The sequence below is a fragment of the Martes martes genome, assembly GCF_963455335.1.
Source record: "Martes martes genome assembly, chromosome: 10".
Taxonomy (NCBI): domain Eukaryota; kingdom Metazoa; phylum Chordata; class Mammalia; order Carnivora; family Mustelidae; genus Martes; species Martes martes.
The window spans coordinates 91882163-92026341 of NC_137898.1; the positions used below are offsets into that span (position 1 = coordinate 91882163).

The following is a 144179-nucleotide window of genomic DNA, read 5'->3' on the forward strand; positions in this document are numbered from 1 at the left end:
ATATGAAAAGGAGACATATACCATTGTTATGCTATATTACTATAAGTCCGTAAATGGTGTGTCCATCTGCATAAAATTTGGACAGGAATAAAGAAAAATGAGGAGTTCTTATGTCAATGGAACAGATTCAAGGTTATGTATTCAAGGCCAGAAATTCTAGCCCTGTATTGTGGAGACAGATGAATCTGGGTTCATAGCTTGATTTGTCACTTTCTTTGTTAGTCATTTAAAGCATCTAAACCTTGGTTTTCTCAAATATCTAAAATGGGGATAATAATAATTCTTTTTCATGGTTGCGAGGATTAAATGAGACAAAGCATGTCCTTATGGTCTGTGGCATATAGTAAGTGCTTAGTAAATGTTACTGATTATTATCATTGTTGTTACTAGCTCTGCCAATGTTCTGAGTCAGATGCTCTGTCTTCAGATGTCCTCACAGCAATTATAGCATGGCATAGTGGAATGAGGAAAGGCTTTGGAATTGGACATACCCTACAGTTCTACCCCTGATTTAGCAGACTAAATTTAAATGAGTTAGTTAATTTCTGAGACTCAGTTTCCACAATTTTCAAAAAGAACATCTACCTCTTGGAGCACCTGGGTGGCTCAGTCAGTAGGTAGTCTGACTATTGGTTTCCATTTGTGTCCCGGTCTTAGGGTTGTGGGACTGTGTCCCTTGTCAAGCACTGGGTTCAGCAGGGCATCTGCTTGGAATTCTCTCTCCCTCTCTCTCCCCCTCTGCCCCTGCTCATGTTCTCTCTTTCTCTCTGTCTAACATGAATAAATAAAAATAAAATTTTTTTTAAAAAGAATATCTACCTTTTAAAATCAAAATCAAAATTCTTACTCTACTTTACAAGATCTGGGCCATGCTTGTCTCTCCAGCTTCACCTTATATTTCTTCCCTGTTCCCCTACACTCCAAACTGATTCCTTCTACACAGCCTTCAGATCTGTGTCCTCATTTCCTGCCATTTATTTGCTTCAAGTTTCTTTATTTTCTCACTATCACTCTGCTGATTTATAAACTATATGCTCTAATTCTATAAGTATTTTATGTGAATATGTTTTAGCTACCATAAGTACCTTTTCATAGCATGTAAGTCACTTGCCCAGTATTTTAATTTCACTGTTTTTAAAGCCCCCCTAATGAACCATCATTATTTTTCCTGTTTAGTAGTCAAATCATGTATTTACCTATGGGCTTATCAATTTCTTTGTTCAAGATTCCTCCTAATACTTTTTGATTTAGTTCTTTTTTATATATACAATTTAATAATTTCTCCAGTGAGTTTCTGTTCATGATAAACTCTTAGTTTTCATTTATCCGAAAGTATTTTAATTTTGCTGCCATTATTGCATGATACTTTAACTGGGTATAGGATTCTAGGTTTATGATGTTAATCTCTTATCACTTTGAAGATAGTATTCTATTGCCAATGGTTAGTGTTGTAAGTCAGCTGTTAGTCTACCTCCCATTTCTCTGAAGGTGTCTTAGCTTTCTCTATGTTTAAAAACATTTCTCTATGTCTTTCTCTCTAGTTAAAAAATATTTTTCTTCATCTTAAAAAGATTCTTAGTTTAGTTAAATTGTGTCTGGGTGTGGGTCTTCTTCATCGTGTTAAGTATTCAGTATATTCCCTATATCTGAGGATTCATTTCTTTAACGATTCTAGGAAATTGTCTTTGACCATTTTCTCTTCCCTATTTTCTCAATTCTGTCATTTAAAAAGCCATAGTAGATGTAACTTTGTATTCTCAGTCTATTCTCTGTGTCTGTTAATCCCTTTTCCAATTTTCCATTTTTTCTCTTTCTGAGCTTCAGTTTCTTTAAAATTTTTTACCTCATCTTTCAGTTTATTAACTCTCTTCAGCAGCCTCTAATCTACTTAATTCATTTTAATCTGAGTGTATTTTTTTCTTCTAAAATTTTTATTTTGTTCTTTTTTATAATTTTCTAGTTTTTTAAAGCATTTTTGGTTCCATTTTTGTCAATCCCAATTTTCTATCATTAATAATTTTAAATATATTTATCTTATCGGCCTTTTCATCTCATTCTGTTACTGAAGTTCTCAGGTTCTGTTACTGAAGTTCTCTAATTTTTTAAGGTCTGATTTTGTGTTGTTGTTGTTTTTTATGCTCCTGGTGACTTGCTTCTTTCTGTGTTTGATAATGTTAAATTATGAACACCTTGATAAGTCATTTATTTGTGGTTTTATTTGTGGAAATTTGTAGAAGCCTGGATTACATCTATATTTATGTAGATGTGAAAGGAAGGCTCTCTGTCCCTCCAGGGAATTTCTGTTTTTGCTCTTGCCTAAGATATCAACATAAGACCACCTTTTATGCTGCTTCCTGCCTAAAGTCATAGATGTTTAAACCCCAAATTCTTTGAAGTTATGTAATTATAAAACTTCAGGGGCTCTTACTTCCCTCCATCAGAATCCAGACTAAGACAAATAAGTGTTCTCATATCCCTTTACTTGTTGGCAGTTGTTTTGCTTGTTTGTTTTAAGTATATCCTTTCACTAATACTGTGAATGTCCTAGATTACGTGAATATCTCAGTTTTAACTAACCACCTTTGTGGAAGTGCCAAAGGTCTTCTTTCTTGAACCAGTGTAAGTATTTCAACTTAATCTCCTTAAGGGTGGAATGGAGGGAGTTGTGAGATTTAAGTGAGAAATGGAATTAGGACATAATAGGTGTACAATTACTAGAGGGCATTTGTTCATGGTGTCGTTTACTTTCTTCCTCATTTACATGGATTCTTGCTTCTGAAAAAATTAAAAAGCTTCAATGGGACTACATTATCTTATTGTGAGCCTACCATTTCCCTACCATTCTCATAAGCCAGTTTGACTTAAAACAGCCCCAGATATGGGGGTGTGAAGCCTCCTCCTCACACCTGCTCACCTGGGTGTAATTATATTTTTTGAAATGTATTGTGGGGAGGGTGTGGATGGAAGACAGAGATGGGCATCTGATCCTACTGGGCTAGCCCCTTTTACCTATATCCCAACATATTTTCTTCTGGTCTTTCTCTTCAATCTGTTGCATTCTCCAGCATCCACCTGGGCTCTTCTTGGACTAGCACAGAACTAAGCCCCAAAAGATGAAAGTTCTATCCAAGTTCTGTTACTGACAAGCTATGTGATCTTAGGCAGTTCACTTAACATTCTTATATTTTGTTCCTAATAAGGAAAATTAAAAATTTGGGCCCCACTGAATAATCGTCCATCATATGAATAGTTTATAACCTACTATAAAATTGTTTGCCTGTCAGACTGTCTTCAACCTTCCATCACTACCAAAGCAGGATGCTTTCTTTCTCCAGCTTGCTTGTCTACCTTCTGTCCATCACTGTGCCAGTTGCTTCCTCCTTTCAATCCATACCTTCATCACTGGCTTATCTCCTTTATAACACGTAAGCTACTTGAAGGTGGAGTAGTATCTGTATAGAATCTACAGATTAATAAATGATTATCATTATTATAATAATAATTATATTTTATTTTTACCCTGATCCTTTGAGCTCAAATTAATCCTGCCCTACCTTCCTAAATCCACAAGTAAAGAATTGCTTGGAATCTTCTAATAGAAGGATTTGTATTTTCCAAGCGTCTCACTCCCTGTGACACCTTGTCACTATCCTCTTGTTTACCAAGGAGATGACAGTGGCACAAGGGAGGGAAGAGTTTCTTTCAGAGCCTTGTAGGGATTCAATAACTCCCCATTTCCCCTTGGATTACAATAGCAATGAATAGCCTAGAAGGGGAATATAACTGAGGTTCGGTGGTCCTAGTGTTGGTTTTACTAGAATATCTTGGTGTCTTAAGGCAAGTCACTTCACCTCTCAGTCTCATTGTCTCTATCTGTCATAAGAAGGGATTAGATGAGATGACTGGTAAGCATGGACCTTAAAGTCACAGAGATCACAGTTCAAATCTGGGCTGTGCTGCTTTAGCAGCTGCATACCTTTGGAGTCATTAAACTCTCTGAGGCACAATTGCCTCCATTTCCTAATTGTCCAGCCTAGGTTAGCTATTAAGTTCAATATTTCTATCTTAATTCACTCCATTTCACTTCCTGTCCCAACTAACTCAGTTATCTCACATCTTCCCTCACTGTTCTCCCTTTTCACCTTTTTCTTCCTCCCAAGGCAGCTCTCATTCTTCACATTTACTGGCCTCTACCTAGTCTCATACCCCTTAGAATCACACAGACTTGGACTTAAAGCTTACCAGGGATTTCCATCCTTCCTCGTATGCCTAAGATCAGCACCAAGGAAACATGCCCAATTAAGAGTCTCCCCATCTCCATCACCACTACCACCACCCAGCCTATGACCCTCCAGTGATAAGGAGCACACACCTACTGAATCAGCCTTTGCCATTTTAGGTTACCTCTCTATTCATCTCATCTATTCTAGCAGACTAACTTTTTCCATGTGCTGAAAATATGGCCCTTTAGTTTTTCTTTTTTTTTTTTTTTTTTTTTTTTTTTTTTTTTTAAAGATTTTATCCATTTATTTGACAGACAGATCACAAGTAGGCAGAGAGGCAGGCAGAGAGAGAAGGGAGGAAGCAGGCTCCCCGCTGAGCAGAGAGCCCGATGCGGGGCTCGATCCCAGGACGCCGGGATCATGACCTGAGCCGAAGGCAGCGGCCTTAACCCACTGAGCCACCCAGGCGCCCCTGGCCCTTTAGTTTTTCATCTTATCACTTCACTCCCAGGAGAGAAGAAGGCTTTAATTATCTGGATCTCAAACATACTAATCCTGGAAAAGATATTTGTTGCCCTAGTTCAGAGGAAAACACAACTCCTAAAAAAGCCACATAAATGGGGCAAGGATGTAGTTGCCAGGAGAAAGGGGATGAGCTTAGCTGATAGAGCAGAGTTATATTTCACAAGGTTGTTGTTCTAAAAGCATACAAAAGGAATAACATGGAGGATATGGGGAGATGGAGAGGAGAAGGTCATTAGGGGAAATTGTAGGGAGAGACGAACCATGAAAGACTGTGGACTCTGAGGAACTAACTGAGGGTGTTGGAGGGGATGGGGGTAGGAGGTAGGGTGAGCCTGGTGGTGGGTATTGTGGAGGGCATATATTGCATGGAGCACTGGGTGTGGTGCATAAAGCATGAATTTTGGAACACTGAAAAGAAATTTAAAAATAAATAAAAAATTTTTAAAAAGGCATACAAAAAGCAAAAATCAAATATAGCATAGATCGCCCTTGAAAAAACTGTAGGTAAAAACTGTGTTAGAGATTGAAATCCAGTGTCTCCCTAACTCCAAAGTTACCAGTGCCTCTTACAGTGTTGGAAGGCACTAGAAAAAGCGTGTGGATTAGGTTCAGCGGCCACACGATCCAAAAGGAAGCAAACACAAACAAACAAAATCTCTGAGCAGACATTCACATTCATCTCACTAAGATTTACTATGTGGGGGCCCACGTGTGCTGTTTGGTGCTGCGTGGAAATCACTCAGAATTGCTTGAGTACTTTTGAAATAACAATCGCTTACTCCCTCCCTCATTCTTCCTCTCTCTTTTTAATATGGCCATTACAGGTGAGCTCATGCAAATTAAAACCATGGAGGTGGCCTTTCCACCCTATTTCTCCAAGCCTCTTTAAAAATCTTAGAGCTTAATTTAAAGAACAGACTGGTAATGGGCCAAGAGGATAATTGTTGTAATAGAGGCAAATAAAAGGTCATGGGAGTCCATTGAAGAAATACTTAATTCAGTATAGGATGGGTCAGGAAAACTGCCCATAAGACAGGACAATTAACTGGAGACCTGAAGAACAGAGAAGAGTTAGCCAGAGTGAGGAAAAAGGTGATCCAGGCAGAACATACGAAGGTCAGGAGGCAAGTTGGAGCATAGGCTCTGAACACTGCAGATGTATGACAGGAGAGACAGGGGACTGATGACCAAGAATAGCCTTGAATACTGTAACTAGGGAGTTTGGAAATTATTCTGAAAGCAGTAGGGAGCCACTGAAGCCGAAGAGAAACATGATCTGGTTGTGTAGTACAAAGAAAATTCTGGCTGTGCTTTGCAAGTGAGAGTGAAGAACAACAATGTATTAGAAGAGATAAATGAAGAACATTCCAGTAATGTAGGCCAGAGAGGATGGGGCCTAGATCATTGGCTGTGGAGGTTTAGTCGACAAGCGAAAGGAATTAGTGATGCTCTCCCAAGTGTCTGGCTTGAACAATTAAGTGAATGGTGGTGCCATTTGCCTACATAAAGAATAATGGGAGTATCTTCCCATTTCCCAGTTGTCTTTAAGTTGCTTTTCACACTTCCCATCCAGCCACCTCTGTTCTTCCTCTCTCTTCCCACTTCCAGACAATGAAGACCAGAAGAGCAAAGCCTTTCCTATCTTCATTGTATAGGAGTCTAGACAAAAAGAGCTCAGAAATGACCTTCTAATTTCAAGCCTTCTCATTTCTTAGTCCTTAAAATGGTGACTTGATGGGAACAGAGAAAATGTGGGGCATAATGGGATATGGAGAAAGATCTACCCATGGAGTAAAGATTGATTTGAATGGCAGTTGAGAGATGACTGCAGTCCTCCCCTTTCCCTTGGTAACTCAAATTCTGGGATGCCAACTTCCTTGCGGTTCCCAATTTCTCCATGTCAAAGCCTTCCTGGTGATGGCTCTCCTTGGCCATGGTTGCCTCATCTTCTTCTTCTTTGTTTTGTTTTGTTTGTTTGTTTGTTTTTTTAGATTTTGTTTATTTATTTGACAGACAGAGATCACAAGTAGGCAGAGAGGCAAGGAGAGAGAGAGAGAAGCAGGCTCCCCACTGAGCAGAGAGCCCGATGTGGGGCTCGATCCCAGGACCCTGAGACCATGACCTGAGCCAAAGGCAGAGGCTCAACCCACTGAGCCACCCGGGCACCCGATGGTTGCCTCATCTTACTCAGAGTGTCGAAGGTCTATTTCACCTGACAGGAGACTGCCACACAAAGAGCCATTGAGAAAAGGAAATTTAACACGTGAAACCTTGAACATAATGGATTCCCCCTGACCCTTCCCTTTTTGGTTATAGACCAAAGGGCACACATGAATCCCAGGTTTTAGGATTAAGAGATTACCTTTTAAAAAAGAAAGAAAAATAGATAGTGTTAATTAATTTTTATTTGAAGCCTCCACCCTTTTCCTGCTCTCTATTCCTCTTTTGTCTAGTCCCAGGGAAAACCTGTGGGAGAGGCCCAGCCCGTCAGCAGAATTGGCTCTTCAGCAGCAGGGGGACTAACTGTGGCCACTGTGAGCCACCCTGCCCCAGCCACTCCTCTTCCCCTTCCAGCTCTTACACAATAGCCGGGCAGACAGATGGGGAGTCCAGTTTGTGCTTTTCCTTCTGGGCTCCCAGGCTCTTCAAAGAATCCCTTTGTTAGTTAATGTCAACCTTTCCCCAAAGGCCTGAAGTGGGAGCCAAGGAGGCTGAACCCAGGTGAGGTGGAGGCTTCTGTGAGGGGTGCCGGAAGGATGGGGATTTGCTGGTTGCCTCTGGGGTCACCTTGGCATCTGTGTGTTTTCCAGGGTGAGAGTGGTCTAGGACTTTCAAAGTTGTTTATAATCTCACCTACTAAAGGAAGCCCTCCTAATTATTCCCATTCCTGCTCCAAGTGTCTCTTCGTTGGGCGTCCTCTCAGGCTGGTCTGCGTGTAATGCCTCTTCCTGAGGCATTTCAAAGACCACTGAACACACACAAAAAGGTAAATGCTTGGGTCAAAGACAAATTCAAAGCCAAGACTCAATCAAAAGTCTGTGCTCTTTCTACCTCACTAAGTTCTCTGGCCCATTCAATACTCTAGAATCAATTACATAGTTTCAGGTGCCCATTGGGGAGAGGCTGAGTCCTCTTGTAGGACATATACCACTCTCTTGCGGTGCTCAGTGTCTATTCATAGCCTGAAGTTGCTTAAATACAGTGAACTCTGTCTTTCTGGAATCCTGAGCAGTTTAAGAGTATTTAAAAGAAGACCCTCTCTGCTCTAGGCCATAGCATGCCTCTTTTCCAAGCAGGCCCTCTCAAGGACTCCTGACATGGTGACGTTCGGATTAGGGTGCAAAACCACCAGCCGCAAGAAAGACAGTGGGATGGGAAGCTTACATAACTTGTATTATATTCTCCATCTTTGATGCATTCTCACCAACAGGAGTAAAGAAAGAGGCAGCTAATGTTGGAGAGACTGCACAGAGGAGCACTTCAGAGAATGAACTTGAAACCAGATGGCGCTAGTGAACTTAAATGCTGGCGCTATTCATTGATTGGATGGACTTGGAAAAATTTATTTCTCTCTCTCTCAACTTTATTTCTTCCTCTTCAAAATGGGATTTATAATATATCTACCTAAGTAAGCTGTCATGAGGATTAAATGCAGTAGCGTAATTAGAAAGTGCTTAGCATATAGTGCTTCTTCAATAAGTGGTAGGTGGTATAATGAAAGAATTCTGTACTGACCAGCCCCGGGTTAAACCTGAATTCTGTCTCATTTGGTTCTTTGACCTTGAGCAAGTCACTTAAGCTCTTGGGAACTTAGTATCCTCTCCTTTAATGAGAGATTAGACTGACGACCTCCAGATTTCCTCCCAGCTATTTCAGTTCCTTCCAGAATTTTGAAAAATCAAAATTCTTTGATTTTGTGTGTCTACCTGCCTCATACTCATGTCCGACTCCCAACTTACCTGTAAGCTTCTCGATGACAGGGACCATTTCACTTTTAACCCTAGAGCCAACAGCAAAAGCAAGGTTTAGTGGATATTTGTGTTTTTTCTAGTAGGAAAAACCTAGTGCTAGGTGTTGGGATTATCTTTCTTGGTGCCTAAGGGATCCACTGAGGGAGGCTTATCAGCTGCCCTGAGCTTAGACGCCACAGAGACATCCTGTCAAGGCCAAATCATCAAACGTGCTGGGGAAAGTCTGGTTGAGGGCTAGTGACTTGGTGCCTGGCAGGCCCCAGCTCATCTAACTGGGCTTGAATCCAGGCAGAATGAAGGAACACCAGGCCGTATTGTGCTGGAAGCATGACAATCTGCTCCCTCCTCCTTTTACTTTCCAGACAGGGCTAAGCAGGACAGATCTCCGACTGGGTTACTCTGCCATGCGGGAGGCACGAGAAAGTTAAATGCTCACCCTGTTCTCTCTCCTCAGTACTTTTTCAAAAACAGACAAACAAATTAACAAAACCCAGAAACTCTTCCAAATTCAGATCTACTGGAATTCTAATTCCTTCGTTCTTTCTAACTTTTTCTGACCGAGTGATTTTAGTTAGATTACCTCTGTTGGCTTCAGAAGAAAAGATTTATCTTCAGTTTGATTCCCGAGTACGTCTCCTTAGGGAAGATGGGTAGACAGATGCGGGATTAGTAGATTATAACAGGAGCCAGCAAGGAGGTTTGATTCTGGAAATGAGGCCAACTCAGGGCTTTTAAAAAGGACAACAAGTGGCAACTCAAGATGCCTAAAAGCCTGTGACACTGACAGACATGTCCACTAATCATGGGACACACTTGACGTGTGTGCAGTGTAGACACAGCTTTGAGATCTTCAGCTTTGTGGGATATTAGGAACATTCGATTAGTCATGAAGCCTTGTGGGTCCCACCTTCATAATTTCCTTCCCCACTTTCCATTCCTTCCTGCCACTCCCCCAGTGACCTGCCCCAAGGTGCCAAGGTTTCACAGGTCTGTGAATGCAAGCGGGAACACATACACAAACCCACCGCTTTTCTCAGATCTGAATGCCAACCTGCCGCAAGAAGAATCCAGCCCTTCTCAAAGTTTCCCTGGGTGTCTGGGATTCTTCAGGTTTATCATGGATGCTCATAACATATGCGGTCTTCCGGTCAATATCCACAAACACACACACACACACACACACATGTGCACCTCCACCAATTCTGTCACCAACACTTTTCGTAGGATGCCCATGTTTGACCTGGGCTGGGTTCTACACCAAAAAGAGAGAAGTCTCCCTGCCCGCTGTGCTGTAATTTTGTCACCGCTTTGATCTGGGGATCCACAGAGATCATTGTGAAATTGGCTCCTTTTTCTTTTAGCTCTGCTACTTTTCTCCCCAGAGTCTCCAAACCAGTCTAACAGGCAGCTGTCAGGCCAGTCAACCATTCTCCTCAAGGTTTCCTCTTCTTTCCCCAAACCTCTGGATGATTTTTGTTAAGGGGGAGAGAGTCCTACGCACATTGGCACATTCAGTCAAGAACCTGGAGTAGGCAGGAGAGGTCTAATGTCATTTCTCAGAAGCATCAAATCCACTGTGGCCAAGCAAAGATGTCCCGTTAGAGCAACTGAACCACCATTATCTTCTGTTTGAATTATTGATTACCAAGTTCTTCCTGGTTATCAATCTCTCTTTCTTCCAGTATACCGCCCACACTGCTTCCAGAGTGTGGTAGCTTCTAATCCAGCAACAATTGACCATTGTTCACAGAACAAAGAGTATGTTTTTCAAGGACCTGCCAAATCTAATGATTGGCAATGCCGCCAATACTACCGCCAATACCACCTCCTCTGCATCCCAGAATCCAGCCACTCAGTTCTCTTTCCAATTTCCTAAATAAACCAGGTGTTGTTGTTTCTTGATCTTTCGTTGACTCTGTTTTTCACTTGAACTCCTCTCCCAGCTAACTATCCATACACTCTATAGTTGATTAAATCTTACTGAAATCTCAAAGCCCAGCTTATATAGCATTATGAAGAAACTCCACCTTCCTCTTTCCCCAAGAACCAGAATTCTTAGAAATGGTTGGGGCTTAGAATTGGGGAATCCCATGTTCATATCCCAGTTCTTCTGTTTCGTAGCTATGTGAAATATTTAGCAAGTTATAAGCTCTATAGGCTTCAAATTTCTCATCTGCCAAATGAGGATAATAACCTTTTTTCCTGAGAATATTTTACAGATTAAATATATATGTGAGATATGTGAGATAATACATGTGAAGTGCCTGGCAGAAATTCTTGTGACTATCATTTATGAGTTACTTTCTCTGAGCTTCAGTTTCTCATGAACAAAAGTGACTAAAATACCAAAAGTGAACATATTTTTTTAAAAGTGATCTATCAAGTGCTAAATGCAATTCACTAATTTCAGTATTTTTGACTTACAGCTATAGGTGGTTTATCCTTACCTGCCTGTATTCTTGTGGTTTGCTGAATGACGCAAGACTTGGTTCTGAAGTTAAGTGTTGTCCCTGGGTTTTTCATTTGCGTTCTACAGTTTTGTCTACTTTGGGGAGAAGATTAGAAGATATTCAAACTATGGTGTCACTACTGCCATTTTCCCCATTACAATGACACTCCATTTTTTTTTTTGCAGCTTTATTGAGGTGTAATCGACAAATAAAATTATAAGAATTTAAAACATACATCATGATGATAGGCTATACATATACATTGTGAAAAATGTCCACCCTCCCACATCCATCCCCTCACTTATTTGATCTTTTTTCTTTTTATTTTTTTTGTGAGAACATTTAACATTTAAGTCCTACTTTGTCGGCAAATTATAATTAAAATGCAGTGTTATTAACTTCAGTCAACATATTTTACATTAGATCTTCAGACCTTATTCACCTTCTAAGTGGAAGATTGTACCCTCCCTTTTACTAACCTCTCCCCACTCCACCACCTCTCAGCCCCTGGAAACCACTTTCCTACTCTGTTGCTACAACTTCAACTCTTTGAAATTCCACATTGAAGTGACAACAGGCAGTATTTGTCTTTCTCTCTCTGGCTTATTTCACTTAGCAAAATGCCCTGACAGTCCATCCATGTTGTCACAAATGGCAAGATTTCCTTCTTTCTTATGCCTGAATAATATTCCGTTGTGTCTATCTTCTTTATCCACTCATTGATCGATCTATTCTTAGCTAATGTAAAATGCAAATAATGCTGCAATAAACATGGGAGTGCAACTCTCTCTTTGATATCCCATTTTAGTTTCTTTCAGATGTATACCCAGAAATGGGATTGCTGAATCTTATGATTGTTCTATTTTTGCATCACATCGCATACCCTCCTTAATGCCCATCCCCCACTTACCCCATCCCCTTCCCTGGTAGTTCTATTTTTAATGTTTTCAGGAACTGTTATACTGTTTTCCATAGTGGTTGCACTGATTTACATTCCCACCAACAATGCACAAGTGTTCCCTTTGCTCCAGATTAACACTTGTTAGATCTTGTCTTTTTGATGACAGCCATTCTAAGAGGTGTGAGGTAATATCTCATTGTGGTTTTGATTTGCATTTCCCTGATGATTAGTGATGCTGAGCACCTTTTTGTGTAGCTGTTGGCCATCTGTATGTCTTCCTTTGGAAAAAAAAAACATCTATTCAGATCCTCTGTCCATCTTTTAGCAGATCATTTGCTTGCTAAAAGTTGTTTGAGTTCCTTATATATTTTAGATATTAACCCCTTATCAGACACATAATTTGCAAGTATTTTCTTTCATTTAGTAAATTGCCTATTCCTTTTGTTGATATTGATCCACTACTAATATCACACTTAATGGTAAAATATTAAACACTTTGCCCTTAAGATTAAACAAGAGGAGGATGCCTACTTGTATCACTTCTATTCAACACTGTATTGGAAATCCTACCCAATGTAATAAGGTGAGAAAAAAAAAACAGACAAAGATTAGAAAATAAGAAATAGGATAGTCTATATTTGCAAATGATAATTATTTATTATTATATTATTATTATTATATGGATAATATAATTATGTATTATAATTATATTATTATTATAATTATTTATACAGAAAATTCTAACAAATCTAGCAAAAAAAAAAAACCTTAGTAGAAAAAGTAAATTTCCTCAATTTGTAGGATACAAGAAAAATATAAAGAGCCATTGTGTTTTTATGTTATAAGCAAAAACTGGACAATGAATTTTTTAAATACCATTTATAGTAATGTAAAAAAATCAGAAATATTTAGGCACAAATTTAACAAAGAGCATTCCAAACCTATTAATGAAAATTACATAACACTGCTGAGAGAAATTTTGAAAGACCTATACAAATGGAGAGATATACTATGTTTGCAGGCTGTATTGTTGAAACAGCAATTCTCTCTAGATTGATCTGTAGATTTAATGCAAACACAATCGATGCAGGGCCTTTGTATACATTGAGCAGCTGCTACTAAAACTAATGTGATAATGCAATAGACCTAGAACATCCAAAAGAATCCTATAAAACAATGACCCCGGAGAAACGAAAATGTGTTCACACCAGAACCTTTATTTTCTAGCAGCTATATTTATAATTGCCCCTGAGATGGAAATAATCCAAATGTTCTTTAATGAGTGAGTGGATAAACAAACTTCAATGTATTCATAAAATGAAATGCTACCCAACAAATAAAAGAAATGTTATTGGTACATATGACACCTTGGTTGAATTTCAGAGACATCTTACTGGATGAAAGGAGCCTGTCTCAAACGTTTACATATACTATCTGATTCCGTTTAGATGACATTTTCTAAAAGACAAAGCTATAATGACAAAGACTAGATCAGTGGTTATCAGGGTTTAAGAGCAGGGAAAAGGTGTCAGTGTTCTGTATTCTGAGTGTGGTAATGGTTACATAGATTTATATATGTGTTAAAATTAATAGAATGATACAGTTTTAAATTTGTTTTTCCTAGGTGTTCATTTAAAAAATGCAATCTTAAAGAGGAACAAATTTAAAAGACAAAATATCTAACTTCAGAACATATTATAAGTTGTAATGATCAGGACTAGTGCTACTGGCATGAGAATAAATAAATAGGTCAATAAAATGATACAGAGACCCACATTTATACAGCAATCTGATTTCCCAAAAAGACGTAAAGTCAAGCCAATGGGAAAGGACAATCTTTTCTTCGAGGATGCTGGAACAACTGCATACAGAAAACAATGAACTCTGACTGCATTTCCTACACAGCAATTAATTCAACACACACATTAGAGATCTAAACATAAAAAGAATTAGAGATCTAAACATAGAAACTATAAAACTACCAGAAGAAAACTTCAGAGGCTTTCTCTATGACCAAAAGGTAGGTGCAGATTTCTTCAGCAAGATTCAGGAAGAATAACCATAAAAGAAATAATTGATAAATTAGACTTCACCAAAATTAAACACTTCCCTCAACAAAAGAAACCATGAAGAAAATTAATAATCCAGCCACAGGCCAGGAGTAAGTGTTTGTAAGGCACATACATCTGCCTAAGGAATTATACCCAGGATTTCTCTTTAATGGCGGAGGATCTTTCAGAGACCCAGTGAATGTTCCCACTATAAGCCCCGTTTGTACAGAAGGCCTAAAAAATGGTGTGAAGTGTCTACAGAACTCAGAACATATCCTGAAAGTTCCTTCCTGCCTAACCTCTACTGTGTTTTTGTTTTCTGACAATCAGAATCTCTCTTTTTTCTTACTGGGAAAGACACAAACGCTACACCCCTCCATGGAAGGCCTGATTTAAATACATACCAGAAGGTTTGTTGCATCAGTCAGGTCTGTGTTTGCAAACAACAGCGACCAGCCTGGCTAGTTCATTAAAAAAAAAAAAAAAAAGAATGTGCAGAATTGTTTAGGGATATTATGAGCTCAGCTATTTTCCAGGGGAGCCAGAGAGGCAGAATCTGGGGCTGGGCAGCAATCATACTTAAGGGCTCCACAGATCTCCACAGATGTAAAAATATCTCCACAGATGCTGCTGGGCACCTATAATGCCTGGAACCAGATGCCAGAAATTCTACCAGTGTCATCAGTGAAGACTCAGCCTTCTTCCCCAGCATGCGCCCCCACATATAGATACCTCCTCACATGGCCTATTGTGGAATTCCAGCAGAATCTATCTGATTGACAAACCTTGATTGCATTTTTGCACTTTAGTTGGCTTCTTTCTAGAATAGGAGGACTTAAAATATAGAAATTAGGGGATGCCTAGCTGGCTTAGTAGGAAGGGCATGCAACTCTTGATCTCACAGTCATAAGTTCAAGCCCCACATTGGGCCTGGAGCCTACAATTATTTATTTAATTAATTAATTAATAGGAAATTAGCAAAACATTAGAAGGTTGTTCAAAAATGCTGGCTGCCAAGATAATCTTCTCTACACATACCAAACAGATGAGTTAAATGGGGGACATGATAGGAATCACTATATCTGCATCTTTTAAGTCTTTAAAGTTGAACAAATCTCTATAATTTCCCTAGGACTGTAGAATTTCTTGTGTTTCCAACTGTGAGAACTGGGAATTTGGTGAGCACCCAGACCCTCTGTTGTAGTTGCTAGAGATACACCTCTGTTTATCAGACCTAGGAATTTTTTTAATCTCTTCTAGAGTTGAAATAAAACACTAATGAACTGACCAACTATTTCAGTCCTTGAGAATGTATGAGCAATTTGTAATGCTAATGATCATTCTAGTTACCATGTTAGGCCTGCTAAATTATGGTGGTTATTATGATGGTTATCCCTTTCACCCTCATTCTTGTACAACAGAGGTTGGAAAACTGAAAGCTACATTTCCTGGACACCTTTGTAGCTGGACTCTGGATGGAATTTAAGTTCCAGCAAACTGATGTTTTTTGCATAAAATTTGGAAGGCCTTATTGAGGAAGAAACCATGCTTTTGCTGCTTCTAGTGGTTCTCCTAGCATAGTTACATAGCTTGTGTATGGCTGTATTGAGTTTTTCTTTGTCAAAGTTGGCTGGATTCCCAGTATCCAATCCTTAAATTTATGGGTTTTAAGAGGTGGACAGGGGAGCATTTTGTTTTGCTAGTATGGGCCTAGTGGGCATCATTTCATTCTTGAGTTAGCTATTACATGATGGTGGCTTATTATTCTATGGATGGTGGGTATGGTGGTATATTTCTAGAGCTATCACTTATAGTGGTGACTTTTGATTCTCTATCTTCCTGATTCTTGAAAATGTAGGAGCTCAACCGACTGGCAGTATTGCTCTAAATGTCAATCCCTCAATCCTTTTAAGGCTTTTTGTAAACACTAAATCGCTATACTTAATCTCTTTCTGGCAGAGTGCTTTCTGTGACTTCTCATTGAGCCTTTTCTAATATAGATGTTAGATGAAGTTCCCTTTACATACTGTGTTAGCTGCATCCCACTAAATTTGATACATTATATTTTTATTCAGTTCAAAATACTTTTTGACTTCCCTTGTACTTTGTTTTTTTAGCCCATGGGTTATTTAGTTGTGGGTTAGTTCCTAAATATTTGGAAATCCTCCTAGTATGTCTCTGCTATTGATATCTAATTTAATTCCATTGTAGAGAGAGAACAAATTTGATTTGAATCCTTTAAAACTTATTGAGATTTGTTTTATAGCCTAGAATATGCTTTATCTTGGTAAAGGAGTGTTGTATACATTTACTGATTTGCTGTCTACTTGCTCTATCCCCGCTTTTACTTTTAACTTAGTTGTTTCTTTGTATTTGAAGTGGGTTTCTTGAGGCAGCATATAGTTGGATCTTGGTATTTTAACCAGTCTTAGAATTTCTGCTTTCTAATTGGAGTGTTGTGATAATTTACATTTAATTGAGTCTTTCATCTTACTATTTGTTTTCTATTTGTTCCACATGTACTCTGGTTCATTTTTCCTCTTTTGATGACAATTTTAGATTGAGTATCTTTATAATTTCATTTGAGAGTCATCGCATAATAACAAAGCAATCAATTCATCAGAAAACATGAGAATCCTACATGTTTATGTGCCTAGCAACATAGCTGATCTCTCTCTCTACCAATCTCTTTCTCTTTCTCTCTCTATATAGATAGATACTGATATATAAAATCCTTTATTGTACACACATACATAGATATAGATATCTATGTAATATATATGTATACATATATGTCTTTAACTATTAACTATCTTAGAGGTTGCTTTCAGGTTTATAGTATATATCTTTAAGCTCTCACAGTCTATCTTTAAGTAATATTATACTACTTCACATAAAGTATAGGAGCCTTATGATGATATATTTCTATTTCTTTCCTCTTGGCCCTTGTACTATTATTGTCATACATTTTTGTTCTTCTATATGTTGAAAATTCCACAATGCATTGTTATTATTTTTGCTTAGTCAGTTACTTTTATTTTTTAAAAAAATTTTTAAAGATTTTATTTATTTATTTTGAGAGGGAGAGAGAGTGCAATAAAGGGGGGAGAGGCAGAGGCAAAGGGAGTGAGAGAATCTCAAGCAGACTCCACACTGAGTGCAGAGCCCCACAAAGGACTGGATCTTATGACCCTGAGATGATGACCTGAGCAGAAATCAAGAGTTGGATGCTTAACCTACTGAGCCACCCGGTGCCCCACTTAGTCAGTTACTTTTTAAAAAGTTTTTTTTTTTTTAATATTTTATTTATTTATTTGACACAGAGAGAGAGATCACAAGTAGGCAGAGAGGCAGGCAGAGAGAGAGGAGGAAGCAGGCTCCCCGCTGAGCAGAGAGCCCGATGCGGGGCTCAATCCCAGGACCCTGGGATCATGACCTGAGCCGAAGGCAGAGGCTTTAACCCACTGAGCCACCCAGGCGCCCCTGAATAAATAAATTCTTAAAAAAAAAAACATAAAAAAAAAAGAAAGAAAGAAAGAAAATAGCAATGACAATACAACACCGATCCATTGGTGTTCTTTTCACTAATGTTATATCTTAGGGCCTTAAAGAATGGAGTGCCTTCTGGGTTCTTTCAAGGACATAGTTAAGAGCTAGTGAGTGGGTCACACATGATAAATCCACTCCAAGATTCTTTCTGTAATCTTGGGAATTATTTCTCCCTACATTTTCCCAGTGATGTCAAATATCTTAAGTTTTATTAGGCATAAATCCTTGCTGACTGAATTTTAACCAACTAAATGAGAAACCACTAAAGTTACTCTAAACCATTTGAACTGACACATTCAATTCAAAATCTCCACTAAGCGAACCCATATTAACCAGCTTATCCCTATCTAAGTTTACATTTCTACTCTTATCTCATCCAGCCTCTTATCATCTATTTCCATATCTATTTCCCAGGTGTGGTTTTTTTTTTTTTTTTTTTTTGAGGAAACACTTTTGTATTTCTTAACCAACACTTTTTTTTTTAAATTAATGTATAATGTATTGTTTCAGGGGTACAGGTCTGTGAATCATCAGTCTTACACAATTCACAGCACTCACCATAGCATACACCCTCCCCAATGTCCATCACCCAGTCACCCCATCCCTCCCACCCTCCTCCCCTCCAGCAAGTCTCAGTTGTTTCCTGAGATTAAGAGTCTCTTATGGTTTGTCTTCCTCTCTGGTTTCCTCTTGTTTCATTTTTCCTTCCCTTCCCCTATGATCCTCTGTCTTGTTTCTCAAATTCCTCATATCAGTGAGATCATATGATAATTGTCTTTCTGTGATTGACTTATTTTGCTTAACGTAACACCCTCTAGTTCAATCCATGTCATTGCAAGTGGCAAGATTTCGTTTCTTTTGATGGCTGCATAGTATTCCATTGTGTGTGTGTGTGTGTGTGTGTGTGTGTGTGTGTGTGTGTGTGTGACATCTTCTTTATCCATTCATCTGTTGATGGACATCTAGGCTTTTCCCATAATTTGGCTATTGTGGACATTACTGCTCCAAACATTGGTATTTTCCAGTTTTTAACCATAGGAATTAGGAAAATCTTATCATTATTTGTGTCACTTTCACAGATTGACTTTGTAATTACCTCCCTGGCATATCCAAGGATTTGACTTTAGCTCTAGATCTGAAGGAAGTGCGGGGTGGTTAGCATAGCCCGTGAAGACAAAATGTTACCTCTATTGTAACATCATGCAGAAACAATAGACTGAATGAGAAAGAGAGAAAGTCCTCTCCTCCTGAGACTTTGGGAGTCTCAACCAACTCTTCTACCAACTCTTCCTGCCTTACTCTTCCCCAGTCAGTTTCTAACTTCCGCATAAGAATTTTCTTAAAGCAATGAATTCAACCTATTTTAGAAATTGGTGTTCCACTGTGAATTTTATTTTCAGTTACTTCAGCCCTGTGGCTTTAAGAGATAGCATAGAAGCTACTTGATTACAGGATAGTCTTATGTGCTACAAATTTTAACTTTTGAGTTAACATTTTCTTTCTTTAAAAGTTTCTTTCTTTAACTTTCAGCAAAGTTAAAAGCACCAAGCTCAGCCCATAGTACTTGCATTCCTCAGGCCCTCCAACCTGAAGGCCACCAAAGCCTTGGGTTGTAGGTAGGTCACAGGTTGTATGGTAATTTATGTAATTGTTTCCTCACTGTCCCTGAGGGGCTACCTGAATCCTCAAACACCAGCTAAACAATCATTGCCTTGCCATCAAATCCAACCACTTCAGACAACCAACCATTAGGTTCCCATTTCCTTGAGCATTTATAGCTGGTAACCGTTCCAAGTACCAATCAGTGCATCTGGCAGGGTCTTTAAATGCAAAGAGTAGAAGCTATTCTGGCACTTTAAGCTAAAAAAAAAAATGTTTTTAAGACTGTTAGATAACTCATCAAATCTCCTGGAGGCCAAGAGACTGAGACTTTGAAGGTAAGCAGTCAAAACAATGTCCATCCATGTAGTCTCACAGCAGTTAGTCTCACAACAGTTCACAACCAGAAACTCCACCACTCCCAAAGATCTGGAGACTTCTGCTACTACACCTGCTTGAGGATTGATCACTCATGTGTGGCTCTCTCCTCATATTTCTGACTTCTGAATCCAAGCCTCAAGAGGGTGTGCCTGATTTCCAGAACCTAGATCATATGACTGCACCATAGTTGGGTGAGGTCTGTAGTTGTGAATTTTCTGGCTTCTACCTTGGGAAGAAGGGATTCATAATATGGTAACTTACCAAAACACAAGGCAGAATTGAGAGTTGCAGGATGGCCACAAATAATTAATGTCCTTTTTACAATATTGTAATTCATAATCATTGGTGTCCATAGTGAATAATTATGAGTTAATATATACAGATACGCAATTTCAGTTGCCCAAAGATCTCTGAGATTTAGGGATCAGTCAAAGCCTCAATCTAGATTGTGTATCCATGGACTACTTTCCTCCACTAAAATGGAAGCGTGGGTGATACAGAAAGCAGCCAAATCAGCCCACAGTGCAGTCTTGCTTAAGACAAGCAGTCTAACTCCTGGAAATCCCACCCCTCTATCACCATGCAATATGCTTCAGTGACCCTTGCTGCAATCTTGCACACTGGTTCCTCTATTTATAAAGCAGGATTTCTGGGTAGAAGAGCCTTGGCGAACGTCAGGTTGCCTCCGTGCCAAGATGGGATTAGGGTTCTCTGCATTTTGGTCACACCAATGACTCCCAGAAGACACATAGGCAGGCTGTAGCTAAAATTAAGTGTTCAGCCCCACCTGACCCCCAGTAGCCAGCCCATCATGCCCACTTTTGGAACAGCTAATGTTCCCTGTCTCTTCTGGGGATCAGGTGGCTGGGGGACTGCGGCCAGGGCTCTTCTGTATGGTGATGTGGACTCCAAGGTTTGCCGCGGACGCAGTATCACCTGGGATTAAAGGATTGCTGCCTCTTTAAATCTGATCTGTCTCAGGATTATTGGTAGGCTGCTCTTTAGACCTATTTCTCTATCAGCATTCATTTGGGACAATAATTGGATCCAGGGAAAGAGATCTCTGGGTTCAGGGGGATCTTTTCAAGCCAGAGGGCTGTGTGGGAAGATCACCATTAAGTAGACACATTCATCCAAAACCTGATTTCCAGCTGCTCTCCTGGACTCTGCAGAAAAAGAAGAGGAACATCCCCTGCTTGGGGGGCGTAAAACTCAGCACAGATACGGGGGCTCAGACGGCTCTGTAAAGGGTGGACACGTGACAAAAAAGAGCAGGGAGCCGCTAACTCATAGCCAGACCACAAACTATGGGGCTGACATCAGAACCACGGCTGTTCACCTCCGCGCAGCTCCTCAGGACCTCAGCCCGGAGTCTGTGAGCAGCCTCTTCACTGGCTCCTCCCCGTCCAACAGCTCCCTTCCTCCACCCACTCTGAGCTCCTGGAAGTCCTCTCAGAAGCCTCCAGGGGCGCCCCCTGCTCCCACAAGCCCTTCTCAATCATTCTGCCAAAGAAATTTACAGCTTTCCCCATCCTGGAAGTTGTACCATACGATCTGCTGAAAATAGCCCAAAGCCACTTCCTATTCGGGAAGTCTTTCATATTAAGTTATAGTTTATCAACCCAAACAACATCACACTTGCTTCTCCACGTCTTCACCTTTGCTCGTGCTTTTCTTGTTCTGAAGGCTATTTCCTACCCCTCTCCCTCCACCATCATCTGCTCAAACTGTCTCAATTGTGTGAGGCATGATTTGAATGCCACCCACTATGAGAATCATCTGCATGTCTTTTTTTAAAAAACATGGATTCCCCAAGGCCCTCATTTTCTATTTCCTTACTTCTGGGACAAAGCCCGGGGATCTATTTTTTATTTCCCCAAATGATTTTTACATCCCCCACATTTAGGAACCACCTACTAGGACTATGGATCCTAAACTTTTGGATTTCACAGAACAACAAGATTTACACATGCATGTGCACACGCATGCACAAATGCAATTGAAGGACACAAGGTAGGCTGCCAACTTTATATTTTGTTCAATAAGGATATTATAAAACATCAGGAGAAAAGCCCATTGTTTTTTACGACTCCCGAATAAAACCATCAGCTCAGAAGCATTAGTTGGCGGGACCTGAGCATGGGTTCAGCCCTAGCCCCAGGTACTGTAGGGTTGGGGACACTGGAGGATGGTCCCTGCCTGGGGGGCCTACAACCTGGGAGGTGTGGGGGGCACAGAATAAGAATCATCAACTGAAGAACGATTCAAGTCCATCTCAATCAGTACTAGAGAAGGTGGGAGGGGGAGCTGACTCCCGGGGACCAGGACCATAGGAGAGGACTTGGGGGGGAGGGAGGGTAGAATGCAGCCAAAGTCCCATGAATGGGAACCCAAGGGAGCGGGGAGGAAGGTTGCGATGGTGAGGGGGCACACTGCATGAGAATTACCATCTGAAAAGAACTTTATTTCCTCAAGACAGAACTTTAGTAGCCTTGTCCCCAAAACGAACTTAACCCAATGAAGAGGGAAATAGAGGCAAATATCAATGTTATCAGCTGAGCTTTAAAATTGGGCTCTACAACTCTGATAGGTCTCTATAATTTAGCAACCTGTGTATGGGTTGTAGAAATGTAATGGAGCAGAAAGGACAGGGAGCTTGGATTCAACTCCCAACTCTGCTTGGAAGACAAGTCATGTGACTACACCAAGCCTCAGCGTCTTCATCTAAATGGTGGAAATGACATCTGCCTGCCTGGGATGTTGTCATTAGGTAAGACGAGTGATGCGTCTCAACCATTATGCTTTCTGTGAAACTCCTCTCTTCTCAGCCTCCTGATCCCATAGTTGGAAGCAATCACTTCATGTTTTATGCCCTATTGTGCTTCATAGAGATTTCCAACACATCTTCCTCCATGCTTATATCCTTCTACCAGACTAAGAGTTCCTGGAGAAAAGAACTATATCTTACTCATATTAAGTTCCGGTGCCTTATGCATTCTTAATACAACTAAAAACTCGATCATCCATTTGATGACAGACAAAAATGAATGTGCTTTATAATATAAATAGATATTAAGTATGTATATATATATATACATATATATGTGTGTGTGTATATATGTGTGTGTGTGTGTGTGTGTGTGTGTATATATGTATATAGTGTAAAACACTATAAAAATGGTAGTAACTCCTTCCATTCCTTTTAGGAACTTCCTACATTTGCAGTATTTTCTTGTGCTTGTAATGGCCGAGTGGTCATATGACAAAGGTAGTTAGTGAAAAGAGAATTCAGCTTTAAGAACTGTAACAATAAGGCCTTCCTGTAAAGAAAACAGCCCCCCTGAATTCTTGGAGGTGAACGATCATCTTTTTATGAGACCCCTGACATTTTGTCATTAAGGGTCAAAGACTGCTATATTAAGGCAGCTCCCACTCATGGCATGTTGTTAACACCATGGCTAAGGGTTCAACAGAGGCTGGTAATTAGTAAATATATTCACTGTGCTTTTGTTTATATTTTCATTCCCAAAGGCAATTGTTAAGTAAATATTTTGACCTGATTATAGATAAAAATAAACCAAAGGGCACTCACATTTCCTCAAGTATGTCTGAAATTCACAGGTCTAGCCAGGATCACTAGACATTTGTTATCACCTCTAATCACATTAAGAACCTTATGTAAACAGCTAATTGGCCTTCAGAATAGAATGGCAAATGGGACTGTGATTTTTGAAGATATTAATTTATCTTTTTTTATTGTTGCTACTAATTGACTTTGAGTCTTTCTCTCTGAACACGAAGCTGGTAGACACTTCCAAGATCATCTGGTCCAACTTGCTCCAAACATGTAATTGCCTTTACTCTACTGGAGAGATGGTTATCTGCCCCGAGAACTTTCAGTGACAATGTGCTCTCATTTTTAGATATTTGTAATAATTATGAAAATTATTCCTGATTTGGCAGATTCTGGCTAAATGCTCAGCAAACCAATTTCCTCTTCTTCCTAGGAACACAGCAAGACTATCTCCTGGGTTTCCTTCAGTGAGATGTGGCATGTGACTAAGTTCCAACTACTCTAGGCTGAAGCATGTATCCCACCTCTAGGCCTGGGCCACTGAAATCTCTACTGTGTTCCCTGCCACTCATCCACCAGCTGGAGGCAGAGGATTCAGAGAGGTATTAAGAGAGGCAGGGCCCCAAGGGACAGGAACAGACAGTTCTCCAAAGAAAACATTCAGAGGACCAACAGACATAGGGAAAGGTGCTCAACATCATTCATCACCAGGGAAATGCAAATCAAACCTACAAGGAGATGTAAGCTCATACCTGTCAGGATGGCTAAAATCAACAATGCAAGAAACAACAGGTGTTGGTGAGGATGTGGGGGGAAAAGGAACCCTCCTATACTGTTGGAGACAATGCAAACTGGAGCAGCCACTCTGGAAAACAGTGTGAAAATTTCTCAAGAAGTTAAAGATAGAATGCCCTGCAATGCAGTAATCATACTACTGGGTATTTACCCAAAAATACATAAAAACACTAATTCAAAAGGATACAGGCACAGTTGCATATGTTTTTTGCAACATTATTTACAATAGACAAGCTAGAGAAGCTGCCCAAGTGTCTGTCGACAGATGAATGGATAAAGAAGATGTGGTGTGTATATATGAAGGAATATTACTTGGCCATCAAAAAGAATGAAATCTTGCCATTTGCAATGACATGCATGGAGCCAGAGAGTATAATGCTAAATGAAATGAGTCAGTCAGAGAAAAACAACCATCATATGATCTCATTCACGTGGAATTTAAGAAACAAAACAAAGCGAAGGAGGGCACCTGGGTGGCTCAGTCAGTTAGGTGTCTGTCTTTGGCTTAGGTCATGATCCCAGGGTGCTGGGATCGAGCCCTGCATCAGGCTCCTTGTTCAGCAGAAAGCCTGCTTCTCCCTCTCCCTCTGCTGCTCCCCATACTTGTGCTCTTGCTCTCTCTCTCTCTGTGTCAAATAATTAAATAAATAAATCTTAAAACAACAACAAAGGAACAAAGGCAAAAAGACAAACAAAGAAACAGACTGTTACCTTAGAGAACAAACTGATGGCTACCAGAGGGGAGGTGGATGGGGGGATGGGTGAAATAGGTGATAGGGGTTAAAGAGTACACTTACTATGATGAAAAAAATTTTTTTTTAATCTATTCAAATAAGACAATAAAACCATGGGAAAGATCAAGAGAGAGAGAGAGATGGCTGAGCCCCTAGAGTGAGGTCCCTGATGCTCAGTTTGGAAGAAAGCCATGCGGGAGAAGCACGGGACTGGGAATATACTCATTGGACCACTGCAGGAATAAGTGAATTTCCCTGTGCTATGTGATAGAAACTGAGGACTGTCTTATAAAGCAATTAGCATACCTTGACTTTCACAACACTTTGTATCTTGAAATAGAGCTCTGCCATTTCAAAACCTACAAAAGGCTCCTGGGTGGCTCAGTCATTGGACATCTGCCTTTGGCTCAGGCCAAGATGCTGGGGTCCTGGGATCGAGTCCCAAATCGGTCTTCCCTGCTCAGCGGGGAGCCTGCTTCTCCCACTTTTACTACCTCTGCTTGTGTTCCCTCTCTCTCTCTTTCTCTGTCAAATGAATAGATAAAATCTTAACCCCCCCCCCAAAACCCCATGATAATATGATATTGGCTTAGCAGCGTGATGACAAGAGAACTGGTAATGAGGGCTGGGAAAGGTTTATATAATGGCAAACTCTTTGGTACTAATTTGCCAGTGCTAACTCAGAAGGCAGCCCCATGGGTACCAACTGTACAGCTCCAGGGGTGATGGCTGGAAAGAACCCAAGCGTTAGCATGTGTCGGTTACTATGGGCTACCTTCAACAAGTACTCCAAGAAAGAGATACGCTAAGAAAAGAAATTGACCTTTAGTAAAGATGAGATTAAGTGTTGTGGCCTCTTCACCTAAGCCAATGAGCACAGCTAGCTTCAAAGGAACAAATAAAGTTGGTGAGAAAGCAAAGTAACTAATCAAGGTTGAGATTTATGCTCAGGAAAGGAATTTAGGTATAGTTACTGGCACAGAGCGCTGACTAGAAGCACACAGAATGGAAGCCCTGTGAACTTTTAAGGCTATTATATTGCCAAAGAAGCCACAAAACCATACTAAAAAATTTTTCACTGTTCCAACTCAAAACTATCCTGGGGCCTCAGAACTTCTACAGGCATGAATGAGGTACCAAGGTGGTAGAGGGAGTGACGTCACAATTTCTTTGTCACTTGAATAAAAGGAATTATTTGCCTTCCACTCATCTCCTTCGCTTATATACAAAATTTGTGTTCTGTACAGTAGCCCCCCCTTTTCTGTGGGGGATATATTTCAAGACTTCCAGTGGATTCCTGAAACCACAGATGGAGCCAAACCCTCTCTCTCTATATATACTATATTTTCTCTTAGACATTCATACCTACCTATGGTAAAATTCAATTTGTAAATTAGGCACTGTAAGAGATTAAACAACAATAAATAGGAAAAATAGTAATTATAACAATAATGCTATAATAAAAATTATATAAATGCGGTTTCTTCCTTTCCCTCAAAATATCTTATTACTTTGTTGTTATATTATTTTTAAACCCCATCGAATCAAACACCCCCTGGGAGAAATAGCAAAATTAACCTCGGTAATGGGTCAGAATAATTATCTAATAGGAAACGGTAGTTTGCCACAAAGTGCTAGGATAGAGGCAATATATGAAATACAGAGCATGAGGGGTAGAAAGGGTCAAGAATACTTTCCAGGTTTCTGACGTGTCTAACCAGATGGGTCATGCCATTCAAAGGGACACAGCATAATCTACTTTTGCTGCCTTTGATTTTCAAGAGGGAAAGAAGACCAAGTTTGGGAGGATATCATGAGTTCAATTTTCATACGCTGAGTTTACGATGCATTTTTTTAGCAGCTAAGTGTAGATGTTGAGTAGGCAACTAAATTATATTTGAAGTTGTGGATTGTTATGAGATGGACTGTAGCCAGGCGCAGGAGAGCGAGAACACCTCGTTCCGGGGTCCCAGACAGAGCAGGTTCCGCCACTCCCTGCTGACAAAATCCACAGGCAGAGAAACGAGCGGTGGTGAAACAAGAAAGGGATTTATTTTGGTGAGTCCTACACGGGGAAAGACAGCTGATTAGTATCTCAAAGACTGTCTCCAAAGTGCCCCCAATACTTCCCGGTTTCAATAAGGAAAATGTGGGGCAAAGGTGGGTGGGTACGCACAGGTGGGCAGGAAAGGTCAAGTCAATCATTGTCTTGGAGTCAGTCACACAGGGTATTGTGTCTTGCTGGCTCAGGTCTGTCCTTATTGCTTGAGGGGGTAGTTTTGGTTCCCATCAAGGGATGCTTTCCCTGAAGGGTCTTCCGCCTGAGCCAAGAGAACTGCTGGAAAGAAGAACCCATCTAGAAAGTTTAAGGTCCAAATGGAGATTGCCCAAGTCTTCTTTAAAGACAAGGGAGGCAATATAGATTATGGAGAAAATAGGGGCTCTGTGTAGAACCTAGAGAGACGCAAGGATTTACTGGCCTTGATAGATGAGGATAAGCCTACAAAAGAGATATCAAAAGACAGACAGTGAAAGAGCATGGTATCATCAAATCCAGACTGAGAGGATCCAAGAATGAGGGGTTGGTCAAACAAGAGGAAAGACCAAGTTAGACGAAGGCTGAGAATTGTCCACCAGCTTTAGAGACGTAAAAATCGTAGCTCTTAATTTAAAAAGTGCTTCAGGACACCTGGCTGGCTCAGTGGGAAGAGCGTGTTGCTCCTGATCTCAGGGTTCAGAGTTCGAGTCCTGAGCTGGGTGTAGAGATTGCTTAAATAAACTTAAAAACAAAACAAAACAAAAACCTTCAGTGAGGGGAGAGCAGAAGCTAGATTGGAGTCAACGGAACAAAGACATGGAATATAGACAATTCTTCCAGGAAATGTGGCTGGAGGAAGAAAAAGGTCAGTAGCTGAAGATTAAGATATATTTTAAAATGCTGCTTGTTTCTTAAAACGGGAGAGTTGATATTTAAATATGTATGAGGTAGATTTCTGCTTCTGCCCAGGATGGAGTCACAGTGACCAGATCGACCCTCTGCCTGAAACAACAGCCACCAGATAAAGTATACAAAACAAATTATAGGAAATAAAGACAGAGCTTGCCCTGAGAGAAGGGGAAACAATGAGCCAAGCCATAAGACTGCCTCCGTTTACTGCCTTGAGAGAGTTTCCAGGCTGCGGTTCATGGATGGGAAATTCAGGCGACATCTGGTAGACCCCTGTCTCCCTTTAAACAGGCAAAGCCAAGGGTTCGGCGATACCAAGGGAGCTAGAGTTGGCAGGCCAGAGTACCAAAAAAGGAGAACATGGCCCACAGGGAGAATCCTGGAAAGCTGAAGATTGTTCCCTTGAGTGTTTAGCAGAAAGCTGACTATTTACAATAATATCAGATTATAAAATACTTAGGGATAAAATTCGCTAACAATAGGACAAACTTGCACAACCCAAATGACAAAACCTTGCTGAAAGAAATGAAAGGAGACCTAAATAAACGGACAGGTAGGCCTTAGTCATGGGCGGGGAGATTAAATATTGTTAAATTGGCCATTCTACCCAAGTTAAACGCATTTCCGATCAAAATCTCAGCAGGCTTTTCTGTAGAAATTAACAAGGTGATTCTAACAGTCATATGGAAATGCAAGGGACCTAAAACAGCAAAATGAATTTTTCAAAAGAAGAAAAAACTTGGAGGGTGAATGCTAGCTTATTTCCAGAATTATTATAAAGCCACTGTAGTTAATATAGTCTGGTATTGGTATAAAGATAGAAAATAGATCATTGAAACAGAATAGTGAGTTCAGATTTACGTGATTGAGTCTAGATACATATAGACAAGTTTTTTTGAGAAAAAAAATATAAAGCAGAAATCTACCTCACTTATAATTTTCTCAATATAGCTATGAAAATATTGGCTGTCCATATGCAAAGTGAGAGAAAGAAAGATTAAAGTGATGACAAAGAACTTTAATTCAACCTTCACATTTTTCACAAAAAATGACCTAACATGGATCATAAACCTAAAGACAAAAATCTAAAATGAGGGGCACCTGGGTGGTTCAGTCAGTTAAGCATCTGCCTTTGGCTCGGGTCATGATCCCAGAGTCCTGGGATCGAGTCCCACATCGGGTTGCTTGCTCAGCAGGGAGCCTGCTTCTCTCTCTGCCTGTTCTCTCTCTCTCTCTCTCTCTCTGAGACAAATAAATAAATAAAATCTTTTAAAAAACCCAAAAACAAAAAACAAGTATGCTGAATGAATACCAGGCAAAAGCATATGAGTTGATACCATCAGTATGAGTTGATGCGAGATGATACCATCTATCTAAATCTTCAGAAGACACCTAGTAATGTCCAGCGACAGAAGGCAGGCCAGTGTTTGCCTGACGGATGAGGGGCAGGAGGAGATTAGCAAGGGGCATGTGGCAATCTTCTTGGTGGTGGATATGGTTACTATCTTGATTGTGATAATGGTTTTACATGTATATTCACACGTCGAACTTGTCAAATGACACACTTTATGTGAAGTGTATTGCATGTCAATTGTGCCTCAATAAAATTATTTAAAATAATTGAGCTCATGATCCCTGCATCCGGCTCCGTGTTCAGCAAGGAGCTGTTTCAGGTTCTCTCTCCCTCTGCCCCTCCTGATCATTCTCTCTCTCTCTCTCTCTCTCTCTCTCTCAAATAATACATAAATACATCTGTAAGAAAGAAGAATGGAAGTCGGCATCTGAGAATAGTTGTAGGGGAAAAGGCTGAACTAGGAATGGGAAGAATTGAAAGTCGTGATCTGGGAGCAGAGAGTAAAATGTTTCAATTAGTCATTTTCCAGGTAGTAAGTGTGGGATGGTGACAGGATTCACGGTGTGACTGTTGAGGTAGGACATTGAGGGTGACCCGGTGGGGGACGTTAAGAATGCCCACTTGAATGCATTATTGGGGAAATCATCTGGATTTTGCTGATTGAATGTTTCACTGGAACATCGTTTAACATTTCTCCGTCCATTTTTTTTTTCCTATAAAATTGGTATCTTCAGGTAGGAGCTCAGTCAGGTTCAGATCCAACTTGTTTTTTCCTTTGCAAGATTCCCTCATAGGTAGTGGTGTGTACTTTTATCAGGATACAGAAAATGTCTGCTTGTGGCTCTTTCTGTAATACTAGCATGCATCAGTGATCTTCACCCAGATTCATTCATTCCATGAGGTTCTGAATGGTGACATTCGAAATCAATCATTCCTTGCTCACTTACTGTTTTTTCTAAAGAGGAACTTCCCTCAATTATTTCACTACCTGGGGGCATAGTTCATATAGAGTAAATGCTTGATGCTTTGCCTTTTATTGGCCAGTTTTCAAAATCATAAATGGGTTTTCTAGTATCCCTTCAAAGGTGATGAATTCATTTTATTTTTAAAATTCTGGACACATGAATTTATACATATTTGATATACTTCAATCCATTGCAATTATTATTCTTATTGACATTCGCATGGCCCACTTATAGTCCGGGAAAGCTTGTTCAAGTTAGTCCCTATGGCCTCTCTATCCTTTTGACATGACCCAGCCATGTTTGATAGCTTCACTGCCTTCTAGAACAAGACATTCCAAACCAACCTAATGCAGTTTCTGCCCTTGACCTGGAATGAGTCGTTTCCAAGGAGTCCCTGTTCCGTTTAGTGGAAAATAAGATTTTGAGATCATCATCTAGGTGACAGACATTTCCACTGCCACTGGGCTAACTGTTGTTTCTGGTCTTTTCCAAAGGTAGAGCTAGAAAACACTCTTTAAAAAGAAAGTAAAGATATTATACTTTATGAGTTCATACTGATGGCAATATCTTTAACATTCATGGAAACAATATGTCCAATTGGGCAATAAATTGGAGGTGAGGAAAAAAGAAAAGGGGAACCTATAGACAAAAAAAAGAGACTTAGGGACCCACCAGCTCTTAAACTCAAACTCCTGTTTATACCTTAGAAAGGTGAAGAACTGAGCATTTCCCTTCCTATAGTCCCATTCACCAAAAGAGAGTCAGATTCTTTTAACTACAAGATGACCCCAAATAACTTTAAACTAGAACCTTCCTTCAGCGTATGTAAAATAATATGTAAAAATGGAAAAGATCCATTTTGAGCACATATTTATAAATGTTGTAAGATGTAAAACTATAAGGTGAATTGAACACTGGAGACTCAGGTGAGCTAAACTCACAAAAATTCTGTTACATTATTTCCATAAATACTTTTTTCTCCACTGTTAGGAATTAAAACTAGCTGCTTTGGGAGCACATTCTGTATCAGCCAGTGTTTGAAATGGTTAGAACCTGACTAAAAAATCAGTCTAAAACCAGTCTGATTCTGGAAAGTAAGTCTCGTACAGCCGCCTGTGTGCAGAAGACTTTATTTTTCCCCCCCAGGAATAAACACTCACTGCATTGATTGTCATGACCTCACACGTGTTCCAGGGTCCAAACAGGCAAAATGGCCTTGATTATTTAATAAAAGCCAATGTTTGCCATCCTTAGAAAGCACCACAAAACAACCAGCTCCAACACATCTCCAGCTTTGGTATGTGTGAATGAACCCTGCTTCTTGTTTCATGTTTGCATGTTGAACATCTGCTTTGACTGTACATTGTATCTGGGTAACTATGCTGTGATTCAGAGTGACTTTCTCATATGGAATTTCTTTGCATTGTGCACAAACTTCAACTAAAAAAAAAAAAAAAAAAAACTGGCTGAAAGGGAAGCCAAGAAGAAGAGGAAGAAGGAGAGGACGATGGCAAGGAACAGGAAAAGGAAGACTGGCTCTAGGTTCTCTGAGGGGCAGAAGCGTGGTGAGGTGGGTCCAGAGCCAGGGCTCCAAGGCTGGCCTTGACCTCAGAGGTCGCTGCGAGAGCTCCTGGGAAAGAGCAGCATCTGCGATCGGAGCTAGAACAGAGGACGCGGCATTCTCAGAAGCTTCTACCCAGCGTCCTCAAGCTTCTACAGGGGCCGCTCCCCTTCTGGGATGGAAGGCAGCATCCTCGAGCAGTGCTTGCCGTTCCGAAGTGAGGATGCCATCCTCAGAGTACGTTCCTTCCTCTGAGCTTCCTCCTGGGGCTGCTTTCCCTTCCAAAGTCACTGGGGGCCCTTGCACGGTGTCAACACTGTACAAGGACTATTCCCAAGCCCCTGGATCCACAATAGAAAAGTTGGGAGGGGCCTGGACTGGTTGCTGATGCGAGTGGGTAGAGGGAGGGGCAGCCGGAGGAAGAGGGTCTGCAGGCCAAACAGGAGGTCACGCTGTGAAAGATGCCCCAGGCTACAACAGCATGAGAATGGGGGCGCAGAGCCACCTGCAGGGGAAGCTGAGGGACAAAGGGGTCTACCTACCTCCATGCTCTGCCCTGAGATCCGCCTCAGTCCACTCAGCCTGGGGAGAAGTAAGACTAGCCCAGTTCGGGGACGAGCAGTCCTCCTAGCTGTGTCGGGCAACTTTTGTGTGGTGACTTATGTCACCACACGTTGCCTCGGCTTCCCTGTGTCTGAAGTGGGGCTGGTGACGGTGCCTCCTTCACAGGGCTGCTGAGACGAGGCAGTGTGATGATGTGACGAGCTCTTGTGACCAGGCCGCGTGCACGGTCAGGGTGCGTGAAGACAGAACCCCAGAGTCTGGCAGCTTCCAGCAGAGCTGTGTGTGTGTGTGTGTGTGTGTGTGTGGTGAGAGGTGAGGTGCTTGGAAAGAAATGCCACCTGAGGAAGGGAAGCCCTGGCAGAACCAGGAAGGCTCTCAGATCAAGGACGTTATCTACGGATCCCAAAACGGCAGGGACTCAGCCTGACGTGCCTGCTGGTTCTTGGCAACCATTTTGAGCAGGTGCACCACCGCCTCTCAGCCCTGCCCCAAGCCGTGTCCTCTCAGGCAGCCGAGACAAAGGAATGAACTCTAGACCCCAGAGTCCTGCGGGAGAGATGACACACGTCTTGACGGGCAGGGTGAAGTCGAGGCAACTTGGAGGGCCCGGGTGCGTTCTTGAGCTGCAGGAGAGGCCGGGGTTTAGGTTTCGGTTGTTCTTGGCCTCCGCGCTGACCTGGGGCACTATTTCCTCCTCCTCTCCCCCAGGCCTCCCCACCTGCTTTTTAAAAAATGTTTAAAGGGTTTTGTCAGTGAATGATCTTATTCATAAAGCAGGCGCGATGACAGTTTGCAGAGCTAAATGGGCACTTAACTGCGTGTCTAATAAATCTGCAACAAAAATAAACAGAAGGGAAGCGGCTTTGGGGAAGAAAGGAGGTCAGGTATGAAAGGAGCCTGTCACAGTGATTTACCACCGCCCCCCTCAGCAGGCCGTGTCCGCCCCATCCCCGCCTGGCCACCGTCGACCTGGAGATCCGAGAGGCTGACGACAGACAGCCCCAGGTGGAGGCCTCTCCAGAGCACGGCGGGTGGACAGGGCCCGGGCGTGGGTTGGGAGGGGACACAGGCAAGGCCACTGCAGCTGCTGCCCATCGGTGAGAGCGCAGAACACATGGAGCCAAACGTGGGCTGGAGTCAACCTCCCTCCTTCGGGTATCCAAGCCCAGGTCACAGATGGTACGATCAGCTTCTTTCTGCCTGCCCCAACCCACCCAGGATTTGGGTGACAATCTCTGGGATTAGAGGCATATATATTCAGGTGAAACTAGCAAACACCTGTTGTTCCAGTGTTAATGGCCCTTGCAGGCGAACAAGGGGCCTACTTAAAGCATTAACCCTTCCCTAGTGGGACTAGCCTGGTGAATGACAAGCACAGGGACGTATTGTCCATAAATCACCTTCCCGGCTCTGAAAGAACCATCCCGCAGGAAGGGCGGGCGTAAATACCTCACAGACTTAGCTGGAATCCTTACCGCTCCTCCAAACTCACTCAAGGAGCAGTTTCTCCGACGAGATGTCAGCTTCTGTGAGGGCGGGGCCGTATTGCGTTCACCCCTCCTCCCCCCAGCCTACCCCGCCCGCACGCTAGCACAGTGCTAGGCACAAGGGTTTGAACGGTGGCTGATGCTGCTTCTGGGGGTAGAAGCCCGGAGCGCTCGGCTTCCTGAGGGCTGGCTGGGGGCCCTCTCTCCGTTTCCCCCTCTGTGTGTGGAAAGGACGTTTCTGGCTCCTGCCCACCCCAAGGTTTTAGACTTGACCGCATTCCTCAAAGCTGAGCCCCGGGGTCCACTGTAACCTTCGGGCCGCAGCCTCCCACCCACCCTTGAGGATGAGTTCACCTCCCGTCAGCCCCTTCATATCACCTCGTGAATCGGGTCAAACAACTTCACCAACCCACCACCAGCTACCGACCATGATTCGGGTATAGACAGGATGTTAATTTTCGTTTTAGACAGATGTCTTAGGAGGCATCGTCTTCCTCCCAGCCTGCCCCTGGCAACGCTGCCTGTGATCTCCTTGAGGAGAAATCGTCTGAGGGCATCTTCTTCAGAGCCCTGTCAGCAGTTTCTCCAAAAGGAATTAGCAAAATGGAGGGGGTGGGGTGGGGGAGGATTGGTCCTTGGCCATGAGGGTCTTCAAGTCTGGGCTCCTCATCCTCCTTTGCCTTCTTGAACTCTGGGGAAATGGGCCCAGCATTGCTTCCCTTGGGTGACAGCAATGTTTCGCAGACAACAAAGATCTTTTGCTCTGCTTTCCCTCTTGTCTCTGAAAAGTGCTGGAAGCCGCAAGCCCTGTAGCCAAGGAGTGTGGCTCTGACAATGGCCAATGCCCAGGAGGGTTGCTTCATGATTTGGGGCCTCAAGGCTTCATGACAGTGGGCTGTACCCACCATACTGCTGAGAACTCAAAACCTCTGGACCTCCCAGAAAGATGTCAACAGGAGACCAGGAGCATCCAGGTCCTCTCATTACCCACCTGTGGGCCTTTGGAGCTCTGAGCACCAGAAGAGGACCTCAGAACCCATGAACTGAAAAACAGCCTCAAGGAATTTAGGCTCTATTTAATAGGGAAACAAAACTAATCCATCTCCTCTTTGGAAAGACGGCAGGCCCACGGTGCTCGTGACAAAAGGTGCATTAAGAGGAAGAGGTAGAGAGGAATTAACAGCTTAGACTGGAGAGGAGGTGAGGTGAATAAGGAACAGGAAGACATGGCTGAGAAGGGTAAAGGAGAGAGGAGCCAAGGCAGGTCGGAGAGAGGACGTTGTCTCCGGGGCACAGAGCAGGCTGGGGGGCAGCCCCTCAGAGCGTGACTGGAAGAGAGAGGATCTCTCGTGGAAGGCGCGATGCAAGGCAACACAGTGGAGAAGAGAGTAGTGAAGGGGCTGAGGCGGTGCCTGTCCACAGCAGGAGCCACAGCAGCTCCTCAGAGCTTCAGGCAAACATAAGCAACTCAGTGCACAGAAATCCTGAGAAACAAGTTTGCTTTTTTTTTTTTTTTAACAAGACTCATTTCAACCCTCTAACCCAATACTTCCTGCCCTTCAAAGATCCTTCAGACCTTGAGACACAGTCCAGGGCAATACTGAGGCGGCAGCTACAGAAAATGGCCGGAGGATCAGGCAGTGACCTAGTGGCTGGCCCAGGCCAGGGAGACATGGGGGAGCTCCCCTCAGGACACGCTTTAATCTGGTCCTGCGGAGTCCCCGCTCCTTTTCTGCTGAGTGGACAGCATGTGACCAGGGTGACGAAGCACAGCCTACTGAGGAAAGCGTTTCATCTCCAGCAGCAGAGCTCCAGCCCAGCCCAGCCCAGGGTGTGGGGCGGGTGGCGTGAAGTTGAAAGGTCGTGAGGAGGACAGGGAACTCGAAGCACCTGGTGAAGGGAAGAGGGGCTCAGAGAGGTCCCCACAACCCCTTCTCTAAGGCAGCTTTACAATTGACTCGTCTCTGAGAAAAACCTAAAAGCAGCCTAGTGAGGGTTGGTCTCTGATGGATCTGTTCAGACTGGTTGGAAGACTCCAGGCTCCCAGCAGGAGACGCATTTGGTTATCGTTTGAGTCAAGCTTGGGCTGAGTGTTGGGTCTCAACCAGCCCTCGTAGACTCTGGAGAAGCAAATCTGGGTACAGTGACCGAGAACACAGACCTGTTGTTAGACACTTGGATGCTTACTGAGGGTCTAGAACTTGCTCCAGGAATCCTCGCGAACATAGAAGATACAAGGGGCGGCCTGAGGGGGTGATGCTTGTCTTGGGGGCGGGGGTGGGCGCCAGGCCGGCTCAGTTGGTTAAGTGGCTGCCTTCAGCTCAGGTCATGATCCTGGAGTCCTGGGACAGAGCCCCACATTGGGCTCTCTGCTCTGCGGGGAGCCTACTTCTCCCTCTCTCTGCCGCTCCCCCTGCTTGTGCTCTCTCTGTCAGATAAATAAATAAAATCTTAAAATAGATAGATAGATGGTAGATAGAAGATTCAAGGGGTGGGAGCACAGGCAGTGACTCCTGGTGGCCTCACCTACTGTAGCCTGGAAAGCCCCCACCCCCTCCTAATCCCCACCTAGGACAAAGCACACACGAGGACGGGGACGGGACGAGGAACAGTAGGCTAGCCTCACCTTGAAGGTCCCCACAGGGAACCTGCCCCAGGCTCGGTTCTCAGCATGGCTCCTGACCAGCTACCTGACCTGGGGAGAGCCAACTTAACCTCTCTCCCTGGTTAACAGGCTTCCTATAAAACTGGAAGAAATAGCGCATTTCACAGCATGACAGGGCGGCATCAGCTCAAAGAGCTCATAAAAGCATTCTCCAATGCTCAGAACAGAGACACTACAAACAAACAAACAAACAAAAAACACACACAAAAAAACAAAAAAACGGTGGGGGGGAGGGCGGAGGGAGGGCAATGTCTCAGTGGCCGGCTTCCTGTGTGGGCAGTTGGCTCTGGCTTGCTCCCTTCCTCTGGAAAACATCAGAAAGCATCAAGTGACCAGAACCGACAATAAGACCCTGAACCCTCACGGGGTCACCATCCTGGATGTCGGACAAGGGAGGGGATGTTTTTGTTTAGTGAGGCCCACAAAGGTGAGGGAAAGCCCAGAGAGAGGACATCTAGAAAGCAGCTGAGAAAGGGAGCAGACTGGGCTTGGTGCAGGGGAAACCCTGGGGTCAGGGGTCCCTGAATCGCCCCGCTCCAGACTGCACTGAATGCCACCCCTAGTCACAGCTCAGAGACACCCTGTGGAGCTGGGTTTCTGGGTGCCATCACATGTCTCGGGAAGTACAGGGCAAATGGGAAGATTGGAGGGAAAAGGGGAAGATGAGGAGGAGCAGGGCTTGGTGTGGAATCGATGCCCACTCACACGCCCGCAGCCCAGCCCTGACCCGTCTTGCAGTTCCAGAGCAAGGCTACGCAGAGCGGAGGCCCCAGGACAAGCCCAGGGCTCCCAAGCGGAGTTGACCTTGAGCTCAGGGCTTCCAGAACAGCAGGAAAGATCAGGGGAGGTCTGAGACCAGGCACTGAAATACTTCTAACCCCTGGAAACACTATAGATGACAGGCCAAGGACGACGGGTCACAAATCAGAAATAGTGCCCGGAAGCCTAGCTCAGGATAATTGTGTGTGACAACAGTCAGTGTCAGACCCCTCAGAAGGGGACGTCGTGAGAGCCCACGACAAGAGACGGAAAACCACCACAGGAAAACAGCATCCTAATGCAAATTCTTTCCAGGATGGGGCTGGACAGGACAGAGCAGTTCCTTAGGACTGAGCCCCGATTGGCACAGACCCACCTGCTTCCTGTGGCCAGGGGTACACGCCAGCTCACTGGGTCCCCCCTTGGCAGGCAGATCGTAAACCTGTCCTGGGGGGAGTGGGCTCAAGGTGTGGGAGGCAGCGTCCCTGTGCACAGCCCCAGAAACCTCCAGAAACCTCACCTGCAGCTGGGTGTGGTCTGCACGAACTGGTTCTCAAGGCCAAATCCTCAGCTTCTTTGTTCACAAGAGGCAGGGAAACGACTGGCTTTCTTTTTGCTGATCTCAAGAGCAAAGGGAAAGGAGGCGCTGCCTAGCCAAGTCGAAATCACAGTCACTATGATTGGTGGTGTTAACGGGGGGGGGGGGGGGGGTGCCTGATGGTTGAAAACAAGCAGGTCATCCCCGTGTGACTTTCCAAAAAATGACATGAGTTGTTTTACAGAAACAGCAGCAGGTTCTGCTCCCTAGTTGCGGCCATTACGAAAGCGGGTAGATGATTCCCGAGCCCACAATTGGGCAGAGTTACCGCATGATCAAGAATTGCTAGTTGTTGAGCCTGGTGCGCTGCCCCGCAGGCTGTCTGTGGGCTCCGGGGTCCCCGGCATGACAATCAGGCAAGAAAGGGTCAGAGTTTTCCTCCTTCAGCGAGTCCGGGACCTCCCTCTTTCCTGGTCTTCCTGAAAGTGGGACATCATTTTAAATTTAAAATCGCAGAGCACCTCTAGCCAAGAAGCTCTCAAATCTTCTTTTGCTAAAAGCTGCAAGTCCATCACCCAAATGGATACTAATAAAGATAAACAAGAAACCCATAAAAATGGTTACCTGTGCAGGATCGGGGGGAGGGGGGGTGCGGAAGTTGGGGGGGAGGTGGAGAAGCAAGACTTCTTTTTGTTTGACTTCGGAAGCACATACATTTATTACGTGTTCTTCAAAAAAGTGAAGCCGTTTTTAAAGCTGGAAGCCCACGGTGGAAAGTGGCTGATGGCAGAGCGGCTCTGGCAGAAGGCGGTGGGAGGGGTGATGGGCAGAGACCCATATTCTATTTTACAGTGGGCAAAATGAAAGCCCGCGGAGCTGGGCTCTCTCTCTGGGTCTTTCCACAAGCCGTATCCAGACAGGGCTAAATATACTCCCCAGAAGACACAAAACACCCGATCCTTTTGAAAGATTTATTTTTAATTAAAAAATAGAAGTTATCTTAACAGAATCTGCTTGGCAGCTTCAGGGAGGGCAACTCAATAAAGCGAGAAAACCAGGGCTTCTCCGCTCTTGGGTCACCTGACTTAGAATGGGTAAAAAGGCACACAGGTCTTCAAACGAACTTTATTCAGAAACAATTCTAGTAACTCAGAACTTGCTTCCCCCACCCTTTTTTGCCCACCCTCACCAGCCCGGCCCCACCCCCCACACCCACCCCCAAAAAACAACAACCAAAAACATTAAATTCTCTTTTAAAACGCCAGAAATAAGTGCTGAGTTAGCAAGGAGGCCAGGCTTGCGGCCCGGGCTCCACCATGATCTCTCTGCTTTGATGACAGGCTGCGCAGGGGCTGGAGGGAGAGAGCCGGGGCAGCCCCCCCGCCGTGCCAGCCCCGGGGTGGGTTCTGGTACCCAGCCCCGCAGCCCTCGCCCCAGCAGGGGCAGGCAGTTCCAAGGCACTGTCTCCCTTCATCAAGGGCATCCCGTGGCTAAAGCAGCCTTTCAGGAAGAGAAAGGCCTAAGGCAAGCAGGTCTTCATCAAATGCTTGTGATGAAAACCACTGAGACCCATGGGGGCTGGGAGGTGTGGATCTCTTCTCGCCAAGTTTACCAGGCTTTGGGGAGCGTCTCTCTCTCTATTCTCCCTGACTTCCCTCTTTCCATTCCTCCCCATCTTCCCCTTCCCCCAACTGAGTTTTTATTTTAGCTTGATGGTGGGGGTTCCGAAGAGGCTACTGGCAACTCCTGGGGCTGGCCGGCGGGCTCTGCCACCTCTACGGAGACGTCACGTGCTTCCGATTCCTGGGGGTCACAGAGCTCCCCCTGTCCCTGGGAGGGTGCAGGGCGCTCCTGGCTCTGGGCCTGGCTGTGCATCTTCTCTTCGGCTTCAATCTCTTCTGACGTGGGGATGGAGTTCTTCTTGGGACGACCTTTGGGTTTTGTAGGTGCTTCCTGTCCACCTTTAAGAACCTACGTGGAAGGAAAAAAACAGTCATTAAATCTAATAAATAACTCCCTCCCTCCACTTTCCCACTCAACAGGATCTATAGGGTTCCTTCCCAGCAGTGATGGTCTGGCAAAAGGTATTTTCAACCCATCACCTCTAGAGTATAAAGACATCTTCATTCCTTTTATTATTGTCATTATTATTATTTTAGAGTGACATTTTAAAAAGGGTTTTTAAAAAAGATTTTATTTATTTATTTGACAGAGGGAGAAAGAGCACAAGTAGGCAGAGGGAGTGGGGGAAGCAGGCTCCCCACTGAGCAGGGAGCCCGATGCAAGACTCGATCCCAGGACCCTGGGATCGTGACCTGAGCCGAAGGCAGTTGCTTAACCAACTGAGCCACCCAGGCGCCCCTTTTAAAAAGGATTTTATTTACTTATTTGAAAGAGAGAAAGAGAGAGAGAATATGTGCTAGCAGGAGTGGGAGGTTAGCAGAGGGACTCCCCACTGATCAGGGAGCCCGACATGGGGCTTGACCCCAGGACCCCAAGATCATGACCAAAGGAACACACTTAACTGAGACACCCAGGTGCCCCAAGATATGTTCATTCTTTAAATGTTCAATGTACTTCCAGTGAGTATCGCATATTTTGGCTTTAAGTAAAATGACCACAAACACATTAAATAATCCAACTTCAACAGCAAGGAAAGAAATAACAGTTAAAATATTAAAGCAGTACCTATCAAGTTGACAAGTTAAAAAGCCAATATTTATAGTAAGCAGGAAAATAAATACTCCAGTGTGGAAGTGTCATTGGTACAACCTTCTCAAAAGGGAAACTGAGAATTCAAATCAAGTCTTAAGATGTGCATACTTGGACACAGAAATTCCACTTCTCATAATTTAGCCTAAGTCATCAAAGACTGAGATGAAGACTGATCTGTAGAAAGGTTCATCAAAAAGTTGGTTATAACAGCAAAAATTGGGGGGGGGATACTCTAAAGTTTTGTTATATGATTGAGTAGATAATTATAGCATATCCCAGAGAGAGAATACTTGATAACCATTATAACCATTTGTGTAGAATGTTTAATGACATGGGAAATATCATTAATGTACTTTTGTGGAAAACAGGTTATAAACCAGCATAACCCAATCTGGAGGACAGATGACCTGTTTTCAGTGTCAGGATCATGAAGAATTCTTTATTTTTCTTTCTTTCTCTCTCTCTTTCTCTCTCTCTCTCTCTTTTTTTTTTTTTTTGTAGTCTCTATTTTTTTGGTACAATGATCATGTGTAAGTATTTCTGTAAGAAAAAATGTTACAAGAGATATACAATTGAATGGCTCAAAGACGGAGTAGAGAATAACAGTAAGTTTCAGCCAGTTTCGAAAGTCGAATCACTACGGTAGTTGAATTCTTACTCTGCTCCTTAGCAGCTGCATCTTTGGGAGAGTTCCTGAAAAACTGAGCCTCAGTTTCCTATTCTACAAAACCGAAACCGAGATGATACCACCTCCTCTCACAGGGGGATGACGAGGGTGACCAACAGATACAACGTATAAAAGAGAGCAAGAACTCTTCCTGCTTGGCAGAACCCGACTCCCCACTCTCCTCCCCTGGGGAACTCAGCTTGGAGGGTGCTCCTCTGGGGAGCCTTCCCTGACCTCCCAGGTCCACGCCAGAGGCCCCCCACCGGGTGCAAGATGAGCTCTTCCCCTTCCTCCATTAGAGCACCTTTCACAAACCCCTGTCCCTGCACATTTACTTGCCTGCTCCTCCCACTCTGCCCCTGCAGGGAGCAGGCATTCAACAATTGCAGGGGAAGAAAGATACAAAGCAAGAAATGTAACAGAGCTCCAAATAGCCTTGGCTGATCGCAATGAACTTGCACATTTATTGTCCCAATGTGTGACGTGGAGAATAACTTACAAAGGCAGAACTTTTAAAAATACGTGTATGTTACTTTAGAATATCACAGACAGTCCCTTCCTCCACTGGTTCTGAGCTCTGACTTGGTGTCCTTGTGGCTTTCCTGGGCAGTTGGTGAGACGGGCTTCAGGAGGACCTGGATTAGCACGGATAATTAGGAGTGAAATGTATTGTGCTACTTACATAACCCACTTAATCTTATCTTCTATAGTTGAACAGAGGTTCCTTGAAGGTAAATCCTGCAACTTTCCCTTGCTTCATGCTCCAGACAAATCACTTTCAACTAACTCTACAGTTACTAAATACTTATCAATCGATTACACCTCTTTCTTTCAAGAGAAGCACAGGACCTCTGGGTGCTGAACTGTAGGAATGAAGGCAGTAACTCAATAAGCCAGAAATTCTTGTTTTAAACAGCTTTATTGAGATAAAATTCACATACCATACACTTCCTAGTGACAATTAAGTGATTTTTAGTACAGTAAGAATTGTACGACTATCACCAGAATCCAATTTTATTTTTTTTTAAAGATTTTATTTATTTATTTGACACAGAGAGATCACAAGTAGGCAGATAGGCAGGCAGAGAGAGAGGGAGGAGGAAGCAGGCTCCCTGCCAAGCAGAGAGCCCAATGTGGGACTCGACCCCAGGACCCTGAGATCATGACCTAAGCCGAAGGCAGAGGCTTAACCCACTGAGCCACCCAGGCACCCCAGAATCCAATTTTAGAACATCTTAGCACCCCTCAAAAGAAACCCTATACCCATTAACAATCACCTGTATTTTGCCCCAGGCCCTGCCCCCCCAACCATAGGCAACCACTCATCCGCCTTCTGTCTCTACAGATTTGCCTGTTCTCGCTATTTCATATGAATTGAGTTACACAATATGTCATCCTTTGCCACTGGCTTCTTTTCACTCAGCATGAGATGCTTTCAAGGGTCATCCGTGCTGTAGCCTAGATCAATACTTCAATTCCTTTTTATGGCCAACTAATAGCCATTGTGGGAACAGATCACATTCTATTTACCCACTCATCAGTGGAGAGATGGCACAGGTTGCTGCTACCTCTTGGCTGTTGTGAACAGTGCTGCTGTGAAGAGGGTACAGAAATATCTGTTCACTTCTTTTGGGTGTATCCCTACAACTGGATTGCTGGGTCATATGGTAACTCCGTTTTTTTGTGTTTTTTTGGACCTTCTGGACTGTTTGCCAAAGTGATTGCACCATGTTCCGATCAGCAGTCTATGAGGCATCCAATTCTCCATATCCTCACCAGTACGTGATGGTATGTCTTTCTGATTCCAGCCACGCTAGAGGGAAGGCTGTGGTACCCCATGCTTGTGAGTTACATTTCCCTGCGGACTGATGAAGAGGAGCATCTTTTCCTGTGCTTATGGGCCAGCCATATGTCTTCTTGAGACAGAGGTCTATCCAAATCCTTTGCCCATGTGAAACTCGGTCATCTTATTATTATTGAGGTGTAAGGGTTTTTGGGGTTTTTGTAAAGATTTTATTTATTTATTTGACAGAAAGCGATCACAAGTAGGCAGAGCAGCAGGCAGAGAGAGAGGAGGAAGCAGGCCCCCTGCTGAGCAGAGAGCTCGACTCCGGGCTCAATCCCAAGACCCTGAGATCACGACCCAAGCTGAAGGCAGAGGCTTTAACCCACTGAGCCACCCAGGTGCCCCGAGGTGTAAGGGTTTTTTATACACATTCAGGATACAAGTCCATCATCAGATACAAGATTTGCAAAGGCGCTCTCCCATTCCGTGTGTTGTCTCTTCCCTCTCTTGGTGATGTCCTTCACAGCACACAGGCTTTTAGTTCTGATGAAGTCCGATTTATTTTCTCTTTCGTTGCTTGGGCTTTGGTGTGCTCAGGAGATTTTGCCAAATCCAAGGCCGTGAATATTTACTGTTAAATTTTCTTTTTTCAACATTCCTCTGGCTATTCGAGGTCTTTTCTGCTTCCATAAAAAAATATGGAGCGCTTCACGAATTTGCGTGTCATCCTTGCGCAGGGGCCATGCTAATCTTCTCAGTATCATTCCAATTTTAGTATACGTGCAGCAGAAGGGAGCACTACTCTTAAATTTTCTTCTAAGAGTTTTACAGTTTTAGCTTTTACCTTTAGGTCTATGGTTCACTTTGAGTTATTTTTTGTATAAGGTGTGAGGAAACCCAGAGGCTCTCAATGAACACTTCTTTCTAGCTGGGGATCTGCTCAGCCACTGCACTTTCCACACGAACAGCAAACACACAAATAGGAAGGGGACCTCTAACAAGGTAGAGACGCTGACAGAATGTACCTCTGGGGAGAAGGCGTCCCTATATTCCTTTTCACATAAGTCAGCATCTGATTTTTATTTCAGTCTGAGTGCAGGCTGTTGAAAGTGCCCAGATGTGCCAAGATGGAATTTATGTGTTGAAAGCAGCTCCACTTGGTATGAAAGAGGTTATACAAAATTAAGTTGCCCCATATAGTAATCAAGTTATAAAAGGGCAGGTCTAAGGAAGCCACCTAATTGGCAAAAGAAAGTCCAGCCCAGCAATTAGAGAACACCACCCACACAGCTTGGATAGACCCCACCTGGCTGTTTTCCTACTGCACAGAGGAAAAAAAAAAATCAAAACAATCAAGCCATTTTCTAAATGGGATAAAACATTCCAGCGCAAGCAATAATTAGGAGATAACTACCCTCTTGGCTGCTTCCCGCACTCGACCTCTGGCCCCTTGCCTCCCAGCACACCTGAGACAAGCAATTATCTCATAACCGCCCCATGCCAGGAGCTGTGCGTTCTCATGCACCCCGTGGCCCTCCTCCCCGGGGTCCCTTCTGCCCAATTATTCCTAAAGCCAATTTAGTCCCTTTGGTTGGGGAAGTCCAGACAACACACGACACCCGAGGTCACATGCCTCTTTGAGAAACAGCTAGACACCATCTACTTCCATTAGTTGTGTTTGCTGATAGCTGCAGCTCCCCTCACCCCTCAAAACCCTTAACTAAATATTCAAATATTTTGTGGCTGAAGATGTCAGGACAGGCCTTTTTCCTTTCCAAGGCACTTGGGTGGGAGACAAGCAGTTAGACGGCAGAGCACGGACTGTGAGTGCAGGGAGGGGCCCTCTACCTCCCCCATTACTCAGACAGGAAACTGAGCAGGCACAGGTAATCTGCCATGGGCCAAGAGCAAGCCAAGGGCAGGGCTGGGATTTGAACACACAGCCCTGCCCACTTGACTCTAACGCTCTTACCAATATCTCATTGTGCATAATGAGCGAGGGATATGTCAAATGTGCCTCCGTGATTTCCGATTCTAATACCGCTCTGCAGTTCCCCAGTCTCCCGGCAGACCCTGGGTCACGGGCGCCTTCCCCAGGGGTGCTTTCTGCACCTTTTTCTGTCTTCATCTGCGGCTCTCTGGAGCAGGGAGAGTCAGATCAACTGATGACTATTTCCATGAAGCTAAGAAGCTGGGATTCCCTGGCACAAATCTTCTTCCTGCACCCTGCTCGACAGCTTTTCCCTGCCCCACATGCTAGAGCACTGAGCCGGCGCAGGCCCGGCGAGCGAGGGACGAGAAAGGACAAACAGCCAGGATGGTTCTCATCCAGAAGACAGTTTCGGGGCCCCGGAAACCTGTAGAATTCAGTTTCTGCTTATAGGTTCTCTGGACTCCCAAACTGGATTCTCTGAAGATGTGAATTACATGGCTAAGTAAATAATAATAATAATAATAAAGAAGGAGGAGGAGGAAGAGGAGGATGGTGGTTAACACTTCTCAGCTGCATTCTATGCAGGAAGCACTATTAGAAAGCTCTCACAGGGATGAGCTCATTTAGCACCACAAGCCCTATAAGCTATATGTATATGAGGCATTTTACTAACGGGAAAACGGGCCCCCAGAGGTTAAGTAACCGGCTCAAGATCACATAGAGAGTAGCCATTTCATGGAATTGTTGACTGTCTGGAGATGTACAGCGCCCAAGGTGAGGACGGCGCCTGCTCTGTGGCCCACCCATTCCTGTGACCAGAGGCTGGTGTCCATTTGGATCCTCTCACCGAACTGGGTTTTAGAGCCAAGAGAGATCCCTGAATGATGAGGCACTTTCAGCCTGTTGCAAAACTCTGGGTCCTCCTGGAACTCAAGCCAAACAGAAATGGAATAGAGGGTGAGCGTCCCATCTTGTGTGCAAGATGAAATTTACCCAACCCGCTAGAAGTTACCAATGCTGACCGGTAGGAACTAGTCCGAGATGCTATCTGGCCTCTGGCAGTGCTCTCCTTGGCCGCCCTGTGAGTAACTCTTGAGAACCGAGCGCTAATCTTTTTCCAGTTCCAATTAGGTGACTAGCCTTGAGACATCTTTATTACCCAATTAGCTTTTTCTTTTCCTCCCAGTACTTGAAGAGATAGCCTTGAAAGAGTTCTACCAGGAAAACATATGAGGCAATCTGGATCCCAACAATGCCTTGCTGTTAAGGGGGAGTCAGAAATCAGACCCGCAATGGAACTACCACCCTCCCATTTGTAGCTCTGGCCATTTTGAAGTCGTTCAAAGAGCCCCGGGTGCTCTGGCTCCTTCCCTGTGCCCGTGACACCCTCCCCACCTTTGCTTGGCCCTCTTCTGTTTGCTGAAACCATTTTAGACGACACCTCTTCCCTGACACCCTCCCTTTCGCTATCCTGATTCCAAACTCAGTAAAGTCCACCGTGGACCTGATCCCTCTGAATAATTACTAGTTTCACAGGTCGGCCCCCTCCCACCTGACGGGGTACTCTTTTCTCATTTTATTTTGTAATGGACATGTTGGTGACTTATCTTGGCATCTCCGTTGCCCAGTGCTCCATTCCTATGCTCAACATTTAACTCCTAGAGGGGACACAGAGCTTGGCATTCCCGCCTCTCCTGAAGGGACCTGGATTCGGCTGGCCCGTGGAATGCTCTCTGAGGTTAAATCTGCTGAGTGACTTCCATTTTGCTTTTGGTGACGGGGCTGACCCTCACTAACCAGCTCGCACTTGTGCCAGCAGCCCAGGGGCTGGTGAACAACAGGTGACGTCAGAGGCGAAGGCACACGCTCGTCCCACGGGCAGCGGGCAGAGCTGGCGGGGATGGCAGGCTGTCAATTCCTTAATCGTCTGACTCATGAAGAGATCGCTGATAACCGATTTCAACAATGCCTCTGCCACTCAGGAGACATTGATTTCGATGATGATGATTGACGAGGAAGGAGGTGGGTGGCGGACTTGCCCGAAATCAGCCGGGGAGGGACAGGTATGGGAACTCGGCCCAGAGTTTCTAACTCCCAGATCTGGTTCTTTCCGAGATCAGTTCCCCGGGAGGTTTCCGTCATTATTTTCTTCTTTCTTTCTTTTTTTTTCCCCCTAGATTTTATTTATTTATTTGTCAGAGAGAGGGAGAGAGAGAGCGCGCGCACGCGCGAGTGCGCGCACAAGCAGGCAGAGAGGCAGGCAGAAGGAGAAGCAGGCTCCCTGCTGAGAAAGGAGCTCAATCCCAGGACCCCGAGATCACGACCTGAGCGGAAGGCAGAAGCTTAACCCACTGAGCCACCCAGGCGCCCCTCAGCCATCATCTTCATGTGCCCGTAGCATTCTCGAGGTTTTGGAACAACAACATATTTCACCGAATCCCATTTATCCTTCAACTTTTCCTTACACCCTTCTCAAACGCCCATCCCCCGAACACTTCGGGTTCATATACCTACAGGAATTCTAATTCACCATCACATGCTCCCTGGCTGCTTTCTGGACCTTGACTCTCCAATGGGGTCACAAATGCCACAAAGGCAGGCTTACATCTTATTTCATTACTTCCTACCATGCCTAGGATAAGGCACGGTTCACAAGAGATGTGAAGACACACGGGTGGATTCATTCAGGATACGTGCGTCTGTGCCGACATCTTGGCCTCTCCTTGCAAGCTCTCCGGGGGCCATGCTGCCTCCCCCTAAACATCCCTCCCTGGCAGGCTCAGGTCCCCCCAGAGGAAATGATTTGCCCAGGAATTCCCTTCCAGGAAGACAATAAATGCCGCCTGGCTGGCTTTTTTTCCTGTTGAGCATTAATTTACAATGTATTTCTTTTTCTCAGATGACAGCAAGGACTCATGTTTTCAGAAAAAAATTACTGAACAAAAGCACAAAATTGAGAAAATGTCTCCATATCTAGTAGCTATTAAAAATAGCTATTGACTCACCTGTTTTCCTGAAAACTAGGGGCCAGAGAAGGACCTCAGTTTTAGTAACTGTAAAAAAAAAAACCCATCATATTCTAGCTCTTGAACACCAGGAAAGATGGCTTGTGGCCAGATGGGTTAGCAAATCAGAGTGTCGTCCAAGCAGGTCTGGACCACCTGGTCCACACCAGAGGAGAAAGGGCCAGTAAGGTTCAGTGAGGGTGTGAGGAAGGCCCAGGTCACAGGCCATGGTTGTACCTGGTCTCTCCAGAAAACGGGCTGCTTCCCACCCTCTCGTCCCAGCTCACCTCTTGTCTCTGGGCTTTGACCTCTTCCCTTGTGGTTTACAGAACTGGCAATGAAACACGCAACCACTTTGGAAAATCTGGATTTAACAGATTATTCATAGTTGCTCTTTTTTAAGAAAAAGTGAACTGTGATGAAGCTGAATCCCTCAAAATATGGAGATGTCTATTTGGTGTTTTTGTTTGTTTGTTTGTTTGTTTGTTTGTTTTCAGCAAGGGGTGTTTATGCTGATAGGTCCATTTAGAAACCAAAGACGGAATGATTGATTAGCAAGGTAATAAAGCAACGTTAGGGAAACCACCAGGGGAACCTGGGAGCTTGCGAACACGTGAATCCATCCCCAGTCCTGTCACAGACCTCTGCACTCAGGATCCAGGGAGAGCCTCGACTTCTGCATTTGTACCTGCAGTCCGGGTTCCTCTGATACCCACTGAAGCCTGACAATGCCTACATTCCAGCCCATGGAGCCCAGGAACAGATGTGCCCTATACATCATCATAAACAAAGAGTCCTGACTTCTAATCTTAGCTCCTGGTGGGAGGGGGAAGGAAGTTCTTTGAAAAGGCCAGCAGGTGGGGTGAAAACTAGCAACTGAAAAGCTTGTGAGCTTTCTTTTATTTCCAAGGAAACTATGGAAAAGAATATCATTCTGGTCAGGAAATCCAGGTCAGGAGGAATAGCTTATCTGATCGTCCCAACGGCCTCCCTCCCAGCCAGCATCATAAAAGGCCTTCCACTCTCCCATACCCAAACCACCAGCGGTCCCTCCTGTCTTCTTCCCAGCCCTGCGGTAAGAATTTTCCCCATCATGATGGGCACGCGGTGAGACTCACTCTCTTCCTTACCATTTTCTTCCACTTCATTCTGCGGTTCTGATACCAAGTCTTCACCTGCAGTTGAGTGAGTCCCAGAGACTGGGCCAAGTCCAACCTAGAAGGCATGAGATACAAAGGAAGGATGAGGAAGGAGGAAAGGGGCAGAAGGGATGGGGTCCTGCGGACTAGCTCCAGGCACTGCTATCAGAGTGCAGACTTCCCCCATTGAAGCAGTTCTTCCCCAAAGAGTTTTACTTTCCTTCCAAGTATCTCATGGATGAAACTCTGGGAACCTGAGAAACAGATGCCTACAACCCAAGGGCACCTGGGGCCATCATCCTGGAAACATCCACTGTCTGCTCTGGACCCGAAAAGGATTTCTCAGCCTTGATTATGAAGTTCTCTTTCTGACCTGACAGAGTCTTTACGTGGATCCCATACAAAATGAGGATGCTGTCCCCAAACCCAAACTGGAAAGGAAAAGTAAAGACCTGTCATTCTTGTCAAAATCCTCATCAACCCAGATGCAGCACAAGCCTCCCTCCTGCAGGGGGGCCTCCCCACCCCCACGACACCTCCCACAGCTTCTGCCCTCTGGACCTTCCCACCAGTCCGCCATCACCCGGGGGGGTTCCACGTTGTCAAGGGTTCTCTGTTTCCCACAAGTACTTTCTGGCTCCCTGATTCAACAGCAAGGGCCTCTTTTCTGTCCACAGATGTGCCTATCAGGTTCTCAGTCCAGACCATGGGCTCAAAAATACTTTCTGAGAGACAGATTCATTCATTGTAGCTGTCCTGAACTGTTAAATTTGGGTTCCAGAAGAAACATTCAATCCATAACCTCCTGCTTCCCATTCGATCGATAACCATGGTTCTGCTTTTCTCTGTAGCCTTCCGTGAAGCCCTGAATGTCAAAGCCATTCCTGGGAAGTGTGAGGTTGGGAGCTACTTCCAATGAACCACGGTGGGATCCCAGCCCCCAGCTCAGGCCCCAACAACCCATGCTGTCTTATTTATTCCTTTCTACGATGCTGTGAAGTAGGTATAATTATTCCCATTTTACGGATGAGAGATCTGACGTTTGGAAAGATTAGAATCTCTCGGTAACCACGGTCAAATCCTGTCTGCTGCCTGTTTTTGTAAATAAATTTTTTATTGGCATATGGACACCCATTTGTCTGCCTACATCCATGGCTGCTTTCCTGCTCCAGGCTCGGAGGTGAGCGGCTGTGACAGAGACTGAAATGACTTTCTTTCTGGTCCCGTACAAGAAAAACTTTGCTGAGCCCTGGGAGATGATCCTAGAGTGAGAGGTGCAGCTAGGACTCGAACCTACTTACGTCTGGCTTGTCTTCCTCCTCCTGTATGGGGCTCCCCTCCACCCACCATATTTTTACACAAGTTTGATTTATCCAAGGGAAGCTCCTGCTCAAAGCTTTTGAAGAGAAAATGCAAACAACCCAACTGGAGTATATTAAGTGCGAAAGAGAGCCGGGCTTCCAAACTCAAAGACTACAACTATGGACCAATGTTGAAAAGAACCCCGGGTCTACTACCTGGGCATGAATAGGAAGGACCCCCTCCTTGAGCCAACATGAGCGGTCTCCCTGTGACTTCTAGAGTGACAACCTGGGCCAAGCACCCTTGCTGCAGGGAGCGACGGTCACCACTTTCAAAGTCCAAGGTGTCTGAAGATTACAGTCTGTGGCTCTGAGGTTCCTCCTGTCACACAAACCTTCCCACCCACAAGCCTGAGCCACGGGGATGCCCGAGAACGCGTTCTCAGCCACGACTCTCTTTCCCCAACATCTGACCGTGAGCAAGACCAGTGGGTATCGGCAATGAAGGTTCCAGGTGCCACTTGCTGGCACTGCAGCTGCTCAGCTCCCCTGTTCTGACCAGAGGGCACGACTGCAATCTCCAATAATAAGAACAGTCTTCCGTCCCCCCAAACCTCTCAGAACCTGTCTCACATCGGCAATTCACATATCTCTGGTTGTCCCAGGGAAAGGGCGACTGGAAGCTAACAGTTTTATTGAAAGTGATTAACAGACTGAAGCTAGTAAATTCCCCGTGCAGAGAGCACTCAGCCCTCCCCACTAATGAAGCATTGCTTCCCAAGCAGCCGTTCATTAGGAACCAAAACCCCAGGGGGCTGTCCCACAGGCTTCTGGTCTCCCAGGCTCCCACCAAGCCTGGCAGCCCGGTTCACCTGAGGCCATCAGGTGCATGAGTCAATGGCAGGCTCAGTTCACGGCGCTGCATTAGCAAGTGGTGTTAGCTCACTTGGGAAAAATGCACCCCTGACTCACTCTGGCTACAGAAAGGCGCTTCACTGTCATCGGCTTTCTCTCATTACCTGCCACCGTTACAAATTCTCACTTCCCTGCGTATTCGCTTAAATGGGGTCACCTAGGAAACTGGAGAAACAAACAAAAGGGAAGAGGGAAAAGGTGTGGGAGGAGGGAGCGCTCATGGCCCTGGTCACGTAGGGAGGTGAGGAACACGGGAGAGGGCTGGTGAAGGCGGCAGCTCCCATGCTAGCCAGATGGTGTCCTCCCCAGGCAAGTGAATCAGTCCTGCGTAGGTCACCTGAGAGGTGCCTGGGCAGGTATCAGGAAGTCCCAGGAGCTTGATGAGGAATGAACAGTTCTGTTAAAACATTCTCTGACTTCCAGAAAATAAGCCTAACATTTTACCCAAGCTGGTCGAAGCCCTTTGGGTGTCACTACCACACAAGTCATAAACAATGGCGCCCACCTCCACCGGCTGCCCAGCTCCCTGAGGCCCCCCTTTACCGGCTGGGGCCACCAAAATACCTGCTGATAACTGGGCATCCCTTCTTGTCACTCCCCGATTCACTGCCGCGTCTCCACTGTCTGGCCAAAGCCTCCCCCAGAGGCTCACGTCCCAACAGGACTCCCACTTTCCCCCACCAAACCCACTTTGCCCTCCGCCTTGCAACTTCGGTCGTGGTATCCCTGTCTACGCGGTGACCCAAACCAGGAGGCACAGGCTTCCCAGCTCTCTCTTCCCTTCCTCACGCCGGTGTCAGGCCTGTCCACGCCACCTTCAAAACTGTTCTTCAAGCTATTCCCTTTTCTCGGTGCCCACTGTCACCACCTTAATTCAGGTCTTCAGGGACTATCCCTGGGCTTCCTCCCACTCCCCTGCTCCGTCGCTTCCGTCTCAGATCAGACACTGAGGGTGCCACCAGGGCGAGGAGTCTAAAAGGTAAATCTGGCCACATCCCCCCCAACTCTTAGAGGCTGCCAATGAAAACGAAGTCAGCATTCTTTGGCCAGGCACATGAGCCTTCCCACCTCCAGCCTCCTCTCCTGCCACACTCCCATTTGCACCGTCGCCTGGAGACCTCCTGAGAACCTGTAGTTCCCTCAGCGTGCCCAGTGAGCCGTGCCTCAGTGCCCCTGTGGGCCATTCCCTCTGGGCCATAAGAGTCAAAGCTCTTCTGAAATGTTGCCTCCCCTGAGAGGCCTTCCTGAACCCCATCTCACACATACTCAACAATGTCTCTGGGCTCCTCCAGCCCTTGGTAACATACCGGCACCAGGACCCGTGCCCTGGGTCGTGGGTACTTGTTGTCCTGCCCTCCCCTAGCATCTCCTGCACAGCAGGCCTCTTTTCTCCTACTTTCTGGAGGCACAGGCTCGGACACCATGCCTGGCCCCCAGCAAACGCCCAGCACCCAGCTGATGGGGGCTCGATTAAGTGAATCAGTAGCCAGATGCTCTTTAGTGAAGGATGTGTACACGCCTTTCTCACTTAAATTTGTGTCAAACAGCTACTAACGAGCTTAAGAGATGCATGAGAGTTTCCTTCCCTTTCTCTTCAATAGGACTAGGATCAAACCTAATACAGACAAGGAAGTGAGCAAAAGAACAGAAAAAGGACCTGGAAAATCCTCCCAGTAAACAGGATCACATATTAGCTCAGCCCTCTCCAAAGCCCCAGAGTGAGTTTGAAAGAACAAGGTAAGACATACATTCTTGCATATTCTGCAGTTAAGATACTAAATTAAAGAAAGGAGGTGAGCTATGAAGGTCTTTGAGTCAATCAGGGGTCACAGTCCCCTCAGCTGCATTTCAAAAGGGTTTAAAGAAGGAACCCGCATCTGGGTCCTGCTCGTCTCTTAGCCAAGTGGTTCTGACTTAATGTCCATCAAATCTACCCCAACATCTAGCAGCTCCTGAACCAAATCCGTCCAGGCCTTCCCAGTCAAGGGCCAGGCCCGCAGCCTGAGTCAGCTGGGAATTGAAGGGTGGGGAGAAGCCCGAGAAGGTCCCAGGTCCCCATCCCACAGCTAACCCCACTGCGGCTAAGCCTACGTGTAAGTGGCTTTAAAAACCAAACCTGTTTGCCAGCTCAGAGCCTGGACAACCTATTCACTAAACTTGACTCTGATTCTCACGCTGGAGTAGTTAAGTGAAATATGGGGATACAGCTGGGGCTTAAGGATGACGAGTGCCGGTGGGCTGGGTGCTGTCGAACAGGCTGCAACATGCGCCAAGGGCGAGACTCCTGCCATTGTGTAGAACCTCTCTCTAAAACAGTCCTTGCCCCTCTCTCTAAAGAGTCCCTGTGGCTCTCCATCCCGGCCCAAGAGCAAAAGGTGTCACCCCTTCCCGAAGGCCTTCCCTGTGGACAGTCCCTTCCCTGGGGTCTCACCTGTCCGGGGTGGACAAGTACTTCTGCTTCTGGAACTTCTTCTCCAGGCCCATGAGCTGCAGCTCGGTGAAGATGGTACGGCTCCGGCGGGGCTTCTTCTGCCGCGGCGTGGGCTGCTCCGTCTCCGACTCGCTGCTGCCGAGAGCCTCACCCCCTGGGGCCTCGTTGGACGAGGCCTCGGAGGCCGGGTGGCAGGACAAGGCCTGGGCAGCTCCCGGGGGGGCGGGGACCAGGTGGGAGATGACCGCGGGCTGCCGGGTGATCACGGAGAGGAGAGGGTATGCCCGAAGGGAAGCGGGGCCTGGAAGACAAACAGGGCGCCAGGTCATGAAAGGCGCCGGGGTGGAAGAGAGCCGGGGGCCCTCAGAGGACCACCCGCCCACGCCCGTCTGATGGGTGGGGCCTCCTGATCATAAGGAGGTAGAATGGAAGAAGGGGAAGAGGACCTAGAACTTGGGGGGGGGGGCAGGTGAGCATTGCTCAGTCTGGGGTTTGAGAACATTCAAGTTCCCCGTGGCTAAGAGGAGGTTCCTGCATTTCGTCTGGCTTTGAGCGGGCATCTCCCCGCCTCCTCTCTTTGAAGCCCCTAAATTCTGGTTTCAGAGATAAGGGTCAATGGTCTGAGCAGATGACAAGAAAAAGCTTAAAAAGTCGTCAGAAAAAGCTACAAACACCTAAGGAAGGATACAGAATAGCTTTGTAATATACAAACGGCCTGAAAACCCCTGGGTCTTTATAAAAATACATAGTTGCAACTATGAATTCCTCCTGAGAGATCTCTAGACATTGAATCATATTTTTCAGAGCTGGAAGGAAGCTTAAAGGTGATTTAATTCAACTTCTTCATTTCAGAGTCAAGACTGAGTGAAAGGCTAAGTGACTTGCCCAAGATCATAGAGCCAGGAGCAAGAAAATCCAGCCGTCAAACCACGTTCTTCTGGCTTCAAGTCCAGAGTTCTTATCACATCAGGAATCACAGGGATACACCAATCACCAGAGGGGAGGTGCAAACAGAAACAGATTTTAACTCACATGAAAACTCAGATCCATTCTGACCTGCTGCCTCCAGCACTGTGTGAAGGAGGACTGTCAGGCTGGGTCAGGGCTTGGTTGAGGAAAGAGAGCTGGGGCTGACTGCCGACATCTGCTGTGGGCATTTGCGGGGGTGTATGGTGGCATGGAGGAGAGTTATGTGCCACTCCTGCCTTAGGAATTTCTAGGCAGTAGTACCATTCCACCAAGAATCTGTTATGTCTTTAAAGTTCAAGTACAAGAGCTCTTCTTTTTCATTATTCAATAGGATCGTGCTTAAAACGTCATGATCCTTACCCATCTAAGTCATTTTATCTCACTGGGCCTCAGTCTTGCCATCCATATAGTGAGTAAAAGTAGGTAATTTTAAGGAATTCTTCAAACCCTAATATACTGATGCCATAAAAGTGCCTCTCATCCCAAACCCATCTTGACACCTGATGAAAGATAGAGAAGACTCAGGGGTCACCCTTTGGGACTCATCCCAGCCCTGGCAGCTCACTACCAGGGCAAAGGCAAGCCTGTGAGCTAACCAACGATCCCACTAGCTCTGGATTAAAACCAACCCAAGTCACAGAAACACCCAGGTGCTACTTGGGCTGTACCTCCCTCCCCTGGGTTGGCATTTGTCTTCGTAGTCATGCCTGTGCTTCTGTTTTGGGCCCCAGTCATAGTTATTAAAATAGATAACTTCTCTTGTTCTTTGAGTCCTTCTCATAAGGCCCAGTACAAACCACAGACTTGTTAAATAGTAAATCACCAATGGCTATGTCTTCTATTATCTCTCCAGCCAATGCTCACATTTGAGGTTTTGTGTTGTGGATTCTTTCTCAGGGGAAAAAAAAATCATCCAGGAATGAATTACAGCAAGAAAATGAGGATACCTGGGCCTGTGGTTTTGGATCTCCCAGGACACATTATGAAATATGTCTTCTTGTGAAAACAGTATCTGAAAGTTTCTTTACAAGTACAACGTAGTTCTCATCTTGAATCACTTTATTCCTTTAATTCTGACATTTCTTTTTAAAAGGAACTATCTTTATGAAACAGGCTAACTTAGAACTCAGAAGCTTAGGAGCTTACCAGTGTAGGAAGTGGCTGGTTATCTACCGGCCTGTAAGATTTTCAGTCACCAGAGTTTAGGTTTTCTCTTTTGTAAGAGAGTAAAACTTTTTTCCCCCAACATTAAAAAATATTTGGGATGTGGGGTAATACCTGGTGTTGGCCAGAATATGGGGAAATGGGCCCTCATATATTGTTGGTGAGATTGTAAATCAGTATAGTGTTTTAGAAGGACAAATTAAGCAATACCTCTCAAGTACTGATCCAGGCGGTTTTATAATTTGAGACCAATTTTCCCATATGCACAAAAATTTAAGGACAAGCATATCCACTGCAGCCTTGATTATAATAAGGAAACAGGCAAAACAACCTACATATCAACAGGAAAATGATTAAATAAATTATATATCTATAGTATGAACTACAATGTAATCCCTAAAAAGAACTATATAAATATATAGATTACATGAAAAAATAAACTAAAATGGAAAAAATTCTAAAGTAAATTACTGAGTGAAAATAAAGGTATGGAACAGTTTGCATTCCATTAAAAAAAAAAAACTGGATGTGTGTCTGCATTCATAAATGCATTGTTTTTAAGCCCAGGAAGTTAGTCACCAAGCTATTAACAGTGATTAGCTCCAGAGAAGGCGTGGGAGTGAAGTAGGGCGAAAAGTAGTGTACATGTATGACGCTAATCCTGTATTTAATCCTGCCATCAATGTTTACTGAGCATCTACTATGGGCTTTACTCTGTTCTAGAAGCTGGGGATAGAGCTGTGACCCACATCAAGTCCCACCTTCAGAAAGCTTACATTTCAGTCGGAAAGGTAGACAACAAACAAATATATGATGCCAGGTAGTGATAAATTCTGTGAAGAAAAACACAGCAGACTGTGAAGATGGGGGAGGGAAGGAGGGGACCGGTATTTCCAAGAGGGGAGGCGAGGCAAGGAACAGATAACAGTTCTAGCAAATGGGTGACTCAGTGGAGAGGAGAACATTGGGAAGGGCACCCCAGGGGCAGAGAACCAGCTCCAGCAAAGCCCTAAAGTGGGGATGGGCTTGTGTTCAAAGAGTAGCAAAAAGGCAGAGTGAACAATGTGGGGGCGGGGGGAGGGGGAAATAAAGTTTCCAGGAAATAAAAATTTGGAGAAATAGGCGGTAGCCAGATCACATACGGTCTTGAAGGCCAGGGCAAAGATTTTCTTCAGAATGTGATAAAAGCCTTAGCGAGATCCGAGCTGGAGAAGGACATGATGTGCTTTCTGTCCTGGAGAACCCCATGGCTGCCGTGCGGGGGCCTGACTGCAGCCGTGAGTCTGGAAGCAGAGAAGTAAGCTGGGAGGCAAGGCCACCTTCTAGACCAGGCACCACTGCGGCGGCGGGAGCCAGACAGGGAGCAGCTGCATAGTGAGACGGGGGTCCGCTCAGCGTGTGCTTTACAGTGACGGGTGGAAGAGCCTACAGGATGCTGAGCGTCATGTCCAAGCTACTGAGAGCTGCCATCTCAGGTCTGGGTTTCTGGCCTTGGCATATACAGGAATGACGGTGCCATTTGCTAAGGAGGGAAAGACAGGGCAAAGAAGAGACCAAGATTTCTGTTTTATTTTTTATTTTTTAAGGATTTTACTTATTTATTTGGAGAGAGAGCTCGAGAGAGCACAAGGAGAGGGAGGGGCAGAGGGAGAAGCAGGCTCCCCGCTGAGGAAGGAGCCCAACATGGGACTTGATTCCAGGACCCTGGGATCATGACCTGAGCCAAAGGCAGACACTTGACCGACTGAGTCACCCAGGTGCCCCAAGATTTCTGTGTCAGACAAGCTGCTGTCACACGCGGTTGATGTTCTGAAGAGGCAGCTACCCGTACTAGTCTGGAGTTCGGAGAAGAGCTTAGGCTGGAGACACAGCCTTGACTCCTGGGAGCACATGTGGTGCGTAGAACCACAGGATTAAACAACACCACCTAGAGAGCTAGTAAAATAAAGAAATAAAGAGATCCAAAGATGGAGCCCCGGGGTACGCCAACATCTGAGGTCATGAAAAGGGAGAGAAGCCCATCAAAAGGACCAAGGAAAGGGAACCGAGAAGCAATAGGAAACCGCTATGCCATGTATCCCAATTTCTAGATGATTCTTCTGCAGTACAACTGACCTTTGACAATGGGGAGTTAGGGCACCGACACGGCAGTTGAAAATCCATGTATAAATTCTGACTCTCCAAAAACGTAACTGCTAATAGCTTGCCAGTGATCAGGGGCCTTACTGATAAACAGTGAACACATATTTTTTATGGTATTGTATTTCAGTATACTGTATTCTTACAGTGAAGTAAGCTAGAGAAAAGAAATGTTATTAAGAAAACTGTAAGAAAAAGGAAATACATTTGCAGTATTGTACTCTATTTATTGAAAAAAATCTGTAGCTAAGTGGACCATGCAGTTGAAATTTGTATTATTCAAGGGTATTTAGATTTTACGATAAGTATGTATTATTTTTCTAATTCAAAAAAAGAAAAAAGTTAGACTAAACAAACTTCAGTTTTGTTCTCATTGTTAAGTTTTAGTATACATCCAATTTGTCAAAAAAGAATTTTCATGCCCATAAATGGTTAAAATTTCTTCTAAAAGCTGGGCCAAACAAACAAAAACCCTTAACAACCTAGAAATCCCAGCAATGGTATAAATTATGTTTGGTTTTATGACACTGCTAGTAAAACAAATATTGTGTGTTCTCGAGCAAAGGGGACTCTCTCTCAGCTGCCCCTGAGCCGGTGGGTCTAATGAATTTTCTCCTTTCATGATAGAAGATGTTTGAGTTCTCATGCTAGACAGAATCACATTCTTTCTTTTAAAATAAAAACTGTATAATGTGGAGAAAAGATGGTCTTTAACAAGTGGTCCTGAAATGATTGGATATCCATATGCAAAAAAAGAAAAAAAAAAGTAACCTAGAGCTCATAACTTACTTTAAAAATCAACTGAAAATGGATCATAGATTCAAGTAAATACAAACTTGTAAAACTTTTAGAAGAAAACATAGGAGAAAAATCTTTGTGACTTTGGGTTAGGCAAGGAGTTCTTAGCTATGACACCCAAAGAATGTCACAGTAAGGAAAAAGGTCAAAAGCTGGTCTCCATCAAAAATAACAACTTTTACTTGGCAGAAGATACTACCAAGAAAACAGAAATATAAGCTACAGACTGGGAGAAAATATTTGCAAATCACACACCTGACAAATGATTTGTATCCAGAATAAACTAAAAAAAAAAAAAATTCTCAAAGTTTAGCAATTTAAAAAATCACTCCATAAGAAAATGAACACTTTTTTTTTTTAAAAAAGATTCTATTTATTTATTTATTTGTCGGAGAGAGAAAGGGAAAGCACAAGCAGGAGGAGCAGCAGGCTCTCCACCAAGCAAGGAGCCCAGTGTGGGACTCGATCCCAGGATCTTGGGATCATGACCTGAGCCAAAGGCAGATGCTGAACTGACTGAGCCACCCAGCTTCCCTGAACAAAGATTTTAAGCAGATACTTCACCAAAGTGGATACACAGACAGTATGTAAGTACATGGAAAGCTGCTTAGCATGATTAGGCATGAAGGAAATGTATATTAAAACTACAACAAAGGGCAACTGGGTGACTCAGTCAGTTAAGCAGCCAGCTTTTGATGTGGGCTCAGGTCATGATCTCAGGGTCCTGGGATCAAGCCCCGGTTGGGGCTCCACACTCAGTGTGGAATCTGCTTCGGATTCTCTCTCTCTCCCTCTGCCCCTCCCCTCACATAAAAGCCTAGATCCAAATGTTTATAGTGGCATTATTAGTCATTATCAGAAATAAAACAATCCAACAGCCCGCCACTGGGACGGAGGGACAAACTGTGGGACAGCCATCCAACAGAATCACGGAATACTATTCAGGAATAATAAGGGAACAAAGCGATGATACACACAGCATCAAGGATGAATTTCAAATGCATTACGCTAAGTGAAGGAAGCCAGACTCCAAAGCTATAGAAATCCATTTACAAGACATTCTGGAGAAGGCAAAACTCGAGATGGAGAAGACACCTAGAAATCAGTGGTTTCCAGAGATTAAGGGTACAGGAAGACTTTGACTATAAGGAGGCAATACAAGACAATTGGGGGTGACAAGCCTGGGTTTTTTTTATATTATTATTATTGAAGTGCAGTTGACATACAATGTGACATTAGTTTCAGGTGTACAACAGAGTGATTGGGCTACTTTTCACCTTACACTACACTCACCACAAGTGTGGCTACCATCTGGTGACGAGGCTGGTTTGTATCTTGACTGTGGTTCTGGGTTAGACAATCTGATGCATTTGTCAGAACTTGTAAGCATACCCTAAAATAGTGAAATTTACTGAATATAAGGTAAAAATTAATTTAACCCCCCCAAAAGGTAAATAAGTACTTTGATCGCTATTTTGTTTTGGGGGGCTTAAACACTTTTTTAAAAATTTTTTTAATTTGAGCACTGTTACATGAGTTTCATGCATACAACACGGTGATTCAACATGTTTATACATTATGCTAGCTTGTAGTGTTGTCACCGTGCAATGCTATGACAGTTCCATTGACTGTATTCCCTATTCTGTGCCTTTTATTCCCACGACTTATTCCTTCCATAACTAGAAACCTGTACCTCCCATACTCTCCCCTCTGGCAACCAAAGGCTTGTTCTTTGTATTTATAGATCTGATTCTGCAATTTGTTTGTTTGCACACTTGCTTTAGGATTTTTCTTTCCTTTTTTTTTTTTTTTTTTTTTTTTTGGTTCAACATATAAGTGCAACTAGATGGTGTTTGTCTTTCTCATTCTGACTTATTTCACTTAGAGGAATACCCTCTAGGTCCATCCATGCTGTCTCGAATGGCAAGATCCCACTCTTTTTTAAGGCTGAGTAATACTCCATTGTGTGTCTGTCTGTCTGTCTGCATCTGTGTGTATATATATGCCACATCTTCTTTTAACAAGGAAATGCTAGAAGCAAAAAGACAAGAAATAACAAGCGGTGGCAAGGATGTGGAAAAAGGGAACCCTCGTGCACTACTGCTGGAGGTGTCAACCCACACAGCCACTGTGGAAAACACGATGGAGAGTCCCCCCCAAAATTAAAAATAGAACTACCCATATACAACCCAATAATTCCATTACCAGGCATTTACCCAAAGACAATGAAAATGCTCTTTCATTTTTATTATAAAAGTAACACAATCTGTTATAAAAGAAATTTGAAACAATTCGGAACTATATAAAGTCGAAGTCTCCTCTCACCACTGTCAACCCTAGGCCTTAGAGCTAAACTTCTGTCACTATCCCCATGTATTAGCACAAACGTACAGATGCTCGAAATCTAATCTCTTGAGGCCCGTAGTTCCCAAGTGTTCATTTGGGGAAGTATAAATGTGTCACTTTTTTCCTCTAAAGGGGTAGCCAACAATGTTAACACTACCTACTGACCAGTCCAGTGACTTCAAATGCTACCTTTAAGATTCACTAAGTTCCCAAAGAAATGAGATTGGGAATTTTTGTTCATTCTGGGAATTCTGGGAGTCTGCTAGGGACTTCTAGTCACCAGAGTTCTGAGACTCTCCTGCTCTCGAGAAAAGCAGCACTACCCTTCCCCCAAGGGCCTCTGGGGAGGCGATCACCCACTGCTACATGACGGTAGTGGGTGGGAGGGAAGGATGGGAGATGGGGAGACAAGGGTAAGGAAATCAGAGAAATGGGTACATTTCTAGAGACTGCAGTGAGTCTGCAACTTTGGGGAGAGGAATGGCTATTAGAGAAGATTTCTGAAAACCGTTTAGGGTGTATACTGTGTATAATCCATGAATATACCCTTTCAGAAGATCTAAAGAACTTCATGCTCCAGGCTTCTGTGGCCAGATTTTTATTGTCTTTGAATATGATTCTGTACATACACTGGGTCATATGGGGCCCTAAAAATAATTAAGTTATATGATGTACTGGACTCTTCTAACCTACTGAACTAATATACAAGCTGACCACTCCACTTTAATTATCGTGGGTTTTATTTATTTTTTATTTTTTTTAAAGTTGTATTTATTTGACAGAGAGATAGAGAGTACAAAGTAGGCAGAGCAGAAGGCAGAGGAAGAGGGAGAAGCAGGCTTCCCGCTGAGCAGGGAGCCTGGTGCGGGGCTCGACCCCAGGACCCCGAGATCATGACCTGAGCCAAAGGCAGCCGCTTAACTGACTGAGCCACCCAGGCGCCCCAATTATTGTGGTTTTTAAAGGGAGTTTTGTTATCTGGGAGAACAAGTCCCCTTCTCTATTCTTTTTTAACAGAATTTTCTTGGCTATTGTCATTACTTTATTTTTCCAGCTGAATTTTAGCACCAACTTTTTAGTCTCTAAAAAAACCAAATCCCACTAAAGTTTTGGTTCAAATTATCTAACCTTATAGATCAATTCACAGAAAACTGTTCTTTTGAGGATCCTACCCTCTAGTAGGTTGGAAGCAATTGCTGTTATTTAAAAATGGCTTTTGGAGGAACACTCATACACCACTGATGGGAATGCAAATTGGCACAGCCATTGTAAAAGTAGTATGGAGGCTCCTCCAAAAATTAAAAATAGAAATGCCATATGATCTAGTAATTCCACTACTAGGTATAAAATATCAATTCAAAAAGGTACATATCACCCTATATTTACTGTAGCATTATTTAAAACAGCCAACATATGGAAGCAACCTAAGTGTCCATCAATAAATGAGTGGATAAGGAAGATGTGGGCTATATAAATACATATACATAATGGAATATTATGCAGCCATTAAAAAGGATTTGATCATGCTTTTTGAGACAACACAGATGAACCTAAAGAGGATTATGTTAAGTGAAATAAATCGGACTGAGAAAAAAAAATCCACACGACTACATTCATGAGTAAAATCTAAAAAAAATTTAATAAAAAGCAGAATAAGACCTAGAAATAGAACAAACCAAGGGTGGCCAGAGGGGTGGGGGTTTGGGGAATGGACAGAATGGGTGCAGGAGAGTGGGAGGTAGAGGCTTCTAGTTATGGAATGAATAAGTCATGGGATCAAAGGGAAGAGAGTCAATGATATCATAATAGCTATGTATGGGGACAGAGGGTGGTTCTCCTTGTGGTGAACACAGTATAATGTGCAACCTTGTCAAATCACAATGTTGTACACCTGAAACTAACAAAACATTGTGTGTTGACTACATTCAGACAACAGATAAATGGCTTTTGGACATTTACGCCATTTGGTTCTGACGCTTAAACCCAGAAAAAAACCTTCATCAAAAACAAAGCAAACAGGGGAACCTGGTGGGCTCAATCAGTAGAGCATATGACTCTTGATCTCAGGGTCATTAGTTCAAGCCCCATGTTGGGCGTAGAGCTTACCTAAAGAAGAAAAACACAAAGTTCTGAGGAATGACAGTGATCTAAGGCACTGTCCTTTATAGAAACCTATAGCTGCAGGCATCCTGACCTGACCTCTGAGTCAAGTCCAAGGACAAAGCTGCACTCCACTCGCTGGCTGGGAGCACCGCGTAATGTTGGAGGCCCACACAGGGCCGCCGGGATGAGCATACACATTTGGGGGTTTCAGGAGGACCTCCCTTGTCAGTATAGGACCGCAGTGGGCCAATGTATTGAGTTGTGCATCCTTGGAAGGAAGGAGCTTGGCTGCACCAGAAGTCAAGGTAGGAAATGTGCATGCTCTGGAGCACTGAGTCTCCCAAAAGGCAAACCCACGGGGAGCAGAAAAGTGAGATAAAAAACATTTCAGCCAGCTCTTTGCTGTCTTTTCTTGCTTTACCATACGACCCAACTGCCAACAAAACAACGCCAGCCCCGAGCTTTAATGTCTCAAAGCACTGGCAACTCCCATTTCATATTCCCCCAAAAGTACTGTGTGATTGTCCAGCCACATTCTTATATTTTGGCTAAAAACCCAATGTAGGTTTTAAAAATAGGAGGGGAAAGCTTGTAATTAACACATTCGTTAGGGGGCACTGCAGTCGCTGAGAAGGCGGACGGTGTATAGTGCTGTGTATTAAGTAGGTCTTTCCCTTTCCCTGAGAATTATCACTATGTGAAAATGTTGACTGAAGACAGCTGCCCTGCTTGGCTGGATCGTTTACATACACTTGTGAAATTCAAGCACGTTATCTGCCACCGAGGAATGACTGCCTTAAACCAAGGACATTGTTTAAACAAACACATTTTTTAGTTGACAAACGGAGGGTAAACATAACCACAATGAATGTGTTTTCTAATCATTGTTTTCCTTCAACCCATCCCCCTAACCAATGCTTTGCTGCAGGACGGATATCACATTAACTGTGTGTATTGTGTACCTACAAGTGGTTCCCCGCCACGTGACTGGCTGTTTTGAGAATCGGGTTTTGGATTCGAAAATCTGAGCGCATCAGCGGTCGGTGTGCCCTGGGACAACCCGGGGTGTATGGGATGATACAGAACATTCGGCAGGCTCAACAGAACATTTTCCGGCTGTGCTGATTCTGGAAGCTGTAACCTCGTGCATGTGACTGTGTCTGGGCCAAGGAGAGGCACAGTTCAGGCACATCTCCTCCGTATAAATCCTCCTTCGTGGCAGAAGCCTGTCCCTTCCAACTACAGTTTGACTTGAACTTCAGGGCAGAATCCCCAAAGAACAGTGTCTGTTCCTATGCATCTCCTGTGGGCTTCTCTTCCATTCTTCCAACATACCAGTCCCCAAACTGACTCTCCACACCCACATTTCCTGTGGACACGGGCGAGGGCCAAAGGTCTGAGTGGATAAGAATCTCTAAGCTGCTTGCTTGACTGATTTACGTTCCAGGAATGTGTGACCTATATATCCGCTGAGAGCTTCAGAGGGTCGAACGCAACACATACAAAGACACGGAGCAGAAATACTCAGATAACCTGACAGACTCCACGGGACAACTGGGTTATAAACTTAGCTGAGTTTCCTGGGAAAAATCGTAAAATCACCCATGCCCAGCGATTCCCATAGGCTCCCATTCCTGCCACGTGGCTGGTAATCGGGGGTAGGGAAAGAAGAGGCTCTCTACCATTGACTTGTGGAGTGATCTCGAACAGGTTACCAACATGTTCCTCGTTTCAATTTCCTCTTCCATGAAGCGGGGCGAGTAAGAGTTCGCCCCTGAAGATTTCCGTGAGGACGAAGTGCGTTACCATTTGTGGAGTGCCCTGCGGGTGTTCACGGCTATTCCCTCCCTTTCCCTTCCTGCCTTCACGGGAGTTGCCTGATGCTCTCTGGGTAAGCCAAAGGAAAGCAGGTAACATTTTTTTAGGGAGAAAGCAGAATGTACCCGCACGTACTCGGGAACTAGGCACATGGGTCTCCTCATCCTCTGTGCCTTCATATGCAAAGCAAGACCGCCCCATCAGAGTCCACGAGTTTCTCCTCACCACATGCTTGGGCGGGGGGGGGGGGGGGGCGGTCTTCAAATGCCCTTACAGCTGTGTAGTGAGACTGACAACAGCAAGGGGTCTAAAGGAAATTGGTGGGAGGGCTGACCTGGTGGGACATGGAACATGCCCTAAACCTATCAAGACTCTAGAAATCATGTGCAGGTTTTGCAGACCTGTAAAAAAAAAAAAAAACTTCGTAGAAACACTTAAGAGGCCCAAAGCTCAGCTCTTCCCAAGGGGAAGAAGGACGGAGGCAAAGATGGCTGCAGCTGGGACAGACCAGAGTCAGTTTCTGACAACTGTGGAGAAAGGAGATGCGGGGGTTAGAATTCATTTGCCCTGTCTAATGCTGAAAGAGGGAGGAGGTGAGCCGAGGGTAAGTGGTCAACAGACATGACAATTCGGTCACTGTGTGTCTAGATGGATAATCTGTAAGCATGAGAAAGAAGGGGAAGAGGAATGAAAGCAATCATAAAGACGCTCCAAGGGGCCTTTTAACTTTGGCACACGCCAAGTTTCTAGAATGGTTTCGCACAACTAACGAAAAGAGAAAATGTTTAAAGAGGCCAACTCAAAAGCTGACAAAAAAAGCTGACAAAAAGCTGACCCAGGGGCACCTGAGTGGCTCAGTGGGTTAAAGCCTCTGCCTTCAGCTCAGATCATGATCCCAGAGTCCTGGGATTGAGCCCCGCATCGGGCTCTCTGCTCTGCAGGGAACCTGTTTCCTCCTCTCTCTCTCTCTCTCTCTCTGCCTGCCTCTCTGCCTACTTGTGATCTCCGTCTGTCAAATAAATAAATAAAATCTTTTTAAAAAATGCCTTAGCCATTAACTACTTCACTAAAAGGGGGGGGCGTTTTGATGGGTTACGTGTAAATGAATTAAAAACACACAGAATAAACCTATTCCAAAATCCACACAAGACTGTCATACTGTCGACTCTGGAATAAGCATCAGCTAAATAAAAAGTTAAGAAGGTTCACAAAGGTTGAAAAATAAAGGAGGTAGGGAGAACACATTTGGGGGGAGTATTTAGAAAATCGTAGGAAGTTCAAAAAATAAGCAGAGGACATTGGAGCAAGGCTGGTAGGCTGACGGCGTGGCGCCATCTTTCCAGAGTCTTGAACTTTGCACAGAGACAAGCTCAGTCTTTTCACAGTCAGCCTGCAATGTCATCAAAGCTGCAGCCGCCCACATGAACACTAGGCTACACCAAGAGCTCGATGAAATCAATTAAGCCAGTTGGGGCAGAAAGGTTTAGGGACCTTCCCCTCCTGCCTAGAATGTTGAACTACCCAAAAGTGGTCACCATCCACCCTCCGCCTTTGCCACGCCCCGGCTCCTGCTGCCAAGGAACATACTGGAGATGGCACTGTCTCTCTCCTCCCAGCCATTCTGTTTTCTACAGACGCCCACACCTGCTTTCATCCACACCTCATAACCACTCACTGACGGAAAGCTTCCCAGAGCAGCTGTTGCTCAGCACAAAGACTGAATTAATCACTCCTACCTCCATGCGCCCACACCATTGTGTTTGTGTCCTTATTCACCCTTAACTTAATTCAGACCTTGGAGTTAATTTGTTTACTCCTCTACTTCTCACGAAAATGCAAACTTCTTTAGGACAAGAGCGGGAAGTACATCTTCCTGGCGTTTAACTCTGTGTCCTTACTTGAGCTGATTTTTACCTGGAACTAGAAGATCAGGGCTGGAGATGTGCTTCTGCCACCTTTGGGATCTATGGCCTCAGGTCAAACCAGATTCCCAAGTTTCTGTTTTCTCTCCTATAAAATGGCAATACGATATGTCTCCCAGCTTGCTGAAGGTTCACATGAGATAATGAGCAGGAAAAAAAAATTTTTCCAACAATGAAGAACGATACCAAAGGAGGCACTGATTTTTTTTTTTTTTTCCCAATGCTCAAAAGGAACTCATGTTCCATATTTTGGAGTTGCCCCTATTCATTGAAGTCACAGCACCGTTCTCTTGGGCTAACCTAATCCCTGCCCCTGCTTCATATCTTGTGCTTTGCCATTTCTTGTTAAGGTCCTGGTGTCCAACGGGTGCAGTCTACACAAAGCTGACCAAGAGGAGTCCTCTCATACACCGTCACTGTCATCAGTGAACTTGACCCACAGCGACACAGCTCTATGCCAACTGCTAGAGACAGGAAGACAAAGCATTCCTCATCTCTGCTCTCAAGAAGCTAATTACTCATTGGGAAAATGAGACACTAAAATTTAAAAAACCAAACAAACAGGAAAACAAAGAAGAATGTGGCAATGCTGGGCACCATAAGAACCCTAGGAATTCAGGACAGATGGCTGGATTCTAGAGACTACAGGGCCTTGGCACAAAAAGAGGAGCTGGGTTGTGGGGAGAAAGGAGGGAATGGATGCCAGAGCCACTGTCAAAGAAAAACCAATGGGATCTGGAAAACCACAAGGCTGGGGTAGGAGGTAGGTGCAGACACAGGCAAGGCACAGGGAGACTTAAAGACTCGAGTGGTCCGTGATGGAAATGTGGCACCCTTGCCAGGTGAGAATGTCCTGGTAGAAAAGACAAGGCTTACAGAGGCTTCTTTGTTTGTGGTGACAATTAGATGTCAAGTGATGATACCTAACAGGGGGGGACAATAACAGATGGTTCTGCCCAGAAGCACTCAGAGACAGATATGGAGATTGTCCCAAGAACCAGAGTTGAAGGGCTGAAAGTCAAATCCATCTCCTAGAAAGAAACACTTACAAACAACAGAGGATCAAGGACTGGGTCCTGGGGTATGACTCTGTTGATGAGCATGGAAAAGGAAAAAGCAACAACGAGCAAGACACACTTGCCTAAGGAGGAAGTAGCACAAGGGGAACGAGTACAGGCTTAATGAAAATGGCCAGAGAATTTCAAGAATGACAAACTTCTAGTAAGTTTACTCACTCGGAAATCTTCTGCCTCAAGTTCTGAAACTTTCCCCCCTTCTCTGCTATGTCCAGACCGATCTTCATAGTATCTCTACCAGGCAAGCTGGGAAAATGTGCCTCATGCCAGGGCACTGGGCAAAGTTGCTAGAAAAAGCCACAGGAGGTTACTTTTCTGCAAATGGCCCCGCGGGTCCAGAGGCAAGCTCCAGATTACCCAGAAGGAAAATCATTTGCCAAACTTAGAACCTATCTCATGCCAAAATGTAATTTTCCAAATTCAAGTTCATTTCCTCCTTCTCCCTGTGTATTCTAATCCTGGTTTAAATGTATTCTCTCTAGCTTGCCTTTGGTTGCAAAGAATAGAAACAAAGTGGGATAAAAGAGAATAAAATTCAATTTAATTTAACAAATTATGGAATACCTCACGTAGACACTGTGCCAAGAACTGGGGATAAAACAGTACGCAAGACAGACCAGGTCCTTGCCCAGCTTATGTTCTGGCCAGATGGCAGACACTTAAGAAAGCAGTAATTCAGGGTGCTATAAAGAGCATTCAGCAAGAGGATTTAACCAAATATAGGTGGTCAGGATGCCCCCACAAGAGTGTCACTTAAATGGAGACATGAAGGATGAGATTAGTGGAGATTCTAACCGGAGAGTAATAGGGAATAAAAAGAAACAGGTAAAAGTATACAAATTTGCCAAATACTGACTGTAAGAAAAAAAAAAAATTAAGAAAAACAAGAAACCCAGGATGGAATGTCACTTGGGCCTTACCAGAGAATACCTAAAGAGCTGCTAAGGCGTGGGAAGAGTTCTCTGCTGGAACACGAAGCCAAGTTGCCAGACCGGTGTGCTCTCAAACAAACCAGGGTCTGGTAAGGCCCCCCAGGTATAGGCAGGGATTGGAAGATTTCCCTTTGCCATAACGATCCGCAACATACGGGCATTTTCTACCAGCTGCCTCCATGTCACACAGTCAGTCATATCATTTCTGTGGTTGAGTCCCCTCTTCCTCGTAATCCCCTTGTTTTCTGATGAAAGTGCCTCCTTAACGGTTATACAGTGAATGAGCTCAGGGAACACAGAACCACGTGGCAGAAAGGGCTCAAACTCTGGGGAGATGCACCCCTTGAAAGAGAGGAGGAAAGAGCAGCTCCGTGTTCGGCAGAAGGGTCTTGTTGGATGGAATGGACGGGTTCCTCTCCTTTTCTCTTCTACGCAAGCCAGTAAGGTAAAGTGGCAGACAAACAGCGGTCAGACAATTTTACAGCAGAAGTATCAGTATGTACTCATGCTTGAGTCTTGCTCTTGTAGGTAGTAAAAGGCAAGAGTAACGAAGGATCATAGTAGGAATAACGGTAATAAGATTCTGCAAAACAGTGAATGTGAATCATGGGGACCACGGTTACCCAACTGGCTGACTGGGACCAAGGATAGTTGCTCCCTACAGCAAGAAGTCCTTCCCCTTTCCTGCGTGGAGCCAAACCCTGTCGGTTAAGATGCAGCTCTACCCTCAACAGTGCCAACATTAAGCTTATATAGACTTTAGTCCGTGATGAGATCATTGTCAGAATCTTCCTCACCCGTACACAGGGGAGTTAGAGGGTTTTAAGGTCCCTTTTGGTACCGAGACGCAATGATTTTATGAGCAATCATCACACTCAGAGCCAATGTGTCTCTCTTCCACTTCTCAACCCGACTGTACAGTTTTTGCCTTAGATTTCTATTTCCCATGCTGTACTTCCCCTACTTTGCCAGGACACCCACTGAATACATATTAGCTGAATTAAGCAAGTGTGCTGAGAAAACGAGAGTGTTACTGCATGCAGGTAAACTTCTCCAGCATCACCACATTTCTGTTCACAAGGAAGTGATGAATTGTGTACTCATCTGATATCCCCACAAGTGATCCAGATTATAACTGCTCAAGGCCAAAGACTATCTTTGCATTCAGTCTAACCGTGTACAATTAAGACTTTGAGGCTATGTGATTTATAGCTAATGACACAGTGAGTAACACAACACAGACATTACTTTTTCTAGCCCGGCCTTTGATGTATGAGGCAGATGGTATTTGACAAACTGGCACAGAAAGTTGATGTCTGAACTAGGACCGGAGCTCAAACCCCTAGAGGGAAGCACAAGTGTTCTGTTTATGTCACATATTGCCTTTCTAGGCGGGAGCAGTAGTGGCTGGCCCCCAGACATTTCTTTTCTTCCTTCGTGTGGTGTTTTTTTTTTTTAAATCATTAACTGATTCTGAAACCCAGTGTTACAAACACTGTGATTTTAATAATGAGAGGCCATGGTAAATACCACTTTGGAAGTTTCTGGGCCTTTGCAATTTCCTTTCCCCCCACCCCCAGATATACTGAAGCATAATTGAGAAATAAAAATTATATATACATATGAAGTATACAATGTGATGATTTGATATAGGTACACATTGTGAAATGATTATCACAATCAACTTAATTAACATAGCCATCAGCTCACATAACTGCCTTTTGTGTGTGTGGCAAGAACACACTTGGCAAATTTCAAGGATATGATACATTATTATTAACTATGGTCACCGCCTGCTGTGCTTTAGGTCTCCAGAACATATCTGTCCCATAAATGGATGTTTGTTCTCTCTGACCAACATTGTCCCACTTTCTCCAACCACCAGCTCTCTGTAACTCTTTTCTTCTCTGTTTCTAGAAGTTTCTAGACTGCACACACGAGTGAGACCATGTAGTATTTCTCTTTCTATGTCTTATTTCACTCCACATAATGTCCTCCAGGTTCATCTATGTTGTCACAGATGGCAAGATTTTTTTCAGGCTGAATAATACTCCATTATATGTATACACTACATTTTCTTTATCCACTCAACTACCAATGGACACTTGGGTTGTTTCCATGTTACAGCTAGTGTGAATAATGGTGCAATAAACATAATAATGCAGAAATCTCTTTGCAAAAATGATTTTATTTCCTCTGGATGTAAACCCAGAAGTGGGACTGCTGGATTCTATGGCAGTCCTTTTTTTCATTTCTTGAGATACCCTCCATACTGTTTTCCACAGTGGCTGTAATCATGTGGTCCATTTTTAAGTTTCCTTAGCTTAAGTGTTTTAGAGATGAACAGCTAACAATCTGATATGTCACAAACCATTGAAAGACTTCTGCTTAGAAATTTCTCCTAAATCAGGCAAATACACGTTTAGGAAGAGCGGAGGAATGCAAGGACAGACCTCTGATTTATGTATTACAACTTGATGGCCTACAACACTGGCATTGATTTGCTCACTTAAAAAAAATCATAATAATAATTCACCCTGTGTTAAGGACAGGAGGAGGGGTCAATCTCTAAAAGAAGAGAGGCTCCCTCAACAAAACACCGCATTAGTCTCATGCCTCTTAAATTCTACCCATATCTGAAGGCAATGGGCAGACAGAGGGGACAAAAGAGGGAAAGCGTATCGAGCACAATCCTGGGCTAGACTCTGTGCATACCTATCTCTAAGTCTGAGCAAATATTACCAGTGATGTGGGCACATATCTGGAATCTGAACAGATATCTGTCTGATTCATGGCCATGTTCTTTTAATTATACCACACTACCTTCGAAAATTCTAAAATACATTTACCAGGGAACTTCCCTTCTGATATTTCTAGTGTTCCAGGTAATCAGTGTACATGCAGACATAGCTAAAGCCTTCTGCTTCTTTCAGGGGTTGCTTATGAGTTATGCACTGGTGTTGGCTCATACTGCCTGAGCAGAGTCTATCCTTATCTGAAGGCCTCCATAATTTTCATGACGGGGTGCCCAACTCCCAAAAGAAAAAAGCAGGCAAGGAGATATTTTGAATTCTTCTTAAATCACATTAATTCTTTCCCAGGAGGAAGCAACATGTTTCAATGTATAAAATTTAAATCTACAGAAATATAGACACCAAAAAAAGTATATTCCCACATACAGAATAACCAGTGAAGTTCACAGATTTCTGCAAGATAAAGGGGTTCCTATTTGGAGACACTCTGCTTGGAAGAAAGATGGCACCACCGTTTTAGCCCAGGCCAGAAAAGAGAACAAACAGTCGTGTTTCCTGGGGAGCAGCCTGGGTTGAAACAACATATGACATTCTGAAATCCATCTAACACAGAAATAATGGCCCTATTACCAAGACGTAAGAAGTGAGCCGACCCATACACATGGGCAAAGAATTCAGATCTGTAGCTAGATGCCCAGGTACTTTCTCATTTTCCATGAGCCTTTTCCCCATTGACCCTGTGAGAGGTAGAGAGGCATTTTTTATAGAACTTGCAACCATTATTCACAGAGATATGTATCAACATTGCTTTGGGTTTCCCTTAATTACTCAAATACATTTCCCTTCCGCTAGTAACACGTTAGCAAATGCTGGAGAAAAGTAAGGGGAAAAACAAATGCTCCCTTTCATCATTAGATTCTGAGCCCAGGACTATAGGCTAAAAAATGGTCATTCTGTCGACAGAAAAAAAATAAGGTCAATAAATTGCAGCGTAGAATTGTGCCAAGATTTACGTCAAAGGGATGGATTTTTAAAATAAGTACATGTGGTTAAATTTTAGGATGCCTTGGGTCCACTGAATAAGATGGACGTTAGGATACGGTTTTGAAACGTAATCAGAAATGTTAATGCCATGGTCAGCATATTTCACTTTCTAGGTACTATTCTCAGCCAAAGGGGCAATACAAACGTGAGCTATACTTATCTTATGACAGGGACTTCTGGGCTAACACAGTCTTTCCTAGAATATCTCCCTTCTTGTTGTCAACACTACAGAACCCACTTCCCACGCCAAGTATAACCACCAATGCAGATATGACTTGGTTCTGCCACAGGCCCTGGTCCCCCTAACACCTGTGATGTGTATTCCTCTCTGCTCTTCAGATGCAGCACAAAAAAGAGGATTTTTGACAAGAGCAACTCTCAGGCCCCCAAATGTGCCCTGCCAACTTGTGCTCCTTGAATTGGGCCATGATTGTCTTCCCTGACCCAACTCCACCGGCTCTCCATCCAGCTGCCCATTCAGGCCTTTTCGGGCCAGAGTCTGCCTTCCCTCTGCCATCACACAGCTGACAGCATGAGATGAGAGCTACTCTGGGGTCAGTGCCTTCCCTGCCTTGGGGGATGGGGCAGAGAGTGACTCAGGACACCGGGGTGTTCCTCTCTGATCCAGCTATGTCCACATTACGACCCCACCACTTGGAGAAGGACTGGCAGAAGGCAGGAGTGCCACATACAAATAAAACCATTGGACAGACAGACTCCCAGGACACTCCCAAAGTCTCCAAAAGTAGCCTCAGGCAGCAATCAAATTATACCATACCAACATCTGAATAGAAACCATCCATTCGCAGAGGAGAGGAAGAAACCATAGTTGATCTTTTACATTTTTAGGCCTATAATGAAGTTATGAGAGTCAGGTTCAAGTCGTCGCTTTTTTTATGCAGTAATTAAATGCAAACTAGTGGTGACAACTTGTTAACCCACTCACCTACTGATGAAGATTTCTGGCTGGTCACAGTTCAAGGGGGAAATGATTGGTCCCGATATACCAACTCCGAGTACAGCTGATGGACTCTGCAGTTTCTGCTTGTTCTTAACTAGCAAGGCTCTGCACAACCCTTAGCTTCACGTCTTTGCACATTATTCAAAGACAATCAGTCAGAAACACTGAGCCAACTCCTTTCCCCTGAGCCGTCTCTGAGAAAGTTTCTGTAGGAAAAGAATGTCCTGCCAGACGTCTCCATTCCCTGGCACTGCTCCTCCTCCTTCTCAACACACTAACATTTGCTAGTCTTTCTTTTTATTTTTAAGATTTTATTTATTTATTTGAGAGAGATCACAAGTAGGCAGAGAGAGAGGGGGAAGCAGGCTCCCCACTGAGCAGAGAGCCCGATGCGGGACTCAATCCCAGGACCCTGAGATCATGACTTGAGCCCAAGGCAGAGGCTTAACCCACTGAGCCACCCAGGCGCCCCTTGCTAGTCTTTTTCAACAACATGCCCACCTCCACCTCTAGCCACACGCTACTCTCTCCACAACAACCACTGAGCATCACCCAGCTGTCAAGGCTCGGTAAACAATCTAGGACCAAGACACTGGTCTGATTCCCAAACACTGAGAAATGAAGCAGCAGAACTCACAGGGACACAGAGTGAGATTTAAAAATAAAAAGCACATTCAACCTCATCTTCTGTACCAGCCCCTGGTCGCGGACACACCTGCAGACCACGGGAAGGCCCACAGAGAGAACAGCCGGCCCGTCTAATTCAATCTTTCCCATACGAGAGGCAGATAAAGTGAAGGGCAGGAGAGTCTTAAGAAATCCACAGCTCTGCAACCAAATGGGTCTTTCTGGACACGGACTCTGAAAAGGGAACTAAAGGCCCAGGTGACACCCGACCCCCAAAAAAGAAGTCTCAAGAAACAGTATCATGGGAGATCCAGGGACATTGGGGGGACGTTATGTTAGGCCATCTGTTCACTTCGAAAACATGTAGGGTCACTACTTGTTTTTCAGGAGGAAGGGTAGAAGGGAAAGTTGGAGTAGGAGGAGAGGAGTTTGTTATACCAAATCTTGATGAATGTTTTAACACATCCTGTGCAAAGGATACTCTCATTCCTCAGCTTATGATTTTTTGAGTGATTTAGTTCTAAGAAAGAGTCAAAAGGTCCCAGGTCAAAGAAAGAGTCAAGAGCTTAGCTATCCAAACTTTGGGGCGCCTGGGTAGCTCAGTCAGTTAAGCGTCTGCCTTCAGCTCAGGTCATGGTCTCAGGGTCTGGGGATCGAGTTCCGCATTGGGCTCCTGATGCTTGCTTCTCCCTCTCCCTCTGCCCCTCCACACTGCTTGTTTTCTCTCTCTCTCTTAATAAAGAAATAAAATCTTTAAAAAAGGAAAAAGAGGTTCCAAGATTGAATGCTCCATGATCTGGGAAATGATTTGTAAACATTTGGTCTTCTCTGAGGAAAAGAGAGAGGTGCTGAAGGTGATGGTTGATGCATTTAATATACATATTGTAATAAATGGGTTCAGCAGGGCAACTGCTGTTGCTTAGCCAAAATCTCTGGACAGAAGTAGGAAGGAAAGCTTGCTGTGTGCAATAGTTACGTGAAGGTATTTCCCACGATATGCTGCAGGCTTTGTTTAAAAATAAAAAAATAAATAAATAAACAAACAAACAAACAAATAAATAAATAAATAAAATAATAGGTAATAATAATAATAATGAGGTGAAAGTCTTCTCCTGATGCTTCTGGACCTAAAAGGGGAAAGAAAAGGGCCATGAGGAGAACTGGCCGGCCTAACCCCACATAATGATGTCATGGAAAACATCTGAGAGTCTTGCCTTAGTAGGCAACACCAGGACACTTAAAACTCATGATTGTCATGATTAATACCATCAAAACACTTACTAAGAGCCTAATTATGAGGCCTATCATAGGGAATGAACTGAGATCACCAAAGCCACACTTGCTCATAGGTTTATAATGAGGTTGAGGTGAGGGGAATCATCTTATTTTTAAATTGAGATTGGATATTAAATTATAAATAAAAGTAAAATCAATTAACATTAAACTGACCATTTTAAACAAAGGTATAAATGAATTGTACTACTTACCGTGACTTGAAATGAAATACTTAATGCCCTGGAGCCAAGAAGAACAATGAGTCCATTCATTAATTGCTATCTCATTATTTGGGAGCTCTATTGACAGCTCTATTGTTCACCCTAATTATTTTTGGCCTAAACTCTCTCGCCCTTACGATAATCATTAGTAATGACGCATCTGAATTTCTCACACCTAGCTCAGTTAGTATTTTCACATACCTAGGATACGTGCAGCTGAGGCCCTGGGTCTTTCTTAAGCCAATGCGTGACAAAGATCACAAGAGAGCTACAAACTGACTCGAATTCACTCCCGTCTTCCTAGCACTGATATTCCCACAGAGAGCTAACATAGGATTTGAGAATACAGGTATCAAGAGAGCATTAAGGAGGCCTACGAGAAGGATCTCTGGCAGCTTCCCATCCCAGAGCTGGAGATCTCATTCAGTGGAGAAAGGTCTCTGGTCATTAAAGACTGATCAGTCCCTAGTAGCTGTAATTAATACTCAAGAGAAGACAGCAGGGGAATGAGAAAGGAGGTTGATGGGTGAGCTGAGAAATATTGCCAGAGCCCTCCATTAGAATCAAAGATGGTTCTCCTTGTAATTCCTTTGTCTCAGAAGCTCTTCGAGAAGCCAGATAAAGTGGCTTAGTCACAAGGCCTAAATTAAATAACTGCCAGAACTGAACTGGGTCAAAGGTCATACTATCCTCACAATCCTAGCACTCTCAGAGCTTAATTTCAGAAAAAAATCACCCCTTGTCTTTCTCTTAATATTCACACAAAAAAGCACACTTTTTACTCCAAAATCTCTCTACCTTACTCATGTAAGGAAATTCAAACTAACACCACCCCAAAATTACCCCTGAGGTAATTCTTGTCCCATCTCACATACCCCGCCATCTCTGGACAGAAGAAAGGGCCATCCTTCTCCAAAGTGTCCCACACCGTTCCCACCCTTTCCCATCCCACTGACTGACTCTGTTTAGGCTTCCTGCAGTGACCACTGACACATCTTTTTAATTGGTGTTCCTGTCTTCAGGCTTGAAGCTTTTCCCGAAAACAACTTTTCATCACTACACCCCTTCCCCCAAAAACCTTCAAAGAGTCTCCAGTGTGCAGAAGATAAAGGTAAATTCCACGAAATGGCAGTCAAAACCCGTGACGAATGGGACTGGTCTCCAAGTTACCTTTGCAATAATCACACAGTTAATCAACCTAACCCGCTACTTAGTCAATGCACAAAAAATCCACTTTGCTCACTCTGGCCTCCCTCCTCTGCTCACACTGGTCCTACAGATGTCAGTCACAAGCTCAGCTCAGGAGCCAACACCACTTAATAACTTGTGTGACCTTGGACACACATTTCTTTGGCTTCCATTAGCCTTGGCCTTCTCACCTGCAGCACAGAGAACGACGGCCCGCAGCTCCGAAGCACTCTTTGAGAACTTGATCCATGCACAGTGCTCCGTGGGGTGCCTGGCTAGAAGCATGTCCTCATTGTCTGCTTTATAAATTATAAAATTAAATGAATTCTTTGCAACTCTTGAAGGTGACACCCAAAGTCCACCTGCAACACTAGAAACTTTTTCCAAATACATCCGAGGCTGCCTCTTGGGATTCTTAGTGCGCTTAAATTTCCAGGCATAACATAGCAGCAAATAACCCCGGTTTTGTTCCTGTTTGTTGGTTTTTTGTGCTCCTCTACCCAAAACAGAAGTTTCTTGTGTGTTCGTTTCCTGTGTGTCTCCAGCAGAACTTCCTTCGGGGCCCCGCGCAGAACCGGCACTTAGTCCCCGGCTATCCCCTAAACAAAACTAATCTCCCTATTCCAAACTCACCTCCACCCATTTTATCCATTACTTCTTTGGCACACCTTACATTATCACTTTAAGTTTTCAGCATTAAATTTCAAGCTCCAATCAAGCAACTGAAGGACAGGAGCCCGATTTTACACCTGATTATCTTCCAAAGAGATTCCTTTCCTAGTAGTGTCAATTCCAACTGCAACTTAAAATGACCTTGGGAGCTTTAAAAAAAAAAAAAAAAGTAGTAATTCCCAGGCCCCATCCCCAGGGGTTCTGACCTAATTGGTCTTTGGTCAGGCCTGGGGATTGTACCGTGCAGCCAGGGTTAGGAGTAACTCGCAACCAAATACAAACTACAAGTCAACAGATTCTTGCTGACTTACTGATCAGCAGGCCTGCTGGACTCTAAGGAAGCCTCCCAGTCTTCCTGTCCTCCAAGTTAACCAACCCATTTTCTGTGTTCTTTGCCCTACATGAGCCTCATGCCAGTTCCTACTGTTCTAATGATTCCACCCAGCCCGTTAGCCTAAAATTCAGTTACAGAATTTCTATCTAAGCCCAGCCCCCTGAAGATTTAAAGGGCTACTGACTGAGCATAACTTCATTGTGTCCCTAATATTCTCATTGATATCCACTCTCTGCCTTACTTTATAGACTCTCGGCTTCAGTGGAGGGTTAGCAGAGCACAACCAGAGAAACCGTGAAATCCGCTGTATTACAGACCTATTTCAAGCCCGTCCAAGAATGTCCCTGGAAGGAATCCTGTTACAGTGCAGGCTTGTCTAATACGGCCATTACTCTGGATTCTGGGTAGTGCATTAGACTCCCCTTTAATTAGCTAAGGGCAGCAAAGGTCATTGCCCGTCTCTTAGGGTTCATGGTCAACCATACTCAAGTAGTATTCCCATAGAAACTTCTCTTTTAATAGCGCCTAAATATTTCCTGAGCTCCCTCAGTAGACAAAATAGATAGGGTCTCCCTCCTTGGAGAGTTTAAAGTCTAGAGAGAGGGTGGGCATAAATAATAATACAATACACAAGTAAACAAAGAGATAACCCTAACTCATGATAAGTACTATGAAAGAGAGAAACATGTTGAGTGACGGAGCATGGCTGGGTGTGGCTTGGGGGACCGAGGAGGTGGAGGTCTTTTAGAAGATATCTCAAGGTTAAGAACCAGCTGCAGAAAATGTTCCAGGTAGTAGAACAGCATATGCAAGGGACCAGAAACAGAGAACAGCTTAGCGTGTTCCAGGAACAGCGTAGAAGGTGTAGATGAAGCACAGCAGGACTTGGGAGGGACAGGTCGGGCCAGGCCGGGCAGGTGGATGTGGGCTTTGCTAGGCCTACGGACTGTCTGCTGACCCGTCCTGTTCACCGTTCACAGCTCCCTTCCAAGGCAGATTGAGGTGCTCAGTCCTTCTTTTATTATCCCTTTTCACTGCTTTTATCCAAAATTTGTCTAGAAGCAGACAAGCTGTGCTTATCAAATCCTCTCATGTCACAAAAAAGTAATATGTTGCATGAAATAACCAGGATTTTTAGCGCTTGGAACGGGCTAAGTTCAACAGGGATGAACCCATCCTTCAGTGGCTTTCAGGACAGAACCCAATCTCTTCCGCAAGGCGTGCGAAGCCCTGCCCACCCCCAACGCTTCCGCCCTCATCAGGGAGCCCGTTGTTCAGCCAGTCCTGCAAGTACCCTCGGGCCGTTTCATGCCCCCTTGGTCTTGCAAAGTTTACTCTGTCTGCCTGGTTCTCCTCCACCTGGTTAACCTCTATTTGTCTTCGAAGAGGTGACAGAGATACCAGATCCTCCCAGAATCCTTCTCTGGCCCTCTCCCCACACTCTTTCATTCCGACAGGGTTAGACAGCCCTCCTTTGTGACCGCCTAGCACCCTGCATACACTCCTATCCGAGCGCTTGGCCCATATCGGGAATTTCCATTTAATTATGTGTCTTTCCTACAAGACTGAACTTGATGCCAGAACTGCACGGTGGTTCGGAACTGCATCTGAGAAACAGTATCCAGTAGCGCCCCAAATAGTACTCAAAGTTTACTGAATGAATGAGTGAATGAATGAAATACAGGGTGGAAACCACCCGACTTAACAGTTGTTTGTGGAGTGCAGATGGGTGAAAAGTGGGATTTGAGTTGATCACAGCTCCAAGAGCCCAGCCAAGGCTTCACTAGTGGAAGTACAAAGCACAGACTGTGCAAAGGGCGTTGGGTCCAATTGCTGAAACCGCCCTTTAAATGCAACTCGGCTCTCCAGGATAGGGTGACGGAAACAATACCATGTCTGGATTTCTAGATGAACCAGACAACGAGCTCCTAGAGGGGGATAAGCTGTGTCTTATCATCTTAGTGTCCCTAGCAAGTAGCATTACACACAGAGTAAGGGCTCCGTGTAATATACGCCCACTGCATATATTAAATGAAGGTGGAGGGAGTTTAGTCCAACATGACTTAGCAGGACTAGAAGAGCCTTTGGATATCTGAGGGTCCCGCACCTGGACAATTAGATTCCTACTGCACGGCTCCAGAGTCTGAAATGAAGACTCTGAGTAGGTGGGTTTCCCTTCATGAACACCCACAAAGGAACGGGCCGCCTAGCACAGCGGTGAGTGCCTCCTTCCCCACCGGATGTGCAGGCAGAGGCTCGGACAACCTGTGGGTTCTGCGGAGGAAGTGCCCTCCGGCACGTGGGAGGTGAACCAGGTGGCCTCTCGGGTCCCGTCCAACGGGCTGGGCTCTAAGACTCGGAGACTCCACACTTGAACATGAAAAAGTTGTGTCTGCTTCAAACACCCTTTTGGTAGACCATGGTCAGCGTTTCTCATCAGATACCCACTCAGTGCTCCCTGGGTTTTCCTCCAGCGTGGATTCTTGAAAACAACAGAAAATCACAGTGGCTTTTTTTTTTTAACTGATTTTTAAAGGTTTTTGTTTTGTTTTGTTTTACAAACATGTGTTTTATTTTTTTATTGAAGTTTTCGGTGTACAACATACTGCTTCAACATTTGTATGTGAAGTGATACGTCTTGAACCACCATTTGTCACCATACAAAGTTGTTACATATTATTAACTGTATTCCCTGTGCTGTACATTGTATCCCCACGTCTTCTTTATTTTATAACTGCAGATCTGTACATTTTAATCCCTTTCTCCTATTTTTGCCCATTTACCTGCTCTTTAAAACAAATTCCTGTGGTCTCTCCAGTAGTCTCTCTCTTCATCTATTTTATGCGCTTTATTTATTTTTAAAATCTTATCCATTTTATAGGCTTACCTATTACGTCAGAAGCCATAAAAATCCAAAAACTTGAGGGTAAAAACCCTAAGGAACAGAGAAACCCTTAAGCCTTGTTGAGTCTGGTTTGTCCAGCACAGAGAAAACCCATACGCCTTGCTCCTCACAGGCCCCTCAAAGACACAGTCCACTGCTGCTTGTGACATGCCCTGACCATTGTCCCTCCCACCCCGTCCCTACAGTCCCTGACCACAGGTGCCTCTCCTCTGGCAGCCTGCACCTTCGTCTCCCCACCAGCCTGCCAGCCCCTGGCCAGCGACTGTGCATTACATACCCTGTCTCGACACAGGACACCTGAGGGACAGCACGGCCCTGAAATGTAAATGCAGGTTTGGGGAGTCAGACCTGAATTTGAGTCCGGACAAACAAATTATGGGGAATTATTCATCTCTCTGAGCTCCACTTTTCTAAACTGTGAAACGAGGGCAAAAGTAATAATTATGCCATAGGATTATTGTGGGAATTAAATGACACTTTTATGAGTTTTATTAATGAGGAGTTCCTTAAACACTTGCTTCAAATACTCGACACAAAGGCAGAGAAAGACAAATACTGGCTGGTGTCTCATACATGGGGTCTAAAAGAAAGCCTGACTCATAGGAACAGAGTAAGAAAGTGGTTGCTAGGGGTTAGAAGATGGGGGGAAATAGGACAGGTTGGTAAAAGGGTACCAGATGAGTAAGTCCTGAAGATCTAATGGATAATGCCATGTTGTATCATTAAAATTTGCTACGGGAGTAGAACTTAAAAATGCTCTCTCACACAAAGAGAAAGAAAGAGAAAGAAAGAAAGAAAGAAAGAAAGAGGGAAGAAGGAAGGAGAAAATGAAAAGGAAAGGAAAGAAAAAAAAAAGGAGGGAGGGAGGGAGGAAGAAAGGAAAGTATGTGAGGTGATGGGTATGTTAATTAACTCCATGGAGAAAAATCCTTTCACAGTGGATACATATACAAAATTATCATATATACTTGAAAAATCTTAAAATTGTATTTATCAATCATACCTCAATAAAGCTGGAAACAGAGAAAGGGCACTAGGGATATTAGGTGAATGTGTAGTTATCATGGTTTAAGAAGGTCCATTCATGTTTTAAAGAATTTATTTAGGAGTTAACCTTATGCAATGGGCTATGCTTTGCTCTGTAGTGACAAATCCTTGTAAGGAAAAAAAAGCAGCCATTTGTCCAGGAATTCATAACCTAGCACAGCAAGAGATAAGTAATACACATAGATATTCATAAAGCAAGGTGTTCAATTACATATAGAATAAAAAAATAGAAGGCTTATAGAAATTAGGGAGAGGGAGTGAAAACTTCTGCCCGCCGTGTTCGGGGAAGGGAACAGCAGTGAGTTGTGCTCAGAGTAACGGAATTTTGATCAACAGAAGGAACAAAGACAAGCACTACAGGCAGCAGGAACGTCATGACCGAGATAAAAAGAAAAAAAATGCAAGACAGGCTGGGGAGAAAAAGTCACGGAAGAGAACCAGAAGACAAGCGCTCGGATGTGAAACAGAATTTCTGTACTTTGAACCTCTCTTGTCCGTTGAAAGTCGCTGTTTCTCCCAAGTTCTCCTGGGAGCCAACGCAGTATGTCTGAGCTTTTCCTTCCACCATATGGATTACTAAAATGATTTTAACTTATCTTTAAATGTAAGGACATGTTATCAGTGAGGAAGCTGTTACATTAGTCCAGGTAATAATGGCCTGAACTATGAGTATCAGTGAAGAGAGAGGCATAAAAGAAAAACTCCACACTTTCTGGAGACGGATTAGAGGTGGGGGGTAACGGAGAAATCAGGGACACTCATCCCCGAGCTTGCTGCCAGGGACCAGGCAAATGGTGATCCCATTAAATAACAGATGGATGTCGAAAGCAAGACCTCCTTGGAAGGAAGGGGCACAGGAAGAAAGATGAATTTATCAGACCTGCAGACTCTATTGTATGAGGGTAAATTGGTCACCTCCATGAGACAGTCCACTCGAATTACCTACCCTCTGGACGGTGAGCGGCACAGAAAATTCCCTCAGTTTTATGATACTATTGTTGGAATGTCTCAGAACTGTCAGGTCCAGAGGAAAGAAATGCTCCTGCCCAAATGCTTGGAGGCCTTCAACCCCTCAGAGCATTAAGGGGCTGGATTTCACTGCATCCGATGGAAATCTCTCTCAGATCATGCCATGGTCACAAGGAAGCAAAACCCGGATCAAGAGGATATATGCATGAATGTATATATAACCCACATATTTTTTGCATACTTCCAAATTGCATTGTTTATGCAGCTGTTCACAAACTCAGCTTCTCTGTTTATTTTTGTCCTTAGAGGAAACAGAGCAGAGGGTTCTGCCTATTAGGCGAAGGGAGATCAAAGAGTCCCCTTCCCGGCCGGAGAGGGTATTCCGCTAAAGCCTTCCATCTGAGCGGAGATCAAAACAAGCCTGCTGCCCTCCGAATGGCTCCTCCGCCGGCAAGCTTACAATGGCACCTGTTCGAAGCCTCCTTTCACTGCTCCCACCAAATGGACAGGCTTTGTGCTTTCCTGGGAATGAAACGTGAAATAACAGCCAGGCTCTCCAAAGAGAAAAGCACTTCCCACCAGGTTTATTCAGACAACATTCCTCTCCCAGAGCAGGTAGCGTGGTTGTTGTTCTATGAACCAAGGAGGGACAAGAGCCCAGAAAGGTCAACCGGCAATGGAAAGGTATCCAGCCATGGGTACATGGACTTGGGAAGCAGGCAGATGGCAGACACTTGCTTTCTCTCTTGGGCCAATGGCGGGTGTGTGTGTGTGTGTGTGTGTGTGTGTAATCAACGCCCTCTGTGTTTTCTCTTCCCGTCTCTACGATGTGTCACCCTCTTAATTGGTTCTAATCACCTGAAGCAAGACGACAGAGTGACATCTCCTCCCGGCACCATTTTGGTTGGCACATGAGACAGGCCTACCCTTGTAACCTGTGAATAGAGCATTGTTCACCACGTCAGCCTGTGGCCTCCTGTGAAGCCCTCTCCAATCTGACTGGGGTTTACTTCAGGATGTGCCAATTCCCGTCAGAACTGCAACGCGGCTGGCTGGGTGGTGGGGTGCGTGACTCTGGCCTCTGACGCTTCTCCTTCTGGGAACTTTCAGGGCAGAATGGCCACTAGACATACCATCTCTCTCGGAAACTTGGATAAGGTGATTATTTAGGATGGGACGACTAGTTCCACACCCCAACCCCTGTTCTGGGGCTGCCCTTACTCCTACTGACCTTCCTGTGCCTTCAGAAAAACACAAGTTGCCATTTGATCCCAAATCAATTTGGGGTGGGAGCCATGAAGAACTAGCTCTGCAGGAAACGGGGTGGGGACTTTGGTTACTGCTTTCACGTCCAGGTACCTGCAATTCGCCATCAAGTCTGCAGCAAAAGGAGCAAGTGGGTCGTATGACCGACATAAAGTGGACAGTCATGCGCGGTAGAGGGACATGCCTTGCGTAATCCCACTGGACCGGGGTCAAAGGCAGCAGGGCATGCGGGGATGGAGGTTGCTATCAGAAGGCTGAAGGTGGAGATGCCAACAGGAGCCTCCTGGAGGAACTGGGAAGAACAACCATGGACAGATCTGGACTTCACTCTGCCTTTAAATAGGACTCCTTCCAAGAAGGAGTGCAAGGATCACCCAGTTTCCACGATAAAAATTACATTTGCAACACAGCTGGGCTATACCCACTTCTAGACAAGGAGTCATGGAAAGGAAGAAAGAATTTACAAGTACACGGCTGACAGCGATGACCATCCCAAACAGCTAACTGCTGACGGAGAACCCTTAAGGAGGCTGAGAAACCCAGTGGAGTTCGAGCTCTAGAAAGCTGTGGAGCTGCCCAGCATGCCGGTTCAACCCAAGGACTGCAACATTTTGTTGCAAGGACACCATCAGCATTCTTGTCTTGCTATGTGCCAACGTCTCCAAATACTACACATGCGTGTAAAGAAGTGATTTGCTACCGCCCTCTTTTGAAGCAACTTCTTTAGATGTCCTATTGGAACGCGCCTCCCTTGGCCTGAACCACTTCCCTCCTTGACTGTCTTTCTCCTTGGACAGACCTCATGCTCCTCCTGGTTTCTACTGCTGTTGTCTGTCTGTTTTGGATCTCCCTCAGGGTCTAGAACATTCTCTCACATACTTGAGAAATTCAATTTGCAGTTGTTGCCTGATTTGTTAACTGACTGATTTCTCCACAAGATGGTCTACTAGGAACCCATCATAAGAAGAATCAGCCAACCAGGTAATCCTTGGGCCACTGAAGTCCCAGGATTTACAAACATAGTGAAATGCTTCCTTTAACTTCTGAAATGTTAACATATCATGAAAGCATTTCATAAATAGCTCATTTGTCTCTTTGTACAACTCCGTACACAATGAAGGCGTTATTATTCACCCTTCTTCACAGATAAGGAAATTGCAACATTCCTGTCTTAAGCAGCCTGCCTAGTCACGCACTGATTTTCACATCAGTGCACTGAACTCAATCATCCAGGTGTCAAGAGCTGATCAGATCTATACCAGTAGGTGACACCTGAGAGTTTACATACATACTTTCTCATTTAATCACTATAACAATCCTACATTATGGGTATCATTATGCCTTTTTTTTTTTTTAAAGATGAGGAAACATGCTCAGAGTGTCTAAACAATTTGCCCACATTTACACACCTGATGGGGACAGATGGAGAATTTAAACCAAAGTCTGTTCCTTAAAAAGCTGTAGGCTATGATTCATACACAATGATGCTTCTCAGGGAAACCTGGAAAAACAGAGCCAGCCCTGAGAGCCAAGCCTCACCACTCCAGGGCACCAATCACCCCCACTGCATCCCACATGACAATGGCTTACATTTGTTCAGACACTTCTAGGTAAGGGTATGGATGTCTTCGACATATTTGTTTTTATGTTACCCACCTTCCTTATCATAAACCGCAATCTTTCTAGTTTCCTGTAAGCCAAACAGCAGGCACTTACGTCTCTGCCATGCTAAAAATGTGGTTTCTTGACTTGTCCCCGTCTCTGACAATTTCTTCCTACCCCACTTTAGCCGAGTTCCTTCTTGTTACACAGTCACAACCAAACTCACCGTGATGGTGGTTCTGTCCCAACCATCTGAATGAAAATGATACGTCAAGGTCATCGACAACCAAGTGTGGATCATGACTCTGCATCTCCAGCCAGCTCCCAGACACTGCCGGTGCCGCTGGCCCAGGGACCACACCCTGTCTGATGCTGCTCTTGACACTTCTCAGTCTTGAGTTCATCGGACCCCTCAACTGCACTCAACACCCTGATCACTTATTCCTGTCGAAATTCTCTTCTGGACCCTCTTCTCTGATTTTTCTTTCATCTCTCTGACAGGGGAGGGGGGCTGTTTTGCTCAGGCTCCTAGTTCTCTGCTGCTCATTAAATGCTGGGATTCCCCAGGGCTCCCTCCTCGGCCCGTTCCGACCACTGCCCCAGTTCACCGTCTTTGCCTGGATAATGACAAGAGCCTCCTAGCTGCTTCTCCTGCCCTCAGTCTTCTGCCTGTCAAAGCCATCCTCCAAAATGACTCTCCCCCCAAACCAGACCCAAGCGTTAGTCCCTTGCTCAGAACCATGATGTGATTCCCCAGGGCCTCCGGAAGAAAAGCCCTGCTGGCACGGGACCCTTCCTTGCCAACCTCTCTGCCACTCTCAGCATCTTCAAACTGACCCGCCTGTAAGTCCCAGACATGCACTATACTATCTCAAGCCACATCATCCTTGGTCCTATTCTCCCTCGTCTCAGCATGCCCCCGGCTTCACCCCAAGGAGTCTCATTCCCTTGGCTAATTCCTATTCATCCTTTAAGTTGCAGCTTGGGCTTTCTCATCCCTAAACCCTTCCCCAGCCTTTTCCTGCTGCCTCCTACACAGACCGAGCTAAATCCCTTCCTTTGTGCTCCCACGGTGCCGCCGTGCTTACCTTTTCCAGAGCGCTCCACAGAGTACTTAATTGACTTATAATATGTTTGTATCCCTTTACCACTCACTGAGCTCTGTGGGGATAATTCATCTTTGTAGCTGCTCCCTCAACCTTTGGCAAGGAGTGGGCGTTCAATGAATGTTTTCTGAGCTGACTTAAATCTCTATTGCTTCTGTGCCAAATGAAGGTGCTCAGCTGGTGAGCCACCACGTAAGGGTCTGTGGTTCTAATCAGAGGACCGTCTTTCTAGATTCAAGAGAAGTGGCCACCTACTTCTGGCTGAATTTGTTCTCTCGTCCTCCCACTTTGCCCCCTCCGTCAATCTGAAAGTCTTCCCATGAGAACAGGATTCCAAACGGGAAGCTGTCTCCAGCAGGGCACCCCTGAAGAGACGACGATGCTGGCGCTCCTTGTGTTACCAAGTAATACTGATGGGCTCGTCTAGTGGGCGAACGGGAGCTGGTCCAACAGCCATCACATCGGTACACGGACCATCATACAGGGAGGCCGCCACGATGTTCCTTGAGCAGCTACTGACAAACGTCCTTATGCTGTTTCTCTTTCTGAAAATATCCCTACGGTTGAACTGCAATCCTCAAATGGTTAGCTTCAGTAGGTAAAGTAGTCTGGCATGATTTTCTCTGAGCCAGTCATCACTAAGGAACAACACAGCCCCACCATTCTGAGAACAAGGAAACTCAGATCTACCCAGGCCCCTTCTCTCCCAAACCCCAACACAGGCATCCCACTCTCTCAAGGTTTTATAAGCCATGTATTTAGAACTGGATTCAAACCTGGCTTTTGCCACTAGTGCCCCACTGTGTTCTGATCAAGGTGAACTAACACATTTGCTGGGCTCCCATGCTGATTCTGATGAACTCAGTCAACCAAATGAACAATGAACCAGAATGAAAATACTCATACGTGAAGCTCGGAAATTCCAATGGGAACAGCAATAATACTCTTTTTTTTTTAAATTCACTTGTTGCAACTAGGATTCTAATGCTTTGCAATGAACTGTGAATGATTAAACTCTCAGTTAAATTTACTTCCGCAAACATTTATTGAGCATTTGCTTGGAACAGGGAAATGTGTACACCATGTAATTACATTGTGCATTTTCCTAAGTTTCCTAGTTGATATTGAAGAAGCTCCAAGTACGCCACCAATGAACATGATACCTGTGTTCAGAAGAAAAGTCCAAAAGAAGTGAAACGACTTACTCTAGGAATGTAAGTCACTCTAGGAGCTCATTACAAAATTAAAAGTAAACTCAGTAAATAAATGAGCCTCCATTCCTGGTAAAACAAAGCCCTAATTTCGTCAAGAGACACAGATGCTATCCTGACCTCTTAAGACAGTAATGATGAAAAGGAGGGATTTTTGAGGCAACAGTGACTCATGATTCAAAAACACACAACTCACCCTTAATGGTTTGCATTGTCCTTCTGCTACACAAGTCTTAGGTTGAGTTTATGTGGGTTTATTTTTACTTTTATTTATTTATTTTTAGAGATCTTATTTACTTATTTGAGAGACAGAGAGGGTAAGAGTGCAGGAGGAGAAGCAGAGGGAGAGGGACTAGCAGACTCTACATTAAGCACAGAGCCCCACACAGGGCTTGATCCCAGGATCCTGAGACAGTGATCTGAGCCCAAACTAAGAGTCAGTCACTTAACCAGCTGAGCCACCCAGGTGCCCTTATGTGGGCTTATTTTTGAAGATTTCATTTTTATTTATTTGACAAATAGAGAGACAGTATGAGCTGGGAGAGGGGCAGAGGCAGAGGGAGAAGCAGACTCCTCTGCCGAGCTGGGAGCCCGACGTCGGGCTTGATCCCAGGACCCGAGATCATGACCTGAGCCAAATGAAGGCAGAAGCTTAACCGCCTGAGCTACCCCAGCATCCCTTGGGCTTATTTTTTTAAAAACACAACTTCCAAAGAGGCATTTCAGACAGTATTATCATTAATAGTCTACTAATATTTTATACAACTACACTTACTACATAAAGACTGGTGATAAAAATAATTTCCCTAAGGTCACAAGATCATCAACCATCAAAATAATGTTCAATCCCATTTGCTATAAGATTCAAGAAAAGGAATTCATTTTAGCAATGTCTGCATCTGCCTATTCATCCTGGAGGCCTCAGCTTAGAGGCTGCCTTCCCTGGGCCTTCCCTCACTGCTACCCCAAGTTCTTGTCTGGGTTAGGGGTCCCTTGGCACACCTACCTACCCCCCTCATGGAATCTGTCATTTGATATTGTACCGGTGACCTCGTATTTCCTCCTCTACCTCTCCCACAAGAATGAGGGCAGAAACTTTGATGCTCTGTCGTCACACCTGGGAGATAAGTGCTTGAGAGTTTTTTCTTAATGAACTCTAGTTGAAACAATAAGGGCTGTTTTTTTAAAAATATCTATTTACTTACTTGAGAGAGAGAGAGAAGGCACGCACGTGAGCAGGGAGAGAGGCAAAGGGAAAGGGAGAGGGAGAGACAGACTCCTCAAGCAAGCTCCCTGCTGAGCGTGGAGCCCGACGTGGGTTTGATCCCAGGACCCTAAGGTCACTACTGGAGCCAAAATCAAGAGTCAGCCGCTCAACTGACCGAGCCACCAAGGCACACCGCCATTTCTTTGTTTTAGTCAGAAAGTTCAGTGTGGATCACTCCATCATTTAAGAGTTAAATTGAATTCACTAGGTTTTTTAAAATTAATATAATGAATGTACAGTGTTACATTAGTTTCAGGGGTACAATATAGTGATTCAACAATTCTATACATTACTCAGTGCTCTTCGAAATAAATGTACTCTTAATTCCCTTCACCTATTTCATCCATCCCCCACCCACCCGCCTGTCCTTTGGAAACTACCAGTTTATTCTCTGTATTTAAGAGTCTATTTTTTTTTTGTTTTCTCTTTTTTTACTTGTTCCCTTGTTTTGTTTCTTAAATTCCACATACAAGTGAAATCATATAGTACTTGTCTTTCTCTGGCAGACTTATTTCACTTGGCATTATACCCTCTAGATCCATCCACGTTTTTGCAAATGACAAGATTTTATTCTTTTTATGGCTGAGTCATATTCCATTTTAAACACACACACACACACACACACACACGCACACGTGCACAGGTGCACCCCGCATCTTCTTTATCTGTTGATCTACTGATGGACACCTGGGCTGCTTCCATAATTTAACTGTTGTGCCGAATGCTGCAATAAACATAGGGGTGTATATATCCCTCTGAATTAATTTTTTTTAATATTCTTTAGGTAAATACCCAGTAGTGGAATTACTGGATCACATGGTAGTTCTATTTTTAATTTTTTTGAGGAGCCTCTATAACTGTTTTCCTCAGGGGCCGCTGCAGTTTGCATTCCCACCAAAGGTGCATGAGGGTTCCTCTTTCTCCACATCCTCGCCAACACTTGCTGTTTCTTGTGTTTTTGATTTTAGCCATTCTGACAGGTGTGAGGTAATATCTCATTGTTAACTCCCTAAAGTTTCTAATGCAGACATTGTAAATTTTTGATAAGCTTGTATAGCATCCGGGGCGCCTGGGTGGCTCAGTCAGTTAAGCATCTGCCTTTGGCTCAGGTCATGATCCCAGGGTCCTGGGATCGAGCCCCATGTTGGGCTCCCCGCTCAGCAAGGAGTCTGTTTCTCCCTCACCTTGCCACCCCCACTGCTTGCGTGCTCTCTCTCTCTTTGTCTGACAAATAAATAAATAAAATCTTTTTTTAAAAAAAGCTTGTTTAGAATCTGATTTGTATAAAATCTGAAAAAAAAATCACAGCCATCTGTACAATTTCCTGAGCACAAAAATAGGGTAGTGAGTTCATCAATAATTTTATTATTAATTTTATTAATATTAATAATTCTATATATTTAAAAATTATTTAATAATTTAATCTAATTTAAATAATTAATATTAATCATTTTATTTCCAAATGGGTTACACTCTGAAATGATGCTATGAACAATTTAGGGCATCTTCCTATAACTGCCAGCAGGGGATGGATTCTTTCATGCAAAGATGTTTAATACCAGTTTTATATATCAGGTGACTTAATTCTTGTAATTTCTTCATGCTTTTCACACCTCAAAGTCCTAAGAGGTTTTGCAATTTTTCTGACCGCCAACCTTATGGGACACAAAGGTGGCAAGAACTCTACGTCTCTATTATACGGAGGTTTAACTAAGGAAGAAAGGAACGGATGTTGTGTGACAACAGAGTGTAAAGCTCCCTGAGCTACACTGGAACTGCTGATGATTCCACCAGCCTTTCTTCTGGGGCGTCGTGGGGCTAAGGGTTCAGGGGCTCTGGTCTTATGAGACGTAGTCATCGTCTACAACTGCAAGTTCCAATCCCGTGTTCTCTAGCACGCGGTGTCCTCATCAAATTCCAGCATATTCTATTACTCCCATTCCCTTTTCATGTTTAAGCCGTTGTGAGGAGTTGCTATGCACTGTTTAACAGCTGCCATTGAGCTCCTATCCCCCCGTCCCAGTAGGTTACACTTTAGTCTTGTAGATTAACTTGAAATGAACCATCATCCCTCCTGGGGAAGTACAATCAGTATGAACTTAGAGAATTAAAACAACCGCAGACACTTTAATATAAATAATAAGGGTTTAATTTAAGGATTCGCACACAAGAGTGGACAATTCCACATAATAAAGTCTATTAGCCAAGTGTGACAAGCTGCATATTATAAATTCTTGGACCAAAAAAAAAAAGTGGGCCCGGGGAGGAGCAGCAACATCTGAAAACCCTGGCTATCCCTGGCTATTTCAGGATGGGGGCAGAGGGAGAGGGCTGGACGGGTGCTGGCGGGGTGTGACGGGAGGGACCGGGGAGGTTCCAAGAACGCGAAGAGCCTCACGCCCACCCCTAAATGCACAGACCTCCCTGGCCCTTAACCCAGTCTAATCCAAAGGACCTCATTAAGATCTCTCTTGCAAAGTGGCCGTTTCCTTCAGAGGGAAAACCCCAGGACAGCCTGCGGACAAGCTGAGGTCGAGGTGCCCCGTGCTGCTGCTGGGTGACCCAGCCACGGGATTCTTCAAGCTTAGTGCTTCTCCTCGAACGTGGGTGGCGGCAGCTGAGTCACGAGACCGTGGAAATACTGTCAGGGACAGAAGCCCGGCTCTGGGAACCAAGTACAATCTCTCTTAGGTCAACACAGTCGACCGGGTGGGGAAAAGCAATCGGACAAATCAAACCTTAGGCCGTCGTGATTGATTTCATTGATGATTCCGTTTTTTAAATGACGCTGAGTAAGTTAAGATGCACTGAAGCAAAAAAATAGGACTATGACAAGACGCTGCTGGCTTCTAATTTACAAGTGGAACTATAGGTTCCTAGAGTTATTTTAGAGAAGCTGTATTTAAAGGCATAGTAAGGCCTCACCATGATCTTGGTTAAGTAACTTAGTTACTCTGGGCTTTGGTTCTCCTTCTAGCAAAAAACAGTGCAGTGGACTATAAATTCTTTCCTGTTTTAAACCTCCATGCTTTTGTATCTTTCTGCAGATAATTTCAGAAAGTTCTCAAAGACTATCTTTTCAAGTTGAAAAATGCCCAAAATAAACGTTTCTTTTCTAGTCTCCAAATAAACAGGGGTTGGGGCAAAGACCATCTTACCTAAGTAATTGTACTATTTACTGTTTGTTGCTCTGGACGACAAAAGCGTATTTAATATCTCCCTTACAGAAGAAAGTACTTAATGTTCTAGTTAAAATTATTTAGTATTTTCAAGGGAGCCTGGGTGGCTCAGTGGGTTAAGCCGCTGCCTTCGGCTCAGGTCATGATCTCAGGGTCCTGGGATCGAGTCCCGCATCGTGCTCTCTGCTCGGCAGGGAGCCTGCTTCCCTCTCTCTCTCTCTCTCTCTCTGCCTGCCTCTCTGTCTACTGTGATCTCTCTCTGTCAAATAAATAAATAAAATCTTTAAAAAAAAATAAAATAAATAAAATAAAATTATTTAGTATTTTCAAACACCTATTTGATTAAAATATATATAAAACTTTTGTGGTAAAATGTGACTTATTTTCCAGTGATTTTTACAATAAATACTTCAATTTGTTTAGAAAATAATCCTTACAAATCATTCCCAATTCTGGGAAAAAGTTAATCAAAAAATCAATTAAAAATAAATCCATTTAATATGCAGTCTGCATCCCCAAGTAAAAACTACACCTATCTGTGTAAAAAATAAGTATTACCATTTTCACTAAACTGTAAGACTATCCTTTTCATCAGAAAACTATTTAAGGGAGTCCTCCTGATCACTAGTTTTAAGAAAAGGCATTTAACAGGGCGCCTGGGTGGCTCAGTGGGTTAAAGCCTCTGCCTTTGGCTCAGGTCATGATCTCAGGGTCCTGAGATCGAGTCCCACATCGGGCTCTCTGCTCAGCGCGGAGCCTGCTTCCCTTCCCCTCTCTCTCTGCCTACCTCTCTGCCTACTTGTGATCTGTGTCAAATAAATAAGATCTTTAAAAAAAAAAAAGAAAGAAAGAAAGACTTTCCTTCTATTGAAGGGAAACTTCTAAAAAAATAATAATAAAATATTGCTTACTATCTATTTTGTACCCAGCACCGCTTTTAAAAATATGAAATTTGGGGCATCTGGCTGGCTCAGTCGGTCGAGAATGCGACTCCATTTTTAAAAATGTTTTATTTATTTAAATAACCTGTAACCCAATGTGGGGCTCAAACTCACAATGCTGAGATCAAAAGTCGCTCGCTCCTCCGACCGCGCCGGCCACGTGCCCCAAGTGTGTGACTCTTGATCTCGGGGTTGTGAGTTCTGGCCCCCATGCTGGGTGTAGCGATTAGTTAAAAATAAAATCTTTAAAAATTTTTTTGAAATAAAAAATAAATAAATAAAAAGAAAAGAAATTCTTCAGGAGTCTAAGCTCCCTATTAAGCAACAGAGCTCCCCATGTGTGACAAAGTTGTGATTTATCTTCTCCTCCTCCAGCCATATTTTTTGAGTATCCCTGTTTGTCACACTCTGTGTGAACACTGTAGAAATCAGAGATTATCCCCTTTGGTACTTGATCTCTAACCACGTAAACTGTGATTTCCTCTCTTCTGCCACCCTATGCCACCCAAGCAGAGGTCTGTCTCTTTACTTCGCTGTTTCCTCATTTTTAAGTGTAAGGAATACTAGTCTCTCACATGATTATGGCAGGAATTAAATTCATTAATTCACGTAGGGCATTGAGAGCAGTGCCCGGCACACAGTAAGTGTTAAATAAATGTTTGCTGTTACATTTATTTTTGTTTTTATATTTATTTTGTTTTTCATTGTTATTATTGTCCCTTTGTCAGGTTCACCTCCACTCGGAGAAAGAAATCACAGGTAGCATGCCCCATGCACGCTTCTCTTTGAGGTCGGATTTTACCCACCAACATCAGTGACTGCTTCTTCTTGAGTTAACCTACCTTCCGGGTACACACCCCTCACCAAGGCCATTTTAGTGGTAAGGGCAGTACCTGAGGGATTCTCAGCTCACAGGTGTCTGGATAAACACAACGGGGAGGATGTTATCACCAGTCAGCTTCATTTCACACCTCCTACTTCCCAATGGGCTTCCTCAGCCCAAAGGCTGCTTGGGACAGGGGAAGTCTCATCCCAACCCCAAGCGCCTAAAACAAAGTAAGAGTGCACTGAGCACCAGGGGAATCATGCTCTGTCCTTCTTGAAAGGTCTGGGAGCCCTGAACCCGAATGGTTGAAAATTCCAAAGGCACGTAGAGACGGGCGTGCATTTCCACAGCCGAATGCGAGCCCACAATCAAGTGCTTTACCCAGCCGTGCAAAGCCTCCCAGCTGGGGCTGTGGCGAGGTAACTGCAGAACTTGTATATTATTGCTATTATTTCCAGGGATGGGCAATAAGTTAAAATCAAATAAGAAGCCTGTAAAATGTCACCCTCAATGTCAACCTCAAACGGATAAATGTCAGTCATTTGGATACTCCCAAGCTCTTGTAAGCTGTCATTCTCAGCTTTCCTCTGGGAAAACGAATTGAGGGTTGGGACAGCAAAGAAAACTCCCCAGAATTCAGCAGAATCTTGACCACTTTACTGTCAATATTTCTAACCCCTCTCTTGGGGCAGAAAAATCTTGTGTTATTTCTAGAAAGGTTTAGAAATTCACCCTTAGTTCCAAGAGCCTTGTCTCAATTTAAGAGAGTACCCGCAAAATTCCCCACTAAACTCCCACTTCCAAGGTCATTCACACATCACAGGAGGACAACAGAGCCTTGGTCTGTGATGAATCAAAGGAGGGGTTTTGAGGCCTAGAATAACTAAGATGACGTCATCTGTTGTGGATCAGAAGTAACTTTATTAGCCAACTGCGGAACCCTGCTTCCAGTAGTCTAGTTCAAGGGCCAGCAACCCTTCCTGTAAAGGGCCAGGCAGTAAAGAGTTTAGGTTTTGGGGGCCGTACCGTCTCTGCCGAAACTGCCCCTCTCTGCTGTCACCCCGTGAAACCCACCAAACACAATATGTTTGCGGGTGTGGCTTTGCCCCCATCAAACTTCATAGTCACCGATATCTGGACTTTGCGTAATTTTCACGGGTCACAAAATGTTCTTCTTTTGACTTCTTTTCTTCCATTTACAAATGTAAACACCAACAAATGTTAGCTCCTAGCAGTAGAAAAAACAGGTGGTGGGCCAAATGTGGCCCGCCTCTGGTCTCGCTGTCTTCAAAAAACACAGTAATGCGTGTTATTACCCTGAAACGGAGACAGTGAAGGGCCCAAGAGAGATTTTCCGACAGGATTTGCACTGTGAACTCTGCTCCCACTCGCACTGTTTACAGGAGGGGACACGCGATTTCCTGCCTGGCACTGTACGCATACGGTTACTGTATAATAATGATCTTTTGTGACCCAGGATGACGAAACTCTTCAACGCATCATTAATATATATGCTAATGAAGCAACGTGTGTGGCTGGGCAGGCTGCTGCCCAATCAGAGGTCATCAACTGCCCTCCGGGACCAGGAACGCCTCTGGTAATAAGCAGGTACTTACCGGGCAATCTCCATAATGAAATATTCCATTCCCATTTTTGAATCTGTTTTCCTGATGGGGACAGCACATGCTGCACAGATGTCGAAGGACCCATGCCCCAAGCTTCAGTAGTATAACCTGTTTCCTGACCCCCAACTCTTCTTTGCTCATTTGCCAACAATTCTCTCCCACACCCCACCTCCCACCTCTCACCCATTTCTGCCTACTCCCCTCCTACTGGGTTACAAATGCAGGCAGGGCGCTTCTCCGAATTCATAGCTTTAACAGAATATTCTCAACAGGCTGCCCCAAATCCCTATCTCCCATTGAGTCCTATTTCAACAATGGTCCTGAGGAACTTAGGGAACAAGGTGAGTCCTCCCTACACAAGTCAGCCCCACTCCATGGCAGCCATGACGACACACCAATGGGTCCTACTCCACCTGCTTTCACCTGCCCCTCCCCCTACCACTGAGCCTGGACAATGTCACTAGACACTGCTTGTAGGAATCATCACTGTAAATGGTGGGACAGATGTCCCACCCTGTTCACCGGGGCTTCCCTCACACCATGGGAAAGGAGAACTCCTCAAGAGAATTTTTCACACCCTATGGAGGGGATTAATCAATTAAAGTATTTCATTAGCAGATACTGGACCTCCTAAGATACCACTGACTAGTCAAGAAACAATTCCAGGAGAAACCCATGTCCAACCCCTGTCCGCGCAGCTCCTTCAACACAACAGCCAGCATTACCACTTGGAATGCGATCTTAAACTAGCCCCACGAGCAATTTAAAAGCTGTAAACCAGGACCTTTATTTGGAACTCCCTGTGAATCACAGACTCAATAATACACTGGGACAACAACTGTTTCCCAACCTGCTACCTTTTCCACATTGCCAATTAAAAAAGATCCCAACTGAATTTTTTTCTCTCTCTCAGAACGCTGAAATAAGAGAGTATTTGGGCTCTCTTGCACAAGAAAGGACTATCCTGAACTGTACTCTTCAAAGAAGAAAAGAATGCAAACTTGCTGGGAAATCCTGCCACTTTTCTGGAACAGTTCTTGAGATACACAGCTGTATGATGAAACATTTCCTACGGGTAATTTTTCCTGAGCAACTCTTGTAAAAGAATAAAGGAACAAAGCACATTTTGTGACGATGTAAGTTGACCTATTTGTGCCACTCGTTTAGGAATTTACTAAATTCTGAATTCATATTACCAAACAGGAAGGTAGGGAACCTAATGTACCTATTCATGAAGACTTGACCTTGGCTCACAGACCACCCGGGTTGCAAGCAGCCTTAAGAGGCAGTTGGTGCTGTGACACAAGAATGTGACACAAGAATGCCCTGGAGTGAAGGGGTTGTTTTTAAAGATATTTAGTTTTTCTTGAGTTTAATTCATCAAGAATAGTGACTTTTCTCTAAAGGGCTGTGCTTTAGTCAACCAAGATGCAGTTATGATTATAAGACTATTATTTTCAACAGAAGCTATCAGTTAGTGAGCATTTACAAGCCAGGAACTATGCTAAGAGCTTTGTATGCATTATCTCATTTAACCTACATGACTAACCCTATTAGGCAGCTAATATTATCTTCCTTTTGTAGATGAAGAAATTGAGTGTCAGGGAAGTTAAATGACTTGCCGAAGGTCAAGCAAACAATAAATGCACACAAACCCAATACCCTCTGACTCAAAATCCATCCACTAGGATCATTCCACTAAACACCTTCCTGTATTCGAGTCGTGGGGTACAAATTACATCAATCTCACCATTAAGCTGATATCTATACTACAGTGGTTCCCGAACTTGACCTTTCATTATAAACTCTTTTTAAAAACAGAGACTCCCAGGGGTGTCTGTGTGGCTCCGTGGGTTAAAGCCTATGCCTTCGGCTCAGGTCGTGATCTTAGGGTCCTGGGATCAAGCCCCGCATCAGGCTCTCTGCTCAGTGGGGAGCCTGCTTCCTCCTCTCTTTCTCTGCCTACTTGTGATCTCTGTCTGTCAAATAAATAAACAAAATCTTAAAAAAAAAAAAACAAAAACAGAGACTCCCAGAACTCACCCCCAAGCCCCACAACATGTAATGTGAAACAAATTAGTCTCTTAACCTATGAAGTGATGCCAAATAAGAGGTCAGATTTTTTTTCCCCACTAAACTTAATAGTGAGTATTTCATGAAAAATATTCCAAGCCTTCACTCTCCGGGCAACTGGTGGTCATCTAGTTGTTAAGCATATTCTCTGGTTCACAAGAATGAATGGATGATGGATGGAAGGAGGGATGGATGGGGATTCCACCCTTGAGCCCCAGAGAAAAGCTTTCTTCAGAGGACCACAGCTCATGGAAGTAATGTGACCAAAGAAGCCTCAGGCATGTCACACTGATCAGGACACCTGGAGCAAGGAGATGGGTTCAGAATCACAACGCCAGAAGGCGGTAGGTCTACGATCTCGCTTCCTCCAAAGACAGTACCACTTCTTAGAATTCGTCTAGATGCATTCAGAGACCCAAATAATCACGGAAAAGGAAAGGCTGACCGGCACACAGTGATTGTAAATATGTGTAAAGGAGTTAACAGGTGCAAAATAAATTCCTTCACAAAGTTCATCGGACCTTGCTTTATATACAGTGTGGACCCGCCCCGCCCCCATGGAAAGGAACAGGCTTGACTTCTAACTTGCGTACTTCCCTATAATTACACATAGCATGGAGCTTTATATGAAAGAAACAGACCTGAATTCCAATCTCAATGGTGCCACCTACTCACGTGACCTTGCTGCCCTTTCTTCATCTCCCCGAGTTTCCCTTTTTCCATCCAAAAAGCAGTGCTTACAACAGCAGCGATTTCATTAACGTAAACACCCTCATGTAGGCAAACACCTCGTATCTGTCACAGGGTTACCATTTACACTTATTGTTAATGCTATTTTGCAGTTACTTAAAAAGTGAAACACACTCTGTTGGCACAGCAATTGTTCCAACTGCCAAGGCTCGATGTCCCAGTTTAAAAAAATAAAACTAAACTAAACAAACCAGTACTCCAATAGAACCTTCCTTTATGCTGCGCTCAACACTGGGGATCGAAAACATGCTTCCAAGTTACACAGCTGTCTAACGTGCTAAGTGCAATAATGAGTTGCCATGATATGCAGGGATAACAAAATTAACAACACCCTCCAAACAGTCTCCTCTGGGGCGACTGACCAATTATTTCAATAAAATGCTCAGTCATGAGAAGAAAAGGACTTGGGCTGGAACCTAAGTCAAATATATCCCTATCTGTCTCCCTGGGTGAAAACTTGCTAAAAAGCGCCCGTAGCTATTCTAAGGCCTCGCCTGTTTTTTCCCAAGTATTTGTACACGGAAGATCCAAGGTGGCTCTCTCCAATTTGTTGCCAGTTACGGAGCCCATCCGTCACGAGAACAAGACCTTCTGCGAGTTACTTACTTCCAGAGTCGCACAGCAGCTCTTTGGAACTTTTCTCCGTAATGTGTTCTCCATTTGCAGCCTCCAGCCCAGACAGTTCCTTTTATGAGGAATAAGATTCCACGGAAAAGATCCAGAAGGTTGACTGAGCAAGACGCAGCGAAAAGTGCCGTCTGTCTGATTTCCTCCAGCTACAGCGTGCGTCTACGCGGGTCAGATGAATCGCAGCCTCGCTCCTGCAAACCATGAAAGTCCTCTCACTGGCAACAAATCTGACAGATCCACTGTCCCCTCGGCCGTGTCCAATTTGGCCAAAGTCCTCTAGATGTGGTCATTAATTCCTGCTGACTGTGGCTGCCACTGCCGAGCAGCGGTAAAAGCTCGGTGACACCGGCTGCGGACGATCTGGGTGGGACGCAGGCCCTAAAGTGCTTGGATTGATTAGCTTCTCCGTATGCACAGTGGACTCCTGGGCAATAAGGGGCTTGGGGCGCACTCAAAAAATCACTGTTCAACTTCTGACTCCCCGCAAGACTGAACTACTAACAGCCTACTGCTGACCGGAAGCCTTACCGGCAACATAAACGGCTAACACGTGTTTTGTATTCCGCGAACAAGTAAGCCGGAGGAAAGAAAATGTTACGAAGAAAATAGTAAGGAAGAAAAAAATGCATCTATAGTGCTGTATGGAATTTATTTTAAAAAATCCATGCATAATTGGACCTGTGCAGTTCAAACCCGTGTTGTGCAAGGGTCCATTGCATTTAGGCAGAAAGGGATGGTCGAGGAAGAGGAACACGTTGGCCAACTCTTGACTGTACAAACTGTTTCACCCACACTGAGGAGTATTTTTCCCTCTGAAGGGACACAGAAGGATAAAGCTCCCAAAGGCCCCTTTTTGGTCAAAATGTCTTAGAGCACTATTTCTAAATTGGAACTATGTTGCAGAGAAAAGAGAAAGGTCCTGGCTGTTAAGACAGACTGAACAGATGTCACTGTAGAGTAACACGGTCTCCGTTACCTTCTCCAAACCGTAGGATGGCCATTTATTATCCCTAACACACAGCTCTCTGTGGGATTTCCACGGTAACAGTTCTCATCCCTTCTTATCAAGCCCTGCTACCACACATCAAAGCTTCCACAGAAAATCATGGTTCCAAAACATAAGGAGAACTCACCCAGTTTACACGCCAACACCAACATCATTGGTCCCTGCTTACAATCTACATTTTAACATTTTTAGATTCTTTGGTATTCCCAGTTGTCCCTAGACAATTTTTTTTTAAGTTAAATTGTCCATAGCAATGGACCACAGGTCAAAAGCCAAGGGTTGTATACCAGCTCAGCAAATAGATACAAAAGCAAGACACAATAAAAGACAACTGATTGTGATTTTAAACATCAACAACATTAAGAAGGGAAAACAACCTAATGACTCTTGCTCGCATGATTATTGATGTGTATCTGAAATAAACAAACACTTCCAGGAGCAATTTCCTCCTAGTCCTAGTGACCGGCTCAGAGATGGTTTACTCATATGCAAAAGTATCACTTGAGGGAATGGCAGCTATCTTGGTGATAAATAGTATCCCCATCTAGCCAGGGGAGCAAAGTGAGATCCAAAAACCAATTACAGAAGCTACAGTGGTTGTTTTAGTGAGACTTGTACACATGTGTCTAATTATAAAGTGTTCTTATTTCCCTACTGTGAGACTGCCTACAAGTTCTGCATTTAAAAGCTTCTGTGTCAGGACAGAAAAACTATTAAGAAAACCATCAAGCGTTCCACAAGATCAAGGGCTTTGTGAATATGTGAGGTCTCCCATACTATCACTTTTCAATGTTTATATTATGAAAAAATTCAAACATAGAGAAAAGTACAAAGAGTAATGTAATGAACATCTGTATACCCATGACCAGGCTTTGCTAAATCTGAATGCTTAGTCATATCTTACATTAGGCCTTTTCTTTCCCTTAATAAATAATTACACAGGAAAATAAAGACCCGTGGGTAGCCCTCCTCATCCCATACCCTTGCCTTCCTCAATAATATAAACTATTAGTCTGCAAGTTTTCAAGCAGTATATAAATAGTATCAATCTACAACTGGTTTTATTCTCAACACTGTCTTTCTAAAACTCACCCACATTCAGACATGTAGAATATGGTTCTGGCTCATTCATTTTCATAACAGAATTTCATTGCATGAATAGACATATTTTTTATCCCTTTTTCCTTCTGAAGAGTGCTTTGTTTTAGATTTGTCACTATCATAAGTGACACAGAAATGACCACTCTTAAACATGTGTCCCTTTGCACACGTGTACAGTTTTCTCACGGCATCAACCCAGAGGTGGGGCTGCTGGGCTGTAGCTTTTCTGGGTGTTACCACACGGCTCTCCGAAGGAATTGTACCAAAAAAATATTCCCACCACCAGTGTATGAGAATGTCTATCACGCTACATCGCTGTCATCAATCGAGAGTTTCGGGTTCTTTAATTTTTCTCTATCTGATCGTGTGAAATGGTACCTCATTTTAATTTGTGTTTTCCTGATTCCCAGGGAGGCAGAACATGCTTTCATCTTTACTGTCTAGATATTCATCTCTAAGAACTGCAAATCTTTCTACTTGCCTTTTTACTGCTTTGTAAGTGATCTTTATGTGTCCATGTGACTTTGGGAAAGTTACTTAATTTCTCGGCTTCCCATCCATGGCAGTAATAATACCTACCTCCTAGGGATGACCTCTAGCTGATCTTAAAGCTCTTAGCCCAATGCCTATTATATGATAGGCACTCAAAAAGAAAAAAATCACCCTTTCTAGTATGGTTACAAATGTGAAGAAGGGCATTCAGGGTATTTCTAGCATTTCTGCCAAGTTTGTAGCTGCCTTTGGGATAAATAAAACAGGACTCAAGAGGAGGAATCTCAGCAAATTTCTTTGCCCAGGCAGCTCCCCCACCACAGAAGACATAGTATCAGGACTTGGTTGTTTGTAAACTACCACGAGGGAAATGTACAAAGTTGATTCTCCTAGCCATCGCTTAAACTAAACTTCCACGTTATACTTCCTTCAATATACAAGCGGCTGTGACCTTGTCTTTGAAATGACCGTAATCCTGAATTTCAACAAAGGTTAAGTTACACAGTGCAAAGAACTCTGAGGAGAGGGAAGTGAGTGCTGGAGGCTGGCAGGTGAATCAGTATTAGGGACCTGCTGGGCATTCCTGGGGTGGAGATAAAGCTACGGCTTCCTAAGATTCCACCAAGCCCTATACCATTCCATCTTCCCACGTCATAAGCAATCCTTGAATTAGAAAAGCGAAAAGAAAATCACATTGCTTATCACACACATAAGTTTTTTGTTGTTGTTGTTGTTTTTAATAATGACACTGACCTCACCAAGGCAGCAGGTAATCCTACATGACTCACACTGTGAGAATGCTTATGTGTCCCCCATACCCAGAAGAATATGTTCCTCGGGACATGCTGGTAAGCTAGAAGGATGCAATAAAAAAGAGCCGCGTAAGCTTGTCTGCTTGGACTCTTAACATATTTAGTTTCGTGCGGAGATCCTCCCAGATTGGCTTCTATTCAGCCGTATCTTGACCTTTCCTTGGAGAAAGGCCATGTTCATCTTCCCGAACTCTGCCAGTGGGAGTCAGGGAGCGTAGATCGCTGCCTTCCAGGCCTATCAAGTAGTCCTGACATCAGCTTGCACTGGTGACTGGCAGGGTCCCTTTTCAGATGTACTTGCACATCATCTAACGTTCAGAATTCTCTCCCTCCGTATTTAATTTCAACGGGCGCTGAAGAAACCAGAGACTTCGCTTTGCAGCTAAAGAAAGAGGCCCTCTACCCCCCTATCTTCTCCAGGGCAATCATGTGTCAGAGTCAACTCCAGCCCAAACATAATTAGACCATCTTCTGATACCTATCTAGCAGCACTGCTTTCTTCCTTAAACGTGTGCCAAGTTTCCACTTTCAAGAAGTTAAATTGCCATATAAAAATGCCCTGGTGATGATGAGTAATTAGACACTGTAATGGAAAATTAACTGTGTTTTTATTTAGAGCATTCATTTTAACAAGACTTTTTCTTTCCTAACTGTTCTTAAGCCACAATGAAAATACATTAAATCCTGAGGGGTTGGGGAGGTTTTCTGGTTAAAAACAAACAAACACGCACACACGCAAACACACACATAAACTTCTTCCTGGAACCACTTACTGTGCGAATATCACCAAGTTTATCCAAGGTTCTGATCTGAACCACATTATTATTGCATTCTAAGGCCAATTCTCACCCCGTCATCTGTGCTGTGGAGGAAGAAATAGCCATTCCAACCCCAGAGGCCGCTAATGCAGAGGCAGGCACTAGAGAGGTGGCACACGGGGGCTTGTCACACGTGGGGAGCCTTCCCCCTAATACCCTGCAGTTCCCTCTTCCCCTCGCTGTTCCCGCTGCTGCCAAGGGAAGCGGGTTGCTTGCAGCCGTGGCTCCAGACGGCTCCGTGAGCAGCCGGGGGCTCTGGGCAGCCCTTCGTGAGGAAGCTGTGAGACCGGGGTTCAGCTCCGGGGCCGCACTAAAAATGACCCCACGACACGGCACGTGTGACGGCCTTCCCCAAGGAAGGAGGGCAAATGAGGCTGAAATCTGGACATCTCATCCCAGTCCCCACGGCCCTCTAGTCCCACCTTCCAGTGACGAGCTCATCATGGGTTCAGCCACAGGACCTGAGTGCACTTCGATCTGGAGCTGGACAAGGGGCCAGCGGGGCAGTGTCCCACTGGCAGTGTCCCCACCCATACAGGTTCACGGGTGTCATACCAATGAGGGAGCCTCAGACCATGTGGCCTACCTAAGCTTTCCAACTTTGTTCCTGCGGGACCTCAAAAATAAAGTGCAAATGACACCTAAAAATGCTTCTGGCCTGACATTTATTCAGCCCTCCACAGTGAACGCCGAATGCTGGGCAGTGCCCAGGCCCTGGGTCTCTTGTTTCAAGGGGCTCCCTGTGTATCCAAGCAAAATCAATCTTCGCCATTGACTATCCAGACACTGACAAGCATTTCGGAAGCCCCCTTAGGTTGGCCCGTGCAGTCCCACAGAAGGACACTGGGCTTCGGGCAAGGCTCCCTCGAGCAGCTACAGAAGTTTCAGAAGTTTTCTTTTCCCCTATCCCTTCCTTTTGTGGGTTTTTTACTTTTTCCCAGTTTAATCTCTCCTTATAATTTAAACAACCTTTTGTAATCGTTACTGCTTTCCCTACAGATCCCTGGGACTTATTCGACCTAACAATCTTTTCACTTCGATTCTTCAGCTGGGTTACAACCAGCAACTTTGTACAGTCCACGCTTATATCCAAGTGAGGTTTCAATCTGGACACACAACCCACAAGAACGCCGGCAGACTGGCTTCAGCAAAGAAGTACCACAAACACCGTTTCGTTCTGGCTGTATTTAACGAGGTTAATATGACATGTTGGCCGGCAATGACACCCCTTAGGGGGAGTTCAAACAGAAAAAGCTATCTGGTGAGCAAAAGTGTTTGTCACAATGCTCCCCGGTCCCAATTCCAAACTTCCCAGTACGTTCTAGAGAACGACAAAGAAGGGTTTGGCAGTGGTTCTATGGATAGTTTAGAGGAATCTGTAAAGTATCCCAACTGTGAGTCAAGATTTAGAATAAGCGGGAACGTAATGAACTCGTTAACAGTGCCATCACCGAGCAAGAATGAAGATGTGTTGAATTAAATTGCTGAATTCAATGATACTAAAGACTGCAGACATTTGGAGAGGCATTTTAACCTGTGGACTAAATTTCTAATCATTTTCCCCTTGGTTATTAGGGAAATCAGAACCAGAGAAGAAACTGCTGAGAAGCTATATTCACCAGTTAAAACAGACTGCCTGGGGAGCCCCTCAGCCTCTCTGTTTCACAAAGGAGTTATAAAGTTGAAGGAGTAAACGAGACAACAGCTGAGGAGGCCCGAAGAGCTCAGCTCCAGATCCATTCTGACCCTGGATGAGTCCTATAGCCTGTGCACCTCTCGATTTGTTTACCCTGAGAATGGGGACAGGAGGCGCAGTTACAAATAATTGCTAATAAATGCCCATCTGCCTCTGGCAGAAAGACACATGCCTGTTGATAATGGTCACCCTCCCAAACCCCAGTCTACCTTTTTCCATTCCAATGGAATTACATTCCAATCCCCAACCCTCAGGTTCCCAAGATCCTACGGGTTTTAGTCTCAGACTAAAAGACCACACTGAGATTTGGGGAGTCCCGGGAGCCAACCCCATGAAGCAATGGCTGGCAGCCTAACTCCCAAGAAGTCATTACATGTGTCCCCACCTCATTTCATTTTTCACTGGGATGACACCCAATCTTTGTGATAAAATGAACCCAAAGACACCACCCCAAAGAATTGGTTTCTCTTGGATCCACCAAAGCATAAAATGTTCTCAATGCCACCTCTTCAAATAAACACCATTCCCCAAGTGCCCCTCTCAACTGGCTGGTTGACTGTCCCTTGGGTGCGAGTGCCCAGACTTATCCCGGGTATGTGACCAGGTTGGAAAAGTCTTCCTGATTTCTGAGTACCTTAACAAGGACGGCTGTGGAGATCGTGGACTAAAATGGTGTCTAAGCACTGACGTGACCCTAGTGCTTCACAGAAAAAGGATACTGTGTTCCGGGAGATTGGTCTGTGATCTCTGTGACCCTTTCCAGCTCCGTACCTCCACAGTTGGTTCTACAAGGCCAGCCAGTGAAGGTCACTGGGAGACCCAACAGAACCATTCCCCCAGGGAAGGAGAAAGAAATTCATCTGCAGGTTTCGGTGGGTTAATGAAAAGCCATGTGCTGGTCCCAGGCAGCACAATGTCCAAATATCTATATTCACCTTCCCCTGCAAAACGCATATGGGCAAGTCTAGGGTCATTCTAGGTTCTAAGTTTAAATATCATAGAATTGTAAGTAATTAGCACAGCAGGCTGGCTTCTCAGTATCCTCAAGAAAACTCGTAGGATAAATTGTTATGTCTTTGTTTTCGTGAAGCAGGCCGTTCATCTTTCCTACCCTCTGCCTGTCTCTAAATATCAAACTGAAAGACAGAGCCTTCAAAAATGACCCGCCGGCATCTCTGCCCCGTACTCCACCCCGAGAAGCCAGATTTCTTCGAGCAACTCTTCCACCAAGAAACAGTAATCACCACCAGAAAAATGAAATTATGCACTCAAGAGTTCAGCAGTATTTATGACAGCCTAAACGGCACCTCATTTTTAGCTTTTACTCACTGTCAAAGTTCTAATGTTTCTGAGAGATTGTTAACCGATTTCTAAATGGCAATATATTTCCATTCCAAAGGGGGATGTCTGTTACCACATTTTAAAATAAAACCAACGTGTTATACACTAAATAAATCACAAACATATTTCACACCTCATCAGGGGTCCGAGTAACAAACTTTATTTTTCAGATGGAGGCTCTCTTTGGGCATGGTGTTGTAAATTTTATTTTAAATCTAATGATAAGTGTTCCTTCAGTTTGCCTTCAAAGGATAGGATCTCCTTTCTCACTGTCCAGTTTGTGATGTAGAACATCTCTTGGGAAACTTAAATAAATTTAGAGACAGCCTTCGAAGCCTAAAATCACTGTATTTGTAATAAGAAAGGGCCTGTTTAAACAAACAACAATTTTTTTTTTTTTGGAGGTGAGCATTCCATCAAGGTTAGTGTGTCTAATAATAAACTGTTGTCAGGTAACGATCTGCCTAATGAAAAATGTTTCCATTTCTCAATTTACTTGAATACATGCTCTTCTGCCTGAGGAGTTTCAGTACCATAAGTTGGCATTTGGATTACTAAATCTAAACAATGTGGACTGCTTAATTATGTAGCGGCTTCTTAAATGCTGTAGCTTTTTTTTTTTTTTCACTCCAATTTTATGTGCTTATTGTGCAGGGTGGTAACTTTTTTTTTTTAATCTTATTTCATTATTTTACCTGGCAAAGTTCACTTTGGGTAGTTATTTAAATTTTAAAAAAAGCAAATCAATGGATGAGGACAAGTTCAGTAATTTCAACTCCATTGCATGCCTTTCACTGGATTTGAACTTTTTACATATCAGTTCTATCAAAAGTGCTAAATATTTATCTCTATCCAGAAAAAAAAATACACATATATATACATATATACATACGTATGTAGATACATACATATATAGTTGTATTGAATGTAGGAAGCCACTAACTTAATGCCATTTTTAATCAATAAAAAAGATTAAATTTATCCAGTCTAAGATTTTTGATCTTGAACATTTTGATCTTAACTGTTAAAAACAACAAAAATGTTTTGAAAGCATGGTATTTGCAAAACCCTTGAGAAGTCACTAATGGGATTCCCATGATCTAATACATGTAAGGCTTTAACTGTAATTGTAAACCCACTAAAGGCTTATGACCTGAAAGTATGGACTATTGTAGCCAGTTTTTATGGGTTTAATTCCACTGGCAAATCCCAGTTTCTGTATTTTAAATTTCAACGAGCACAAAATCACATTTTTCATAAGAGCCATCTAAAGGAAGTAAACACTGGAATGACAGGGCAAGAAAACCATTAGCAACAACCACCCTTTCACACAACCCATCAATGAACTTAAAAGCACAAGACCAAGCAAAACTTTTAGTTTGTGATACACGTGCAATTCACCCTTACCATTCTCAAAACTACCTATGAAACATCTCATTTTCCTCTGACTTATTTCCATACGGGGCTCAGTGAAACACAGAACTTAGCCCCTATTGATGACTGGATCACTGTTTTCTGAGACTATTTATTACTTTTTTTTTTTTAAGCATGTTTTTACTATGATCCCATTCCGTGACTGCTGAAAGCCAGGAAAATCTGCCTTCGGGGTCAATGCAGAAGACAAAGTCATTAAAAACTCTGCCAGCCCTGAACTAACCTCAAATATGCAGAATTGTTCTGTTTCCTCCTTTAGGTCCTGCAGAAATGCAATTCGTAGCAGGGTGTACTGAAATTTGTGATTAAATCTTTTTTTTTTTCCCACTCAAAGAGGTTTGACTTATTATAACAAGTGATGACTTATGCTCAACACAAGACTCAGCCTACCTCCCCTATCTAATATACAGGTAGACTACTCATTCAAGGGTATATATATGCATGGCAAGCACATAAATGTAAAAATATAAACATCAAGGATATCTACCTTATTTCCAAAATTTCTTACTTGTTTCTTCTCTCATATATTTCTTGGTCCTTAAAATTTAATATTGCAAGTCCTGTTATGGGCTATGAGGCCCAATTCTACCCTACAGATAAAATTTATTTTACAAAGGCATACCAGAATATTGTAATCATTTCATAACCAAATACATGTGGAAACAACTTGGTTTTCAAAGAACTTTGCTGTAAGTATTTACATACATTACTAACTGATGGTCCTATAGGGACAACCTATTAAATCAAAAGAAAATACAGGATTCTAAGCATGGTGCACTAGAAGCTTCTGGCCTGAATGTTTAAAAAAAAGAAAATCTTTTAAAAACACTGCTAGCTCTTCACTTTACTTTTTCAGTGGAAGTAACAATTTCTTTTCTTTCAGGGCATCCATGCAACAAACATAACCTCAAAGTTTCTTTTAGTTGGGAAATACTAAATTTTTACCTTTAGTTGAAAGCACAGTCACTATTTTTGATAAAAAATTGCTTGAACTTCTCTCTCTCTCTCTCTCTCTTTTTTTTTTCTATACCTGCTTTTCCATAGCCTAAATCCTTATAAAGCCAGGGCACTTTGAAACTTGGATCTTCTCTTAATGCACTCAAAGTTTTCAAAATACCTTTGGATTTACTTTCCACATAAACCTACGACTTTTTCAAAGTATTTCAAAGTATTTATAAAATGTTCTTTATCTTTCCTAGCCAAGACTTGGTTAGGCTCTTGTGGGTAGAGGAAACCAGACGTGAAGAATGTTTTTATTGTTATAACTGTTGTTTTTTTCAGTCCCTTAAAACCAAAGCGGGGTGATCTCCCCAGCTTGCACTGCAGGCAGAACCACTGCCCCTGAGGGGGAGCCTTGTAAGTGAAGTTCAATTTCGGGGTTTGGTTAAGAACCTCAGGACACTGATTTACTTGTAAAATCCCCAGTGGAGACAAGAGGAGGCTGGACAAGCGAACTCAAGGCGAGCAGCAACACCACCACTTCCCGAAAAGAGTGATTTAAGCGCTGAACCGGGTCAAGGGTTTGAACTTTCTGACCGAAAACCACAGCGGCGCCGGGGAGGAGGAAGCTTTCTCCCCCGAGCAGGATCGCCGGCGTGGCACGAGCGGCCGCTGCTCTGGGCCCGCCGCCTCCGCTCCACTGCCAGCCTTGCGATCGACACCTTGCCTGGCCCGTCCCAGGTCGCCGACGCCTCTGCGATGCCCGCCGCGGACGAGTCTAGTCCCTCCGGCACCGAATCCCCTCGCCATCCGTTGGGAGGACGGAAGCGGGAAGGCTCCTGACGCCCGCGGGAGAGCCACCGCACCCGACTAATGCCCCCACCACCGGCGGGGCGTCTTACCGGTACAGGAATGCAGGGGCTTGGGTCGCACGACCAGCGACGGGCACACGGAGTAGAGGGAAAGTTTCTCAAAGTAATCGCAGGTCTCCTTGGAAAGGATCTCGTCGATCATGAAAGTCTTGTAGCGCCGCCTGGCTGCTTTGAGCTGGCCGGGCGAGCTCAGCCGCAGCTCCGCGTGGCAGTGCATGGTGAGCCGGGGAGAGCGCCTGCCGGCCGGGGCCGCAGGGGCTGGCGCGCCGGCGGGAGCCTGGGCCCAGCTCCTCGGCCGCCGGGGAGGCGGCGGGCTCGGGAGGCGCGCAGAGGGGAGCGGGCACCGGGCGCGCCGGCCGCGCGTCTAGACCCACCCGCGAAGCAGCATCTTCGCGGAGCCTTTTTGGGACAGCGCAGCTGTCAATCAGCGTGCGCTTCCTGCGGGGCCCGGTGCCGAGCCGCGCCGAGGGGCGTCGGCGCCCACCCCGCCCAGCCCGCCGGTGCAAGTCGGCCGCGGACCTGCACGCCTCGTGCCCGCCTCTCTCGCTCGCCTCCTCCCTCCTCGCGGTGTCTCGCGCTCCTCTGCCAGCCTCTCTATTTTAAGACACTCGCTTTGGCTCTCCTCCCCGCCCCCCTCCTGGGACGAGCTCCAGGTGTGTGTGCAGGGTGTGCGCGCTCGGGTGTGCGCGCGGTGCACGGAGCGCGCGCCGCCCCCTCCCGCGGGCCGGGCCTGGGCAGCTCCTCCGCGACCCGACCCTGCGCACCTCCTGGACTGGGTCCGGTGCGCGCAACCCGCAACTGGGGGAGCAGGCGCGTCTAGGTCTCTTGCTAGAAAGAAGTCGAGTCCTTGCTGAGGCTCCCGAGGCTGCGGGCCACAGAGCCGACGCCCCAAGGACCCGTGGGTCGTTCTTCTCGGTTTCCCAAGGACCCGCGGCCTCCTCTGCAGTTCTACGCTCTCGGCCCGAGCTGAACCGCACACTTGACCGCCCCCACGAGATCCCAAACCATAAATGACCCTTGCCCTGACCGTTATCCTCATAATAAATTGTAAAAATGGGAGGGTAATCCTCCAAAAGCGTGCGTTCTTTTTTATGTTTTAACGTTTATGAACTGTTTTCGCCGCCGCAAGGGCCAACGCAGCGCGATCCGGGGTGCTCGCGGGCCCTCCGGCGGTCAGCCCCACTTGAGGATTCTGGTCGCCCGATGCTCGGGGCAGCGCAGCTTTCGTTCCCGGGTCGCTCACAGCGCTTAAGGTTCGGGGAGGCCCCAAGACACGCGATTATTGGGTGGCCTTCCTCCCTCCCCCTGGGGTCCTAACCTCCGAGTCTGTTCCAATCAGTATCTGTACGAACTTATGTGTTCGATTGGAATTGGTGGGCGAGGGGGACCCCCAACCAGTCTAGGCGCCCGGGACGACTCCCGCTGCCTGCGTCCTGCCACCCCGCCCGGCGGCCGGCCGCAACCGCCCGCTTTCCCACGATTTTGTCTCCGAACTGGTGTGTGCCCGGCCGGAAGGAAAACGCACAAGAGGGAGACAATTATAGACGCATGGCTTTCTCCGAAACCGAGTTTGGGGCTGGTGACATCTCGCGGGAAACCTGGAAGCGGCCCGGAGCCGAAGCGGGCTCGCTGCAGACAGAGTTGCCCACCCAGGAGCCCGAGTCGCCGCTGTAGAAAGCGGACGCGCGCCCCTGGGGGGGTGGTTCAAGTCGGACGGAAGGGACACACCCGGAGGACTAATAAGTAGGCACTTAGAGAAAATAGTGATCAGCCGAATTAGAGCCTAGTATTAGACACGGATCGCAATGCGAATTTGAGGCTCTTCATTCTCGATGTGTTCACGTGTGCCGAGGCTCCCTACTCCTACCCTCCTCTCCGTTTTGAATTGTTTTCGTTCATTCTCCTCCACGCGCAGCGGCTCGGAGGCCCGCGAAGACTGCGGCCAGGTGTCTCGGGGGCGGCGCGCGTCCCGCTGTAGGGACGCGAGGTCGCCGCGATGAACCCGGGCGCGCCCCGGGCTCTGGTGACCAGCAGTCCCCGCCGCCTGTGCGCTATTCCCCGAGGGGTTTTCCAGGGCGCGGGCGCAGCGGTGACCAGCGGCGCCACGAGCTCGGGACGGTCCCAAGGGCGCGATGCTCACTCCGAGGACAATGGGGACGGGTGGTTATATTTTGCCCCTGGCACGCGTAGAGTTGTTGACAGGCGCCGAGAAACGGTGTTTGGTGGGGGCGACCCCACCGGCAGCGCGGACCTCGAAGTGTGCTTGGGGCGCAGCACCTGAGCGACAGCCTTTCCTTTACACCTTGCGACCCTGGCGAGGGACTGAGCGTTACCCGTGTGGACTGTTTGTCCGGTCCTGCCGGGCGCTTACGGGACGCGCTGACTCCGAGTTACTCTTCCGGCTCCCCCCGCCCCGCCACCCCTTTTCTCCCTTTCCAGACTGATTCCATCCGCCCCCCCTGCCCCGCCCCATCTCATTCTCTCTGTTCCTTTACCTGCCTTGACTCCTTCCCTCCCTTCCTCCCATTCCTCCCTTCCCCCCACTCTTACCAGCACTTGGGCCTCCCCTCCCCTGTGGGACGTCCCCCTTCTCTTTTCTCCTCCGCCCTCCCTTCTCTTCACCCATCTTCCATCCTTGTTTCTCTTTTTCTTTCTGCCCTTCTCTTCCCTCCCTTGCCCCTTCTCTTCCTCTCCTCCTTCCCTCTCTCCAAACCCGGATCTGCAGCCGCGCTCCCGGGTCCCCGCGTCGCGGCGCTGCCACACGAGAGGCTGCCGGCAGCTCGCGGCGGCCGGGACAGCGCCGAGAGCCCCGGTCACCATGCCGGGCGGGAATCGGCCTCGCCTCTATTCCCGGCTCGGGCTCTTGCCCACAGACACAGAATGTGCTCACACTCTTCCTCAGACTGTTCTTTGATTTGAAATCTGCAGTGTTTCAAATAGCTTAAGAATTTCGATTCAAGTCCTTGGATTTTCCACCTTCTCGATTTTCTGCCACGGAGGCAAGACCTCTCAGAGGGAGTCTGAGGGCATATGTCCCAGGTGTAGGGGAGAGAGAGATTCCAGCTCTCTGCAGCTTATAATCAAAGTTGAGCCTCAGTATTTTCATTTATAAGTGGAAGTGGTAACACCTACCTACTTCACAAGGTGGGCCTTTCATAATCCATGGCTTTACACAAGCTGCTCCCCTTGTGGGAATGCCCTCCACAGCTCAGTCCCTCCCTCCTTCACTGCCTGAAAAGCTAGTTCGGGACCCATCTCATATGTCACCTCCGCTGAGGAATCTTTCCCCAATCCCCAAGGCTGTTGATTCCTACCTGGACGTGTTTATTTCACGCCCTGGGCAAGGAACTCCTGGTGTGTTCTCCAGCATAGCACCTGGCACAGAGTAGGTTTTCAGTAAGTGTGTCATAAATAAATGAATGTATGAAGAAAACCTGGGTGGCACAGTCCACTAAGCTTTGGGCTCTTGGTTTCCACTCAGATCATGATCTCAGGGGTGAGATCAAGCCCTGGGTGGGGCACCGCCCTCAGCAACCTGTCCACCTGAGACTCTCTCTCCAGCTCCCTCTGCCCCTCCCCCATCTCTAAAATCAATCAAGCAATCAATACATAAAATCTTTCCAAAAGAAATGAATGCGTGAAAGCTGGGATCGTTACACAATGTGTGTGAAAGACCCAAGCCCATGATGGGACTTCAAATCTTAATTTGTTGTACTGAATTTGTCTTTCTCCTCACTCGTGTCTCTGCCACTCTCTTTCCTCGATATTTTTGGGTTTTTAGCAATGGCATCTAGCCCAATTCCCATTTTGCTCCCATCTCTCTCTTTTCACTCCCTCTCTCCTCTCAGACTGTGAAGGGCTTCTGTGGGAGGAAGCACACCCTGGCTGTCAATCACAAAGGGGGGCTTTGGTCAGGAATAGTCAGGGGTTTAGTTTCCAACATTAATGAAGTGGCTGGAACAGCAAACATCTGCCAAAGAGACTCAAACCTTTTCCAGCTGCTGGAGACCCACAGACACTTCCCAGCCTCTGGTGGCTCCGCCCTGGCAGGGTCTGCCCCGTGCCCAGGGAGGGGAACACACAGAGGAAAGGGCCTGTCTGCACTGAGCCACACTTGGGCAGGCACAGAAGGGGCTAACAATTCACACCCTCCAAGAGGCTTCAGGAAATCAGTCTCCTGTTCTATCTGGCACCAGATTGCTGGGGATAGAGCCCAGGCAGAAAGAAGGGGACGGGATATCTCTGCCAGGAGGCTCTGACAATCAGAAACCAAAAAATCGGTCTTTCCTACTTCAGCTCGTACCTGGTATCTCCGTTCAACTAGAACTCATAAAAATGTTTTTTTTTTTTAAAGATGTATTTATTTATTTTCAAGGGTTGGGGGGAAGGGGCAGAGAGAGAAGGAACGACAGACTCTGACGCAGACACCACGCTGAGCATGGAGCCCCACCTGGGACGTGGAGCCTGACCTGGGCTGTGGAGCTCAATGTGGGGCTCGATCTCACAACCCTGAGATCACTATCTGAGCTGAAACCAAGGTCCTGAAGCTTAACCGACTGAGCGACCCAGGTGTCCCTAAAACAAAATGGTTTTTAAAGATCCTAGGGCAGAGTTGCCTGGGTGGCTAGTTAGTTAAGCATCTGTCTTCAGCTCAGGTCATGATCCCAGAGTCCCAGGATCGAGCCCCACGTTGGGACTCAGCGGGGAGTCTGCTTCTCTCTCTGCCCCTCCCCCCACTCATGTTCTCTCTCTCTCAGATAAATAAAATCTTTTTAAAAAATTAAAATTAAAATAATAAAATTTAAAAAAAATCCTAGGGCAGCCTTTAAGTTGCATGGAGGCTCTAACCGTAGCTGAACTCAGCTTCAGGTCTAGTTAATTCCTTTTATGATCCTGGGCTATGTGTCTATGAAGATATTCAGAAGAGACATGCCCAGAGTCTTACAACCAGCTTTTCTCCAAAGAGGAGAAGGGGGACAAAAGAACTTTTTATGTTCTAGTAAAGTGTATTTAATAACTTGTATTTCAGTCGCTAAGTTTTGAAATAGTTTCAGACATGTAAAAGCAAAAGAGGATAGCCTTGTAAGTTAATATTCCCCTGGGCCCCAGGGCCAGGCCAAAACTGCTGTCTGTGGGGCCCAGCGCGGCTGCCTTGTACAACAAGAAGCTAAAGGAGGTATACAAGGAGGCTAGCTTATTTGTAATGATGATATTAATTTACCAAAACTGCTCTCATACATTGTAAAGCATCTTCTTAAGAGAGGGCACAAATGTAATCCACTTGACAAATGGGTTTGGGAAGGTCTGACTAAGTCCTTCTGTCCTTTCGCAAAACATCTTTCTGGAGGAAAAGTTTAAACTGAAAAAAAAAATTATAAAAAAAAACAAATCAACCAAAACAATAGCCGTATCTATAGCACAGAACATTTTCGTGCAGAGTGGAAATACCATTGGCCCACCAAATATTTCCAAAAGTCTTAGAAGTTTAGTATACAGATTAAAATAATTTCTTTTGCTAATCCTTTCCCTTCCCCCCACTTTTTTTTTTCCTGGTGCTATCCCGGCCTCAAGCAGCCCTATTTCTGCCAATAGCCTGTGTGCCTCAGTTATCCCAGCTGACTGACACAGCCCGGAAAGTAGAATGTAATCTCTCCTACCTTTCTCATAATGTGGTGAAAATGAACATGGAAGTTGAGAGCATCCCTGGTTTTGACATTACTTTTTAGCCCTTCAGTAAGGAGAAAGCTACAACCAGAGAGAAAGGGCACTTCTCAGTATTCAGTGGAATGGTGTCCTCGCTGCCTGGGGTACAAGGAAGGATTTCTGAGCTGGCAGATCTGGGTGCCATACCCACCCAATCACCCAGTAGCTTCCCTGACCTCTAGTCTCCAACAGGAACATGGGGGTGATACAGCCAACTGCCAGGTTTGCTGGAGGGTTTTGTGGAAGAGCGTGTGCCCAGCACTCAGTTACGCTAGGCCAGTCTTCCCTTCACCTTCACCTTGAGTGCAATGCAATAAGCCATTGGCTACCTTCACAGGGGCACCTGGGTGGCTCAGTTGGATAAGCATCTGCCTTCGGCTCAGGTCATGATCCCAGGGTCCTGGGATCAATCCCTGCATGGGGCTCCTTGCTCAGCAGGGAGCCTGCTTTTCCCTCTGCCTGTTCTTCTCTCTCTCTGACAATAAATACATTTTTAAAAGATTTTTATTTATTTATTTGGTGGAGAGAGAGAGAGCACAAGTAGGCAGAGCGGCAGGTGGAGGGAGAGGGAGAAGCAGGTGCTCCACTGAGCAGGGAGCCCTAGGCGGGGCTCCATCCCAGGACCTTGGGATCATGACCCGAGCTGAAGGCAGTCGCCTAATAGACTGAGTCACCTAGGCGCCCTGTAAATAAAATCTTTTTAAAAAAATCACAAAATAAAACTGCATTTTCAAAAGCATCAGAGCCTTTGCTATTTCACATGTGTTTGGAGTTGGTGTTGATTCAATGTTCAAAAGCCAGGATCAACCATGAAATACAGAGTGGAAAGAGGAGGTGTCGGAGTTCGGTACTGTCGTTAACTATCAGGGAAATGGCCCAGCCACCAAGAGTCCCCGAAGTGCTGTTTAACATCTGGTACCTTGAGCCACAGACTCCACGCATCTGCAGGAGTCAATCATTCTAACCGGCACTTCACAAGGGATGGGCTCATTTATCATTGTTACATTGTTTTGTCTGCCACCAAAAACAAAACAAAAAACCCCACAAAACCCAGGGGGGAAAAAAACCCCAACTATGATGTGTACCCACTGGGTGACATCCCATTCAAATTATCTCATAAAATATTTTTATGCTCTGTTTTGCCTCAAGTGGGCCTCAGCAAGTGTTCTTGTGAATTCTTGGTAATCTTCCCTAACACGGAGCCAGTCAGCGACCCAGCAAGGCAGGATTTCAGAGAACAAGCAGTTACCAGTTGGACACTCACGTCGCCTGATATCCAGGACAAGAAGTTTCCTGTGTCCGCCAGCACAGGGAAAGCCTCACGGGGCCAGTTGGCCTTCTGAACACAGGAAGCCAAAACAACATTCATGAGAACTTTGGATGGTTAAAGAAATCTGCTGACGTGATGATTATCAGCTAATACAGAACAGCATTTACTAAGAACACGGGGCGCTGCGTGGCCATCAGGGAAGGTAATGTTCTTGGCGCTCCAGGTTCTTAAGAAAGGGAGACTGTAGAAACGCCGGGACGTAGGCACTAAGCGCCTACTTTGGTCTAAGCGCGGCAGAGGGCATGGGTTTGCCCACACACCTGCCTGGGCCCAGAGTCTGTAAACTTTCTTTTTTTTTTTAAGAGGAATGAAGAGATGGAAAGGAAAGAGGAATTTTTTAAGCAGGGTTGAGGAGAGACATTTCAAAACCTTGTTGGTCAGGACACCTGGGTGGCTCAGTCGGTTAAGCGTGTCTTCACATCTGGTCATGATCCCGGAGTCCTGGGATCAAGTCCCACAGTGGGCTCCTTGCTCAGCAGGAAGCCTGCCTCTCTCTTTGCCTGCTACTCCCCCTGCTTGTGCTCGCACTCTCTCTCTCTCTTTCTGATAAATAAATAGATGAAAATCTCAAAAAAAAAATCTTTTTGGCTAAATAATTTCAAGAGAAAGCCTTAATTTCAGGAGAAGACGGAAAATGGAGCTGAGTTACGGAGCCAGAGGTTCATATTTGTAGTGTCCTGTCCTGGGGCTCAGCAGAGGTTAGCAGGCTTTGGGGCAGGGAATGGAATGTAGACAGTTTCCTTTTCTTTCTTTTTTTCTTAATCCATGCACACTTTTTTTTTTAAAGAGTTATTTATTTATTTGAGGTGGGGTAGGGGCAGAAGGTGAGGGAGAGAAATCTGTAGGCGGACTGTTGCAGAGCGCCCAGCTGGGTGGGAGGCTTAATCCCAGGACCCCGAGATCCTGACCCTAGTGGAAACCAAGAATCTGACGCTTAACTAACTGAGCAATCCAGCCGCCCCTAGACTGCTTCCTTTTCTAAGAAATAAACCCCAATTTGAAATATTCCTTACGATGATTGGCTTTTAAGAGAAAATTGAGCTCTGTGATTTATTCGTAGTGAATATTTTTATTATCAGTAGAGATTCCAGTACAGCAAATGTGCTCAAGCAAAACGGAGCATCAAAAGATAATGTGGAAAGTTCTGGTATTAAACACTCTCATCTAAAACATCCAGAAACAAAGAAAAATGCAAACATATCATGTTTTAGATAATCTGAGTCAAACGAAATTTTGCTTCAATTTTTTCATCCAGAGACTTTTATGCGGAGAAGGATTCCATTTCACTCTGAGCAGACAGCCTCAAGGACAATCTTTATAGATCTCTAATGCTCTTCCTTGCTTACTTTGAAAAGTTACAGGGATGCTCAGGTCTAAATAGGCTATAAATTACTCAAGTATATGAATGAGGGGGGACCAGTCTCTGTGCCATTCAATTACACAGGCAGCCTGCATTTTTAAAAGGGGTTTGAAGTCATCACAGAACAGAGGATCCTTGATACTATTGCCAATCCACATCTCGATACGTTTACTTAAGTCAATTACTGAATCTCTTAGATTATGTCTACACAAGCTGCCAAAACATCTGGTCATTTCAATCAGTTCAATAAGACATTCTGCCAAGCCAGGCGAAAAAATTAGTCAAATTAGTCCTCTGTAAAGGCAGAACAATGCATTGTTTTCTCAGGGAAGACAGTAAGTGGAGACAGCTCAGAAGGTTTTGGTTTTCTCTTCTGAAACCAAAATACAGTCCGCAGTTCCTGAAGGAGATTGTGATTTTTATCAAGTTAATGTTTGGGAGGTGTTCTGCCAGGATTTCAGTCTGAAATGTTATGGGTATGAAGATGATGTAGCCACGTTTCTGAGACAATTCTGGGCTCCTCTGAATTCTATGTTCTCAAGGTTGGGACCGTGCCAGAATTAAGCCGGACTGGTGTTTGCTAAATGTTGAAAAATAAAAGTAGCAAAACTAGAAATCATAGACTGGTATTTATTTTCCCTGGACCTTACTAGCGTTCCTGTGAGCACGTGACCTCACTTTGAGGCAATCTGACGCATGATTTAAATTACCAAACACAGGTACATATAGCTTTCATCTAAATCATTGTTGCAAAAGTGTTTCTCTGTAAAATAGAAATAATGCACTTCTTTTATTTCTTCAGATTTTTATGTGATATCTTCAGTGGATATTTGGAATTTCAAATCATTATCTTTATGGGGCACGTAGAGACAGCTCCAAGAAGAAACAACTACTCAGAGGACAGTTTTTGAATCCCAGCCCAACTTTCTGCTCGTATTACCCCATTTTCCTTTCATATTAAGGTTCTCACTCAGGGACTAAAAAATCCTCTGATCCGAAATGTTCTATGGAATGATTTGGTTCAGAAATCCATATTAGAATGCAAGCCCCTGCTTGAATAAATGCACTTGGACAAACACATTTTCATATTCATTTCGGGCAACATTAAGTACAACTAATCTACCCATGTCCAATTTTATATGGCTTTTTTCCTGTGCATTTATTTGACGTTTCTTTAAAGCCATAGACAATTAGAAATAAATATTGTTATAACTGAATAATGTAAACTTTATATTGTCTGAGATGATTCACCCTCCCACTGAATATTCCAGAGTACATGACCTCTTAGGCTGATGTCTGCATATAAACTTGTTAAATGTCTATAGCTTAACTGTTAAGGGTTGTCAATGAATTAGTAAGAAGAAGAAGTAGGAGGAGGGGGAGGGGAAGAAAGTCAGTCAATCTGTCTCCTTTGGGTGAGAAAGCAGCTCTTTACTTCAAGGACAAAAAAATTAAAAGAAATCCAGTCTCCAGGTAAGAGGAAGATAATTTTTGAAAACGAGAAAAAGAGTTGTATTTAGAACTTCAATCTGAGCAAAATCTTGCTTTATAAAATCTGGGGTCTAGTTAAGGAATAATGCTCATGTGGCCAAGGGGGAGGATTTTAGTTTTGACACGGGGAGGCTGGAGGTTAGTAGGGTGGACACTTTTTGGAGAATTAGGCAGAAAGATTCTGGAACTAAGAACAGGATAAGGGAGGAAGATTCAAGGGGTAGAGGATAGATTGTAGCTGACTTCTTGTGGATAGAACCAGAATTTGTTTTCCATCTGTAAAGACTATGCAGAATTTATGCCTTCATGTATCCAGCATAATTTTGGAAAAATAGGTTTTATTGCCCTGAAGATGATGGCCTGGAGGCCAAGGAGCAGGGCATAAGGGAGGGTGCGGAAGCTATGAGAGACACAGACTGGGTATCAGGAACAGAATATGCAGATAGGGTCCAGAGAACCACAAAAGGATTAGCGAGTGCTTGAAGCAAAGTGCTCGACCTTGACTTCCAACTTTAGAATACACATGTGCATGCACAAACACACACACACACAAAGTAGCCTACAAGTAGGTTACTGTCCTGACGACCAACTAAGAAATAATTTACAAGGTAATATTGTAGAAAACAGAGAGACCCAAACAGAAGAGACCAAATTAGTCAAACATTGTTTGTGGGAATGTAAACTGGTATGACATTTCTGGAAGGCAGTTTGGCATGGTGTCTCAAATTTAAAATCAATCCAGTAAGCCCAACCTAGGAATTTAAACCAAGGTTGTGGTTCTCAGACATGACTGTACACATAACAACCTGGTAGGAGAGCTTGTTTAAAAATTCCCAGCTCCTGGGTCTCTTTCCCCGGAGATCTGTAGGTGTGACAACTGATATTTTTAAACAAGTGGCCTTCTTAATTTTGCTACTGTCTAACAAACAGGTGCTTAAAGAGATAATAATAAAAGTGGGAAAAGCTGTAAGCAGAAGCAAATATGTTAACTGTAAAATTCCATAAAATTTCAGGAATGGGAAAAATCTCTTTCACATCTCTGAACCTCGGCTCCCTGTCTTTACAATAAAAATGCACACTCAACGCCATTGCTGTGAGATTAAGTAAGGATTCCATGTAAAAGCCTTAGACAATCCTTGACACATTGTTAAAGATCAACGAATGCTAGCTACACTATACAATGGTAAGTGGGGAAAAGGCATTTAAGTAATAGAATGTATAATTCAATTTGATTTTTGAAAAGCTCTTTACATACACATGCATATAGAGATGCCTGAAGGCAATAAGTTCTTGATGGTGGAATTTCAAGGGACTTACTTTCCTTTCTGAAGTTTTGAGTGTCATTTGAATTGTTTTACAATTAACATTTATCACTCCCCCCCCAAACATTCAATAAAGTTCAAAGAAATAAATTGTACTTCAGTAATATTTTACATTTGTATAACACTTCCATTTACAGAAAATTTCCAGGTGTGTGCCTTCATGTGAGCCTCACACAGTCCTGTGATTGAAAAAGGACTTCTTGTTTCCAGTTTACAGATGAGGAAACAGGAAGGAGGTGGTTTATTTGACACTCACACAGCGCTAACATTGCAGATCCTAGGGTTTGAGGAGACTCGTGTCTTTTGAGCCTAGCAGCACACCTTCTACTGGACATTGCTTCCTCATTGATCCCAGTTTAATTTCTTAAAAAAAAAAAAAAGGGAGGAGGGGGATTACAGTTTTACCGATGTGTATTTTTCTTACCCTCTGCATTTAAAAAAAAAAAAAAGCATTTCATAAACCTGAGATAAACTGAATACTAACAAGCGTGATTTTTTTTTAATTTTTTATTTATTTTCAGCGTAACAGTATTCATTGTTTTTTCACCACACCCAGTGCTCCATGCAATCTGTGCCCTCCCTAATACCCACCACCTGGTTCCCCCACCCTCCCACCCCGCCCCTTCAAAACCCTCAGGTTGTTTTTCAGAGTCCATAGTCTCTCATGGTTCACCTCCCCTTCCAATTTCCCTCAACTCCCTTCTCCTCTCCATCTACCCTTGTCCTCTATATTATTTGTTATGCTCCACCAATAAGTGAAACCATATGATACTTGACTTTCTCTGTTTGACTTATTTCACTCAGCATAATCTCTTCCAGTCCTGTCCATGTTGCTACAAAAGTTGGGTATTCGTCCTTTCTGATGGAGGCATAATACTCCATAGTGTATATGGACCACATCTTCCTTATCCATTCATCCGTTGAAGGGCATCTTGGTTCTTTCCACAGTTTGGCGACCGTGGCCATTGCTGCTATAAACATTGGGGTACAGATGGCCCTTCTTTTCACTACATCTGTATCTTTGGGGTAAATACCCAGCAGTGCAATTGCAGGGTCATAGGGAAGATCTATTTTTAATTTCCTGAGGAATCTCCACACTGTTCTCCAAAGTGGCTGCACCAGTTTGCATTCCCACCAACAGTGTAAGAGGGTTCCCCTTTCTCCACATCCTCTCCAACACACGTTAACAAGCGTGATTTTAACTTGATTTTATCAAAGTCAGGTGTTTGATGCCCTTCACCAATCACTTGCCAGGGTAGCTTTGGGGGGCACAAGCAGTCCTCCAAATACAGTCCCAATCACCTGTTAAAAGTTAACAGAAGCTCCAGGAGCAAAGCAAATGAGTTGACCATGATGTAGAATGTGGCCCGTCAGCGGGGTTTCTTTGAGTTCTCACCGGCTTGTTCAGCTCCTAGCTGTCAGGCCCAGCGTCCGACAGAGCTTGACACCAAGCAAGTTCAGCTTTCCACCGTGCGTGGAACCGGGAGAGGATTCTAAGGGAGCAGCCGCGTCGGTGTGGCCGACGCTGCCCTCACCCGGATGAAGAGGAAGTGCAGCGTCTGTGCTGTGGAATCCCGTCTCCCTCTACTGGCAGAAAAAATAACTACACGGAAGACTCGCTTTAGTGATGGGGAGTCAGGGCTCATCATGGCCCGTCCTCTCAACCTTGCTTCCGCCCAGACGGGCTCACGTGGGCTTCGGCATGTGTCGTTCTGTGGGTGCTCGGGGCAGACATTTAAATAAGTCTGCAATAGCTAACAGGTTCTCCTCTTCTCCGCTCTGGGGACTCCTTAACCCCAGTTCTGTGGCGGAGGTATCAAGAGTTGCCAAGAGTTGTCAAGGGACACTCTTTAACCTTGCTGGTCCTAAACTCTAATCTTAGTCCTAACACTCTCACTCTCCAAGATTTAAATTCTCCACCTAAAATGGTTTTATACAATTTAATTCTACTTCTGTTTAATAAAGGCATTTAACAAGGGAGGCTATGAAAAGAGCTCATGATACAAGTAGAAAGCCTGTGGCACACAATTACAAGATCCGGGACTGCGCCCCATACCACCGATTAAGAGAGAATGCAGCTCTGGTCCCTCGCAGGTTTGGGGGTCTCAACGGTAAGGAAAGGCTGGCTCTCCTAAGTTAGTCTCAGAGATCTAATTAGCGGATGTTGGTAGATCTCTCATGTATCCAGCAATATAGTCCATAATTTTACATTTTAATTATGGGTCAGGTGCACCAACAGTACTCTGAACTCATACATGACACCTGGTCTCCTTTCACTCAGGTTATAAACCCTTTTGAAAAAAAGAGGTGAAGACGGGACAAGGGAGGGGCGCCTGGGGGGGCTCAGTGGGTTAAAGCCTCTGCCTTCGGCTCAGGTCATGATCCCAGGCTCCTGGGATCGAGCCTCAGCCCCACATCGGGCTCCCCTCAGCAGGGAGCCTGCTTCCTTCTCTCTCTAAGGAAAAAAAAAAAAAAAAGATGGGACAAGGGAAAATGTAAGACGTAAAATATTAATAACGAGATGAATGTGAAAGAAGAGAAACGGAGAGAACTCAATATTTCCTACGGAGAGAAAGCCCTGACCCTATAAATTGTAAATTCAAAGCTGCCAGTGACTTTGTTATTTTTCTCATAAAAACAAAAAAACAAAAACAAACAAACGAACAAAACACCCCTAGTTCCTTAGCCCCTCTTTTTGCAATGGCTCATCCTGAGCAAATCCGTCTTGCCAGGCATGAAAAACAAGTTCGTAGGTAACTACAGCAACTCCCCACTCCCTCCACAAAGTTTTCAAAACAAAACTTCAATTCACGAGACAGCCTAACCGCACGGGACTCCCTGGGCAGTGATTAAGAAGCTGGCTGAGGTGCTACGTTCTGAACGACTGTTCTGCCAATCAGATGACGGAGTTTGGGGACAGGATAATGTGATATTTCAATATGTTTGAAATATCGTTCTTCTTTGCATTGCATTGTATTGTCTTAATGGTGGCCGTGCCTTGTGCTTTTGTTATATGTCTAATGTATGCAGATTGAACAAAGAGATCATCTATCCTATGAATATTCATTAAGCATCCACTTTGCCCCAGGCACCGTGTTTATTCAAAGAAATACACACTGCCGGTCCTCAGAGTAATACACCATGTCTGTCCATAACAGACAGACTGATACTCAAGAGCTGGTACTGGGAACTATAGGAGCACGAAAGAGAGGTACCTAGTGTCAAGAGGGATCAGGGACGGATTTGGAGAGGAAGAGATATCCCAGCTAACACCTGAAGGTAGAGCAGGAGTTAGCAAGGGGTAAAGGAGCTGGGGACAGCATTGTAGGCAGATAGGGAAATCGTCTAAGACCTAGAGCCAAGTGAAAGGGTCTGGTTGTCCTGGCATCTGCAGTACTAAGTGTGGTTGAAGCATAGGGTTAGAGAGTAGAGTGTTAAGAGGAATTGAGTGAAGAAAAGAAGGGCCGGATCATAAAGCATCTCTTAAGCTATTTTTTAAAAAGATTTTATTTATTTATTTGACAGAGACGCAGCAAGAGAGGGAACACAAGCAGAAAGCCCGATGCAGGGCTCGATCCCAGGACCCTGAGATCATGACCTGAGCCGAAGGCAGACGTGCAACGACTGAGCTACTCAGGCACCACTTAAGGTATGTTTTTGGTTTACTTTTTTATTCTGAAACCAGTGATAGGTGCTGAAGGGTCGATGGAAGGATAATGACATAACCCCTGTTGTGCTTCGGAAAGTTGCGGCCACAGCATTTGCAGAGTACAGACTAGAGCAAGAACATCCACCTGGTGGCAGGAAAACCAGTTCAGGAGTGACTGGATTAACCCACATGAGAGCCAGTGGTCTTCAGAAGCAAAGGGGATGAGAAAAAAGGAGAGATTGAAGTGGTTTTCAGAAAATAGAATCTGAGACTCAAGAATGATTTTGATGTGGGAAAATAGGGAAGTTGAAGTAAAGAATGAGATCCATTTAACATCCAGAAGAAAAAGAACTCCCACAACAAGAAGAACACAAATGTCTCAATTAAAAAATAGGCAAAGGACGTGAATAGATATTTCTCCAAAGAAATGCAAGCAGCTAATAACCACATGAGAAAATGTTTCACGTCATCCGTTGCTAGGCAAATGCAAATCAAAACCACCCTGAGTTATCACTCCATAGCTACAAGGATGACAATAACCAAAGAACACAGAAAATAACCAGTGTCGGCAGGAAGGTGGATAAATCAGATTGTCAACCGTCAGTAGGAGTATACAACCGTACAACCGTACAGCTGCTGTGGAAAACAATGCCTCCCAAAGCTTAGTAGTGTTTCCACATGGCCCAGTAGCTCCAATCCTAGGGACATACCATAAATAACTCAAAACGGGGGTTTAAACAGAGTCTATTCCCAAGAGAATTGAAAATATATGATCAGGGGTGCCTGTGTGGCTCAGTCAGTTAATGGTCTGACTCTTGGTTTCAGTTCAGATCCTGATCTCAGGGTCCCGGGATTGAGCCCCCCATTGGGCTCCGTGCTCAGCGGGAGTCTGTTTGAGGATTCATTCTGTCTCTCTCTCCTCCTTTGCCCCTCCTCCCACTTGTGCTTGCACTCACTCTCTCTAAAATAAATAAATCAATCTTTTAAAAAAGCGTATTATCCCAAACATTTACTTTAAAAAAAAAAAGAAAATATACAATTATACAAAATTGTATATACAAATGTTCATAGGGCTAATATTTGTAATAGTTAAAAATTGGAAACAACCCAAATGTTCATCAATCAGAGATTGGATGAATATGTTATATCCATACAATGGAATGCTACACAACAATCACAAATAAATTACAACTGTTAGACACATAAGGTACATGAATTCCATAGACAAAACTGAGTGTTAGAGGCTGGGCACAATAGATTAATCAAATATGATTTGATGGCGATGATGATGATGATGATGATGATGAGTACACCTTCTCCATGCCAGGCACAGTTGTTTTTTTTTTAATTCAACTAATGAACATATAGTGTATTATTAGTTTAAGGGGCAGAATTTAGTGATTCATCAGTTGCATAGAACACCCAGTGCTCATTCCATCAAGTGCCCTCCATTTTTTAAATTTATTTATTTTTATATTATACTTCTTTCCTAAAGGGGTATGTGAATTTCTAAAAAATATTTTATTCATTTACTTAGAGCAAGAGAGAGAGAGAGAGAGAATGAGCAGGGGGAGGGACAGAGGGAGAGAGATGCTAAGCAGGGAGCCCGACTTGGGGCTCAATCCCAGGACCCCAGGATGATAACCTGAGCTGAGGGCAGATGCTCAACTGACTAAGCCACCAAAGCACACACACCCCCCATTTTTATTATTTTTAAGAGCAGGCCAAACTGATTGGCAGTGAAATAAACCAGAATGGGGTCTACCCTTGGCAGATGGTGGTTCCCTGGCAGGCATGAGGGAGCCTTCTGAATGGCTGGGAATGTTTATGGCCTGAACTGGGTGTGAGTTACATAGATGTGTACTTTTGTTTAAAAAAAAAAAAAATCCTGGAGGGACTCCTGGGTAGCTTAGTCAGTTAAGCATCCGACTCTTGGTTTTGGTTCAGATCATGATCTCAGGGTTGTGGAATTGAGCCCTGCATTGGGCTCCACGCTCAGTAGGGAGTCTGCTTGAGAATCTCTCTCCCTCTGCCCCTTCCTCACTCACATGCTCTCTCTCTCTTTCTCTCTCTCTCAAAAATAAATAAATAAATAAATCTTTATTTAAAAAATCCTGGAGCTAGGGGTACCTGGGTGGCTTAGTGGGTTGAACCTCTGCCTTTGGCTCAGGTCATGATGCTGGACAGGGTCCTGGGATCGAGCCCCGCATCGGGCTCTCTGCTCAGCAGGGAGCCTACTTCCCCCTCTCTCTCTGCCTTCCTCTCTGCCTACTTGTGATCTCTGTCAAATAAGTAAATAAAATCTTTAAAAAAAAAAGTCCTGGAGCTATAGACATAAGAGCTATGTCCTTTTATGTATTTTATCTTAATATTTAAAAATATTTTTAAATGCCCTTAAAAGTTAATGACTGGCTCACTTAGACAAATACAGAATGAGCACACTGTCCTAGAAAGGGAAGTCAGCTTCAGTTTTGTCACTGTTGACCTTACTGATGCTCACTGTATTGCTGTCTCAGCTCAGGCTGCCATCACAACACACCACCATAGACTGGGTAACTTAAACAATAGGAATTTATTTCTCACAGTTTTAGAGACTGGAAGTGCGACACCGTGGTACCAGCAGGAGCTGTGCAGGAGGTGAGAGCACTGGCCTTTGGTTCCAGACGATGCCTGCACCCTATGTCCTCACATGGCCCTTCCTCGATGTGTGTCCCATGGAGAGATAGAGGAAGCAACCTGTCTGGTGCCTCTTATAAGGACACTAATTCATCACGAGGGCCCCACCCTTATGACTCCATCTAAAACTAATTTCCCATCTCCAAATATGAACACATTGGGTGTTAGGGCTCCAACAGATGAATGTGGAGGGAATACAGTTTAGTTCTTGGCAGTGGTGCTAGATTCCCAATTTAGAGAAATCTAAAAACAGCCTGAAGAAAAATGAAAAAACCAAATGATCCATTTCAGATAAATTCACGGATATTGACGAGATGACATAAACAAGTAAAATAATGCTTAGCGGGTGTGAGAGACTTCAGAGATGTCCCCAAGATCCCTGCCCCCTGGTAAACATGATCTGTAGAGTGCCTGGCACTGTGATGATGACGGTGTATCATTCCTGGGAGTATACGGCAAAAGGACTTTTGCAGAGGAGGAGATGATATGGGTGGATCTGGCTTAATCACGTGAGCCTTTAGATTGGAGCATAGACATCAGACACAGATCTAAAGCACAGAAAAGATTCAGTGCACCATGGCTGGCTTGAAGGTCGAAAGGACCACGAGATGAGGAATGGGAGCAGGCTTGATAGGCTGAGAGGAGCCCCTGTCCGAGGCCCAGCCAGGAGTCCACAGCCCCAACTAAACCTATCAGTTCTGGCAATGACAAGATTGGGCTTGGAAGCAAAACTTTCTCCAGTGCTTCCGGAGAAGGGTTCAGCTGCCACCTTTCATTTCAGCCTTGAGTAGGACTATCCATCTTTGGCGTGCTGGAACTGAGCTGACCCATAGAACCCGGAGCCACTAACACATGAATGCTCTTTGCGGTAATTTGTTTCACAGCACAAGACAACTAATTAGCAAAGCCGTCATAGGTTTAGAAATCAAAGACATAAAACGTCATTACAGTGAAGGTTGTCTACCAGTCATGGCTGTTATCACTGTGTAAACTAACAATTACATGATAATGACTATAATGAAGATGTTTCTACCAGGTGCGCTGCGAGAAGGCAATCCTAAGTCTTTCTGAGGGATTTGAGCAAAGTTCCCCTGAGAAAGTAGACTCTGACTTAGAGACTGATGAATGAGTGAGTTTGTAAGCTACCTCAGCCTGAGCTGTCAATGAGAAACAGAGAACTGCTGGCACCTCATTCATGGAGCATCAAGTGAAAAGTGTTCTCTGTGAAGAGAAAGTAGGAGATAAAGATGATCAGGCCTTCAGGGTCTAGTTCTTCCCTGCTTACAACCCTCTATATGGGGTGGGGAGGGGATCCTCCTGGCTGGCTCAGTCAGTAGAGCATACAACTCTTGATCTTGGGGTCAAAAATTCCAGCCCCACGTTGGGTACAAAGATTACTTAAAAAAAATTTTTTTTTAAATGATGGTAAAGCTACCAATGTTGGAGACAAGACAATGACAGTATGGGTCGCCTGGAGACACTAGCATCTCATTAGGTAGGACACTGTTAGTATTATGTATGGAAAGCCACCTTCTTTGTGTTTTTGTGCTTGTTTGAATTTTCCGGATTCTCTGCAATAAATATATGTATTACTATATAAAATTATATGTTACAGGTTACATATGTAACACATTATTATTTATATAATTGGAAAAATGTTATTTAGAAAGGGTAAAATAAAACACAAGAATCTAATCCTCAAAAAAAAATTTAAGGTAAACTGAGGCATATTAAAAAAAATTTTTAAACCCTCTATATGGAATAAAATTCAAATTTCTTAGGAACTACAAGAACTGGTTTGTACCTACATCTTCCACCTCACATTTGATCACTACTCTTCAAGTGCTGTTGTAAATTGCACTATTTACCCCAATTCTTCACCCTTCCCTGTAGCCATCCATTTGTCATGCAACTTTTCAGCACCTTGTCAGCACACTTGGCTATGTGACTCATTGGGCCAATGGAACGAAGCAGAGGTGATGTGTCTATTTGGACTCAAGACCCTGTCCATTCCTACTTAAACTCTTTCACTTCTGAAATCACAATGAAAACAATATACCTGTCTAGGTCACTGTCCCCAGAAAGCTGAGGAGAGACATGTAAAGGTGAACCAAATTAATCTCACCAGGTTCAACCCCAGTCAGTCAGCCCTCAGCCAACCTGCCAATCCAAGAGGTTGTTTGTTTGTTTGTTTGTTTGTTTAAGCTAACTGTGGCAATAGCTGATGATAAAAAACAAAACAGAACATGGGAATCTGAGACACCTGTTCATATAATTTACTTGCTGGAGCAGCTACAATTCTATGCTGTTTCTCTCCTCAGGAAGTAGAGTCTATTTCCTTTCTCCCATGAGTGTGACTTGGCCTTCTGACTGACTTTGACCAATAGAATGCAGCTGCAGGGACACCTTTCTGGGCCCGGTATTGAGGAGAACTGGCAGTCCCTCTTCTCTTTGGGGAGCCAGCTGCCACGTAAGAAGTCCAGCTACCCTGACAGACCACGGTGCTGTGCAGAAACCCAAACCAGCCATGTGGCAAGACAGTCACCATGGAGGGGAGTCCCATAAAGCCAGGCATGTGAGTGAGAACCTTTTGAACTATCCAGCCCAACCAAGTTGGTGACCTCACAACATGGAACAAAACAGAGGGCAGATGAGCTGCCCAGCCAAGTCCTTCCTGAATTCCTGACCCATAGAGTTATTAGAAATGATAAGTCATTGTTTTGACCCACTAAGTTATGGGGTGGTGCTTTGGACAGTGATACATAATGAAAATTCTCATGCCTTCTAGACATCTTCAGGCCATGTTGTGGCCAATGTTACCATTTATTCAAATAGTTAAGATTCAGTTCAAGGAGAGTGATTCAGGTGGCATAATTACTTGGTGTCCCAGAGTCAGACATTCTATCTCTGCTAGGGCTCAGTAGCAAGTAGGCAAATCAAGAATAGTTGTCCATAGAAGAGGGTATGGCCGTGCCCTGGGGTCTCCTACTGGAGCTTGCCAGAAGTTTCACGGCGTCTCTGTCTGCCACAGATACTTATAATAATTTTAGGTCTGCTGGGTTTTATAGTGTAATTGGTGGGGCAGTTGGAAATAAAGCCTGGACCTCCACCAAGACTTCTTGTACTAAGCCCCACCCAAAATATGCAACCTTATGGGTTACCCAATGCGTGAGTCAGACCAGCCCAGCCAAACGTCATATAGGATACTCTGAAATCCAGAGGCCCACAGACTGCGCCCTTCCTTTGTGGTGGGCAATGCAAGATACAGCAACTTGTATCATTTAGAAGCAAATATCCCAATGTGCCTCAGACTACAAGACCCAAGAAATTTCATTGATGTAGCAAGCATGTTGGAACTCCCACCCTCTAGCATATAGGCATCATATCAAGGGACCTCGAGTGCTTTCTAATGCCTTCTTCCAGATGCAAACAGAAAAACAACACCAATGTCAAGAGCCAGCATGGTGTTCTGTGGAATAACAGAATGATCAAGCTCATTCTGATTATATATATATATGTGTGTGTGTATATATATATATATTTTTTTTAAAGATTTTATTTATTTGACAGACAGAGATCACAAGTAGGCAGAGAGGCAGGCAGAGAGAGAGGAGGAAGCAGGATCCCTGCTGAGCAGAGAGCCCGATGCGGGGCTCGATCCCAGGACCCTGGGATCATGACCTGAGCCGAAGGCAGAGGCTTTAACCCACTGAGTCACCCAGGTGCCCCCGACTATATTATATTAGAGAGCAGGAGACAGGACATGGCTCTGAGTCAAGAAAGTCAAGTGAATACTATTATTCCTGCCTTGTGAGGGCAAACTTCTTCTGATTATCTTCTCTGATAGGAGTGGCAGTCAGGGAAATGGCCAAGAGTCACACACCAGGAGCCAAAGGCCATGTTGATATGCTCCCATAAAGATGCTCTCTCCAGAAATGCAGCCATGATTAGCATCACCGCCTGATTAAGTTGACCCTAATCTGTAATCATTTGCAACTATTCATCTGGCTCTTGCACAAACTAAATAGGAAAATTTGAAAAGGATACAGAAACGTGAAAAATAATGTATAATGATGGCATAATTTTTTACTCTTTCCAATAGAATAAAGTAACTAACAGAAAAACCAAAAACTCATGTATAATATTTACAGGGAAAACTAAAGGACAAGGTATCCCCATGAGCTGTAAAATGCAAGCAGTGAGGGCAACCCACCAATAGCACAAGAGCAGCAGGGCACTGTTACATGTGTGAGAGAATGCAGATGGAAGCAATGGGTTATCTGACAAGCCAACAGCAGGTGAACCCCAAAATAGCAACTGGTATTCCCTGGAAAGTGTGATGCTCTCACTTAAGAACAGCAGCTGAAACTGAGAAGTTTTGCCTAACCCAATGGTAGGAAAGCCCAAGGAGTCCAAGGTAAAGACAGAAAGGTCTGGAACTCCTTGTCTCCATTAACTCTCAAAACTGACCCTCCAAGAATCCCTTCCGGAATAGGACCCACACTGAGGAGAAGGTCCCAAGAGTGAAATCAGAATTTTATAGGACAAGGATAATGAAGAGAAAGGAAGGGGCACCTGGGTGGCTCAGTGGCTTAAAGCCTCTGCCTTCAGCTCAGGTCATGATCCCAGGGTCCTGGGATTGAGCCCTGCATCGGGCTCTCTGCTCAGCCGGGAGTCTGCTTCCTCCTCTCTCTCTGCCTGCCTCTCTGCCTACTTGTGATCTCCATCTGTCAAATAAATAAATAAATAAATAAATGAAATAAAGAGAAAGGAAGAAAAGGCCCAGATAAAGTAGGGGGAAAGGAAATCTAAGAAAGCAAGCCACTATATTTTTTTAACCCCACTCTGAATTATGCTTCTGTCTAAAATTTCAGGAAAACTAATTTCACATAAAAAACTAGCAATAAGAAAACATCAAGGTCAAATCCCATGGAAATTCTTTTAAGAAAAGAAAAAATAAGGAACAAAATAACATCCTTCCTGAGCCATAAACATGTCAAAATCTTATTCACAGAAGAGAACTGAACTTCTATTTCAAAATAAGTTGAGACATTTTAAAAATAATATAAGCTCTCTTGCTTCTGAATTAATTCAGTCAAAGAGCCATTAGTCAGACCCAGGCAAAGAGGGAGATGGAGCAGAAAGGTGGTCTGTCAGGAGGTTGTAGACAGAGGGAGAGGTGGCCAAGTGAGATCCATGGATGGGGTCAAAAGACTGGTTACATGAGGAGATTGAGTAAATACATAAAAATACTAAAGACAGGAGGGACCAGGTTTTTCACTGTCAGAGAAGGGAAAACTACAAGGAACAGTTGGTTGTTGAAAGGGAATTGGAGATGTTTTTATGAACTTACGGTCTTCCACATAAAAAGAATAATTAAATATAGATGCGTATATGTGCGTGTGTACTATTCTGTTCAAGCTTGTAACAAAATACCACAGAGTCTCAATGAGCACACATTTATTTTTCATAGTTCTGGAACCGGGAAGTCCAAGATCAATGCTGGCCAATTCATTTCCTGCCTGCCAAAAGCCCTCTTCCTGGCTTGCAAGGAAGTCTTCTTGGTGAAGAAAGAGATCCTCTTTCTCCTCCTCTTCCTATAAAACCATGAATCTCATCGTGAGGGCCCCACTCTCACAACTTCATCTAACCCCAACTACCTCCTGAAGGCTCCATCTTCAGTTACTGACTTATTGAGGAGCAGAGCTCCAACATATGAATTTGTCCCTAGGAGTGTGTGGGTAGATGTGTATGTAATTCCTAGCTCTGTCCACTGAATCTGCCTTGGAGCAGCAATATCCTTGATAGCAATGAGCATACCTTGCATACTTAGACCTTGGTTTCCAAATACCATTCTTCACCAAAAGAAGAAATGGCTAATTCTAGGGCTGGGGCAGAAAAAAATACAAGATGAGCCTGGAACATTTTATTGTGGCCAAAAGTTCGGGAGTTAAAAGAATGATGGGGTGGGGGGCGGGCATGCGCCTCAGTGGTGCAGTTGGTTAAGCACCCAGTTCTTGGTTTCGGCTCAGGTTGTAATCTCATGGGTCGTGAGATCAAGTGCTGCATCCAGCTCTGCACTCAGCTCAGAGTCCACTTGAGTGTCTCTTGCCACCTCCCTCTGCTACTTCCCCCAGCTCTCTCTCTCTCTCTGAAATAAATAAAAGTAAATCTCAAAAAAAAAAAAAAAAAAGAAAAGAAAGAATGATGGGGACATGTCAAAAGCACAAAGGAACCCGTATGAAGGGGCTTCCACTAGATATAGCTGGGGCAAATTAAGAACCAAAATAATGATAATAAACAACTACATTCCACTGAATAAAAAAAGGATTCCATGAGCCAACACTGAAATAAATATAAATGAAGAAATAAATCAGGAGAGAGAAAAATAAATAAAAAAAATAAATCAGGAGAGAGAGAAATAAACATTTTTCCTTATGGTAAAATGCTAAGTGGTAAATAAAGAAGAAATGATGAAATAAGAAAATCACTATTTAGGAACCATTGGAATAATAATTCAGGCAAGAAATATTAATATTCTTAAACAACTGGAATAAAGTTGGATAGGTAATGAAATATTTACATAGTTTCAGAAGATCTCACCACAAAATAAATATGAATTATAAAGGGAAAAAGCATAATTTTACAATGGAGATATTTCTCCACTTAACTGACCAAAGTAACATCACCAGTGACAGAACAAATTGACAGCTGCTGGAATGCAGTGGATAGAGCCCAGTGCCATCATTTCCCTTATTAACTCCCTAGAATGTCTGGAATACTGGCGCCACCACTGGGGAAAACAGTATGGGGGTTCCCCAAAAAATTAAAAATAGAATTACCATATGAATATGGAATTACCCCATAATTTCACTACTGGGTATTTACCCAAAGAAAACAAAAACATTAATTTGAAAAGAAAGATGCTGGGGCACCTGGGTGGCTCAGTTGGTTGAGCATCTGGCTCTTGATTTCAGCTCAGGTCATGAGCTCAGGGCCCTGGGCTCCACACTCAATGGGGAGCCTGCTTGAGGATTCTCTGTCTCCCTCTGCCCTTCACCCTAGTTGCTTTCTCTCTCTAAAATCAATCAATCTTAAAAAAAAAAAAACAAAAACAAAACAAAAAAAAAAACTCTGTATGTATTGCAGCATTATTTACAATAATAATTGAGACGAATGAATAAAGATATGATTTATCTATACGATGTGCTATTACTCAGCCATACAAGAGAACAAGCTCTTGCCATTGGTGACATGGATGGATCTAGAAAGTATTATAAGTCAGACAAGGAAAGACAAATACTGTATCATTACACTTATATGTGGAATCTAGAAAACAAAACAAGCAGAAACAGACTCACAATTACAGAGAACAAACTGGTGATTGTCAGCAGGGTGGAGAGTGGGTCACATCTAGAGGCTGACTGTGACCCTCTGGGGGATGTCGAGGTCAGGAAATGCCATCACTGCATTCTCCCTCTGCTCTGCTCCCGGATGCTGGGGCCTCCTGGGAAAAGGCTGTGCACACAGCTGGTGCCCCAGCTTCTGGGCTCCCGCCCAGGGTACGCCCTCCTTGATCACCCGGCACTGGTGGTCAGCAGTGTTATGTCTGTGAGTTCCACAGGACCTTAGCCAACACAGAAACAGTTCTTTTTTTTTTTTTTTTAAGATTTTATTTATTTATTTGACAGGGAGAGACACAGAGAGATAGTGAACACAAGCAGGGAGAGTGGGAGAGGGAGAAGCAGACTCCCCACCTAGCAGGGAGCCTGATGTAGGGCTTGATCCCAGGACCCCGGGATCATGACCTGACCTGAAGGCAGAAGCTTAATGACTGAGCCACCTTGATGAACCTAAAGAAACAGTTAGCTGGTGGCTCCCAGAAATGCCCATCTCTTAGTCTTTCCTTGAAAAAGGCCTATTTGCGTACTTTAAAAGCTGTTGTCTAGAAGGTCTGGCTTCATTCAGCCCGCCTCTAGGTGCTGACCGACACCCTCCCCTTTGAGATACTGACAGGTCTTGACACGCCCTCAACCCTGGAAGTCACTGAGAACAAAGAGGACAATCACAAAGGTTTAAGAGAAAACAAAGAGCACCACCCCTCTGCCCCAGGCCAAGCTAAACAAAGTTTATCTCCTACTCCCAACTATTTCATCAGATTGAGAGAAGTGGCTGTAGTAGCTGAAGTACAGAAACCAACACAGAGAATCTATCTGCAGGTTTTTCTCATCAGAAATTTGGGAGGACTGAAGGGAGTATCATGATATATTCTAAGTGCTGAAAGAGAAAATATACCAACCAGAACTCTACCTGGTTGGAAGATTGTCCTTCAGAATTGGAAGAGAAATGAAGAATTTTGTTTTGTTTTTAAAGATTTATTTATTTGAGAGAAAGAGAGGGAAAGAGTGAGCATGTGCCTGTGTGTGCAAGAGCAGGGAGAGTGGCGGGAGAGAGAGAAAAGCAGACTCCCCGCTGAGAGCACAGAGCCTGGTAAGGGGCTTGATCCAAAAACCCTGAGATCATGACCCCAGCTGAAACCAAGAGTCAGAGGCCCAACCAATGGAACCATCCAGGCACCCTGAAAAGTTTTCTAGACAAGGAAACACAGAAGGAATTCAGCACTGGCATTACAAGAAATGTTAAAGAGACTCCAAACTGAAATAAAAGGACACTAATTAGTAACAGGAAAACATCTGAAAGTATAAATTTCACTGGTCTAGTTAAACATAGAGTTAAATTCAGAATACTCTATCAGTGTAATGCATTGGGTAAATCATTTATAAATCAAGTATGAAGGTTAAAAGGCAAAAGTATTAAAAATAACTATAACCCGGGTACCTGGGTGGCTCAGTGGGTTAAAGCCTCTGCCTTCCGCTCGGGTCATGGTCTCAGAGTCCTGGGATCGAGCCCCACATTGGGGGGGGGGGGGTCTCCGCTCAGCGGGGAGCCTGCTTCCCTTCCTCTCTCTCTCTGCCTGCCTCTCTGCCTACTTGTGATCTCTGTCTGTCAAAGAAATAAATAAAAATCTTAAAAAAAAAACCTATAATAACTTGTTAGTGAATGCAGGGTAAAAAGCTGTAAATCGTGACATCAAAACCATAAAATGTCAGAGGAGAGAGTTAAATATGTGGAGCTTTAGTGTGTAGTCAAAGTTGTTGTTAGCTCAAAATAAACTGTTATAAATATAAGATGTTTTATGTAAGCCTCATAATCATGAACCTAAACCCTTGATAGATACACAAAAGATAAAGAGAAAGGAATCTAAGCATACCTCTGTGGAAAATCATCAACTCACAAAGCAACAGAGCAACAGAAGAAGAAAAGAACAAAGGAATTCCCAAATTGCCAGAAAACAAGTAACAAAATGGCAATAGTAAGTCCATACCTATCAATAATTACTTTAAATATAAAGGGAGTAAATTCTCCAATCAAAAGACATAGAGTGGCTGAATGGATTAAAAAAAAAAAACAAAACATTTGTATAGTGCCCTACCAGAGACTCATTTTAGCTTTAACTACACAAACAGATTGAAAGTGAAGGGATGGAAAAAGATATTTCATGCAAATGGAAGCCAAAGGAAAGTAGGAGTAGCTATGTTAATATCAGACAAATAGAATTTAAAACAAACACTGTAATAAGACACAAAGGGCATTGCACAATGATAAAGGGGTCAATCCAACAAAAGGATATAATAGTTATAAACATTTTTGCACCCAACATAGGAGCACATAACTATGCATAAAGCAAATATTAACAGGCATTAAAGGAGAAATTGACAGCAATACAATAACAGTAGGGGACTTCAATATCCCATTTTCAATGATAGATAGATTATCAAGACATAAAATTAACAAGGAAACAGTGGACTCAAATGACACACTAGACTAGATGGACTTAGATACTTTCAGAACATTCCATCTAAGAGCAGCTGAATCACACTCTTCTCAAGCGCACATGGAATATTTTCAAGGATAGATCATATGTTAGGTCACAAAATAAGTCTTAATAAATTTAAGAATATTGATATTGTATTATACATCTTTTCCAACACAGTGGTATAAAACTAGAAATCAATTACAATAAGCAAACTGGAAAAAAACCCCACAAGTATGTGGAGATGAAACAACATGCTACTGAAGAACAATGGGTCAAGAAGAAATCAAGAGAAATAAAACAATACCTTGAGACAAATAAAAATGAAAATACAACATACCAAAACATAATCAGATACAGAAAAGGTAGTTCTAAGAGGGAAGTTCATAGTAATAAATGCCCACATTAAGAAAAAAGAAAGAGCTCAATAAACAACCTCAATAAACAATAAACAATAAACAATAATAACAATAAAACAATAAACAATAAACCTCAATAAACAATAAACAAAGCTCAATAAACAACTTTATACTTCAAGGAACTGAAAAACAAAAACAAAAGCAAAACTAAGCCCAAAGTTAGTAGAAGGAAGGAAATACAAAGATCAGAAAGAAAATAAATTAAATAAAAAGGTCCAAGACAATAGAAAAGATCAATGAAACTAAGAGACGGTTTTAATTTTTTTTTAATTTATTTTTAAGTTATCTCTATGCTCAATGTAGGGCTTGAGGTCACAACCCTAAGATCAAGTTGCATGCTCTACCAACTGAGCCAGTCAGGCACCCCTAAGAGCTGGTTTTTAAAAGATAAACAAAATAAACAAATCTTTGGCAAGACTTACCAAGAAAGAGGACTCTAATAAATAATATTAGAAATGAAAGATGATACATAACTACTATACCACACAAATAGAAAAGACTGTAAGAGACTATACCAACAAATTAGTTCAGAAAAAAATGAGTAAATTCCAAGAAACATACAACCTACCAAGACTGAATTATGAAGAAATAGAAAATCTGAACAGACCAGCTACTAGAGAGGAAATTGAATAAGTAATCAAACACCTCCCAACAAACAAAAGTCCAGAACCAAATGGCTTAACTGATGAGTTCTAGCAAAGATTTTTTTTAAAGATTTTATTTATTTGACAGAGAGTACAAGCAGGTGGAGTAGCAGGCAGACGGAGAGGGAGAAGCAGGCTCCCTGCTGAGCAAGGAGTCTGATGCGGGGCTCCTGGGATCATGACCTGAGCCGAAGGCAGTCGCTTAACCTACTGAGACATCCAGGTGCCCCGAGTTCTAGCAAACATTTAAAGGAGAATTAATACCAATTCTTCTCAAACTCTTCCAAAAAACAGCAGAGGAGAGAATACCATCCTACTTATTTTACAAGGCCAGCTTTTCTCTGATACCAAAACCAGACAAGGACACTACAAGAAAAGAAAATTACAGACTGGTATTCCTGATAAGCATAGATGTAAAAACACTCAACAAAATATTAGCAAACCAATTTCGACAGTACATTAAAAGGATCATACAACATGATCAAGTAGAATTAACTGCAGAGATGCAAGGATGGTTCAACATCTGTAGATCAATCGATGTGATATACCACATTATATATATATCTTGATGTGATATACCACATTAACAAAATGAAGGATAAAAATGATCATATGATCATCTCAACAGATGCAGAAAAAAACATTTGACAAAATTCAATGTACATTCATGGTGAAAACTCAACAAACTAGGTTTAAGGCAAACATACTTCAACATAATAAAGGGCAAATATAACAAGCCTACAGGTAACATCACACTCAATGATGAAAAGCTGAAAGGTTTTCATTCCTGAAATGTCGGGAATAAGACAAGGATGTCCACTCTTGCCCCCTTATTTAACATACTACTACTAGAAGTCCTACCCAAAACAATTAGCAAGAAAAAGAAATGAAAGGCATCCAAATCAGAAAGGAAAAGGTAAAATTGTCTTTGCAGATGATGACATGAACTTAAATATAGAAAATTATAGGAGTGCCTGGCTGTCTCAGTTGGTAGAGCATGTGACTCTTGATGAGGTTGAGTTTGATCCCCACAATTGGGTGTAGAGATAGATTACCTAAGAACACAGTCTTTAAAAAATAAATTTTAAAAAACTATAAGAACTCCACCAAAAAATTGTTAGAACTATTGAATTCAGTAGCATTGCAGAAAACAAAAGCAACACACAAAAATCAGTTGCACTGCTACACACTTGTTGGTTTGCAAAATGGCCCCCCTATCTGGAGGGAAAGGAGAGACCCAAGAAAGGCAAACCACTCCAGATTGGTAGGCAGCAGGTTTAATAAGCAAGGGAACTTAAATATGAAATTTGCCTGAGACAGCCATGAGATGAGTAGATTTACACACCCACCCGCCAGAATCTTCAAAGTTGCTGTTGAGTCCTCAACTGGGTTCATTCATGTATACCATCCAGATGGTCTCAACCATACAATACTATCTCAAGGCTGTATTTCTGAGGCAGCTGTGTGGGGAAGGCAAGTAGAATACACATTCCAAGGACAGGGAAGAGTGTGAGGATCCTCTGATTTCATGGTCCAGTTCATGGATCAATGGCTGGTCATATCCTCTCAAAGACCTCCTCCAACAATACTAACAATGAACTCTCAGAACGAGAAATTAAGAAAACAATGCTATTTACAGTTGCATCCCCCCAAAAATACACCTAGGAATCAATTTAACCAAGGAATTTAAAGATCTGTACATTGAAAACTGTAAGACACTGACAAAAGAAAATAAAGAAGACACAAATAAAAACATAGTCTATGCTCATGGATCGGAAGAATTAATATGGTTAACTTTACTAAATCACTAAAATTTATTCTAAAGGATATTTATACTTTCATATTTTTAGGTTTCCATATTTTACCAACTTACAGTTAAATGTCTCACTTTCCCTTGAAAATAGCAAATAAGTGGTGCATTTATGAAAAAAATTCCCATACTATCCAGAGCAATCTATAGATTCAATGTAATCCTTATCAAAATTCTAATGGCATTTTGGGATGCCTGGGTGGCTTAGTCGGTTAAGCCGCTACCTTTGGCTCAGGTCATGGTCCCAGGGTCCTGGGATCAAGTCCCGCATCCGGCTCCTTGCTCAGCAGGGAGCCTGCTTCTCTCTCTGCCTTTGCCTGCCACTCTGCCTGCTTGTGCTCTCTCTCTCTGACAAATAAATTAATAAATAAACTCTAAAAAAAAATTCTAATGGCATTTATCATAGAAGTAGAACAATCTTAAAACTATATAGAGCCACCAAAGACTCCAAATAGTTAAACAATCATAAGGAAGAGGAATAAAACTGGAGGCATCATGCTCTCTGATTTCAAAGTATATGACAAAACTCTAGCAATCAAAACAGCATGGTATTGGCATAAAAACAGACACACAGAGCAATGGAACAGAATAGAGAGGCCAGACATAAATCAATGCACATATGGTCAGTTAATTTGCGACGAAGAAACCAAGAACATAAAACGGGAAAAGGATATTCTCTTCAACAGATGGTGTTGGGAAAACTGGACAGCCACCTCTACAAAAGAACGAAACTGACCTGGTATCTTACTACCAGGCATCCACAAAAATCAACTCAAAATGGACTAAAGGCTTGAATGTAAGACCTGAAACCATAAAATTCTTAGAAGAAAACACAGGTCAAAAGCTTCTTGACCTAACTCTTGGCAATGATTTTTGGGTTTGACACCAAAAGTAAAAATAAATAAACAGGACTACATCAAACAGAAAACCTTCTGCACGGCAAAGGAAACCATCAAAAAAATGACAAGGCAACTCACAGGATGGTAGAAAATATATGCAAATCACTTAACTGATAAGGAGTTAATATGCAAAATATATAAAAACACAAATCAATAGCAAACAATCTGGCTTTAAAATAGGAAAAGGAACTAAATTGAAATTTTTCCGAAGAAGATCTACAGATGGCCAACAGGTATATATCAGGTGGTCTGCATCACTGGTGTTCAGAGAAATGCAAATCAAAACCGTAATTGGATATACCTCACACCTGTTAGTATGGCTATCATTAGAAATTAGAGAGTTAAGTGTTATTGAGGATGTGGAGAAAAGACTATCCCGTTGGCAGAATGTAAATTGGTGCAGCCGCTGTAGAAAACAGTACGTGGTTTCCTCAACAAATGTGTAAAAACCTACCATGATCCAGCAACCTTGCTTCTGGGTTGATATACAAAGGAAATGAAAATAGGATATCAAGGAGATATGTGCACTCCCCTGTTTGCTGTGGCATTATTCACAATAGCCAAGATATGGAAACAACCTGAGTGTTCACCAGGGGATACATGGATAGAGATGTGGCATATATGTACAAAGGAGTATTCAGGCATGAGAAAGAAAGAAAACCTGCCATTTGTGACAACAGCGGTGGACCTTGAGGGCATTCTGGCAAGTGAAATAAGCCAGGCAGAAAAAGGCAAATACTGCATGGTATTAATTACATGTGGAATCTTTAAAAAAAAAAAAAAAGTCAAACTCATGGAAACAGAAGGAAAGTGGTTGCCAGGGGCTGGAGAGGGGGAAGCGGTAGAAAATAGAGAGAGATTGGCAAAAGGGTACAAACCCTCAGCTATAAGATGAAAAAGTTGTGAGGATTTAATGTAAAACATGATGACTCTAATTGCTAACACTATATTGTATAATTGAACTTCAATATTCTCACAGCAAAAAAGGATACATATTTGAGGTGTGGATGTGTTGATTAACTAAAGTGGGGGGGTTCTTTTCACAATGTATGGGTACATCAAACAACCATGATGTACACTTTAAATATCTTCCAACTTTGGGGTGCCTGAGGGGCTCAGTTGGTTAAGCGTCTGACTCTTGCTTTTGTCTCTGGTCACGAGATCGAGCCCTGCATCAGGCTCTGCGTTCAGCATGGAGTCTGCTTGCAATTCTCTCCCTCTCCTTTTGCCCTCCCCCTGTTTGCCCTGATGTACTCTCTCTCTCTCAAATAAATGGACTAAAACCTTCCAATTTTATATGTCAGTTACACCTCAGTAAAACTGCAATAAAAATTAAAAATTAAAAAAACATAGGGAAAGGATCTGACCAGACATTTCTCTGAGGAAGATACACAAATGACAAACAAGCACATGAAAAGATGTTCGGTATCATTAGTCATCAGGCAAATGGCAATTCAAATCACAGTGAGATACTGCTTCACACCCACCAGGAGGGCTCCCTGTCAGAAGTGCTTCTGGGAATTCTAACGGGTCTCACAGGTACTCCCCAATATACTGGTTACTTTAATTCTCTCCATAGAACTGGGAAGGCAAGAAACCCAAGTGACAGACATTCTTTCAATCATTTTTCCCTTCAGGAGAGTAAGTGGGACTCTCTTATGGGGTCAAGGGCACGTGGTTGTTTTCTTTTGCCTTAGGATGACTTCTTTTCCAGAACTCTTATAAGTCCCCTTGCATGTTATCCCTGGAGTCCTGAATCTTGGCTGGGCCTTGCAACTGTTCACAAGCTACTCTCAGCACGTGTGAACCCAAGCGTTGGTCATAGCTCTGGTTCCCTCCCAGGCATTTCCTAAACCCACACACAATTAATTTCTGGCTTTCTAATTGTATTCAATCAAACATACTTCAATCCCATTTAGACGCAAACTAACCCCCCCCCACTCATATTACTTGTGTTTGTGTAACTGACTAAGTTTATTCCTGTCTTTTCTAGGGCTGCATTATGATGTTAGTGGGTCTGAGGTAATTTTGCCCTCTTGGACTTCTTCCTCCATAAAAATGCTAAAAATTATATTCTAAAAATAGTAAAATTGTATCTAAAACTTGCATTGGCATAAAGATGGATATATTAATATTACCTGATAACATATTTTCTTACACCTAAAAGTTAATTTTTATTTCTGATTATAAATAAATTAAAACATTTTCCTGGGTCCCTAAAAATATTGCAGACTCCACACCTGGGTCTTCTGTACCCATTGGACTTAGTTGATCCTGGTCTCTCCATCTTTGTACCCCTGGTTCCCTGGCATGAGAACAACCAATATTCAATACATTTTTGTTGATTGTGATTAATATTCTATACCACCCTACTCCAAAAAGTTGATAATCAAATGAGAGAATAGTTCAGAAGCAATTTCTAGGGCACCTGGGTGGCTCGGTCGCTTAAGCGTCTGCTTTCAGCTCCAGTCATGATCCTGGAGTCCTGGGATCGAGTTCTGCATTGGGCTCCCTGCTCAGTCGGGAGTCTGCTTCTCCCTCTGCCCCTCATCCCACTCTCATGTTCTCTCTCTCTCTCTCAAATAAATAAATACAATCTTTACAAAAAAAAAAAAAGAAGCAATTTCTAAACTGTGACTTCTATGCAAATAAAAGGGATTTGGGAGAGAAAGAGAGATGTCAGTTTGGTGAATGGAATTCAAGATCTCATCCAGAAGAGAGGGAATCCCAGGCTGCTCGCATCATTGGAAGGCAAAACAGGAGAAAATCAAAGACATTTTTGCCTCCTGCAGTATTTTGTTAAGACCTGGGCCTGTGTAGTTCTCACCCCTGAATTTGGACAGCTGTCAAGAAAACCAGCAGGAAATGGGAAAAAACATATGTCAAGACACAGGCAACATCAGATTGTGAAAGCCAAACCACAGGCCCCACTCCACCAGATGGCAGTATGTCAACAGGGAGTTGGAAGGAGCGTTTCTAAGAGGCCCCAATTAAACGGACTTGGGTTGATGCCAAGGCAGGGGCACTGTTTCTTTGGATTATTGCTGATAATTTTTCTTTTCATCTAATGAGGATTTTTGTCATCAAGAGCAAAGAATACAAAATGAGGACATTATTATCGTCATTGCCCACAGTAAGACTACAGTCAAGACAGTTAAGACATGCAAATAAATCAGCACTATTTATTGAATGTCACCATATACAAATTAAATTATCATCACCATCATCATTATTATCAATTACAAAATACCACTGGTATCGACTTTT

At 44.0% G+C, this 144179-nt stretch overlaps 1 protein-coding gene across 1 annotated transcript; it reads right to left on the reverse strand.

The window, feature by feature from the left end:
- Nucleotides 1-38557: 38557 nt before the first annotated feature.
- On the reverse strand, nucleotides 38558-110309 carry BARX2 (BARX homeobox 2). Its single transcript, XM_080816691.1, has 4 exons — nucleotides 109766-110309; nucleotides 53486-53786; nucleotides 48830-48914; nucleotides 38558-39564 (listed from the first exon to the last, which is right to left on the reverse strand). Exons 1-4 carry the CDS (start codon nucleotides 109950-109952, stop codon nucleotides 39298-39300), a joined length of 840 nt encoding a protein of 279 aa, XP_080672817.1. The 5' UTR covers nucleotides 109953-110309; the 3' UTR covers nucleotides 38558-39297.
- Nucleotides 110310-144179: the final 33870 nt, after the last annotated feature.

Coding starts and splice junctions, on each gene's coding strand:
- BARX2 (XM_080816691.1), bottom strand. CDS start 109,952: ATGCACTGCCACGCGGAGCTGCGGCTGAGCTCGCCCGGCCAGCTCAAA. Junction 53,787..109,765: donor GCCCCTGCATTCCTGTACCG/GTAAGACGCCCC, acceptor TTTGTCTTCCAG/GCCCCGCTTCCCTTCGGGCA. Junction 39,565..48,829: donor GAATGAAGTGGAAGAAAATG/GTAAGGAAGAGA, acceptor CCTTCCACGTAG/GTTCTTAAAGGTGGACAGGA.